Source organism: Hemiscyllium ocellatum, chromosome 47 (genome assembly GCF_020745735.1).
Source record: "Hemiscyllium ocellatum isolate sHemOce1 chromosome 47, sHemOce1.pat.X.cur, whole genome shotgun sequence".
NCBI lineage: Eukaryota > Metazoa > Chordata > Chondrichthyes > Orectolobiformes > Hemiscylliidae > Hemiscyllium > Hemiscyllium ocellatum.
Window position 1 is genome coordinate 12333931 of NC_083447.1, and position 144179 is coordinate 12478109.

Sequence of the window (144179 nt, forward strand, 5' to 3'; positions counted from 1 at the left end):
TGGTGGGGTGGTAGGTGAGAACCAGTGGGGTTCTGTCCTGGTGGCGGTTGGAGGGGCGGGGCTCAAGGGCGGAGGAGCGGGAAGTGGAGGAGATGCGGTGGAGGGCATTGTCGATCACGTCTGGGGGGAATCTGCGGTCCTTGAAGAAGGAGGCCATCTGGGCTGTACGGTATTGGAACTGGTCCTCCTGGGAGCAGATGCGGCGGAGACGAAGGAATTGGGAATATGGGATGGCCTTTTTTCAGGGGCAGGGTGGGAGGAGGTGTAATCTAGGTAGCTGTGGGAGTCAGTCGGTTTACAGTAGATGTCTGTGTTGATTCGGTTGCCCGAGATAGAAATGGAAAGGTCTAGGAAGGAGAGGGAGGAGTCTGAGATGGTCCAGGTGAATTTGAGGTCGGGGTGGAAGGTGTTGGTAAAGTGGATGAACTGTTCAACCTCCTCGTGGGAGCACGAGGCAGCGCCAATACAGTCATCGATGTAGCGGAGAAAAAGGTGGGGGGTGGTGCCAGTGTAGTTGCGGAAGATGGACTGTTCCACATATCCTACGAAGAGACATAACCTCCACTCCCTCCGCTCCAACCCCAACCTCGCCATCAAACTGGCAGACAAGGGAGGCGCGGTAGTAGTTTGGCGTACCGACCTTTACACCGCTGAGGCCAAACGCCAGCTCGCGGACGCCTCCTTCTACTGTCCCCTTGACCACGACCCCAACTCCCACCACCAAACCATCATCTCCCAGACCATTGAAAACCTCATCACCTCAGGGGATCTCCATCCACCGCCTCCAACCTCATAGTCCCACAACCCCGCACCGCCCGTTTCTACCTCCTGCCCAAAATCCACAAACTGACTGCCCCGGCCGACCCATTGTCTCAGCCTGCTCCTGCCCCACCGAACTCATCTCCGCATACCTCGACAAGGTCCTGTCCCCCTTAGTCCAAGAACTCCCCACCTACGTTCGGGACACCACCCATGCCCTCCACCTCCTCCATGATTTTCGCTTCCCTAGTCCCCAACGCCTTATCTTCACAATGGACATCCAGCCCCTGTACACATCCATTCCCCATCACGAATGACTCAAAGCCCTCCACTTCTTCCTTTCTCGCCGTACCAATCAGTACCTTTCCACTGACACCCTCCTTCGACTGACTGAACTGGTCCTCACTCTGAACAACTTCTCTTTCCAATCCTCCCACTTCCTCCAAACTAAAGGAGTTGCCATGGGCACCCGCATGGGCCCCAGCTATGCCTGTCTCTTCGTAGGATATGTGGAACAGTCCATCTTCCGCAACTACACTGGCCCCACCCCCCACCTTTTCCTCCGCTACATCGATGACTGTATCGGCGCTGCCTCGTGCTCCCACGAGGAGGTTGAACAGTTCATCCACTTTACCAACACCTTCCATCCCGACCTCAAATTCACCTGGACCATCTCAGACTCCTCCCTTCCCTTCCTAGACCTTTCCATTTCTATCTCGGGCGACCGACTCAACACAGACATCTACTATAAACCGACTGACTCCCACAGCTACCTAGACTACACCTCCTCCCACCCTGCCCCCTGTAAAAACGCCATCCCATATTCCCAATTCCTTCGTCTCTGCCGCATCTGCTCCCAGGAGGACCAGTTCCAATACCGTACAGCCCAGATGGCCTCCTTCTTCAAGGACTGCAGATTCCCCCCAGACGTGATCGACGATGCCCTCCACCGCATCTCCTCCACTTCCCGCTCCTCTGCCCTTGAGCCCCGCCCCTCCAACCGCCACCAGGACAGAACCCCACTGGTTCTTACCTACCACCCCACCAACCTCCATAAATAGCATATCATCCACTGTCATTTCCGCCACCTCCAAACGGACCGCACCACCAGGGATATATTTCCCTCCCCTCCCCTATCAGCGTTCCGAAAAGACCACTCCCTCCGTGACTCCCTCGTCAGGTCCACACCCCCCACCAACCCAACCTCCACTCCCGGCACCTTCCCCTGCAACCGCAAGAAATGCAAAACATGCGCCCACACCTCCTCCCTTACTTCTCTCCAAGGCCCCAAGGGATCCTTCCATATCCGCCACAAATTCACCTGCACCTCCACACACATCATCTATTGCATCCGCTGCACCCGATGTGGCCTCCTCTATATTGGGGAGACAGGCCGCCTACTTACGGAACGTTTCAGAGAACACCTCAGGGACACCCGGACCAACCAACCCAACCACCCCGTGGCTCAACACTTTAACTCCCCCTCCCACTCCACCAAGGACATGCAGGTTCTTGGACTCCTCCATCGCCAGACCATAACAACACGACGGTTGGAGGAAGAGCGCCTCATCTTCCGCCTGGGAACCCTCCAACCACAAGGGATGAACTCAGATTTCTCCAGTTTTCTCATTTCCCCTCCCCCCACCTTGTCTCAGTCGAATCCCTCGAACTCAGCATCGCCTTCCTAACCTGCAATCTTCTTCCTGACCTCTCCGCCCCCACCCCACTCCGGCCTATCACCCTCACCTTGACCTCCTTCCACCTATCACATCTCCATCGCCCCTCCCACAAGTCCCTCCTCCCTACCTTTTATCTTAGCCTGCTGGACACACTTTCCTCATTCCTGATGAAGGGCTTATGCCCGAAACGTCGAATTTCCTGTTCCTTGGATGCTGCCTGACCTGCTGCACTTTTCCAGCAACACATTTTCAGCTCTGATCTCCAGCATCTGCAGGCCTCACTTTCTCCACATACAGGTACTGATGCTGGTTGATGAGAGGTTCCCATCTAAGTTTTTTCCTAGCTCTCTGTGTTCCCTCTTTTTACATATCACAGAATTCCTACAGCATGGAATCAGGCCAATTCGCCCTGGGGTGAGGGAGTCCAGAACTAGTGGGCATAGATTCTGTGAGAGGGGAAACATATAAAAGAGACCTGAGGGGCAACTTTTTCATGCAGAGGGTGGTACGTGTATGGAATGAGCTGCCAGAGGAAGTGGTGGAGGCTAGTATGATTGCAACATTTGAAAAGCATCTGGATGGGTATATGAATAGGAAGGGTTTAGAGGGATATGGGCAGGTGGAACTAGAATGGTTGGGCTATCTGGTTGGCATGGACGAATTGGACTGAAGGGTCTGTTTCCATGCTGTACATCTCTTTGACTCTAAGTCCACACTAACCCTCCAAAAAGCAACCCACCCAAACCCACCCCTTCCCTCTATCGTGTCCCCACAACCCTGCATTTCCCATGGCTAACCCATCTAGCCTGCACATCTGAGGACAATATGGGCAATTTAGCATTGGCAATCTGCCTTAACCAGCACATCTTTGGACTGTGGGAGGAAACCGTAGCAAGTGGAGGAAACTGGAGCACCTGGAGGAAATCTATGCAGGCACAGGGAGAATGTGCAAACTCCACACAGATATTTGCCAAAGACTGGAATCAAACCCGGGTCTCTGGTTCGGTGGGGCAGCAGTGCTAGCCATTGTGCCACCCTTTACTGCTGGTACTGTGAACTCTTGCTGTTCTCCCTCCTCATATAGTCACCCAGTAATGTACTTGAGCTGAAAATGTGTTGCTGGAAAAGCGCAGCAGGTCAGGCAGCATCCAAGAAACAGGAAATTCGACGTTTCGGGCATAAGCCCTTCATCCTAATGAAGGGCTTATGCCCGAAATGTCGAATTTCCTGTTCCTTGGATGCTGCCTGACCTGCTGCGCTTTTCCAGCAACACATTTTCAGCTCTGATACTCCAGCATCTGCAGATCTCACTTTCTCCAGTAATGTACTTGACCTAGCACCAGAGGCAACACATCATCCTGGTGTCATGTCTACAGTGATAGAAACATCTACTTGTTTCCCTTGTTACCTTCATGTTCTCCAGGACAATTAAGGATGGGCGATAAATGCTGGCCCAGCCAGAACTGTCAAGATCCTGTGAATTAATAAGAAGAAAACACATTCCTGTATTGCAGTAAGACCTGGACTGTGTTTCAGTAAGACAGATGGAAACTACATCTCGAAAAAAGTAAGCTCTCCTCGGCTTCAGTCAGGTCACGACAAAGGATTGAGACCAAATGGCTTGCCAATGCCAAGTTGCTTCTTGTCAGCAGGAATCTGAGAATGGAAATAGTCTAATAAGGGGAACATGAAAAGCTCATATTGATTGTTAAAAGATAGAACACTCCTTTAGCTTTGCGTTAACTTACTTCAGGACACCCTTGGGGTTCCACACATCAGTTCCATAAGCAGTATATTGAGAAATATGCCTTTTGGGGCATGAGATGTAATAATCCCAAGGGGTAGTTCCAAGTTCATTTATAACTCACTCAACAGAAAATGGCAAATCCTCTTGGCATAACAAATTCAATGCAATCAACTCAACCAATAGAAATTGCTCCAACGCAAATCAGGCACTGCAATTAAACCAGTGGAGCTCAAAATTAACTCAAACCATCCAACATAATCCATCATGAAATCAGCACAACTCACACAACACCACTGAATCAACAGAGCAGATGCAGTGTACAACTCACTCAATGGAGAAAGTGAGGACTGCAGATGCTGGAGATCAGAGCTGAAAATGTGTTGCTGGAAAAGCGCAGCAGGTCAGGCAGCATCCAAGGAGCAGGAGATAGAGCTCATGAAGAAGGGCTCATGCCCAAAACGTCGAGTCTCCTGCTCCTTGGATGCTGCCTGACCTGCTGCGCTTTTCCAGCAACACATTTTCAGCACAACTCACTCAATACCAACAGCTTGCTTCCTTTGAGTGTGATAAAGCAATACCTGACACTGAGCTACATGAAGTGATATTGAAGCAGATAGCCAAAAAGCTTTTGTCAACACATTTTAGATTTTAAGGGAAGTCATAATGGAGGGAGGAGAGGTTACAGAGCTGGAGAGGTTTAGGGATGGAATTCCAAGGTTTCCTGCCTTGAACGCACCAAAACGATCCTCTAGTGAAATGCTGGAAAATGGGACTAGGTCAGATTGGGATGTCTGGTTGGCATGGGCAAGTTGAACCAAAGGGTCTGCTTCTGTACTGTATAACTCTTGGACTCTATATGCTCGAGAAGGGGTGCCTGAGACCAAATGGGTGATCAACAGAATGGATGATGATTCTATGTTCATTAAGGGATAATTGTATGAGAGGAACTCTCATGGTGCAGTGGTTGAATCCCTACCTCTGGATCAGGAGGTCTAGGTCCAAGTCCCATCTGCTCTAGAAGTGTATTGTAACATCTCTGAACAGATTAGAAAATATCTATGGGGAACAAGTAATTAAAGGCATTGGGATTTTGCAATGCAGCTGGAATCACAGAGCGTACAATCCCTCCAATGTGACAGCAGTCTACTTGGCCTCTTGAGTCCACACTGACCCTCTGACGAGCCCCCTATCCTATCCTTGTAACCCTGTATTTCCCATGGGTAACCCAACTAGCCTGCACATCCCTGGAAACTATGGGCAACTTAGCGTGGCAAATCCACGGTAACCTGCACATCTTTGGACTGTGGGAGGGAACCAGAGCACCCTGAGGAAACCCACACATCCATGGGGAGAATACGCAAACTCTACACAGATATTTGCCCCAGGTTGGAATCAAACCTGAGTCCCTGGCACTGTGAGGGAACAGTGCTAACCACTGATCCACGTTTAATGAAACTCTTCCAGTAAAATATATGCCTAGACCATGTCTAACCAACATTTACCTCTGGTTCTTAACCAACAATGGGGAGTAATTAAAATCAAGGAATTTCAAGGGGCAGATGTCTTGTAAGATGGTTAGGGTGGAAGAGAATGTAGAGGTAGTAGGTTGTGGATCATGGAGAGATTTGTAAACAAACAGGGGATTTTAAATTGAGGTGTTGCTTGACTAGCTACATATTTAGATCAGTAGCGCAGTGATGATGGTTGAACATGACTAGGTACAAGTCAGGGCATGGGCAGCAGACTTTTACAACTCACGTAATATGGCTAACTCAATCAAATTCACCCAAAATAATTCATCCAGCAGAACACTACCTAACAATCTAATACTGAAAAATGCACTTAATGCAGCTCGTTCAATATAATTCAATGGAACTTATCAAGTGCACACATCCAACATAACAGTGCATATCAATGAGAATTCCTAATTTAATGCACCCAGAGTGACTCTTCCAATACGACCTGACTAATATGACTTACGTAACATATTTCACGCAATACAACTCATACTATATAACGTACATGAAATGAATTACCTGCAATAATTTAATCAACTCAGCTTAATTAGCAGAATTCTGCTCGAAGACTCGTGCTGTAAACAAATCCCAACATGATTAAATAAATTAATTAACATTGCAAAATTATGTAAAGTGTCTCATCTAACACAACTTAGCCAGCACAGCTCACAAGTACATTTAATCAAACAAAAGAAAATCACTTCGCTCAAAACAACTTGCCCAACAGAAGTCACTCAATGCAACTTATGCAATTGAATTAATTCTCAACAAGTTGCCCAAATTCAATTCCTTAGCCACCGAAGTTCTCAAAGACACTCATCCAACATGATGCAATGTAACTTGACTGCACTTTTCACACACAGAACATCCAAGAAACGTCCTACAATGTAACTACTTGGATGTCAACAATCCAACTTTACACTCACTAAGCACAACTCCCTCAAGAATATTTAAACTGTACAACTCATCTGTCTGGGAGAAAGTGAGGACTGCAGATGCTGGAGATCAGAGCTGAAAATGTGTTGCTGGAAAAGCGCAGCAGGTCAGGCAGCATCCAAGGAGCAGGAGAAGCGACCTTTCGGGCATGAGCCCTTCTTCAGCCCTTTCCTCATTCCTGAAGAAGGGCTCATGCCCGAAACGTTGATTCTGCTGCTCCTTGGATGCTGCCTGACCTGCTGCGCTTTTCCAGCAACACATTTTCAACTCATCTGTCTGCCAACTTGGGGTGGCTCAGTGGTTAGGACTATTGCATCACAGCAACAGGGACTCGGGGTTTGATTTCAGTCTTGGGCGACTGTGGGTGTGGAGCATGCACACCCTCTCTACGTCTGCGTAGGTTCCCTTTTCTGCTCCAATTTCCTCCCACAGATTAGTTGGATTGACCATGCTAAATTGCCTATAGTGTCCAGAGTTGCACAGGTTAAGTGGATTAGCCATGGAAAATGCGGGGTTACAGGGAGAGAATAGAGGAGTGGGTCTGGATGGAATGCTCTTTGGAGGGTCGGGGTGGACTCGATGGGATGAATGGATTGCTTCCACGATAAAGAAATTCTGTTCCAACTATGCTTCCATAGTATAACCTTTGTCTCCAAGTCAGAATATTCCAGTGCTGTGGAAGCAGTTTTTGTTTGGTTTGAAAATGTTAAACCGAAGCACCCCACATGATATAAAAGGACAGGAGAGCTCTCCCTAATGTTCTGTCACTATCCCTCAATGAATTTCACAAAATCAGATAATCTGGTCATGTATTAATCAGATTGCTGGTTGTGGGAGCTTGCTGCTCTCAAATTGGCTGCAGCGTCTTGTATAATACCATACTTTTTAAAAAAAATGCATAATTGATTTTAAATTATTTAGAGTAGATTACCTACAGTGTGGAAACAGGCCCTTCAGCCCAAAAAGTTCACACTGACCCTCCAAAGAGCAACCTACCCCTCTGACTAATGCACCTAGTACTACAGGCAATTTAGCATGGCCAATTCACCTAACCTGCACATCTTTGGACTGTGGGAGGAAACCCACACAGAGAGAATGTGTAAACTCCACACAGACAGTTGCCTAAAGCAAGAATTGAACCCAGGTTCCTGGCTAACCACTGGTTAGGTAGCAGTGCTAACCACTGAGCCACTGTGCTGCCCATTTCAAGGTGCCATGAAGGTGCTACATAAATGCAAGCCCTAATATCTTAAAGCACAACTCACTGAGCACAAGTCACTCAATGCGACTTGTCCAATGCAAATCATTTTATTCAAGGAATCCATCATAACTCATTCAACAGGGTCAGTCGGGTATAACTGAGCAAATATAAATTATCCAATATGGTGCAACCAGTATAATCAAATCAACTAAACTTACTACAAACTGTCAAACAAAACTCACTCTATGAATTTCATCCAAACTCATCACAAACATCTCATCAAAAACAATCAAGTACAACTGACTCAACATATTAAAATGCATTGACAATAATCCGAGGGTCATATTTTACTGGAGACTCAAGTGGAACAGCTTTTTGGCTTTTCAGAGGGTGGAATTCTGCATCCGGACTCTCAAAGGCCTTTGCACCATCTACAAGGCACAGCTCAGGGATGTGATGGGAAGCTTGTCTGGATGGATACAGCTGCAATAATTCAAGAATGCTTGTGCCATCCAGGAGTAGCCCACTTGATTGGCAGCGCACAATCAACTTAAACATTCACCTGGACAAATTGCCCAGAGTATTAATGGGATGTGAGTGTTGTTGGTTGGACCAGCATTTGTTGCCTAACCGTAGTTGCCCTTGAGAAGGTGGTAGTGAGCTGCCTTCTTGAACCATTGCGTTCCATTTTCTGTAGGTAATCCCACAGCGCTCTTAGGGAGGGAGCTTTTTGATTGTCGTTAGAGCTGCACACCTCCAGACAAGTTTTCCATTGAGTTGTGTTTTGTAGATGGTACACATGCTTTGGGGTGTTAGGAGGTGAGTTACTCACTGCAGGATTCCCAGTCTCTGACCTGCTATGTAAATGCATATTCATTCTTTTCGTTTTACTGTGCGGCATGTGTGCCTGCCTATGCTGGCTCCTAGATAAGTGACACTTTGATTTTAAAATCGGGCTTATGCCCTAAACGTCAACTCTCCTGCTACTCAGATGCTGCCTGATCTGTGCTTTTCCAGTGCCACACTTTTCGATTTTGAATTTAAAATGTCTGCTCTTGTATTCAAAGCTCTCGATACCTTAGTAATTCTTTAGCTATTGTGTACTGAAGAAGATGGGGAAGGATCCGATTCTTGTAGTACAATTGCGGTCAACAATGTAGAAAAGAGTAGCTAAAAGGTTTTGCTTCTAGAGTTTCTAGCAGCAACTCGGAGTTATATTAAAGTATACAGGATTTCAAGATGATTCAGTTTTGGGATTATTGTCTGAGTCATATGGAAATTGATACTGGGGTAAATTTAAAAGGTATGAACACATGCTTGAAGACATAATGCAATAAAGATGGCTTCCATTTGATGGTACACTGGTCCCGGTAATGGTACAAGAAGAAACTGTATTGTTTGATGGGCTCTACCTGAACCAGGAACCAAGAACACAGCATGGTTGCCAAGTCATGGAATGTAAATCAAGCTATGGAATGCTTACCATGCTGTTGGGATGGTTGCTAGGGTATGGAAAGTTTACCAGGTTGTGACATGCTTACCAGGTTATGGGATAGTAACTCAATAATAGGATATTTACCAAGCAACGGGATAGCAACCAAACTATAGAATGATTGCCAAGCCATAGGATGGTTACCTGGCTATGGGATGGTTGCTTGCCTATGGTGTGGTTATGAGGCCATGTGATAATTGCTAGGATATTGATGGTTTGCAGGCTATGAGATGGTTACCAAGCTACACAAATAGGAAAGGTTTAGAGGGAAATAGGCCAAACACAAGCAAATGGGACTAGTTTAGTTTGGGAAACCCGGTCATCATGGTCGTTGTATCGAAGACTCTGTTTCTGTGCTGTATGACTCTATGGTATAGTTGCTAGGCTATGGTATGGTTGCTATAGTGTGGATGGTTACCAGACTATGGGATGGCTGCTCTGCTGTGGGATAGTTGCCAGGCTGTAGGATGATTTCTTGGGTCAGATTGGTTCCACAGGTCAGGGCAACATTGAGGGCCGAAAGGCCTTTACTCCGCTGTAATGTTCTATGTTCGGGATGGTTACCAAGCTAAGGGTTAGTTGCCAGAGCATGGTATGGTTGCCAGGTTATTAGATGATTGCCAGGAAATGGTACCATTACCAAACTATGGTATGGTTACCAAGCCATGGGATTGGTTGCTTGGGTCAGGGATATTTACTAGGATATGGGATGGTTACCATGCTATGGGAATGGTTACTTGGGTCAAGGATGGTTGCTAAGGTATGAGATGTTTACTAGGATATGGGATGGTTACCAAGCCATGGGATTGGTTGCTTGGGTCAGGGATATTTACTAGGATATGGGATGGTTACCATGCTATGGGAATGGTTACTTGGGTCAAGGATGGTTGCTAAGGTATGAGATGTTTACTAGGATATGGGATGGTTACCAAGCTATGGGAATGTTTGCTTGGGTCACGGATATTTACTAGGATATGGGATGGTTACCAAGCTATGGGAATGGTTACTTGGGTCAAGGATGGTTGCTAAGGTATGAGATGGTTACTGGGATATGGGATGGTTACCAAGCTATGGGAATGGTTACTTGGGTCAAGGATGGTGGCTAAGGTATGAGATGGTTACTAGGATATGGGATGGTTACCAAGCTATGGGAAAGGTTACTTGGGTCAGGAATGGTTGCTAAGGTATGAGATGGTTACTAGGATATGGGATGGTTACCAAGCTATGGGAATGGTTACTTGGGTCAGGGATGGTTGCTAAGGTATGAGATGGTTACTGGGATATGGGATGGTTACCAAGCTATGGGAATGGTTACTAGGATATGGGATGGTTACTTGGGTCAGGGATGGTTGCTAAGGTATGAGATGGTTACTAGGATATGGGATGGTTACCAAGCTCTGGGAATGGTTACTAGGATATGGGATGGTTACTGGGATATGGGATGGTTACCAAGCTCTGGGAATGGTTACTAGGATATGGGATGGTTACTGGGATATGGGATGGTTACCAAGCTCTGGGAATGGTTACTAGGATATGGGATGGTTACTAGGATATGGGATGGTTACCAAGCTATGGGAATGGTTACTAGGATATGGGATGGTTACTAGGATATGAGATGGTTACTGGGATATGGGATGGTTACTAGGATATGGGATGGTTACTGGGATATGGGATGGTTACCAAGCCCTGGGAATGGTTACTAGGATATGGGATGGTTACTTAGCTATGGGATGGTTACCAAGCCCTGGGAATAGTTACTAGGATATGGGATGGTTACTGGGATATGGGATGGTTACTAGGATATGGGATGGTTACCAAGCCCTGGGAATGGTTACTAGGATATGGGATGGTTACTAGGATATGGAATGGTTACTAGGATATGGGATGGTTACTAGGATATGGGATGGTTACCAAGCTCTGGGAATGGTTACTAGGATATGGGATGGTTACTAGGATATGGGATGGTTACCAAGCCCTGGGAATGGTTACTAGGATATGGGATGGTTACTAGGATATGGGATGGTTACTAGGATATGGGATGGTTACCAAGCCCTGGGAATGGTTACTAGGATATGGGATGGTTACTAGGATATGGGATGGTTACCAAGCCCTGGGAATGGTTACTAGGATATGGGATGGTTACTAGGATATGGGATGGTTACCAAGCCCTGGGAATGGTTACTAGGATATGGGATGGTTACTGGGATATGGGATGGTTACCAAGCTCTGGGAATGGTTACTAGGATATGGGATGGTTACTAGGATATGGAATGGTTACTAGGATATGGGATGGTTACCAAGCCCTGGGAATGGTTACTAGGATATGGGATGGTTACTAGGATATGGGATGGTTACCAAGCCCTGGGAATGGTTACTAGGATATGGGATGGTTACTAGGATATGGGATGGTTACCAAGCCCTGGGAATGGTTACTAGGATATGGGATGGTTACTGGGATATGGGATGGTTACCAAGCCCTGGGAATGGTTACTAGGATATGGGATGGTTACTAGGATATGGGATGGTTACCAAGCCCTGGGAATGGTTACTAGGATATGGGATGGTTACTGGGATATGGGATGGTTACCAAGCCCTGGGAATGGTTACTAGGATATGGGATGGTTACTGGGATATGGGATGGTTACTGGGATATGGGATGGTTACCAAGCCCTGGGAATGGTTGTTACGGTCCGGGAATATTATTGCGCTCCGCCACCTCACCTCAGCCTTACTCCTGATTGGCCGGCGTTTCCCGCTTGACGATTGGCTGCCGCCGCCACCCCGGAGCTGTGCGGGTTCTGATTGGCGAGGGCGGTTTTGGTGCCCGTCATGCCCCGCGGTCCCACTACTTCCGGTCGCCTCCCGAGTCATGTCCGGGAGCCGGGCCTTCCCGCGGAGTCTGAGAGAGAGGAGCCTGGGAGGCAGAGACTGAGAGGCCGGAGCCCGGGGGCCCCGAGCCCAACGTACACACTGTCCCACAGCAAGCCGCCAGGTACCCGGGGGGGGGGAAAAGCGAGAGACCGTCCGCGAAAGCGGGGACCCCCGCGCCGGGGGTAAGGGAGCGCGGCCTCCGGGAGGGGGGGGGCAGGCGGAGGTGGGGAATCTGCCCCTTTCCTTTGGGTCGGGAGGATCTGCCCAATCCCCTTTGGACTAAAAGGGGGTGGGGGAGATCTACCTGATCCCTTTGGACTGGTGGAGGAGATATGGGGGAGGGGAGGGGGGTGCGGAATCTGGTCACCGCTGCTGCTGCTTCACAGCCACAGGGTCCCGGGTTCGGCTCCAGCTCCAGGCGGCTGTCTGTGTGGAGTTTGCACACCCTCCCCGTGTCTGTGTGGGTTCCCCCCCCCCCGCCCCCCGGGGTGCTCCGGTTTCCTCCCACAGTCACAAAGATGTGCAGGTCAGGGTGAACTGGCCATGCTAAATTGTTCAGGGATGTGTAGGTGCATTAGTCTGGGGGTAAATGTAGAGTAATGGCGCCTGGGGTGGGTTACTGTTTGGAGGGTCGGTGTGGACTTGTTGGGCCAAATGACCTGTTTTCACACTGTGGGGATTCTATGATCTGCCTGATCCCTTTTGGATGGGGAGATGGGTGAAGGATCTGTCTAATCCCATTGGATTTGGGGTTGTGTGGTCTGTCTATTGTATTGTATTTGGAGGGGGTTAGTCTGTCCAGTCCTATTGGACTGGAGGAGAAATTTGCTCCTCTCTTTGGATTGGAGGGAAGTATCTGTCCTCTCCCTTTGGACCAGCGGATATACTTTTCTTTTTCAATGAGAGGATCTGTCTCTTCACCACAACCCCCTCAACTCATTTTAGATATGACAGATCTGAGACACTCCTCACCTCCCTTGATTAGATTAGGTGGATAGTCTCAGCCCATATCTGATAAAAGTAATTTATTGGTGCATGCTGCTTTTAGGTTCACTTTTTTTACAATAAGATCTGCATTGTTGGTATTTGATTCCCAACTGTCTACTTAAAGGCTAATAACTGGTCTTGATGGAGCTGGGGTTATAGCCTGATGCTGAATGGCTACTAGTCATGTGCAGGTGGAGATGCTTGGGAAGGGGGCTCAACAAGCTGTGGGGTCTTGACTAAAGCATAAACCTGGCTGTGCTCATTCACTGATGCTTTGCAGACTCTGGTGTCTTTGCAACCTGTTCGCAGACAGGCTGGCTTGTTGACAGCAGAGCCTGTGTAAATTCACGCTAACGAGTACTTTTCCTGGGACTGGTTCCAGTTGACAATGAGTTATATTCCAAAAGGAGGAGGTAGTGATAGCAGGTTTGATGATGGCGTTAAAGGAGATGACTACTGCAATATGCTGATGTTAGAGTGGAGTCTGAGCATTAATCTCCAGATTTGATGTGAATTCGCTTCCAAGTATGCTCAATGTCTTGACTTTAAACAGTGAGCATTGAAACTTGAGTTGTCATTAGCTTTATGTTTCTGTCTGAGGAAGATCTCTCACTCAACGACACTTGCTGGTCTTCAGCTGGATTACTCCCACCACTGTTGTTCAGAAGCAACTGATGCTTTTGGAGTTAAGTTATCCCTTGTACTCCAATGTGACTGATAGGGAAGTGGCAAAATATGCTTGCTGCTGACCATACTAGGAGATTGCAAGTGATTGCTGTTTGTAGAGCTGCTGTTGGCTCATTTGGAGGGGTGGCTGGTGTTAAACAAATAAGGTAGCTCTGCTCTGTGTTGCTTCAACACACAGACAGCCTCCTTAGGGAGGAGTAAAATGAGGTGATGTTCCAAATAATATTGTTTTGTTTCTTATTAGTTGTGAGAGGCCAGATAAGTCAAATGTGAGTGGGGCCTCACCAAGATATCTCTGCACTTCCTGCTTCATGTCAAAAGAGCCCTGGTGAAGGACCACTACCATACAGTCTAGGCTCCTATAGAAACCGACACATGCATAGGTGGCAGTGTGGACCCGGGCCTGAGGGAACAAACTGAACTTTTGGGTATTTAATAATCTGAACAGCAACAGGAATAGAGCAAAGAGTTCCAACACTTTGATAATGTGGGATGGCTGGAGGTAGCTAAGGGAGGGGGTGAAACATGCAGGAGTGAATGTGTTTGAACTGAGCTGATAGTGAAGATTTGGGAGATTTTCTGGCTTGTTCCTTTGTGGGGAATGGGAAGAGGTGGAGAAGGAAGACTCTGAGAAGGTTGAAAAAGTCCTCCTTTTGATTGCCTATTGCACAGAGCCTGCAGCATCTTGTAGTTAACTGTTCAAATACCTGAACAGTTTCAGATATGGGAAGAAATGTTTTCTAGCCTGGAACCAGGGGGCCCTGTCTTGGGATAAGAGATTGGCCATTTAGGACTGAGATGAGTTGGAGTATTTTAAGTGGTGATGAGTCTTTGGAATTCTCTGTTCTGGATGCCTCTAGAGGCTTGGTTGTTGAGTATGTTCAAGACAGATTTCTACGTAATAAAGAGGTGAAGGGATACACGGGTAGTTCAGGAAAATGGTGTGGAGTCGATGATCAGCCACAATCTCATTGAATAGTGAGTGGTTTGGAAGTGCCAAATAGTCTTCTCCTGTTCCTACTTTATGTGTTGTTGAGAAAGAGAGCAGGTTCCCTCGGTTGAAGAATGCAGTAGGGGTGAGGAGAGCTTTTTTCTCAGGAGATCAATTCTGGAGCTAATGCCTGAGCTGAGATAAAAGCAGAGAATGTTCCGATCCAACTCTGCTGTACTGAGACCTGTGTGAGGACTGTGAATTGTCCCCACTGGTGATGAGACAGGTTCATAAATCCTTTGAAGGATTTTGAAAGGTGGGGGGCCTAAATGTGGAAGGACCATGCTTCCAGAAAGAACAGTACACATTGTGAGATGATCTTTTTGTGAACCTGCATCAGGTTCCACCCTCTCTCTACATTCTTTGCTCATCTAAGGTGACTGTTGGTGGCAGGTTCTGGGCTGCTTCCCATTTTGGACTTCCCGTTGTTGGCTCAGTTGGAACTAGATGTGGAGGAAGGCTTTCTGTGGCTTGCTTTGATCACTTGAGCATGCTTCCTCCATCTGCACTTGTGTCAGAGGCCTGTTTGAGATTCTCTAGGTCGACAGTGATGCTTGCCCTGAAACTGAAGCTTGGAGCCAGGGTCGATGCTTTGGAGGCTCAGTAGTATTTGTTAGCCTATTGGGCATCGTGGATAGGAACTGCTTTGCATTTTTTTGTTATCGTCAGGTACGATGTTGCCAAACATCATTGTGCTTTGCATTTTGGCAAGTGGTGTTCTGTGCTTCTCTGCACCATCTGAAGGTTCCAAGTTTGATGCACTGGGCTGCTTCTAAAAAGAAAGCTCTTAGACTTAATTTGAACTTGATTTTTTAATGTAACTAATTTAAATTCCATATTTTGATAAGTTCAATGAAACAGGGTTGGTTATAAGGTCAGGGGAATAAGTGGATCAAAGTTGTCCCATTGGTTTAGACCCTGTGCGTTAGCATTTATACAGAGGAGCCTCAATTGTCCGAATATCAATTATTTGCATACTGGATTTTCTGAAGGGGATCTGAAGGTCCTGATAGAAACATTACATCAAAGAGCTGTTTCAACCCTGATCACGTCTTTTGTTTACAGGTATAATGATTAAAACCGAACTCTGCTCACTGAAATGTAACCGAGAACAGTCCGGGACTGTCCAGGCACCGTCTCCAAATGACTGACCTCCTGCCCTCTTTCCCTCCAGCCACACTTTCCCTGGAGTTCTACACAAGGGTGAACCCTAAACCCCCTCCCCAGAAAATATCAACAATCTAGAGAAGTTAATGCAGAATGAGTGCAGCTCATTACTTCCTGATCTATGGAGCAGGAAACTCAACTTGAAGCAGTTTAACTTTATCCTTTTAATAATTGGCTTAATTGAGTTTTATCTTGTATCCTCTGTAAAATACACCTTTTTCTTTTGCTACTGATTCCATTCTGGCAACTCTGAGGCTGAACCAAACTGTTCACAACAGTGTTCTAAGTAACCCCAAGATAAGCTTCCAACTGCATAGCTGCAGCACTGTTGAGGCTGCTTATTTTCACTTCTTGAAAGGCACTCAAATCTGTCTCAGCTGATCAGCTGAAACACCTGTCCATGCTTCTGTTAGTCTGGTCCCCTGATGCACTGCTGACTGACTTCTCCTGTTCTGTCTTTTATACTTGAAAGGGTTCAGAAAAGATTTGCAAGGATGTCGCCATGGCTGGACAGTTTGAGGCATGCGGAGAGGCTGAATAGGTGGGGGCTGTTTTCCCTAGAGTGTCGGAGGCTGAAGGGTGACCTTATAGAAGTTTATAAAATCTTGAGGGACGTGGATAGGGTAAATAGACAAGGTCTTTTTCCTGGGGTGGGGGAGTCCAGATTAGAGGGCATAGGTTTAGGGTGAAAGAGGAAAGATTTAAAAGGGACCTAAGGGGCAACAGTTTCTGTGCACAGGGTGGTATGTGTATGGAATGAGCTGCCAGAGGAAGTGGTGGAGGCTGGTGCAATTGCAGCATTTAAAAGGCATCTGGGTGGGTATATGAATAGGAAGGGTTTGGAGGGATATGAGGCAAGTGCTGGCAAATGAAACTAGTTTTAATTTAGGATATCTGGTTGGCATAGACAGTTTGACCAAAGGGTCTGTTTCCGTGCTGTACATGTCTATGACTCTGTGTTGTCCAAATTTGCTGCCTGTGCCAGAATGTTCCATTAAAACGTCGTTCCTGTGGTTCTGGGTAGGCAGGGGAATTAGGGTTATTGGAGATAGATGGGAAGGTGGAACTTGAACCATTACCAGATCTGAACATGTTCTTGTTGAATGACGGAGCATGCTCGAGGGGCCAAGTGACTGAGTTCTGCTCCTGTTTCTTGTGTTTGTATGACCTACATCGGGCCTTTGGTAAGCGATGCAACGTCTTTATATTTTCTGTCCTTGTTTGCAAATCCATCCCCCATTCCTTCCTACCTGTAATCTCATCTAGCACCCATCTGTCCAAGACGTCTTGCATCTTTGATTTTGGCCTTTTTACATGACCAATTTTGTTTAATAGCTGTGTTTTTGGATCCTAAATTCTGAAATTCTTCTTTTCTCTAAATTTCCCAACATCTGTACATCTATTTATTCCTTTTAAGACATGTCTATGAAACCATCTCTTTGACAGACTTTGGGTCATTGTCTACGAGCACCTTGTTATATGGTTTGATGTCCGATCGTGAGAAATGCATAGAAATTGATTTAAGAATATCAGAGGTAGGAGCAGAAGGAGGCCATTCAACCCGTGCGGCCATTGAGGTCATGGCTGATTTTTTTTTTCTTTCCTTCAGCACCCTCCCCGTATCTCTTTGTTTCTAATATCTAGAAATCTCGCAATCTCTGTCGTGACCATACTGAATGACTGATCCTCCACAGCCATCTGAAGTAGAGAATTCTAATGGTTTGCCTTCCACTAAGTGATGAAAATTCCTTCTCATTGTACCTACCTCTTATTCTGAGACTGTTTCCCAATCCTAGGACATCCCAGCTGGGGGGTGGAGGGGGTGGTAATATCCTTTCTGCATTGAAAACTGTCTTGATGCTAGATCAGTGCAGTTTTTGTCTTTCCCAGGATTGATTTGATCATTAATGTTTTTATCTCCTGAGCTGGGATGGTTGAAGTTTCAATTGTCACCACCGGACTCGAGTGAGTAATTGAGGGTTTTATTTGGAGTATTGGGGGAATACTACTGTCACTAAGAAGCATGCAGGAGGGAAGCAATGTAAATCCATCCATTTGGTTCTGCAGATCAGATGGATGTTGACGTAGATCAATGAGTTCTCCTGGTCTCTGGCCAACAACATTAGGACCTGAGGAGTCGCTCATCCCGTTGCTGTTCGTGGAATCCTGCTGAGCACTTAGTGACTGCCTCTGAAGCCTGACTAACCAGGAATGGGCCTTAATATTTGGTATTGTTCCCAGAGACAGTGGGCTGGACAAAGGTGGCTTTAGACTCTGCCTGCCACATCAAGACATGTCCAGCACTCGTCCCAGGGCCACAAACCAGTTAATTGCTTTGCTATTCATGAGGATTTCAGTTGAAGGTGATTACCATAAGTGGTGGGTGGGACAGGTGTGAACTTTTTGTACACACACTTGAACTGTGAAAGTAAAAACGCCCCCGCAGTGTAATTATAGATTGAGTCCCTCGAACACAACATTGCAGAGAGTGAGAGCATCTGGAGTTCTGTAAGGTGAGGGCTGGTGTTAGTTAGAGGATGTTGCTGATGGGACAGACTTGAAAAATCATAAGATTATCAGACAAGGAATATATCCCTCAACATTGAAGACAGTATGATTTTCCTCAGTGGTACTAATGTATTAGTCAGGTAGTGACAACAACAATTTGCATTTATGTAACTTCTTTAACGGAATGAACCTGCTCCATAGGCGCGTTATGAAGGCTTTCAAATGTCTCATTAAAAGCAGGTACCTGAAACAACAGCTTCAGAGTTCCCGATATTTAATTGGAGGAAATACCTGCTCCTCCAGCACTGGATCACGGATAAACCACCTGACAGTTTAACAACAGCAGCGGAATTGAGCCCGGTGGTGATGGGGTAGAGCTGGGTGCCACCACAGTCAATTAACGGAGTTAAAACGCTTAATATTTTGGGCCTCCCACACAGATTGGCAACAGCCACGTTAATGGAAAGCTTATTATGTGATAAATAGTTTGAGATGCTATGTGGAAAGGTGAGATTCCCCTCACCTTTTTGGTAAGACCTATTGTGAGTGAACCTGGAGGATCAAAATACAGTGAGCAGCAGGCATGCTATAGCGATATGAGCCTCTGGTTAGATCACACTTGGAGTCACTGTGAGCAGTTTTAGATATCACACCTTGCAAGGGATATTGTATATGCCATTGATGGCAGCACAATGTAGGTTGACCTGGATTCCCAAGTGTTAAATTATAAACTGAAATTTATCAAACTAGAGTTGTATTCTCTGAGATTTAGAATGCTAAGGGCAGAATTGACTCGAGTTTTCACTTGGTAATTGGGAGTGCAAGAGGGATGCTGACCTTTCTTTCCAGCTAATGGGATGTGAAAATAAGGATGTTTTACAAAAACTGGGCAAGGCACTTGTCAGACTGAAGCTGGAATCCTGTAAACAATTTTGGGTCCCTTATTTATGGAAAGATGTAGATCAAAATAAGGCCAGGCACTTGTGGATGTTATACTTGTTTCCTGTTGTGTTGATGTGCTCAGTCAGTGGTGTAGACAAAACATCTGGGACTTGGTGCTGGGTGTGCAGGTAGTTTGATTTACTCCCAACATGAGTAACTGATCCTGACCATTTCCCTCCTCAAAAGGAATTCCTCTTTAACCTATCTGTCCCCTCTAGCTAGTACACGTATCCACAATCTTTTTATGCTTTCTCCGGTCTGTGAACATACCAACAGCTCGGAGTTTGCAGATTTCCTGTTGAAATCTTGTTTTTGAATCCATGCAGTCAAGCTTCTGTCCGTCACCCACCCAGGCTAAGATCCTAACGTGCTGTGTGATTGTTGACTGTGGAGTACTTTATCCCTTGTTGTGTCCAACCTTTGTGGTCTGTGATCTTGTCCATACCTATAAATTGGCACTTGGTGATTCAGTTGCTACCAACTAAGTGTTCAAAGGCAGGCATTTCCAGCAATTTCTTCTCTTCCCTTGGCGAGTCAGCTGCTGTGATAACTTCGTGCCCAACAGTGGCGACACTTGCAAAATATTTTATTAGTCACAGAATGTCCTTTGGGATGTCAAGAGGCAATGAACAGTGTCCAACAAATGGATATTTTGCGATGTTTAATTGCCCTTCCAAACCCCTTACAGTCAGGCATCTGTCATCAAGCCTTTGAGTTCCAGCTTCCTCTGGCCCAACGTCTGGTGACATTAGAGGCGCTAAGATGGTTTGATCTTGGAGATCGTTATCGGGTGGCTTGGAAGCTAGGTTTTGGGGGAGGCTGGGCTGTTATAAGACCGCTGGGCTGTTATAAGACCACTGGGCGAGTTACTTCGAACATAGGTTGGAATCCCGTCATTCCCGCTAGCTGTAAACATCTGAAGTGAATTAACAAATCTGGAATTGAAAGCTCATCTTTAGTTTCATGGTCAGCATCACTATCATTGATCACTAATGTCTGATTTGGTTCATTGATGCCCTTTAGGAAAGGGCATCTGCCGTCCTCACCAGCTCTGGCCCGCACTTGAGTCCAGACCCACAGCAATGGGTTGACTTGTAATTGCCCTCTGAAAAGGCTGTAGTTACTCAGTTCAAACCCAGTTAGGGAGAGGTAGTACGTGTTATCCCTGTCATTGATGTCCACATACCATGAAAAAGAATAGGGGAGTAATTTTTGATCTAATCTACTTTGTAAATCTCCTCTGCACCTCAAAAACAAAACCAGAACGAGATGCAGTCCTCCGTTTGGGGACTCAGTGTTGTCATCCCGTTTCCCTGTCCCCGCCTCAGTTGAAGCAAACACTCAGACACAGTATGGCTTTACCTCCTTCATCTTTATTCTGGGCCTTGGAGGAAGAGTGGGCGATCGCCTGTGTGCACAGAGACATGAGTTCTCAGTCTCCTTTCGAACAGCAGATTCTTAAGAAATTATATAGTCACTTACAGGGAGCAGTATCCAAATAACACAACATCGATATTGATTAGTGAGCATCAACAGTAAAGATTAATTCATCGAGCATTTCACAATGGATATTTCTCACTTCGTTAACTGGCATTACACAATGGATGTTCCTCATCTTGTTAAACCACTACCCTTGCCTCCAGCACCTCATTGTTTACTGCAAGTTCTTATCTGGTCAAAGTCATGTTAGCTGACCCTTTGTCTCGCAACCCAAAACCTGACACCTTTTTTTTCCCTATCTGCTCATACCTTATACACATTCTCAGTTTGAGCTTTATAAGGGCACAGAATAATGTCCTTGCTTCTCGGCTGGAAGGGTGCATCTAGTGCTGAAACTCTCTGTTTATGAAGCACAATATCTGCTATGTTTTGCTCACCGCTCCCTGGATATGCATTGCTGCCTTCAGTAATAGATGCATATGCTCCCCAGCTTCCCTTTTTCCTAGATGAAGCCTTCGTGACCACTGCTTGTGACACTGGCGCTGTCTGTGTGTGATCACTGTGTGGTAATCAGAGTTCTGTTCATGAAAGCTACAGCCTGGGTTTTCTGAATGCTGTAAATAGATGTAGGAAACACTACAGCTCGTGTATGCAAAGTGAATGATTTTTGTTGAAGAATAGGTATAACCCAGGCCCAGTGGTGAAATTCCCCGGCCCTTCCCTGGGAATCTTTCATGCCTATCTGGGTGGCAAGTGGCTTTGTGTCCCTTTTTTTTGAAAGGGACCATTGACACTACAGCTCTCCTGTTGTATTAAACAGAAGTGTCAGCTGAAAGTGTGTGTTTGAGTAACTAGACTGGGACATGTGCATGATTTTGATCTTGCAGACGTGTGATGTGGGCAGGCTACTGGGTGCACACAGATGTATGGCTGCCTTTCATACCACTTTTCCCATACGTTTTGTGACATGGGTTTTTTTTTCCCAGGATATTACCCAGCAATGCAACCATGGCGACAGCTGTTTACATGTGCCGATTGTATCTTGGTGGGCTGAGCTGTTTTGATTACTGGTAGTCACCTGTAAACCACTGCACACAGAATGAAGCAAAGCAGCAGCTCTGGACCAAATGAAACTTGGCTGCTTTTCAGTATTTTTAGTCTTGTACATAATTTAAATTATTAGCACAGAAGGGTGCTACGTGATCACTCTGCACGTTTCAGGTAAGAAGGGGTTGAGCTGAGCTGGGGTTTATTGCACCAAGGCACGCAGAGCAATTTGGTTGCTATTTTTAAAAAAAAAACTTTGCATCTTGTTGCTTTTGTAGTGGGAAGTGTCTATGTAACCTCGTCACATAAATAAATCCACTCCCCAGCAGTGAAGCTGTAGTACACAGAGCTCTCCTGTGATGTTTTCTGGGTGTGAACCTGCTCTCCCTACAAGGATATAGGAGGGACTGTGGTTTTGCCCAAAGGTCCCCATGCAGGCTGCACACAGGTTCACCCTTTACATTAATGAGCGTGTGAAAAGGCTGCAAGGAGCTGGGTTCTTAACTCGCTGATATAGTGAGAAATAGATACTGCAGGAAAGTCTGAGGAGCACTCTGTGCTTGTGCTGATATCACAGCAGGAGACCTGACACATGAGTGCCAGGTGATCCTGTGGATCAGCGTTGGTCTCCTGGGGTTGGTTCCAGCTCCGCTGGAATCTCCCTGTATGATCCTGTAAATTTCTGTCTTTGTTATAATAGGGCTATAGAATCCTTGTTGTTTTGTGCTTCAGGACATATGTGCACATCTTCCAACCAATACCACACTGAGAAGACAAACGTACGTGGGGTAAACTCAGAACTCAATAACATAGTGGCACTCCTCTAGTAAGCTTGCTGAGGGAAAGGCCCAGGTGTGAGAATTGTGGGTCTTGGGGTTCGACAGCATTGTTTACACAGTGTAGAGGAAGCTTTAGTCTGTATCTAACCTCCGTGTTGTACCTATCCAGGGAGTGTTTAACGGGGACTGTGTCGATGAAGCTTTACTTTGTATCTAACTTGTGCTGTCAATGTAGAGCGTTGTTTCAGTGTAACAGAGTAGAGAATGCTTTATCCTGTATTTAATCCCATGCAGTGCCTGTTCTAGGAGTGTTTGGGGACAGTGTCTGGACAGCTTTATCTGTCTCCAACTCTGTGCAGCACTAGTCCTGCAAATGTTTGATGTAAAGTGTCAAGACAGATTTACAGTATGTAACCCTGTGCTGACCCTGTCCTGGGAGTGTTTGATGGGCCAGCACTGAGGGCCTTTTACTCTGTTTCAAAAGAGTAGAGCGAGCTTCACTCTATATCTGACCCAAAGCTGTACTTGACCAGAGAGTGTTTAATGGGGACAGTATGCAGAGTGCTTTACATTCAGTTCAAAAGGGTGGAGAGAACTTTACTTTTAAGAGTAGAGGGGCATTTCTGTGTGCTGTCCCTATTCTGGGGGTATTTGATAAGGACAGGGAAGTGGAAGTTTTACTTCGTACCTAATCCCAAGCTGAGTGTGTTTAGGGACAGTGTGGTAGGAGCTTTACTTTCAGTTTAAGACTAGAGGGAGCTTTAGTTGAAATGCACTTCAACACAAGTATGTTCTACCTCACTCGGGGACATTTTGGCCAGATTTGCAATTGGTTTGGTTTTCGCAAACCCCTCTCATATTGAGGTTGTAGAAAAAAATAACTAGTCTGATTGAAAAGAGAAGTGGAGTGCAACTATGAACATTCAGAGCAGTGACAGATGCTGTTTTTATGCAGAAGTTAATGTTGCAAATAAGAGCACTGAAGGGAAGTATACCCTTAATAGTAAAGTTCTTCCGAATGGTGGAACAGTGAGATCTGGGGCTGACTGTAATCTTCAATTCTGAGAGTGCTCATAAAGCAAGTTTCTGGGCTGTACCCCTCCTCGTGGCATTAGGAATGAAACCACGGAAGTGAAGCTGAATTAGTGCAAGACGTTGGTTAGACCACATTTGAGGTATTGCATGCAGATCTGGGCATCTCAATATAGGAAGGATTTAGGGTGAAGAAAAGGGACCAAAAACAGGTGAATACAAAGGAAATCTTTGAGGAATTGGAGTGGAAGTGGGAAAGAAGTGAACCTAAGGATCTGGGATGCAGCAATGGTGGATATGTGGGGTCATGAGGATATCTAAGATGTACTGAACCAGCTTCCTTGCCTATAATAACTTTTTAAAAATCACACCACACCAGGTTGTAGTCCAATAGGTTTAATTGGAAGCACACTAGCCTTCGGAGCACCGCTCCTTCACCAGGTGGTCCACAATCGAGAGCTAGTGTGCTCACAATTAGACCTGTTGGACTATAACCTGGTGTTGTGTGATTTGTAACTTTGTACACCCCAGTCCAACACCGGCATCTCTAAATTATAATGATTTTGTAATCGTCGCATCACAGCAACCAGAGGCCATTCATCCTCCTGGCTGTCTTCTGCAATTTGATTGGATCGTGACTGATCTTTGATTTCATCCAAGGTTTCGTATTGCTTATACCCTTGTGTCTCAATTAAAATTATTAATCAAGACTTAATGGTGGTGGGGGGGGGCATGGTAATTGGTGAAAAATTGTTTCTCCTGGTAAATTGATAACAATGAGATGGAAGTTTAGTATTGGAAGAATAGTATTGGAATGTTGATTGTTTTGTTATGGAGGACAGAGACTATGAAAGTTTTAAATAAGTGTCATTTATGGCAGCACGTAAACAGACATAGGAGACTGATTTGAAGCAAACACCTCCAGCGTGGAGAATTACCAACACAGCCGTAAGAGGCAGGAGCACCTCCTAGACTAATATTCCATTAGTCCTCTGAGTTATATCAGGAATTCTCATCAATGAGACCATTTCTTAATTTTTGCAGGTACAATTTCTCAAAACTGAAGTTGTCTAGAAACTGGAGGTTTTTGGAGTGTGCCTTGCGTACTACTTTTTAAGATTTTATTCAATGTATCCAGCACCTTCAGGTAGGTGCTGGATGTATCCCCTTTGTCACTTCCACGTAGCTCTGAGCACCATTGACTCCCATCCACGAGCCTCCAATGGGCCTGACCTGATATTCAGCATGATTTCAGTTCCTGAGGTTGCTGGTTTTGTGTTTTTTAATTTGATTGTGAGATGTAGATGTCGTTGTTAGTCCAGCATCAATTGTTCAGATGGTAATCAAGAGTCAACCACATGGGATGGCACAATGGCTCAGTGGTTAGCACTGCTGCCTCACAGCACCAGGGACCCGGGTTCGATTCCAGCCTTTGGCGACAGTCTACATTCTCCCCCCTGTGTCTGAGTGGGTTTCCACTGGTGCTCCAGTTTCCTCCCGCAGTCCAGTGTTGTGCAGGTTAGGTGAATTGGCCGTGCTAAATTACCCATAGTGTTCAGGGATGTGTAGGTTAGGTGCATTAGTCAGGGGTAAATATAGGATAAAGGGAATGGGTCTGGGTGGGTTATTCTTCAGAGGGTTGGTGTGGACTAGTTGGGCCGAATCGCCTTTTTCCACACTGTAGAGCTTCTATGATGGTCATCGCTATGTGTCTGGAGTCACAGGTAGGGATTGCAGATTTTGATGCCTAAGGGGCATCAGTAACAACATATAAAAGACACTTGGACTAGTACATATTGAAAAGGTTTGGGGTATGGGCCAAAGGTCGCTAATGGGACTAGTTCAGTTTAAGAAACCTGGTCGGCATGGACGGGTTAGACCGAAGGGCCTGTTTCCATGCTGTATCACTCTATTACTGAGTTTTTTGCAATAATCTGTAGTAATTTCATAGTTTCCATTAGTTTTTTTTTAATTGCAAGTTTTAAAAGAATGCAAATTTCACCATCTGCCATGGAAGGATAAACCCATTTTCTTAAAATATTTGTCTGGGAGTACTGGATTACTAGTTCAGTAACATGACCAGTACACTGCAGCTTCCCCTTGTAACTGTAAATGCATGTTGCTCTCAATACATGCATGTAGCAAAGTGAATGTCTGCTTCAGACCAATCACAGTGAAGTACTGTAATGCTCTCTTGTATGTCCAAGTTGATCCAAAGTCTCTACTGAATGCCAACGGCTGTATCAACTATTTACTTAGCTGGCAGTATTCATATCGTTTTGTGCTGTAAAGGGGTTCCACCGAGTTACATATGGGGTGCGTGTGACTTGGTGGGGTGCTGTGTGTGTGTAGCAGGGGGATGTGTGCTAGTATATATGTAGACATTACATCAGATTTTGGCAGGTTGAAACTAGCCTCAGCAGTTACCATATACATGTGCGTGCTGTGAAGTGTAGATGGTATCTGCTGTTTATACAGTGTTTCCTCTGCACTTTTTATTATTGGAAAGCAACAGCACTGAATGCTGTTTGTCAGCCTTCTAGTCAGAGTGTCCAAAAATCTGTTCTGCACTCTGACCCGGTGGGGAATCTCTGTTTGTTTTAATTTCCCAGGGTTACACCAACAGGAATGTTTGTCATTTTTATTCCATAACTGGTGGAAGACAACAGGTGAATTTAAGGGGAGAGTGACTTGCATTTCTGTTGAGTTTTTCACATTGTCAGGATTATCAGGAAGAGCCTTTAAGCGTTCTGGGGGACATTCGTTATATGTGCACAGCAACAGTAGCTTGCATTCACATAGTACCTTTTTAAAGCAATAAACTGTAAACAGGGTCTTTACTGTCGCACAAACTCTGACATAGATTCAGATCAGATGACCAAAAGCTTTAATGATCTGGTGGTGATAAAGGAGAAGAGTGGGGTGAAGATGTACAGAGAACGATGTACAGGAACCGAAGGTGTGGTCGCCAGTGGTGATGCAATTAAAGTTGTAGGCATGCAAGGCAGAGGGATGTGAGCGACTGCAGATTTTACATTGGTTAAGCGATAATAGTTGGACAAGATAGCAGGAGAATCTTTCACCTTGGAGTCAGGCCGTGAAGCTGCTTCTGCTCACTGAAGATGCAGATGAGGTCTTTGTTCAACATCTCATCAAAAGGAAGATGCCACTTACCGAGTGCAGCACTCCCTTGGTGCTGTCAAGTCAGCCTAATTAATGTGCTTAAGGGCTGCCATGGGACTTGAACCGACAGCTGTCTAACTTAGAAGGCAGAATCTCGAGCTGATGAGAGCTGACAACAAATTTGCAAATGCTGATCTGTTTAACGGAACCTGAATTTGGTCAGTTATCCAGTGCTGGCATAGGCTTGTGACGAGCTGAGAGGGAAGGGATATATCTATGGCAAGCCAATTTGTTGCCACGTGAGAGGGACTGTGAAGAGATTTCTCTGGACCACTTCATTGAGTGTGTGTATAATTTCATGCTAAGACTAAGTAATTGTCCTCCTTAATTACACACTTATTACTCAGTTGGAGTGGCATGGTGACTTGGTGGTTAGCACTGCTGCCTCAGCTACAGGGTCCCAGGTTCGATTCCAGCTTCTGGCAACTGTCTGGGTGGCGTTTGCACATTCTCCCTGTGTCTTTGTGGTGTTCCGGTTTCCTCCCATAGTCCAAAGATGTGCAGCTCAGGTGAATTGGCCATGCTAAATTGCCCATAGTGTTAGGTGCATTAGTCAGAGGGAGAATGGGTCTGGGTGGGTTACTGTTCGGATGGTCAACGTGGACTGGTTGGGCCGAAGGGCCTGTTTCCATACTGGAGGGAATCTAATCTAATCTAAGTTCTGTTTAGAGTCTAATGATGACTGTGAAACTGTTATCTATTATTGGAATAGCCCATCTAATTTCTTTTAGGGAAGAGTTCTGCTGTCTTTACCTGGTCTGGCCTATATTTGACTCCACACCCATCGCAATGTGGTTTATTCTTAACTGCCCTCCAGGCACTTAGTGTAGTATCTACATCCTGTAACTCAATAAAAGGGGAAAACACCTCTATCAAGGTGGGAGTGACAGAAATACTTTCGGACAATTGCCTTTTTTTTTACAGTCAACAAAGTTTGTTTCATTAGCAAACTGTGCATAGTCTGTACCAACAACAGCAAACAAAACACGACGAACTATAGCAACGTCTCCTGATAGGAGCAGTTCTCCAGCAAAATGAAGGGAGTTAGATAATGCAAATGGTGCACCAATGCAATAAATGACGTGCTTGGACATTACCAACCAGGGTTCTTCAAACTGAGTAGGAATATTCATGTGATTTCATGCAGACTCATTTGCTTGCAAACTTAATAGGACAGTCAGAATAAAAGTAGAGAGATAGCGAGAATCTTAGGACAGAATTTAGCCATGTCACCCACTGTATCTGTACTATCTACAACTATCCCATTCTCAAGTCCTGTAATTTTTTATAGTTGACTTTGACTTTGAGCTAACAAACGGTGAAATTTACAACTGATCTTGGGGGAACCTGTTTGGGAGAGGTCACAGCACAGAAACAGATAAGTGCACAATTAATCTACAGTACTGAGTAGAGTGGCTTCTTCCTTGATTCAGTGTTTCATTGAGATCTGTCTCTTGTTTAAATATTTACAATATAAGCCATAAGTATTAGGTTAGCTGGAGCAGTGTTTTTTTTAGAGCAATAAGAAAGTGCAATTTTCTGGGTCTGGAGATTGTGAAGGAGCAAAAATGGCCTTGAGTAGAGTGATATGCTCTTCCTATCAGATGTGGGAGTTTAGGGAGAGTTTACAAGTTACTGAGGATTATATCTGCAATAAATGCCATTGGTTGTGAAACCTATCGGATCGAATGGATCGGTTGGAGCGATAGTTAGAGGCAGTGAGGAATTTACAAAAGCAAGGGGTGGGATGGAAGGCAGTTATAGGAAGGGAGAAAAGCAGCAGATATAGTCGGGTGGATGGGTTAACTCCAGGAAAGGTAGGCGAGGGAGGCAGGTACTGCAGGGGTCTTCTGTGACTATCCCCTTTTCAAACAAGTATGCTGTTTTGGAAAATGTAGGGGGTGATGGACTCACGGGAATGTAGTGAGTTTTTGGTATTGAGACAGGCTGTAATGTAATGAGGGCTACATCTGGTACTAAACGATCGATTATGTTAGGGGACTCTCTAGTCAGAGGCACAGACAGATACTTCTGCATCTAGCAGCGAAACATCAGAATAGCGTGTCACCTCCTTGGTGCCTGCATCAAAGATGTTTCAGAGAGGGTATAGAATATTCTCAAAACGGAGAGGGACCAGCAGGAAGTCACTGTACACATTGGAAGCAATGACAGAGGAAGAGAGAAGGTTGAGATTCTGAAGGGCGAATATAGAAAGTTAGGCAGGTATTTAAAAAGGAGGTCCTCGAGGGTAGTAAGATCTGGATTACTCTTGATGCTATGAGGTAATGAGGGTATGAATAGGAGGATAGAGCAGATGAACCTGTGTTGCTAGAGCTGCTTGGGACGATTAGTAAGCGGGGGGTTGGGACCCAGGGAGATAGTGAGGAAAGAGATCAACCTGAGATTGGTACAGTTGAGAAAAGAAGCAAGGCAAACACTCAGGGCAGGCAGGGACAAAGCAGAGAACAAGGTAGGACTGATAAATTAAACTGCGTTCATTTCAATGCAAGAGAAGTAACAGGGAAGGCAGATGAACTCAGAGCATAGTTAGGAACATGGGACTGGGATATCATAGCAATTACAGAAACGTGGCTCCGGGATGGACAGGACTGGCAGCTTAATGTTCCAAGGCACAAATGCTCTAGGAAGGATAGAAAGGGAGACGAGAGGTGGGGATGTAGCGTTTTTGATCAGGGATAGCATTGCAGTTGTACTGAGGGAGGATATTCCTAGAACTGAGAAATAAGAAAGGGATGATCCCCACCTTATTGGGGTTGTGTTAAAGTCAGCAGGAAATAGAGAAACAAATTTGTAAGGAGATTTCAGATATGATTAGGTTAGACTCCCTACAGTGGGGAAATAACAGGCCCTTCAGCCCAACCAGTCCACACTGACCCTCAGAAGATTAACCCACCCCCCTCTGGCTAATGCACCTAACACTATGGGTAATTTAGCATGGCCAATTCACCTGACCTGTACATCTTTGGACTGTGGGAGGAAACTGGAGCACCTGAAGGAAACCCACGCAGACACTGGGAGAATGTGCAAACTCCACACAGACAGTCACCCAAGACTGGAATCGAACCTGGGACCCTGGTGCTGAGGCAGCAGTCCTAACCACTGAGCCACCTTGCTGCCTTAATAAATGCGGATTTAGATGGAGGGGTATTTATTAAGTGTGTACAAGAAAATTTTCTGATTCAGTATGTTGATGTACCTATTAGAGAGGGTGCAAAGCGTGGGAGGTATAGAATGTAGGGAAATAGATGGTGACATCTTGAAAAATGTCTGTATTACAGAGGTGCTGAATGTCTTGAAAAGCATAAAGGTGGATAAATCTCCAGGACCTGATCAGGTGTACCCTCAAACTCTGAGGGGAAAATCAGGAAGCGATTGCTGGGCCCCTTGCATTTTTATTTGCATAACTTTTATTTATGATATTTGTATCATTGATAGTCACAGGTGAGGTGCTGGAAGTCCGGTGGTTGGCTAACGTGGTTACCATTGTTTAAGAAGGGTGGTAAGGACAAGCCAGGGAACACTAGACCGTTGAGCCTGTCATTGGTGGTGGTTAAATTGTTGGAGAGAATCGTGAAAGGCAAGGACTGATTAGGGATAGTCAACATGGCTTTGCGTGTGGGAAATCATGTCTCACAAACTTGATTGAGTTTTTTGTAGAAGTAACAAAGAGGATTCATGAGGGCAGAGTGGTGGACATGATCTATAGGGGGCAGTTGAGAGTTGACGCGCCCCATCTTCCTCCCTGAAATCAGATGTAACTGCTTCAAATCATTTTGCTGTCATCTGAATTTTTGTCAATTTCATATTTAATTAAAGATTGCAAAATGTTTCCGACCACAGATGTTGAGGAGAAAAATGTTGGTCTGTAATTTCCTAGGTTAGTACTGTCTGCATCTGAAATTATTCTGCAGCTTGGGAAGTCTAGAACTTGTAAAACGTTTCTCCTAGAAAGTCTGTCTCTAATTTTTTTTCCAAGAATAAAATGATGTTCCCTCTTATTGGTTTGGATTTATGGGTCCACATGTACCATTAACCTTTGGCACATGCTGACCGCTGTGCGCAGAACCTCCGAACAGCTATTGATGTTGGGTCAATTATTTTAATTCTGAGACTGATATTTTTCTGTCACCCAAAGGTATTATGGGGTAAAAGTGGACACATGGGTTCATGATTGACTCGTGTGGCTGCGGTGACTGTGTGGCAGAACAGGCTTGAGGGTTAAAATTTTATTCTCCAGTTCCTATAGATACCACATTTACAATGCCATGGTTCCCTCCATTGACGCTAACATCCTGGGAGATCGTTTTTGTGACCCCCTGCTATTTTGTAGTCTCGTAGAAAGGTTACATAGGAAGACCAATTCAATTTATCATGTACATGCTGGATCTATGCAAGAACACTGCCATTAGTTCCGATCCGCTACCTTTATCCCCCCTAGTGCTGCAATTTTTTTTTCTCTCTTGGATAATTGTCCGATTCTCTTTAGAAATCCCCGTTTGAACCTGCCTCTGCTGCACACTCAGGCAGTGCATTCCAGATCCTAACCACCCGCACATAATGTTTTCCTTCTGTTGTCTTTGTTTCTTTTGCCAATCGCCTTGAATTGGCTTCCTTTGGTACTTTTCATTTCAACAAATGTAAGCAGTCTCGCCTATCCTCTCTCTAGATCCATCACCTAAAGCTTTCAACCTTCTCCAATCTATTCACATAGGGGTCCCTCATCCTGATAACGCTTTCATAAATGTTTTCTGTATGTTCTCTGCCTTCACATCACTCCTAAAGTACAGTGCCCTGAATTAGACACTACATTTACTTGAAGCCAAATCTGTGCTTTGTAACAATTCAGCGTGATAGCTTTCTTATGTACCCACACTACTGTTTATAACGTCCAGGATCCCATACGCCTTGTTTTCTCAACCTGTCTGGCTATCTTCGGTAATTAGTACACATACAGTCAAATCCCTCTGCTCCTCCATGTGCTTTAGAAATGTATCTGTTATTTTTACATTGTTTTCCTTGTTTCTTGACTGCTTCCTGCATTGTTTTATCATCGATGGCACCTTGTCCTCTATTAACCTCTGAGGTTGTCCTTCCGTATGAGCTAATTCTAGACAGCGTTCCATGCCAGACTGTGATTTATGGTTTACATTCTTGATCCACCAGAGGATCTTCCATTGATTAATTCCGATGAATATGGGCCTTCTGCCATTGATGAAGATGGAAAGATTGGGTGGGGCTGTATACTTTCCCTGAAGGCATCATCTGTCAGTGTTACAATGGGATGGCAAACACCCAGCCTGTGCTGTTAGGGAAGCGTAGAGATGCCACAGCAGGTTGGCTTCACCCAAATTCGCGATCAACTATTTAGACCAGATCAAGCCCTATTTGCTTTTGATGATTCCCTGGAACCCACTGACAATGATGAAACATCACTGCAGGAATGGTTCTTGAGCTTGTGGTGAATTCTGCTTTTTTTTAAAAGAGTATTCTTTGATGATATCTATCATAAGGTGACTTAGAATGCGTAGAAACTGGCTACCTGACCAACAACAGCCATCTCTCACCTGATTTCATCGAACTCAAGCCAACGTAACTTTGGATTCGGAAAGGACGGCAGGTGCTGTCAATCGGACAAACCAAAGTTGCTGGAAAAGCTCAGCATGTCGGAAGACTGGTCACATGACCCGAAACAGGAACTCTACTTTCTCTTCACAGTTGCTGCCAGACCTGCTGAGCTTTTCCAGCAGCTTATGATTTTTGTCTGTAATTTTCAATTCCTTTCTCCACTGTGTCTGTCCAACTTCCCATCAAGTTAATCTCTGCTACTCACACCAACCACTCCCTTGGCAGCATGTTTAACCACTCCATAGATACAGAAAAATCTCCTGTATTCCCTGTTACATTTGCTCGTGAGGATCATAGGCTGCTGTCTCATTTAGAGTTTATCCTGAGGGCCACCAGGCCTCAGGTGAGGAGCGAGGTCGAGAACATGGAGTCTTTGTGATGTTTTCAGCTGGCATGTGGATTGAACCCACATCCCTCTGCAATGCATACCAACCATGCAGTCAATTGAGCTAAGCGACCCCTAATTATGTTTGTTTGCTATAGTCTCTGCTGCATGGAAAAATGCTCCCAGAGTGACCTCTGCAAGCCGTGCAGCTACATAGTAATCTGGAAGGGCCCTTATAGGTTGGGCATGTGTGTGTATGTAAAAAAAAAAATTAAATGCCCATGCACATCAAGGATGGAAAATAAGAAATATTGGTGGTGCTGTCTCCCTGTGTAAAATAGGGAGCAGCTCAACCCAATGGAGGATGTTGAGTGTGTCAGGAAACCCTTATGACTTTCTTAAGCCAAATGCGCTTTCTGGCAAAGTTCCTTTCAGTCAGACATTGATTTCTGAGTGGCACTGTCAATAGGACAGGATTGGCCCCAATCAACGCAATCAGACATGGCTTATTGCCCAGTTAACTGGAGTCACGTGTCGCCAGGCTAGGTAAGGACAGCAGATTCAAACCAGAAATTGCTGGAAAAGCTCCAAGTCCAACAGCATCCGTAGAGAGAAATCAGCGTTAATGTTTCAGGTCAAGCGGCCCTTCCTCCGAACTGGCCAGCAGATTTCCTTCCTTAAAGGGTGTTGGTGAATCAGATGGGTTTTTCACAATAATCAACAGTAGTTGCATGTTTACCATGAGGCTAACTTTTTTTTTTCTTTTGCTAATCAGCCTGTTATTACACACTTCTGGAGCAAGTGGAGACGCTACCACTGCATCACACGGGTGCCTAGGCTAGCTTCCTTTCCTCCCCCAGTTTTCTGTTGAATTCAAATTTCACCATCTGTCCTGGTAGGATTTGAACCGATACCCCAAGTCTATTGAAATTCTCAGTGCCATCTACCCCAGTAGCACCATTGCCTCTGGTGTCACAAGGACGTGGGGTTCAAGCTCCACTCTGCACAGCAAATCCATGCTGCTACTATGGTGAGATACTGAGGGAGTTAACAGCTTATCCTCCTCCGGGTGAGGTATTGAATTCTGACCACCTTGGGTAGATATGAAAGATCCCTTAGTGCATTTTACCCCAGAGTCCTGGGCAATATTTATCACTCCACCCAAAGTCCTTGAAATCCATTTCCCATTGTCACACGGCTCTGTGGGGGACCTCGTTGTGAATGTTGGTCAGTTTGATTTTTGTGAAGCAGCAGCGATGCCATTTTGGCAAGTGCCTGAACAAATTCTGAGGGACTTCAGCTGCTTTGGATTTTGATGCTGAAAACCCTTGTTTGAAATCCACTTTTTTGAAAGAAAAAACGTTATTGGAACATTTTGGCTCGAAATTCATCAGTGTGTTTCCTTTGTTGTTTTTTTCTGAGCTTTAAGTACTTCAGAATTCAAAATTCTGCGGGGTTTTGATGAGGTATTTGGGGACATTCTAGTCATCAATCCAATGAATATAGAACATCCAATTGAAACTGTTCCTTGACATGGTAAAGGAGAAGTGGGAAGAACATTTTTATATGCAAGAGGTTATTGGGAAAGACGGTGTCTGATCACCAATAGTGGGAGGAAGATGGGATACGTTTTAACCAGAAAAGAGGTCAGTATTTGACCCAGATTTGTTGTAAAAGCTTCCGAGTGTGATTTAAGACATGGGTTTAGGCAGAGATTTCCTTCATGGAATTAGCAGGGGCCTGGTAGGTTGAGTGACCTCCCCAATGATTCAAAACCTCAACGCAAATCTCCGTTTCGCCAGTTGGATGGCTGGATTGTTCTGTGAAGATAGAATTTGTAAACTGGGACTGTGTGTTTTCTAGAATTTCAAATGGCAAGAGGTGATCTCACCGAAACCTAGAAAATACTTGAAGGGGTAGACAGGGTAGATGCTGGCAGGATCTTTTCTCTAGTTGGGGAAGTTAGAACCAGAGATGCTATGTAAACTTTAGGGTGACGCCTAGGGAAGGCAGTGGCCTGCTGATATTATTGCCAAGACTACTAATCCAGAGACCAAGAGAAACAGGATTCACACCCCACGATGACAAATGTTGGAATTTGAATTTGGTAAAAACAACTCTGGAATTAAGAAACTAATGGTGACCATAAAACCATTGTCGTTTGTCACAAAAATCCCAACTGGTTCATCTAACTCCCTTCAGGGGAGGGAACTGCTATGCTTAGCTGGTCTGAGCTACATGTGACGTAGACCCACAGCAATCTGCCAACTGCACAGTTAGGGGTAGGCAGGAAAGGTTGGCTTCAGTACTGAGTTCCACATCCTATGAATGAATAAAAACAAAAATTACATTCGAGACGAAGAAACATTACGCAAAGAGTTGTGATCTTTTCTTTCACTGAGCTGTGGAAGCTCAGTCTTTGGAATGTTTTTAAGGCCGAGATTACGAGCTTTAGGTGGGGGAAAATGCATTAAAATGTCCAATTGGCCATGATTGCATTGAATAGAAGGGCATGCTTAATGGACTGAATGGGCTAACTCTGTTCTAACCCATTAGCAGTAGAGTTGTGTCATTGGACTTGCTAAGTGCCAAGACTTGGAAGCTGGTCTTTATTCGAAGCCTTGACCTAGACTCAGTTAAAAGTTGACCTGTGAGTCAGCAGTTTGTGTCTGTTACAGGGATGAGGCTGTTTGACCATTCCCAAATTTAAATATTTGCTCTGCTTTATCCCGTATAGATGAAGATTTAGCTTTTATTTTCCAGTCGAAGCGCACAGACATTTGAGCAGTTGTCATGGTTTCTTGTGTGTTCAGTACAGTACCTAGCTTCCATTTGTACAGTCTGTCTCAGATAATTTGCAGATGCTTCTGAGACAGCCAATAAATGTGCATCTGGTTTACTTAAGAGACTGAAATGGGCTCCAATTGCCTTAGTTGGCCTGAAGTATAGTTTGAATACAGCCTGAAATAGCCCATTCTAAGGTAAAAGATTCAGTGAAGCTGTGTTAGAATTGCATGTCAGTTGGAGAACAGCAAGCCAACTGGCACACAGCAATGTTTATAGCCCATATCAGTCTTTTCCTGCCCTAATTTAATCTCGTCCAGTTGCTAACAACAGATTTAACATCGGGATTCTTCCCTTTTGTGAGAAATTTCGGTGAAAGTCAGAGGGATCAGTGAATCTAGGAGGCGTGTAAAAAGAGGATTTGGTTAGGTTTTAGAGTGAGTTGGGATTTATAAATTAATAGCTACTGGCTGACAATCTGGGGTTTCCAAATTAGTGACGAGATGAGAGGAACTGTAAGCTTATAAATTATAATATGATACACAGTACTTCAAGGCTTGATGTCATTGTAACTTCTCTACTTTTCAATTTGATTCCTCTAAAAGCATACCCTAGTTTTCGGTTTGCTATTTCATGACCAGACTGACTTGAATGATAAAAGCAAATTACTGCGGATGCTGGAATCTGAAACCAAGAGAAAAAATGCTGGAAAATCTCAGCAAGTCTGGCAGCATCTGTAAGGAGAGAAAAGAGCTGAGGTTTCAAGTCTAACTGACCCTTTTTTAAAGCTCTGACAAGGGGCCAGTTAGACTCAACATCAGCTCTTTTCTCTCCTTACAGTTGCCAGACTTGCTGAGATTTTCCAGCATTTTCTCTGACTTGCATGATAAGTTTGACTGATTTCTTGTATTTTTATTTCCCTTGTTCCTCAACGCATTTATATTCTTGTCTTCAAAGTAACATGCTGCCTTACTTTTCAAAACAAAATGTAAGAATTCATTGTTGGAATTATCAAGGTTGAAACTTATTTTGCTAGTTCTATGCCCGTTCTGCAATGTTTATCACTGATCTAGAATCATTCGTTTGTGGTCCTCCTGCGTGGTGCCAACCATACCTATTCAATGTGTGGGTTCTTTAGGGGACTTACATTTGTGAGCATAGGTACCTTCTTAGCTGACAAGAAAAGTCTTGTCACATAAACAGGATGTGTTTACTGCATCTCTGCAACTATTTCCAGGTTACAAGACCAAGGCCTACATAACTACAAAGTCTTGCTTAGAATCTTGTGGGAGATAGTGACTTAACTCCCTGCACCCCTTCCAATCTTCATGACCTCATCGCGTTGGATGGTGCTTATGAGTTTTGAATAAATCTTAACTTTTTTTAGATTCTTCCAGGTCCAGAGACAGCACCCCTCAGTATTGCTAAAGCCAGTTTTGCGAGTTTGGTGTGGCTTTTATATTTAGAAATGGGTTTTGTTTGTAAAGTTGAGAGTGACAGTGGCCAGGCACAGACTCTTATGGGAGCCCACTTCACAGTCTTTCTGCCACTGAATCTCTCGCCGATTTTACCCACCAGAGATCTTTGCAGTTCTGTGGTGTTTTGGTAGTACACCTTCAAAGATATCTTGCACATGTGGGAAAAGAGTGAAACTCTGGTCCATCAATCTCAGACAGTCACCAAGAAATCAAGTCAACAATTCAGGATTCCCACTCTTGGGCCTGAGCACAAAGTCAAAGCTGATGTTTCAGTGTAGTACTGTGGGAGTGCTGCATTGTCGGAACTGCCATCTTTTGAATGAAATGTTAAATCCTGTTGGCCTGCATGCATTGTTCTAAAAGATGGTACGGCATTAGAGATGTACAGCACGGAACCAGGTCATTCAGTCCAACTCGTTCATGCCAACCTGATATCCTGGGTTAATCGAGTCCCTTTGCCAGCATTTGGCCCACATTGCTCACAACCCTTCCTATTCATGTACCCATCCAGATGCCTTTTAAATGTTGTAATTGTACCAGCCTCCACCACTTCCTCTGGCAGTTCATTCCAGACCTGCACCACCCTCTGTGTGAAAAAGTTGCCCCATTGCTCCCTTTTTTTAAATCTTCCCCTCTCAATTTAAAACGGTGCCCTCTAGCTTTGGACCTCCCTCTGCTGGGGAAAAGACCTTGTCTCCTTATCCTATCCATGCCCCTCATGATTTTATAAACCTCGAAGGTTACCTCTCTGCCTCTGATGCTTCAGGGAAAACAGCCCCAGCCTACTCAGCCTCTCCCTTTAGCCCCCCACACTCCAAACATGGCAACATCCTTGTAAATCTTTTCAGAACTTGTTCTCGTTTTATAGCATATCTCTCATAGCAGGGAGACCAGAATTGATTACTGTAATCCAAATTATTTCACAGAAAAGCAGTTCTCCCTTGTGTCCCAATGAATATTCATCCTCCGATCAATATCTCAAAAATCTGACTGTTGTAGCATGGATTAGAGTGGTGCTGGAAAAGCACAGCAGGTCAGGCAGCATCCGATGAGCAGGGAAATCGACGGTTCAGGCAAAAGCCCTTCATCAGGAATGCTTCTATTCTAGACTCTGATCTCCAGCAACTGCAGTCCTCACTTTTGCCTGATTGACTATTGTAGCATGCTCTGCGCAATTAGCCGCCATGCTCTCTGTATTTCATCCACTTTAAAACGCTAGCACTTCATTGGCTGTCAAATGTTTTAAGATGTGAAAAGCAGAGTCTTGTTTCTTAATGTCATGGCTTGTGTACTCTTTGTAAAACCCAAGCACCCCATTGATGTTCTTAAAACCATGTTGTCCGCTTGCGTTCCCATCGTCCTGCAGTCCCTCTGAAAACTACACCTTTTGCAATACTGTCCTCTGCTGAGTGTGACTGTGCCATGGGCTAGACATGATGGCAGCTCTTGTATCCCTTGTAGTTGAATCCCTGCTCCAGGCTGCTACTACAGAAGCTGCTATTGTTTATCCTGGAGGTGCCAAGAGATTCTAGGTGTGTCTTTGATATCTGTTGTCTTTTTGGTACGTATCTCTAAGAGAGAAAAAAAATCAAACACACTTCTGTTTGGAAACAAAACCTATCTTTTCTGTCATTGTTTAACTATAAATATTGTCAGGAGAACCTTTTGTAGAGGTGCTGACTAGGGAGGGTATAGCCAACCTGATGTTGCAGTAAATTAAATGTACATACATTTAAAAAAAATAGTAGCTTGACAGCTTCCTCTTCCAGATGATTCCTTTTCCTGTCGCATTCTCTATTCGCCACAATACTGTGGACTTCTCAAAGCTGTTGATGCGTCCCCAGTAGAAGCGGAATTTGCAAGCGGAGGTTTGCAAGCACGACGAGGAAGTTGTGTGCTGGCTGGGACTGTGTAAGAGGGGCATAACCTGACTCTCAGGCCAACCTGCAACAGCCCACCTCTCTCAGAATGAACTCCAAACCCGTGGCTGCCTGGTGTGGTGCTGTTTCTGCTCAGTCCCGTTGTTCCACTTGGAGCTGAACTGTCCTAACTGGTGCCGTGGGAGTTAGCAGAGTGTCAGGGTCATCCCGTTACTCCTGCAGGTACTGTGAGCTATTTCCTAGTTCTTAAAAATGCTTTTTTTTTTAAAGCTCCTCCTATTTACAGTAGCCAGAATGCTTATTTGTTAGAATCCCTACACTGTGGAAAGAGGCCATTTGGCCTAGTGAATCCACACTGATCCTCCAAAGAGTATCCCATTCAGACCCACTTCTCTACCCTATTCCTGTAAACCCTCCATAACACACCTAACCTGGACATTAGGGGGCAATTTAGAATGGCCAATCCATCTAACCTGCACATCATTGGATTGTGAGAGGAGACCCATGCAGACATGGGGAGAATGTGCAAACTCCACATGGCAAGGTGAGTCAGTGGTTAGCGCTGCTGCCTCACGATGCCATGGTTGTGGTTCAATTCCAGCCTTAGGCGACCGTCTGTCTGTGTGGAGTTTGCACCTTCTCCCAGTGTCTGCATGGAATTTCCTCCGGGTGCTCTGGTTTCCTCCCACAGTGCAAAGATGTGCAGGTTAGGGTGGATTGGCCATGGGAAATTGTTTCTAGGAATGTGCAGACTAGGTGCATTAGCCTAGGGAAATGCAAGGTTACAGGGATGGCGTGGAGGATGAGTCTGGGCAGGATGCTTTTCAAAGAATCAGTGTGGACTCAATGAACTAAATGGCCTGCTTGCATGCTGTAGGGATTCTCTGATCTCTTGGACAGTTGCTCGAGGTCTGAATTGAACAGTGAGGCAGCCGTGCTAACTACTGAGTCACTGTACCGTCCTGTTTTTGTCCACTTGGGATTTAGACAGTAAATTTGGGAGCTGGTAAAGGGAAAAAAGTAAAAATGTAGTTATAAAGCACCTTCCACATTCGCGTTATGATGTCATTACTGCTCACAATTGTGCGCACAGCAAACCACCAAGAAGCGGGTCCTAATACAGTTTTTATTGATGCTGGAGAGCTGCTTTTTAAGTATGACATAAGGAGTTGTTCCCCAGCACCCCTCCAAGTGGTGTCATGGCATTGTTTCCAGTTGAGGTGGGTTGCTGGCCCTTGGTTTAATGTCTTCCTTCAAAATGGGATGTGATTGACAGTGCTGCAGGACTGAGCAAGATCTTTGTGTTCAGCTCTGTGCACCGGGATTGGAACCTGGGTGTAGGTTTGCTCACTGAGCTGGGAGGTTCATTTCCAGAGGTTTCATCACCCTACTAGGTAACATCTTCAGTGGGCCTCAGGTGAAGCAATGCTGAAAATTCCTGCTTTCTATTTATTTTGTGAGTGTGTGTGAGATAAATAGAAAGCAGGAATTTTCAGCATTGCTTCACCTGAGGCCCACTGAAGATGTTACCTAGTAGGGTGATGAAACCTCTGGAAATGAACCTTCCAGCTCAGTGAGCAAACCTACATCCAAAACATTTGTGGGTGGCACGGTGGCTCAGTGGTTAGCACTGTTGCCTCACAGCGCCAGAAACCCGGGTTCAATTCCTGCCTCAGGCAACTGTCTATGTGGAGTTTGCACATTCTCTCCGTGTCTGCTCCGGTTTCCTCCCACAGTCCAAAAATGTGCCAGTCAGGTAAATTGGCCATGCTAAATAGCCTGTAGTGTTAGGTGAAGGGGTAAATGTAGGGGAATGGGTCTGGGTGGGTTGCGGGTCAGTGTGGACTTGTTGGGCCGAAGGGCCTGTTTCCACTACTGTCAGTAATCAAAACCTCAACCTGGGCTACAAATCCTCTCAAAACTCGCTATGATTGGAACCTGCATGCCTGTGCATCCAAGGCAGGAATGTATAGACCTAACATGTCAATCTACTGTTGGATCAGCTGTCCATATCTGCTCTCTCAAGCCCTCCCTTTTTGTGCCTTCCTCATGCTCTGCTGGCTCCACAAGTTTGCAAGGAGGTGTCAGGTTGCACATGGACTATAGGGCAGGCTTTATTCCGGGTGCAGGCCTGACAATTTGGACTTGGATGCCCAAACAGTATCTTATTCTGCCTTCTGAAGCAACGAGCGGTTGGGGTCTGTTGTGCATTGCCTGGAAACATGGTGGAGGCAGATTCAGTTGAGGCATTCCAGAGTTTATTGAAATAATTACCCAATGTGCAAGAGTTACAGGGAAAAGGCAGGAGATTGGAGCTAGGTCACTGTGCTCATTTGGAGAGCAGCTGCAGGCAAGACTGTAATACATCAGTGATTCTGTGCCGATATACCTCTTTGGTTTAATACTGTTTACAATGAAACAGCAAGAGTTTTGGTTAGGATAGATGCAATTCTTTGCATCCAGGCAGCTGGACTGGGAGGTGGGAAACTAAGGAAGACACCAGACCACCACTGCCATCTCACTTCCTGCTCGGTTGCCTCTTTGTAACACCTTCCGTAGATACAAAGTCGGCTCCACTTCTCGATCTCCTGCCTTCCCCCTCCCTACTGCCTTGTCTGACTCTGAATGGTAAATGAGCTGCAGTTTCCTCTACGTAGGTAAGACTGGGTCCCATTGACAATTTTACCAGTTCCAAGGTCAGGTCCCAGCAAATTGAACACACGCTGAGTGAGCGATACTATTTTAGATTGGGGGGGGGGGGTCAAGGTGTTTGGTGAACAGGTTTTCATCGTGGGCCCAGGTAGGTGGGCTGTATGTTTGGACAAATGAGAGGGGCAGGTAGCCAGAAAAGTTCCCAATTTCCTATCTGGCTGGTTAGGAATCAGATGTCAGTGTGTTTCGGGTTGAGTGTGTGATATTTTTGGATGTGGAGTGGTGACTGTTTAGTCATATACAAATGTGATTTCCCTGTAATGCATGTCTACACATTAAATACACTCATCTGGTTGATGTGAGTCAGGGTTTGTATCCAAAGGGGCTGCACATACTGCAGTGATGAGGGGTCTGTTGTTTCGGGGAGTTAGGGTGGGAGTTTGTGCCCATTGGTGTTGAAGACGCAGTGCTGGTGTGTGGGTCATCATCTTGCCACATGTCACCCCTTGTCCCCACTGGACTTTACTATCTAGAGCGCAAGGGTTTCGGCAGAAGAGATACTGAGCTAAAGGTGGAGGTGGACTGTCTTCTGGAGGTACAAATGAGTGCCCTGCTGATGGACAGAATGTGGGACCAAGTATTTTGCACTATCTGGTTTACCCTGAGAGAGTGGCCAGGGCGGATTTTAGCAGTTTCCAGCCAGAGACCCTCAAGATTTCTCCCCAGTGCATTATGACTGGAGCCTTCGCCACTCTAAAGCCAGCGGACCCCATCCAAAGGCAGGGGCGATTGGCGTAAAATGAAACCTGCCATAGAAGAGAGTGCTGTCGGGTTTGCCCTGTGTCTGTAGGCGGTGGGGTTTACCTTGTGGGAGACAGTAGGTGTTGCAAACAGGAAATGGTTGTGCTGAAGACAGAAATGAGCAATCTGAGAAAGAAAGATTTGCATTTTACATAGCACTTTTTACGATCCTGAGTGCTTTATAGTACCTTTTTCTTTAAAATGTGGGCACTGCTGTAATGCACAAAACACGGCAGCCACCGGGCACACAGCAAACTCTCACAAGCAGCAACACGACGATAACGTTTTGGTTTCACGTTGTCGATTGTGGATAATTCTTGACCAGGGCACTGGGGATAACTCCACTACTCCCCTCTGAGATAGTGGTGTGAGGGTTTTTCACATTGCACCTGAGAAGGACCTTGGTTTAATGTCCCATTTGGAAGTTAGTGCTGCGCTGTGCTGTTTTGCCTTGGTACCCCCAAAGGGCAGCACGAGTCGGAAAGGAAGCCTGATGCTAAAATGAAGGTTTCCACAAACGTAAGGTTACAGTCTCTGAGGAGAACCAGTTATCAGTCAGGAACTCCTTCAATTTTAGGTGCTGTCTGATGGTTGTTTGTGAATTTGGTCACAGAGAAACGTTTCAGGTGCCCACACCATGCAGGATTTTTAATTCCAAGTTTTTAATCACATTTTACACCACTGCCTACATTTTCCAGCTTCCTTGTCTGGGTATGGTTGAAGCCAATTGCCAACAGTTTTAAGGTGGACAATTATTGACCAAGGTGCTGGTCCTCAGCACCACCTGACCGTGTGTAACTGTAAGTAGGAACTGCCTATTCAACTGTGTGAGCATAGTGGAAGCAGGCCATTCAACCACTGAGTCCACACCAAACCTCTGAAGAGCTCCCCACCCAGACCCACACCCCTACCCTATACCAATAACCTGGGACATTTCAAACGGCTAATCCACCTGGCCTGCGCATCCCTGGACGCTATGGGCAATCTAACAAGGCTAAACCACCCTAACCTGCACATCTTTGGACTGGGGGATGGAACCAAAGCACCCAGAGGATACCCATGCAGACCTGGGGAGAATGTGTACACTTCACTCACACACACACACACACACGATTGTCAAGGTGGGATGGAATCCTGGCAGTGAGGCAACAGTGCTAACCACTGAGCCACCGTACTATCTCCTTGGTGAGCTGAGTTATCTCTTAACTGCAGATTCCGTTTTTGGCGGGAGTGGAATTTGTTGCGCGAGTGCATTTCCCTCCTGAAAAGGCAAGTACAGCAGGGGGATTCTGCCAGAGAGGAGGAGAGGGTTTGCAGGCTTATACAGTGGGAGAGGTAAGGAAGCTGTCTCATTCCTCTCCCTTCTCTTCTCTTTTGTCACTCAGCAATACACCACTGCTGTTTCCTCTCTCACTCAGCTTATTTTGAGTAACTGTTCTGTGTAAACAGTTCAGGCAGACACGTGACTCTGTGCGGTGTACCTTTCTGTTTCTCTTGTGGCTTATTTACCGGACTTGGTGTCAAGCTGTTAGCTCTTTTAGATGAAACCTGCACAAACATCTAACCAACCGCTTGCTATTCTATTCTTTCTCAGAATTGCGTGTCTGCCTGTTTTTTCTTCCCCCCTTTTTTTTTCGCTCGTTCTGGCTGTTCCACAAGCCACCAGCACTCTGTTGGCACCTTGCCCTGCCTGGCTGCTGCTCATCCTGCCAGTCCAGACAGTCTGTGCGTTGGCAGGCTCCATACCCATGGGAGGCAGATTGACTGACCCAAATTGAACCCTCACCTGATATCTGCGCATGGTGCGACCTTTACTGCTGGGGCTGAACCCTAGTGCAGCACTGACTGCTGTCTTTGGCTGTGATCAGAACACATCAGGATTGGGGCTTGGGACTGTCTGACTTACTGGATCAGCTCATTCTCCCATCTGGAGAATGTGAACTCTCTATCTTTTGATTATTATTACACCGACGTGGATGCTACTGGCAAGACCAGTCCTCAATTGCCCTTGAGGAAGTGGTGACTAGCCCCCTTCTGGAGCTGCTGCAGTTTGTGTGATGTAGGGACACCCACAGTATTGTCAGGGAGGCAGTTCCTGAGCAGTGACAGTGACGGGATAGCAGTACAATTTTCAGGATGGCATGTGGCTCAGAGGGGAGTTTTACATGGGCATGCCGCCACCTGTATCTGCTGCCCTTGTCCTTCTAGGTGGTAGAGGTCGCAGGTTTTGGAAGGTTGACCGAGCGTTGGTGAGTTACATATGGTACATGTTGCTTTGGAGATGGAGAGAGTGAATGTCAAAGGTGGTGGATGGAGTTCTGATCAAGTGGCCTGCTTTGTCCGAATGGTGTCGCGCTGCTTGTGTTGTTGGATTGTTGCTGTGGGGAGCAAAACCCCTTCCTGCTAAGAGTGTATTCGGTGCAATGAGGTACAGCCCCCTCGCTGTCTGTCAACCTTGTAGCTATAAAGACAGGCTTGAATTTCAGTGACGCTTTTTGTATCTCACATTATCCATTAAGACATTAGTGTGGCCTCAGTCGTAAAAGGGAAAACCGCATGTAAGCAGAGCATTCCCACAAAGAATGATGAATGTCGCATTCTGTGATGTTGGGCAATTAAATATTGACCAGAAGACTGGGAGGAATCTCCTCGTTAATTCTTAGAGGGGACAGAGTGGGCCTTGTTTTAGTGTCTCATCTGAAATATTGCACTTCTGAAGTTGCAGTAATCCCTCAGTCTTCCATCATGAGCAGGTGCGCACACATTTTGTGGGTGAAGCATCTTCAATTATAGTGCCAAAGAAACTAGACCATCCGCACATAGTCTCTGCCAAGGCCAGTTTAGCTAATTACAACAGTTCCGTTGCCTGCTGCTTCCCTCACCCCCGCTACTCCCACCTCCATCCCGCCAGAATCTTCAGTAAGAAAACAATTGGATTTGCAGACTCGAATAGCCATTTGGCATTCACTGATCGTAGTCATGCATGGGTGTGCCATTACTAGAGCTGCTCAAACCACCAGAGTCAATGCCCAAAGTTGGAGAGTGGCATATTAGTCCCAGGTTTGTAAACAAAATTTTTTCTTTGCTCTCTAGGTTTGGCTGCATCAACCCGGTCTCCCCAACAGAAAGGGTGGACGAATGCTCCTCAGCTTGGCCCCGTGGAGGTAGGTGAGCAGCTCTTCTCCTCTCTCTCGTTTTTTTTTTCAGCCAAGAGTTGGCACCCATTGCCTGTGCTGGACCTGGGATGTTCCTCCATGACCTGCAGGATGTACCCGCTTAGTTTTCAGGAGGTAAAAGGAGCTTTATTGCCTCACTTTGCACCAGGAAATGGCTGGAGCATAGAAAATACTACTTGGCCCACAAAGCTGGGGGGAGTTTGACAGGCAACTGAGAAGATGTGCAGGTTTGGTGAATTGGCCATGCTAAATTGCCAATAGTATTAGGTGAAGGGGTAAATGTAGGGGAATGGGTCTGGATGGGTTGCTCTTCGGAGGGTCGATGTGGACTTATTGGGCCGAAGGCCCTGTTTTCACACTAAGTAATCTAATCTAATCTTAAAAAAGATTTGAAGGAGTTATGGAAAACATGCAAAAGCTCCAAACCCAGAATTTGAGCGGTGTTATAGTTCCGAACCTCAGTCGGGGAACTAATGGGAGGTTCGAACAGTTGTGTAGAAGGGCTTTTGTCTGAAACGTTGATTTTCCTGCTCCTTGGATGTTGCCTGTCCTGCTGTGCTTTTCTAGCACCATGCTAATCTTGACTCTGATCTCCAGCATCTGCAGTCCCCAATTTCACCTGGTTGTGAAGAGGGTCTACCCAGTGCTCCCTCGACCCTTTTCCTAGTGAGACCCTCGTTTAAACATCTGCAACATCGTGGGATGCCAGAGTGAGAATTTGGGATGGTCTGAAAGTTGTCTGTTGAGGATTGGGGGGGGGAGTGATGAAAAGGCGGAGTTTTTTTGAAGAAAAATAAACATCTACTGCTTTGTGGGATTTGTTTTGTAGCAGCAATCAGGCCTCGGAAAGCGGTGCATTCCCATTTTCAAAAAAAAAGAGAAACGCACCCACTTCTAGGGCCCTTCGATCTCAGAAATCAATCTGAGCTTCTTGGTAACTGTTTTTAGAAGGCGTGGGTAACCCTTTTTGCCTGAAATATGATGTCAGTGCCAGCTTGTTGGTGGCATATTAACAACAAAGGATAGTTCTTTGCTTTGTGAACCTTTTCATTGAGAGGGGAGGCAAATGTACCAGACAAACCATCCACTGGCACTTACCTTTTTAGGCTTGCATCATCTCCGAGAAGGTGAGAAGCCAGGAGAGAAAACCGCCATGTTGAATTTCAGGTGACCACTCCAGCTAGAAACTGGAAAGTTAAGAACAGAGATCAAAGATTTGTATTTATACAGGTCCTTTCTCAGCCTCAGGACACCCCAAATGCAGCACAGCCATTGTTGTAAAATCAGAAAATCTAGTCCGCGACTTTCCACGCTGTGTGGTGTTAGTTGAAGAATGTGTCAGCCCTGCTCTTCCTTCAAAAGTCAAGTGGAAAAGTTCACCCACAAGAGCACGAGGGGTCTTTGTTCAGTGCCTCGTTGGCGTCTCTGACTGTCCAGCACTTCCTCAGTACTGCAGTTGGTGTATGGGCTTGGATTCTGTACTTGGCGTTTCTGTAGTGGAATGCGAACTCATGACCTTCTCACTAAGGCGAGGTGGAATCCACACGTCCACACCCAAAACCACTGATGGCCCAATTTGGGTTGGAAGAAGCCAAAATACCATAAAGGAAATCTGAACTGTTCCACATTGAAGATCACAGATGAGTGGGAACACCATCTACAAGTGTCGTGCAAGCCATATGCCATCCTGAATTGGAACGCTATTGGCAGTTCTTTCACTGTTGCTGGGTCAAAGTCCTGGAGTTCCCTCCCTAACAGCGCTGTAGATGTAACACCACACAGACTGCAGCAGTTAACACTGCTATCTTCTCGAAGACTGTTAGAGATGGACATAAATGCTATTGACCTCGCCAATGATACCCTATGAAGGAATTTAAGAAAAAAAGAGAGGACAAGGGAAGGACGTAATTATTTAGGTTACGATCCTTTGAGTCTTTTGAGCTGATAATCTGGTTTACTGTTGGACACTGTGTCTATGAAATCAAGTTCAGCTGTTCTCACTGTTTGCCCAGCAATGCTAGTGCACGTCTGATTTTGAGCAGATTTAATTTCAAAGTCACTTAGCACCAGGGCCCCAGGTTCGATTCCAGCCTCAGACTGTCTGTGTGGAGTTTGCACATTCTCCCTGTGTCTACGTGGGTTTCCTCCGGGTGCTCTGGTTTCCTCCCACAGTCCAAAGATGTGCAGGTTAAGTGAATTGGCCATGCTAAATTACCCATAGTCTTTGGTGCCTTAGTCAGAGAGAAATATGTCTGTGTGGGTTACTATTCAGAGGGTCGGTGTGGACTGGTTGGACCGAAAGGCCTGTTTCCACACTGTAGGGAATCTAATCTTAGAAGGGTCTAAAGAGACGCTTTTTTTGAGTGCCAATAAACAAAAGATCAACACTTTACGGTGAAATTTTGTGAAAACAGTAGGAAACATTTCAAATTAAAACAACATTGCTGATGTTGATGATATGCACCAGTCCCTTTGCCACCCACTGTTCACAGATGCCTCCAGAGGACTGTACCTCTTTGCACTCTCTCTTGAGCAAGCAGTAATCAAATTAACCAATTGACAGCCCATTAAAGGGGCAGTTCCCCTGCTCTTTGTTACTCAACCTCACTTCTTGGTCTGCTGCTTACCCCTTTCTTGCTGGGTTGTAAGTTTACAGGGAATAAGCTCAATCCAGAATTCTCTGCTGGATATTGTTGGACTTTTTTTAAAGGCTGGAGATGACCCAGAAAGTCTGGGAGGGATAGTGCAGTGTGACCACGTCTTGCAGGGATTTGTGACTTTGATTTGGGTCGTCTTGGTGCTATGGCAGCAGCGGGAACCTACTTAAAGCTGTTCAAATGTGACGATGTCAGCATGATAGGCAGGGGAGGCAGCATCATGTTTGAGGCTCTTGGGACCAAGTTTCATCCCAATTCACTGATTCTTGGTGCCAACCCCAGGCATTTGTTTGGTAGCATAATCACATATGTCTTGGACTGCATCACGGTGGCCGTTAATCTTCCTGTGAGGTCTTAGTGACCGTGTTATTCCAACACCCTGAGGGCAAGCTGTGTATCTGAGTAATAGTGTTGGTGTGAGCATTCACGCTGTGTTCCCTGCACATGATAACTCTGTAGCAGCAATGATGTGGAGATGCCGGTGTTGAACGGGGGTAGACAAAATTAAAAATCTCACGACAACAGGTCTGTAACCTGGTGTTGTGAGATTTTTAACTGTGACAGCAGTAATTGCAAGTGGTACCTGGTAAGTGTTTGTCAGTTTGTTAATTGGCTCTCCTGCACACTTCCTCCGTATATCTATTAGTAGATTAATCTAGTCTCCTGTGCTTGTTCTCATCACTATTGCCACACTCAGCTACATCAACTCCCTTGGCCCCATTCCACCTTTCCCATACCCACTCCTCCCTCTTCTGTCCGTCCCTACCTCTTTCCTTTTCTTTCTTCTTCTTTTTCCCTCTCCCTCTTTCCTTTCCCTTGACCCCTCTCTCAATCTCACCTTTCCCTCAGCTCCTACCCCGTTTATCTCCTATGCTGAAACAATCCTCTCCAACATCCATCTCTTAGAATATAGCTGAAATCCCAAATCAATGTTCACTGGGTCAAAATCGTGAAACTTCCGAACAGCACAATCGCTGCAGCGTCAATGTCTGCAGCGGTTCACCACCATGTGCCCCAGGGCAATTAGGGACAGACAATAAATTCTGGCCCAGCCAGTAATGCCCACATCTCATGAATTGCTTTTACAGAAAGCTGCTGCTGCTGCTTTGTCCATTTCCTTGAATATTGATCTGCAGGAGAGGGGGAAAAGACACCTCTGGACTGTCCGTGCTCAGTAGCCTGTGATGAATTTACAGCAGCAGTACTTGAGCTGTTGTTTTCATGCTGCACCTCCCTCCTGATTTGTACAAGGAGTATTGAGGGGCAGAGGAAGCTTTGAAGGGGAAATTATTAAAAAGAGAAGGGAGTAGGTAAGGGTGAGCCAATATCTGTGTGCCTTGAAATGCCTTAATGTGTTTTAAGGAGGATTTTGCACAGTAACTGACAGCAGAGCAGGGAAACCCCCTCTATGTACAGCAGGATCTTTGGTTTCGTGACTGGGTCAAACCACAGGGTAAGAAAATGTGAAGTCCCCTTTCAGGGTACACACCACTGAAGTTGGCCTGGTTGATAGTAAGAGCTTCCATGATTAAGTGTTGCAGTGCAACCCCAGTTTATCCACACCCACACGCTGGCATCTTCCTCCTGAGTACCATGGCTTTGTTTAAAATGAGGACCGTGATGCCAGGGGTGACACTGCTGTTGCTTTTAGGACCGTTGATGTAACTTCCAACCCTCCAGCAGGGAGGAAAGGAGTGAGTGTTCATCCCCCTTCTCGGTACTGGGGAATTTTGGCCTGGATTTTGCGTTTGAAGTGGGGCTTCAAACCATGATTTTCTGTCCCTGGGGGAATATGCTGCCCACTGAGGACACTCTATCATCCTGCAACTCCCCCCGCCCTGACCTCAGCTGAGGCAAGGGTCCATCTGCAGAGTGTGACCTGTGATTCCAGTCCCAACCAGCCATGTCGGCCAAACATGGAAGGAGAGACTGAACGACTCCCCTGGCTGCATTGATTTTTCTTTCTGGCAGAGAGGTAAATATTTGAAAGCAGCAGCAGCAGAGGACAGGACTTGGTCGGCTGTTTGCTGTCCCAAACGCCCTCGTGTTTGACCCGGTGTTTGCTTTGAGTGTCACTTGTTTGTCTGGCCAGAGGTCTGCCTCTGAGCGTGCTCAGTGGGAGCAGCCAGCCTGTGCGGCTGCCCTACTGAACCCAGCAGTCTCCCAGGATGAGGCCGAGAGAGGGCACCGATGCATGACTGCACCTCGCTGCGTGTCTGGCTGATGGAGAAAGTGCAGGTTTGCAGTCGAGTCTTGCGTATTGCGTGACAGCGGAGTTGTGTTTCAGTTCCCACCTTTTGTATCTGTGGAGCCATCTCCCCTCCACACCACTTTTTATTATGATGTGGCTGATAATTTTCAGCCTGTCACTCTGATGCAAATAGTTCATTTGGAGTGCTCAAAACTCTTTATATGTTTTTATTAAAGTGGGAACTTTAATTCTTTATTCCGCAGTGGAGCACAACAATCAGACAGCATTGGTTAGTGCAATCTAATATACTGTGTAAATAAGAGTGTGACAGAGGGAGATTGAGAGAATAGCATTGCACTGTCGTTGTTTGTTTTTATGTAAACCAGAAAGTTGAGCCTGAACTTCTCTCTCTCTGTATAGCATAGTCAAAATTGCCTCAAGTTGTTTACCAGCAGGATCAGCCCTTGCCCTCAGTCACATATAGGGGAAGAACACCTCCCGCCCTTCCTCAGCTTCAGAAAGGAGGCTGTAGTCAGTTTCCCAGTCTCCTGCCTCATTCTCTGGGATATGGAGAGCTTATCCCTTCAGTCTTGCACTAACTCTTCACTTTCTTGTACTCTGTTTTTTGCACCCCCCTTGTTTCCCAGTTCCTCCACATCGTGACCATTTCAAGTCCTGCATTTTCCGAGTTCCCGTTCTCCTCCTTCCCGTGTGATTCTACCACCTGCGTTCATGTTAAGGGACCTGTATCCTACTGGATATCCACTGCTTTAGTCTGTCCCTCTGTGTTACACCTGTTTCAACCAGCAACAGCAAGTGAGTCCCCTTGGAACGTATGCTGTGAACACAACATGCCAAGGATGTAGGGGATTGTTAGATTTGATTAAATTAGATTACTTAGTGTGGAAACAGGCTCTTCGGCCCAACAAGTCCACACCGACCCGCCGAAGCGCAACCCACCCATTCCCCTACATTTACCCCTTTACCTAACACTACGGGCAATTTAGCATGGCCAATTCACCTGACCTGCACATCTTTGGACTGAGAGAGGAAACCGGAGCACCCGGAGGAAACCCAGGCAGTCACGGGGAGAACGTGCAAACGCCACACAGTCAGTCGCCTGAGGTGGGAATTGAACCCGGGTCTCTGGTGCTGTGAGGCAGCAGTGCTAACCACTGTGCCACCGTGCTGCCCAAAAGTGAGTTGGCAGAAATCTGACAGATGGAGTATAATGTGGGAAAATGTGAAGTTCTTCACTTTGGCAGGAAGAATGAAAAATCAAAGTCTTGCTTAAACCGTGAACCACTGAAACAGAATTCCGAACTAAAGGGGATCTAGGTGTTCTGGTAGATGAGCACTAAAAGTTAATTTGCAGGTACAGCAAGCAATGGGACACAATCATTAAGATGAAAGGGATTGAATTTTAATGTGTCATTTATATATTTTGTGGTGAGATCACATAGGGTCATAAAGTCATACAGTACAGAAACAGACCCTTTGGCTCAGCCAGCCCATACTGAACATAATCGCAAACTAAACAAGTCCCACCTACCTGTTCCTCACCCATATATTTCCAAACCTTTCTTATCCATTTATCCATCCAAATGTCTTTTAAAAACAAAAACTATAATAAATCTTGAATGCTGTGTCCAGTTTTGCTCGCTCTTCCTTTATAAGTGATGTGAATGTGTTTGTGGTCGATCAGATGAGGTTTGATGGGATTGAAACCTGGAATGAGCAGGTTGTCTGGTGAATAAAGGTTGGACAGACTGAGCTGGAGGAGAGTGAGGGGCGACTTGATGGAAGTATACAAGATCCTGAATGGTCTTGACAAGATAAAGGTAAAAGGACGATGGATCAGCCCAGAAATAGGGGCCAGTGTTTTAAGATTAAGGACTACCCCTTTAGAACAGAAATGCAGAGAACTTTTGCTCTGAGGGTTGTGACTACAGAGCTCTCAGACTCAGCAAGTGTTTGTGGGGGGGGGGGGGGGGGGGTCATAGTAGAGGTCGATTCATTCTGTTGCCGTATAAGAGTAAACAGCAAAGCAGACTTGAGGGGCTGAATGGCCTACTTCTGTTCGTGATTCATATGGTCATGTGTAGATTCCTTCCTTAGTTTTGAATGGCCATCCTAAGTCTATCTGTGCTGTTGGAGAAAAGTGAGCTTTGTATTTCCCCACCCTCTGTGTCTTTATGCTTGTGAAGACTCCAGGACCCCCCCACCCCCACCGCTCTCACTGTGTGTGCTCTTGCCCTGTGCCTGCCTGCCCGCTCGCCCCCTCGCCCTGCGCCCGCTCGCCCCCTCGCCCTGCGCTCGCCCTCTCTCTTTTTCTCTAGTGCACTCACATTCATCCTCTCTAGTGTGCCCTCACTGTCTTGCTGTTGTGCACCCTTGCTCTCATTCTCTGATCTGTAAATAATCCAAACAGCTGGCCATATCTGAGTTGTGCAGCCTGTGGCTTCCCCTCAAAACCTGACTAATAGCTTAAATGGAAGAAAAATCAGTTTGTACATTTTTAAAATTTTGCATTTCTACAGTATTCTCTTTGCATTTTTAGATATCAGCTCATTGAGAATAGCAATGCTTTCTGTCAGACAGGCACTAATGTGAAGGACTGTAGAGTTTAAAATCCTAGTCCAGCTAACTTTTTTCCCCCCCGATCAGTCTCTCTGAGACAGTTGAGCTAGTCATTGCCTCAATGATGATTGTGGGACTATGCACTTCACAAATTAGCTGTTATATTGCAGTAACGTTTACACGTCATAAAGGATTTCCGTGGCTGTAAAGTGTCTTTAGGAAATGCTGACAGAGTGAAAGCCTCTATAGAAATGTAATTCATTCACCTTATATAATATATTTTAGATATCGCTTCTGTGGATCTCGTTGGGAGATTTTACAAAGTTCAGGGTGCTAAATCTATGCATGTTACACCTTCATGGGTCCTAAGCTCTGGAACTCTCTCCCTAAGTCTCTCTTCCCTCCATACCTCTCCTTTAAGAGGATGTTCAACCACAGTCTTGCTCATCTGAATAACTCCTTTTTTAAGATTTAGATTAGATTCCCTACAATGTGGAAACAGGCCCTTTTGGCCCAACAAGTCCACACTGACCCTCAGAAGAGTAACCTACCCATGGCCAATTCACCTCACCCGCACACCTTTTGGATTGTGGGAGGAAACTGGAGAACACAGAGGAAGCCCATGCAGACACAGGGAGAATGTGCAAACTCCACAGCGACAGCTGCCAGAGGCTGGAATTGAACCTGGGTCCCTGGCGCTGTGAGGCAACAGTGCTAACCACTGAGCCATCGTGCTGACCCCTTACATGGCTTAACATAGAAGAGTATCCAATCCTGCTACCGTTAAAGCACCTTGGAATGTTTTGCTAAATTTAAAGAAGCAAAACATGTAAATGAGCTCAGAGATTGACAAGCTAGATGCTGGGAGTGTTTCAAACAGTGTTTCCCAAACACACTCTGCCTCATATCTACTTCAGCAAGACACCAAAGTGAGAATTTGGTGTGGGGGGGGGGAAGAAGGGAAGGGGGTGATGCTTCACTTGTTAGGTGGGCCGTTTATTAACAAGTTGCCTAGTGACCAGCTTTTCCAGCTAGCTGCACCAACAAAACAGTGTGTAAAGATGTATGGTGTGTGTGTGTGTGTGTATGGTGAGCCTGTCTGTGTGTGTGTGTGTGTGTGTGTGTGTGTGTGTGTGTGTTGTGTGTCTTTGCTCTTCTTCCCACCCCCCCCCCCCCCACCCTTATCTCTCTCCAACCCCCGCCTCCCAACCCCCCCTCCTCTCCCAACCCCACCATGGTTTCCAAAGTACAGGCCTCAGGTGTCAGTTCCATTATCAGTCTGTGGTATCAGGGAGTCAGAAAGTGGGAATAAAGCTAGTTGGGGATGGACCGAGTTGCAACGGTTGGAGGGGGGATCCACCTTGGGTCGGGGTTCTGGAATCTTCACAAAGCATGAAGACACAGAGGGAGGGGAAATACAAACAGCACTTTTCTCCCAGCCCTGTGACTCCAACAACATGGATAAGTCTTAGGATAACCATTCGAACGTAAGGGAGGAATCACATGACCATGTAAATCAATAACTGAAGTAGATCCATGATGGGAATGTCCCAAACTCCGGGTCACAATGTATGATTTAAGGGAGTAAGCCATTCGGGACTGAGTTGAAGAAACATTTCTACACTGAGCCTGTGGAATTCTCTCCCACAGAAAGCTGGCTGGGGGGGGCCAGTTCATTAGGTAACACGAGGGAGCTGAATGTGGGCCTTGCGGCTAAAGGGATTGTGGGGTGTGGAGAGTAAGCAGGAATGGGATAGTGAAATTTTATGATCAGCCATGAATGGTGGGGCAGGCTCAAAGGGCTGAATGGCCTACTCCTTCGCCTATTTTGTATATTTCTAGCCATTGGAGCTCAGAGACCCCGATTCATTAGAACAATGGTGACTTAAGGGGCCACACATGCCATCGGAAAGCAGTCTGATCTGTGGCCACCATTGCTGCTTCCGAGCACGCAACCACATAATCATGTCTGCAGCCAGATGTGACCCATGCATTGGGAAGCCATCCTCTTGGAAGCAGGGGGTTTAGTCACAAGCTAAGGAGTTGGACATTTAGCACAGCAGTGAGAAAGTTATTCCCTCACGGTGATGGGGGAAGTCTTGTTGGTCTTTATAATTCTGCACATTGCAGATCTGTGGAAACTCCGTCGAGAATTATGTGCAGGACTAAGAAGAGTAGATTTTTGTTCCAAAGGGGAGTGTAATGAGTTGCCAGAGAAACTACAATGGAGTGAGATGATCCAGTTTGAATTCATTGTCAGGCCCAGCAGATTGTAAACCCTGTCCTCCCTTTATTTTTTATAAAAATGCTACTAGCGAGAGGATGGCTTGTCAACATCAGTAGTAATGAAGTATCAAGGCTTTTCAGTGTCTTGTGCATCAGCAGTGTGTCTTAGTTGACTCATTGCATTTTTGGGGCTGGGGTGTGCTGGCCTGAGAAAAGTTATAATTTTTAGTGGAATCTCTCTTCCTAGACGTGATCGCAGTTCTTGTTGTCGAAGTCTGATTGTGAAATGGGCTGTGTGTTGTGCAACAGGGGAAAAAAAAACCCAAAATATTATAGGTGCTGGAAAGTCGTAAACAAAACAAAGCAGGTTGGAAATGTTCCAGTCAGACAGGGTTCTTCACAAGAAGGGGAGCACGAGGCTCTTGGGCGTAACCCTTTGCTGGAGTTCAGTACCGATGTTAACCTGCTGTTTGTAGGTCAAAGCAGACCCAGTTGGAAATAGAAAAGAATCCAGAGCTATAAAGTGGCTGGGTGACGTGCAGGACTAATTGCCAGCGGTGCTTGTAGCAGAAGCCATTGTGTGTCTCGGTATCTAACTGGGATTAATTGGAAATCTTCCAAAGAGCCACAACAAATGTGATGGGCCGCAGTGCTGCCTCCTCTGCAGGGTGACGAGAGGAAGTTAGAGGACAAATACACAGCAAATAGAGGAAAGCTTGAAAATGTATGGCCCAAGCAGTAGTCAGTACATTGGGAGAAGGGGAACATGAATTTATGATGGCGCAGATTCCAGTAGAGTGAAGGAGGGGACTAACATCATCAGCACTGACACATTCTACCTCGGCACACAGTTGCAGCAGTGTGTACCATCCACAAGATGCACTGTGCACTGCAGCGCCCAGACTCCATCAGCAACCTCTTTCAACACCGTGACTTCCACCGCCTAGAAGGATATGTGTATAGCAGCACCAGCACCTGCAAGTTCTCATCAAATTCCATGCCATCCTGATTCGGGATTGTGTCACCTTTCCTTCACTGTTACTGGGCCTCAATCCTGGAAGTCCCTTCCTGAAAACCCTGAGTGTCCCTACACCATATAGACTGCAGCAACACCAGAGTTATAATCACCTTCTTGAGGGCAATTAAGCAGGGACATATGGGCTGAGAAGTGGCAGATGGAGTTTAATTCAGATAAATGCGAGGTGCTGCATTTTGGGAAAGCAAATCTTAGCAGGACTTATACACTTAATGGTAAGGTCCTAGGGAGCGTTGCTGAACAAAGAGACCTTGGAGTGCAGGTTCATAGCTCCTTGAAAGTGGAGTCGCAGGTAGATGGATAGTGAAGGCGGCGTTTGGTATGCTTTCTTTTATTGGTCAGAGTATTGAGTACAGGGGTTGGGTTGTCATGTTGCGGCCACTGTTGGAATATTGCGTGCAAATCTGCTCTCCTTCCTATCAGAAAGATGTGAAACGTGAAAGGGTTCAGAAAAGATTCACAAGGATGTTGCCAAGGTTGGAGAATTTGAGCTACAGGGAGAGGCTGAACAGGCTGGGGCTGTTTTCCCTGGAGCATCGGAGGCTGAGGGGTGACCTTATAGAGGTTTACAAAATCATGAGGGGCATGGGTAGGATAAATAGACAAAGTCTTTTCCCTGGGTCGGGGAGTCCAGAACTAGAGGGCATAGCTTTAGGGTGAGAGGGGAAAGATACAAAAGAGACCTACGCAGCAACTTTTTCACGCAGAGGGTGGTATGTGTATGGAATGAGCTGCCAGAGGATGTGGTGGAGGCTGGTACAATTGCAACATTTAAAAGGCATCTGGATGGGTATATGAATAGGAAGGGTTTGGAGGGATATGGGCTGGGTGCTGGCAGGTGGGACTAGATTGGGTTGGGATGTCTGGTCGGTATTGACGAGTTGGACAGAAGGGACTGTTTAAAATCTGATTGAAGATTTGTAGCTCGGGTATCCGTTGTTGTGGTTCTGCTCGCCGAGCTGGAAGTTTTCCCTGAACGAAACGTTTGCAGCAAAAACTTCCAGCTCGGCGAGCAGAACCACAACAAAGAAGGGACTGTTTCCATGCTGTACATCTGTCTGTATAAATAAATGCTGTCCAATCAAATAGCCTGTAAATAAATTCTAAAAGATAACTCAGCTCTTCCTGCCCCAGCAGTCTGGAGGAAATAAGAAAGTGTGGCTACTGGTTGGGATTATTCTCCTTTTTGAGCTGAGAGGACTAGGCGGTAGATTGAAGAGAAGTGCTCAGGAAGAGTAAGTTAGAGTGAATAAAATGTTTCCACTAGCAAGAGGCTTGAGAGGACTCCGCTTGACAGCAACTAACTGTTAAATGCCAGGAAAGAGAAGATTTTTTAAAAAAATCATTCATCTGATGAACACGAACATGTGAGCTGAAAGCAAATTCAATAAAAATTGTCAAAAAGGCACTGGATAGACTGTTAAAAAGGAACTAAATGGTGGGGAAGAAAGCAGGGCAGTGCAACCTTGTTGAAATTGTTTTGTGTGGGTGTTGCTGGGAAGGTTAGCATTCGTTGCCATCACTATTTGCCCTTGAACTGAGTGGCTCGCTTGGCCAGTTCAGAGGAAGTTAAGAGTCAGCCACAGTGTCGTATGTCTGGCCTTACATACGGAATAAGGATGGGGAACAGATTTCCTAGACAGTAGTGAACCAAATGGCTTTTTGCAACATTCGGTGACGGTTTCATGATCACCACCACTGGGTCTTGTGATAGAGTGCCCACCTCTGACTCAGGACATCTGGCTCCGTTCCAACTGCACTGCACCAGAAAGGTGTGTTATGACATGCCTAAGATTAATTATGAATACTTTTGTTTTTCTATGAGTGGCTTTCAGATTCCGATTTTAATTAACTGAATTTAAATTCTACCCACTTCTGTGGCGGGATTTGATAAGTCTGCGGAGTATTAGCTGCATCTTCAGTTTACTAACTCGATGACATAACCACTTGCCATTGTGTGTCTCTCTATCTAACTGGGGCTAATTGGAAATCTTCGAAACAGCCAGGCCACGTGTGGTGGGCCCCATTGCTGCCTCCTATACAGTATAGTTTGACAAGAATTTGTTGAAGTAAAGCTTATGATTTTTGCTGGCATTTGGTCAGTTCCACCCAAGTTCAGGTCAAACTGTTTACCTGTCTCTGGTTACACTTCTGTTCTGAGACAAATGTCGTGTTTACACACTCGCTGGAAGGGGAGGTTCTGATTCTTGCTGGGTTACTATTCTGTGACCATCTCTTATCCTCTGTTGCTTTCCCTGCCCAAGGAGGGACTGGCTGTTCTACAATGGGCGCATCATCCATGCGCACCAGCACAGTTTCACAACAGTGTCTGCAGCACACGGCGATGTCATTTGACGGGCCAGGGCTCCGCCAATGGGACGGAGGTGACCAAGACCAACCAAAGAGGCTTGTACTTGAATCAAAAATGGAAGGCTCAATTATGCATTGGCGTGGTTAGTCTGCCTGTACTCTGTCACAAAATTCCAGGCGAGTTAACTGCACAGATGAATACACAACGCAATATTGCCATCGGTATTTACAGATGGATTGGCCTTGTGTTGGGTTTGAGTTTGATTCTTCCTGTCTCGCATTGAGCCAGAGACTGGATGCAGGTTAGAATTTTGGCGTTTGCCTTCACGATTTAGCAGAGAGGAAATGGAGGTTTTATAAATGTTAACGATGATGGAAGTTGGCCATTTGGGAAAAAGAAAGACGTTCCACTGAGAGATTTTAACTGTTATGCTTTCTGATTAGTTAGGTGGGGTGGAATCTATGGAGCTTGCTTTCTGTTAGAAACTGTTTGTGTTGTGTGTTTACGTGGACCACAGCATGTTTGCCTGCTTTGTATTTAATACTGCACCTTTTGTGCAGTGCTTGTTATAGTTAGCTTTGTTTGCAGTGCTTGATGCATTAAGTCCAGGAACTGCATAGGATGTGGTGACTTGTTAGAAAATGAAAACAGTGCATTTCCTCTTTTTTTTTTTTAACGTGTGCAGAGAGCTGGAGCAACAAGGCAGCTTGACTTCTCCTCATGTTGAAAACTCAGACCATGTTTGTCTTCTGATAGTGTGCGTCTGCTGCAACAAGCCTTTTCCAGCCACTGAGTTGCTGAAGATTGCAGAGATGGTGTTTTTCACTGAGAACAGGCAAACTACGGAATTGCTTCCAGCTTTGCCAGTCACCTGAGCGAGTCTGTGGGGCTCATGGATTGCGGGTAGATGAGGATTCTCACTAAGGAACAGGGTCTGCAGCCCTTAGAGAGGGTTGATGGTCTTCCTGCCTTCTGCTACTCTCCCTTATCAGGAACGACATGACTTTAGGTTTATTTCGCTTCTAGGAAACTATCTTGGTCTCGCTGTGAATGTGTTGCCCGGGCCCTCAAATACAGGTTGGTCTGAATGGTTGTACTGTCTTTGGATTGGATTGGCCCCTCGATGCAGGTATTCTTGTATCTGAGTCCCTCATTGTTTCACTGCACTAGTTCAAGTGCAAGAGCATTTGCTGTGCGCTGTTTAGGAGTGCTCCCTGTCTTCAGGGCCTAATTAAAGCAGTTCTCTGCTTCCAAAGGGAATGTTATTTTGAAGTTACATTCTCCTTTCTGAGCCAACAGGCCCTGGGTTCATATTCTGCTCCAGGGAGTTGAGCACAAGACCTGGATTGAAGCACCCAGTGTAGTACTGAGGGAGTCCTGCACTGCTAGGTGCTGTTTTTCTTTGAGATGAGACTCTAAATCGAGGCCTGCTCGCACTTTCAAGAAGGTGCAAAAGATGCATTGGCACTATTTTGGAGAGAAGCGGGAGAGTCCATCCTGATGTCCAGCCTTGACCAGGATTGCCTCTTAACACAGCGCTGATAGTGGGAGCTTGCTGTGTGCAAATTGGCAGCTGTACTTCCTGGCTTCCAGCAGTGCCCTCTTTTCATTGGCTGTTAAGCAACTTGAATGCCAGAGCTTGTGGAAGGTCTGTGTAAATCAAGTTTGACCGTCCACTTTTTCATTCCACATGGTCTCCTCCTCTCCTGGGTCACAGGGAGCAAGTGGCCACTTTGCTGTCACTACAAGACTTGTAATGGAGCAGATTTGATCCAGTTGCAATGTGATACAATTGTCAAAGGTCCTTTGTGAGATGAAGACTATTTTCTAAGTCTTTGGGAGGGGGGGGTGGGATTATATTTCTCTACATTTTGTTTCCCTTTCAGGATTGTAAAAAACAATGTGATCCTTTCAGAGAAAGTAAATTCTGAAAGTGCTTTCTGAAACCAGTGTGCTCTAATTCACTAAGTTTCAATCGTGCAGTGTAATCGGGTCTATCCTCTGGACCCACTTTCCAGATGACGTTTTCTGGCTCTGTTTTGAAAGCGCTGATGACTCTGGGCTCGCTGCTTGTTCTAAACGATCTGAGTTGGTGCTGGCTGTGGTTCTACATGAGGTCTTTGGTCCAGCAAACAACAGCAAGTGACCACTTACTATTCTGGTAACAATCCCAAATTAATTATGATTTGGATATGCCGGTGTTGGGACTGGGGTGTAGAAAGTTAAAAATCTCTCAACACCAGGTTATAGTCCAACAGGTTTAATTGGAAGCACACTAGCTTTCGGAGCAATGTTCCTTCATCACTTGATGAAGGAGCATCGCTCTGAAAGCTAGTGTGCTTCCAATTAAACCTGTTGGACTATAACCTGGTGTTGTGTGCTTTCCAAATTAATTAACTAGCTTCATCATGTTGTGCCTTTAAATACAGGAGTTGGGAGGTCATGTTGTGGTGTACAAGACATTGGTTAGGCCACTTTTGGAATACTGCATACAGGAATACTGGTCTCCTTGCTGTAGGAAAGATGTTAAATTTGAAAGAGTGCAGAAAAGATTTATAAGCAAGTTGAAGAGTTTGAGTTACAGGGAGAGGCTGACTAGGCTGGGGACATTTTCCCTGGAGCGTCGGAGGCTGAAAGTTGACCTTAGCTTATAAAATCATGAGGGGCATGGATAGAGTGAACAGCCAGTGTCTTTTTCCGAGGGTAGGTGAGTCCAAACTAGAGGGTATAGGCTTAAGGTGAGAGGGGAAAAATTTAAAAGGACAACCTTTTTCAGAGGGTGCTGTGTGTATGCAATAAGTTGCCAGAGGAAGTGGTGGAGGCTGGTACAATTACAACATTTAAAAGGCATCTGGATGGGGATATGAATAGGAAGGGTTTGGAGGGATATGGGCCAAGTGCTGGCAAATGGGGCTAGATTAACACAGAATATCAGGTCAGCATTGACAAGATGGACTGAAGGTCCTGTTTCTGTGCTGTACAACATGATTCTATTACTCTGAGCAAAAATGAAGATTGGGGAATGTCCCAAGCTTCCATTTTAGAGTTGTAATTCATGTACAATTATTAGAAGTTGTATTTGTTGAGTATCCAGCAACAGATTGAAGTCAATAATTAAACTTTGGAAAATGTGAGAGAACCTGCTCAGTGAAAGGTGAGGACTGTTATTGAGGTGCACTGCAGTCCCGTGTGTGGGCCTTTGTTCTGTCTGACTTTCCTGAACAAATGAACAATGTTTTTGAAAAAAAATTCTTGCAAGGGTCGCTGGCAAGTCCAATACTTTTTGTCCATCTTCTAATTGTTCTCAAATTTAGGCAGTTTCTAATAGCAATTAAGAGTCAACCACATCGCTGAGAGTCTGAAGTCATGTGTAAGCCAGACCAGGTAAAGACAACAGATACCTCTCTCTAAAGGAGATTTGCAAACCCAATTAGCTTTTGTAACGTTAGGTAGTGGCTGTCGTATTTAATATTACCTAGACAACCATTCACTTCCAGAGTTTTATTCATCAAAACTAAATTCCACCAACCGCCCTGTCGGAATTTGAACCAGTGTTCTCCATACCATTAGCCTGGGCCTCTGGATTACCAGGCCAGTGATATAATCACCATGCCCATCTCCCGGTCCATCCAATCTCACGGAATAGATCCGAGTGCAGAGGTTTGAGCTGTTGAATGCAGCAGGTGGATATGGAGCAATAATTATAAAAGTTCTTTTTATGGAAGTCCCCCTCTTTTTTTTTTTAAAAAAAAAATCAGATGCTCCTTCTAGATAACAATGCGACATTCTAATAGCAAGGGAAATTTCAGACCCTTAAGGCCTAAAATGTCACCCCACCCCACTTACCATCAGCACTGCCATTTTCGCAGAAACTAGGGAACAAAGGTCGATGGGGTTGGCTCTGAACCATTCCATCTGTTTTTCCTCCTTGTAACGTTGTCCTGGTCATCTTTTTGAATGTCTGTACGTCTCCGCGTCCATTATTTTCTTTAGTCATCCGATTTGCTGTTTAAGATGTGCAGCAAAGACAGGTTGTTCTTGTCCAAAACCCCTCTGCTTCCTCTGGGAAATATTTTCCCGCAAAAGCCTAGCAGCGGCGCCACTCGTTATTTCAGGAGCCCCAGTGTACGCTCTGCTGATATGAAAGATCCTGCAACACTCTTTTAAGTAAGAGCATGAGGTGATCTGATGTTGTGGGAGATGTTTATTCTTCAATCCACTTTTTTATTTTGGGAAGAAAAAGTGCTGGTCATCTGATGATCACATTGCGGTTTTCCCTGCAGCACACCAGTAACTACACTTCAAAAGTATTCCATTTGGCCTGCATGTGTCCCTGAAAGGCGCTACAGAAATGCAAGTGTTGTTGTGCTGTTCGAAAGCAGCGCGATCGGAATTCTCGCGTTTTGAATTTCAGCTGGAAGCTCTGTGGTTGAATTCTGAGGAAGAAGAGCAAGTCACAGTGAAAGAATGAGTCATTGACAAAACAGAGAGAGAGGTGTTTGCATTTTTAGCATCTCGTTTACAGCATTCTGCATGAAGATCACAACCGTGTTTTCCAAATCCCTAAGTTGCTTACTGTGAATTTGTGCAGGGGGCCCACATGAAGTCTGCTTGACCAAACCAAAATGGTTCCACACCCTGGGATTTTGGCGGTGCAGTTGTCCAAATAAGCAGCAACTTATTCAGAGTTGTTGCTCCCAATAACAGTGGGATCTTTGTGGTTAGGTTAATGCGCTGAAATGTTGTGGTGATAATTATTAGTCTTTGCCATTAAATACAGCAATTTGCCCCCTTGAGCATATATTGTAGCAAATTTGGATGTTGACCCTGACAGAATGCCTCTGGGGAGTCTGAGACGAGGGGGAAGGATCAAGAGTTTAAAACCAATACTGTGAAATGACATTATCGGTTGCTTCTTCCATGCACAGGACTGTTAGAGCAGTGGTAACTCCTTCCCTTCCTTTCTTAGTGGATTCACCTCCATGTCCCTCAGCCTCCTTCCATTTCCACTCCTTTCCCTTCACTACAATCTGGACAAGCCAGAGATTTCACAAACCAGTCACAAATTGCCCACTCTTGTCACTCATGAGTACTCAGGCAAACCACCTGATGGATGAGAGAGGAAATTGTACATTTAATCCAGCAGCTATCACTGCATTGAGAGTAAATTTGTGCACACCAAGCTCCCATATAGACCAAGGGCTGAATGACTACCACTTGGACTGTTAGCTGTGCTTCAGTGAGTGTTTTCAGTTTAATTGAGCTCAGTTTTAATTCACATGGCCATTGCTAACCGTCTGAGTGAAACCTTATCCACTGAATACACATTCTGCTGTTCTATCACCTGCCAGTGCACGTAAGCACATCCCCTGCATTTTTAAAATCTGGAATTTCGAGGTCGAGTGTGATTAATGGCCTGGATCAGTCTAGGTCTGAGCTGTCCCAGCCCCCTCTGTATCTGCAGATCTTAAACCATTGCATTATTTTGCTTCTGCTCTTCCAAGAACCTCGAGTTATTCAGTGACCCATCTGAGCTCCCTGCTCATGCTGGTTCTTGCATCTAACGTACAGTTTGGGGCCCTGAAGTCTGGAACTTTGACTCGCCAGCATTCAGGGAGTGTTGAGGAGGCGAGAGCTCGGGATTAGTACTGCTGAGGCTGGGCAAAGCAACAAGCAGCCTCTTTTAGCCAGCTTGTAGCATGAGGGTCTCTGATCACCTGTCGTTCCTTCCTCCCTCATCCAGCCCCTTGACTGAAGGCGGCGACATTTTCACAGTTTTGAGGATCTGGAAAAGAAGGAACGCGTGACCATCAAACACAAGAACCATCGAATTCTTGGAGCTTCGAGAGGCCAGCAGAGAGGTGAACAAATTATTTATGTAAGAGATAACTTCTAAGTATTGGTGCAGCATATGGTGGCTCAGTGGGTAACATTGCTGTCTCTCTGCACCAGGGACCTGGGTTCAATTCCACCCTTGAGCGACTGTGTCTGTGTGGAATTTGCGTGTTCTCCCCGTGTCTGTGTGGGTTTCTTCCAGATGCTCCGGTTTCCTCCCACATTCTGAAAATGTGCAGGTTAGGGTGAATTGGCCATGCTAAATTGTCCAGAGTTCAGGGATATGCAGGCTAAGTGGATTCACCATGGGAAATGCAGGGTCACAGGGACGGGGTGGGTCTGGGTGGGATGTTCTTCAGAGGGTCGGTGTGGACCCAATGGGCTGAATAATCTCTCCCACATTGTGATTCTATAAAATAGCACAGTATGAGGCATCTGGTTTCCCGAAGTACCTAACGTCCAATCAAGTGTTGTCACAGTAGTTTAGGGAATGCGACAGACCATTTGTGCATAGCAAGATCCCACAACCTACAATATGGTGATGACCCGATCGTTTGTTTGTTAGTGATATTGGACAGGACGGGGTGGGAGGGAGGTGTTAGTGCTGGGCCCAGACTCTCCAGCTACTCTTTGAAAGAGGTGTCGTGGGATCTTTCACAGCCTCCTTATATAGATGGTGTTTTTTTTTGTTTTGATGAGTACTGTCCAGTCTTTCTCCTTTTGTGTAGACTGACGGTTGTTCCCTGGTTACAGCTCCCCAGTGACCTGTGCTGTGATTCCTTTGGTAACAAAGCCTTTCAGCATATAGGTCTTTTCCCAGAGCTTTGGAAGCCCGGCTTGAAAGCTGGTGGCTGTGTGCAGGGTCCCACTGAGACTGGGCTATCCTAGCGCAGTTATTGTGAGCTCCCCTACACTGACGATCTCAAGGTGACCACAGCTATGGGCAATGGAGCAATGGTTAGTGTCTTGTGGTGGTCAGGGGGGTGTTTATCATTTACTGGCTGAGATTTATTATCTTAACCCCCACCTGACTTGAGAGGGAACCTGCTCACAGGCTGAGTGAGAGAGCTGAAGTGTTTATAGTTGTAGCTCATCATGTCATAAGGCAGGCTTGTTGAGCCAGTTGGCCTTAGTTCCCTTTGTTGCTGTGTCTCCTGGTAACGGCTCCCTCTAAGTTTCATGCACTCCCTGGTCTTGCAGTAACCACAAGCACCACTGAAAAGTCACAACCTCTAAGATATCGCACGTGTGCCCATGCAAAAGAAATCTTGACAAAACCCTGCACTGAAATGAACAGGTAGTGTACAACCAAAAACAAGAGAGGTCACAGTCCTCTGGGTTTTACTTCTGAGGTCGAGACTGAAGCTCAGACCTGGACTCAACTTCCTTGAGAGTCAATGTTTCAAATACTCAGTTGGGAGCGATCTAAGATGGCGGCGATCTAACAGGTCTGTCTTGCTGGGCTCTGCACCATAACTCAGGCACAGTGGTGTTTTTACCCTCTCCTGTTAAGCTATTTTGAAGAAAATCAATAGCTTAATATTAGTAGAGTTGCTGCTTACCTTTTTTTAAAGTAAGGGAAGACGAAGAGGCAAAGGACAGAATAAATTGCAACAAGCAGAACACCCCACCACCCCACCACCCCACCCCCACCCCCCGCACCATCGGACATGCCCACGGCTGCACCTGTGGCCTCTGCCAAAATCCCAATGGACTTACCTACTCAACAAGGCCTGGCTACAGAGTTCATGAGACTCCGAGAGAAGATCGAGGCATCGATTGAAGAGAATCACGCCAGGCTTCAGCTGATCTTGACCATGCTGCAGAGTCTCGAGTGGCGGAGGTCGAGCAGCGGACCATGACGTCAGAGACTGTGGTCAAGTCCTTGGCCAGACGTATCCAGGCCATGGAGAAGCAGGTACGGACCTTAGTAGAACAGGTCAATGACCTTGAGAATTGGGGTCGAAGAAAAAATATCCAGGTGGTCGGGCAGTCGGGACGAGAGGAAGGCAAGCAGCCAGCCAGCTTTCTCAAAGAATGGCTGCTGCGATTTCTGGGCTGGGAGGCCAAGGCTGCACGGGTGCGGATTGAGAGATCTCACCGGCTGGTGGTGTGCAGGCCCGGTTAGGACCAGCACCCCCTGCCTGGTTCAGACCAGTGCCCCCGCCTGGTCCTAATGCGATTCCAGTCCTATAGGGACAAACAAAAGACAATGGAAGCCTCCAGATCGCTGGGAAAGGATCCGCAGGCCCTGCAGGACTTTTCTACACCTGTTATCTGCAAGAGGAAGTCCTTTGATGAGATGAAGAGACTGAGGGATCAGGATATTCAATATTCCATCAGGTACCTGGCTGTGCTCCGTTTTAATCATGAAGGGCCTGTGCATGTACTTGACTCCTCAGAAAAAGCAAAGAACATTTTGGACATTTTGAAATAGACCGGATGGTCCAAAGAACATGGACAATAATGGTTCTCTATTTCCCTTTATTTGTTTCTTTACCTCGCGCACATCCCCTTTTAATTTATTATTTTATTGCAGGAAGTGTTGTTGGTTTTCTTTTATTGAGGGCAGTGTAGGGTTGGGGATGGGTGAAGTGCCCACTTTTAACTTCTTTGTCCATAATACCTATTATTGTTGTTTATCCTTTGCCTGAGTTTGGGGCATGGCTCAAGCGAGAAGGAGTTATGGAGGTGTATGTGGGTAGTGTAAGCGCCCCCTGTAGGCAGGGGGAAGAGTCTCCCATCAAGTGTTTATTTTATGTTGTAATTGGTTTAGCTTGTTGGTTTTTAGTAGAGAGAGTTTTTGCAAGCTTTGTTAATATAGTTTTAATGTGCGTATTGTTTAGACTCTACGAGTCTTCATTTATTTACACGCGGCGCATTGTGAGTTGGGTTCTTCCTCCCAGGGGTTTGAGAATTGTTATAAAGGGAGATGGCTGAATGTCTCCTCAAATGGTGCACCTGGAATATTAAGGGGAGTCACTCACCAGTCGAGTCTCAGGAAGGAGACAGTTGATATTGCCCTGTTGCAAGAAACTCCTCTTGATGAAACGGAGTACCTAAAGTTAGAGCAAGGTGGGTGTGATGGGGTGTTTTATTTGTCCTTTAATGCTAAGAGCAGGCGAGTGGCTATACTTGTCCAGAAGATTCTCCCATTTAAGTAATTAGATCCAGTTAAAGATTAATATGGGTGGTTTATAATTCTTAAAGCTTTAATACATGGTGAAGAGTATGGCATCCTAAATGTTTACTGTCCCCTGACACACCCCCTCAGATTCCTGACTGATGCACTTTGGAGGTTGATTGCCTTTGAAATGCGACACACTATCATAGAGGGAGACTTTAATTGCCTCATGGACCCCATTGTGGGTAGAATGCCCAAAGGTTCCCCAAATACCTCTCTGCAATCCAAGCAATTGGTTGACCTTTGCGTGGATTTGGGGCTGGTGGATGTTTAGAGATGTCTCCACCCTACGGGTAGGGACTTCACCTTTTTCTCTAATCCACACAAGTGTCACACCAGGATTGACCTTTATCTAGCACCCTCGGTTTTTCTAGGTTTGGTGATGTCCTGTAAAATCTGAAACGTAGTCATATTTGGAGGTGGAGATTAAGGCCCATGGAACAGGTTCCCGGCATTAGTGAATGGATCGTTTCATTCTCAAGGACAGTAAGTTTGTTGAGGACTTCGAGTGAGCTTAGTGTTCTTAGCTGTCAGTTTGGGTACAGCTGTACTCTAGGATATTGCTAAGGCCGATGCAAGGGGGATAGTTATCCCTTATACAGCTAAGTGGAAGTGACAGAAGGGACAGCAGCAACATTTGCTTGAGGTACGGTTGAAGACAGCTGAGACAGCACATATTGCTAGGCCATCGGTGACTAAATTGCAGCGAGTCACAGCTCTCCAGGTTTCTTTGAACTCCATGCTCACTCAGACAGCGAAGAAAGAACTCTTTCACGAAACAAAGGCTGTTTGACCATGGGATAGGCCTGGCATATCTGACCAGGAAAAAGAGCGGCCTCCAATCCATTACACCAATTAGAGATGGCACTGGGATTCTTACTGGTGACACTAAAAGGATCAATACGGTATATCAGAGTTTTTACTCTGAGCTATATTGGTCAGAATGCTGCAAAGATAAGTGGGCTAAGATGGAGACTTTATTTAAGGATCTGAATCTTCCAGGTTTGACCTCGGAACAGGCGTCTCCTCTTAACGCCCCCTTTGACAGTGCAAGAGATACAGGAGGCAGTAAGACAGCTCCAAAGGGGGAAGGGAAGGCACCCGGCCCTGATGGTCTCCTGAGTGAGTTCTACAAAGAATTTCTAAATATCCTGTCAGGGCTGATGCTGGACATGTACAAATATTCGTACAGTCATGACTGCCTCCCTAAGAGAGGCTAACATCTCTCTCAGTCAAGAAAGGGAAGACCCCAGAGGACTGTGCTTTATATTGGCCCATTTCACATACAGAACTGGCTCAAAGGCAAAAGTGGGTGGTGGATGGTTGCCTTTCAGACTGGAGGCCTGTGGCCAGTGGAGTGCCACAAGGATCCGTGCTGGGTCCACTACTTTTCATCATTTGTATAAATGATTTGGATGTGAACATAAGAGGTACAGTTAGTAAGTTTGCAGATGACAAAATTGGAGGTGTAGTGGTCAGCGAAGAAGGTTCCCTCCAATTACATTGATCAGATGGGCCAATGGACTGAGAAGTGGCAGATGAATTTTAATTTAGTGAAGTGCTGCATTTTGGGAAAGCAAATCGTAGCAGAACTTCTACACTTAATGGTAAGGTCCTAGGGAGCGTTGCTGAACAAAGAGACCTTGCAGTGGAGGTTCATAGCTCCTTGAAAGTAGAGTCGCAGGTAGATAGGATAGTGAAGAAGGCGTTTGGTATGCTTTCCTTTATTGGTCAGAGTATTGAGTATAGGAGTTGGGAGGTCATGTTGTGGCTATACAGGACATTGGTTAGGCCACTGTTGGAATATTGCGTGCAATTCTGCTCTCCTTCCTATCGGAAAGATGTTGTGAAACTTGTAAGGGTTCAGAAAAGATTTATAATGATGTTGCCAGGGTTGGAGGATTTGAGCTATAAGGAGAGGTTGGTCAGGTTGGGGCTGTTGTTCCTGGAGCATCAGAGGTTGTGGGGTGACCTTATAGAGGTTTACAAAATCATGAGGGGCATGGATAGGATAAATAGACAAAGTCTTTTCCTTGGAGTTGGGGGAGTCCAGAACTAGAGGGTTTAGGGTGAGAGACGATATAAAAGAGACCTAAGGGGCAACCTTTTCACACAGAAAATGGTATGAGTATGGAATGAGCTGCCAGAGGAAGTGGTGGAGGCTGGTACAATTGCAACATTTAAGAGGCATTTGGATGGGTATATGAATAGGAAGTGATTGGAGGGATATGGACCAAATGCTGGCAGGTGGGACTAGATTGGGTTGGGATATCTGGTCGGCATTGACGGGTTGGACTGAAGGGTCTGTTTCTGTGCTGTACATCTCTATGACTCATCCACTGTTAAATTCGGACTTTAAAATTTTATCCAAGACACTTGCGTTACAATTGGAGAAGGTGTTGCTCCATATTGTTACAGAGGACCAGACTGGTTTTATAAAAGAGCTGTAGGTCCTCCAATAATATGAGAAGATTACTGAATATAGTCCAAGTGTGTCAGCAACGATTGGTTCAGGATTTGGTGATCGCTTTAGAAAGCATTCAATTGGGTGGAGTAGCCATATCTTTTTATAGTCTGGAATGGTTTGGTCTAGGTGAGGTCTTTGTCAGATGGGTGGAGGTCCTGTGTAGGGCCCCTCTGGCTGCAGTTCTCACCAATGGTGTAAGATCCAGTAAGTCAGTAGTGGTAGGGGCAGTCGGCAAGATTGTCCCCTTTCACTACTACTGTTTATGTTGGTGATTGAGCTGCTGACAGAGGCTATCCGTGAGGATCCTAACACAGCTGCCCCGTAAGAGGGATCTAGGGCACACAAGATTACGTTATATGTAGATGATGTTCTCCTCTTCTTACCAAACCCGATGGTTTCTGTACCCCATTTAAAACAATGTATTAATTTATTTGGCTCTTTTTTGGGGGTATAAGATCAGTTTTGCAAAGTCAGAGGCTATGCCAGTGGGAGAGGGAATCTTAAGGGAATACCTGATATTGAAGGTGAGTTTTAATTGCAGTTACCTCAAGGGTTGGGAGGAGTAGACTTCCCAGAAATTAAGAGATACCAACTAAGCTCCCTTCTGTCCTTCGCAAGTGACTGGGCTTGTGAGGACCTGAGATCAATATGGTTGGATAGCAAGGCCTCCCAGGCAAAGTGCCCCCTTACTAGTCTGTTGTTTATGGGTAAGATGAGAGCCATTATGGGAAACTGTCAGGATCCAATCATTATTAATACGGTCAAAGCATGGAGAGTAATGCGACAGAGTGAGGGCAATTTATCTAAAACCTTCTTTCTTACCCCGATAGTTGGTACACCGGGATTCCGGCCAGGGATGATGGACCCTGGATTCAAACTGTGGGCAACTATGGGAGTCTCCTGTTTGGGAGACCTGTTTGAGGGGATGGTCATGATATCCTTCAGTCAAATGAACCAGCAGTATGGATGCTCATGCAATTGAAGGTTCTTTGTCGGGTTCATTTAGCTGCAGATCGTTCTGTGAAATTCAACAAGGAAGCATCTCCAATGTGTCCTGAGTGCAAACTAGGCACAGGTAGCTTCACTCGTTGTTTGTGGCCACAAGCTTCATAGGTAACGGAGTCTGTGGCTGGAGTAATAGCAGGGGTTGGGGAGCGAAGTGAAGGGAGGCCCAGTCTCTCCTCTTGGGCTTGCTGCATTTATCTTTCTTAGACGTAGGTGGGAAAAAGCTATTTAACGTTCTCACTTACTATGCAAGGAAGAACATTTTGATGTGCTCGCTGTCTGAGAACCCTCTGGGCCTGTTGGGCTGATGAAAGTTATTGAATTGAATTTATTGTCACGTGTATTGAGGCACAGTGAAAAGCTTTGTCTTGCGACCAGTGCAGGCAGATCAGAGTTAAGTAGCAAAAAAAAACAAAAAACACAGGTACAGGCGAGTGCTAAGAGTTTGAGTCCATTCAGTATCTAACAACAGTAGGGTAGAAACTGTTTCGAAACTGGCTGGTGCGTGTGTTCAGGCTTCTGTACCTTCTATCCCACCCTGACAATGTTTTCTACAGCCTCTACCATCGGAGAGATCTTTGAGAAATCTGGCGACCTTTCCTTGACAGTGGGCCTGGTAGATGGGTTCTATAGACGGGAGGTTGGTCTTTGTAATTGTCTGGGCTGAGTTTACCACTCTCTGTAATCATCTCCGATCTTAAATGGTACAATTGCCATACCAAGTAGTGATACACCCAGACCGAATGCTCTCGATGGTGCACCTATAAACGTTGGCAAGGGTATTTGCTGTCATGCAAAATTTCCTCAGCTGCCTGAGGAAGAAGAGACGTTGGGCTTTTGTAACCAGTGTGTCCACATGAAGAGTCCAAGAAAGATTGTTGTGGATGACCACTCCCAGGAGCTTGATGCACACCATTCGTTCCACCTCTGTGCTGTTAATGTGTAGTGGGGCATGAGTAACATCCTGCCGAAAGTCAATAATGAGTTCCTTGGTTTTGCCGGCATTGAGAGTTAGGTTGTTCTCAGTGCACTATTTTTCCAGGTCTTCCACCATCTGTCTGTAGTCTGTTTCATCGCCATCTGAGATTCGACCAACTATGGTAGTGTCATCAGCGAACTTGTAAATGGCATTACTTTGGTATTTGGCAACACAGTGATGGATATACAGTGAGTACAGTAGGGGGCTGAGTACGCACCCCTGGGGGGCTCCAGTGTTGAGTGTTAGTGAGGATGAAATATTGTCCCCAGTCTTCACTGACTGGGGCCAGTGGGTCAGGAAACTGAGGATCCAGTTGCAGAGAGTGGTGTTTAGTCCAAGATCACTAAGTTTAGTAATCTGTCTCGAGGCGATAATAGTGTTGAAGGCTGAATTGTAGGCAATGAGTAGGATTCTTATGTAGCTGTTCTTGGTGTCAAGATGTTCTAGGGAGGAGTGAAGGACAAGTGATATGGCATTCTACATGGATCTGTTGGTCTGATAGGCAATTTGGAGTGGGTCAAGAGTAGTGGGGAGGCTGGAGTTGATTAATGCCATGACCAGCCTTTCAAAATACATCATGACCATTGAAGTTAAGGCCACTGGGCAGTGGTCATTGAGACATGCTGCATGAGCCGCCTTAGGCACAGGGATGATGTTGGCCCTATTGAAACAGGCAGGGACAGCGGCCTGCTGCAGAGAGAGGTTGAAGATGTCGGAGAGGACTTCTGCCAGTTGATCTGCACGTGCTTTGAGTGCATGACCTGGTACTCCGTCTGGTCCCATCGCTTTCCTTGGATTCACACGAAGGAAAACTGATCTGACCTCTGATGCAGTGACTGTTGGGATAAGTTCATCAGGACTTGTTGGAATAGGTGTTACCTCTCTGCCGAAATTCTGCTCAAAGCGAACATAGAAGGTGTTGAGAAGATCTGGGAAGGGATGTGTCATCGTCTGCTATCTTGCACTATCTCTTTTTAGAATCTGTGATGTCATTCAGTCCTTGCCATAGACACCGGGTGTCTGTCTGGGTCTCTAGTTTGAATCGGTTTTGGCCCTTGGCTGTCTTAATGGCTCCGCGGAGGTCACACTTGGATTCCTTATTTGAGTGGGTCTCCTGATCTGAAGGCCTCACGTCTGGTTTTTAGCAGGTTCTGTATGTCCTGATTCATCCAGGGTTTCCTGTTGGGGAACACCGGGAGTGACTACCTCGGTATACAATCCTCCACACACTTGCTGATAAAGTCTGGGGCAGTGATGGCGTACTTATCCAAGGTACCTGCGGCCTGTTTGAACGTGGCCCAATCAGCCAATTCCAGACAGCACTGGAGTTGATCCTCTGCCTCCTCTGACCAGCACTGGGCCTGTATCCACGAGGGAGAAGGGGGGGTGGGGTCTCCTGCTTGAGCCTTTGCCTGTAAGCCAGGAGAAGAAACATGGCATTGTGGTCAGAGTTTCCGAAATGAGGGCGGGGGATGGAGCGGTCGGCATCTTTCACAGTGGTGTAGCAGTGGTCGAAAATGTTTGGGCCCCTAATGGGGCAGGTAATGTTCTGGTGGTACTTGGGCAACACCTTCATTAATTATGGAACGCACTCCTGTGGATTTCCTCACAAACACGGTGCACTATAAAACAGAACTTTTTAATAAGATATGACAGCCCTTTTTGGATTACCTGGATGCAGACTTGTCTGCTATTTTAATTGGGGCATTTGTTTAGCCACACTGATTAGGTTTAGTGAGCCTTGTGCCCTGGAAGAAGAATCCCGAATAAGTACAGGTGTAATAATTAATGCTTCCGAAGATTGGGAGCTTCAGTGTGGTTACGCTGAGAGGTGTTATTTATTTATTCATAGATTTGTAATGAGTGTAGTTTTGATTTGTAGAGTATGGTAGTAGTTTGTTGTAATTGTTATAACTTTTATAGGGGCGGCTCAGTGGTTAGCAGTGCTGCCTCGATTCCAGCCTCGGGCGACTGTCTGTGTGGAGTTTGCACATTCTCTCCGTGTCTGCGTGGGTTTCCTCCCACAGTCCAAACATGTGCAGGTTAGATGAATTGGCCATGCTGAAGTGCCTGTAGCTTTAGGTGCATCAGTTAGAGGGAAATGGGTCTGGGTGGGCTACTCTTCGGAGGGTCGGTGTGGACTTGTTGGGCCGAAGGGCCTGTTTCCACACTGTGGGTAATTGAATCTAATTTTATAATTTTATAAAGAAAAAATTTCTTTAAAAATATTTTAAACTATTTGAATATTTCTCACTATTGGGGAAATGATGGATGTAATACTCAGTTTTGTTTGCAGTGAGGGATATGTTTGCGAGGGCCTGCATGCGCGTGTTGTCCCCTACCAACTGTGGGTGTTCCTCTGTTCACTAACACTTACCACTTCCTCTTCCACCAGAATCTGTGCTGTGTTTGGGAAGAAGGGTGCGTTGCTAAGGATCCTGTCATTGGGGTCAGGCTGGTGCCTCTCCAGTGTCTTAAAGTGAAACTGGGTTTTCCTCCGAATATTTTGGTACCAATATGAATGAAGTGTCAGTTGTCAAGGAAGGATGGCTTCAGAAAAGAGGTGAGTGTGATGTCTCGCATAATTACAGAATAAAACTGATGTTTCCCAACATCCCAGAAAGCTCCCAAGTTGGTGTATCTGATTTTTCTCCCCCCTTCCACCCCCAACCCCAAATGCCCTGTGATCGCTAGATGTAGATTTATCTGTCACCTGCTTACAAAGTGCAGTATTCCTTGCAAAACCTGCACCCACATTGATGTCAACCTTAAAAGCTGCAGCCTTTATGCTTTACAACTGGGTCTCGAGCTCTCACAAGGACCTTAACACTTGAAGTCAAGGCCCATGATTAAAATAAATGTAAGTCCTCACTGGTGCATGGCATTATCATTATGACAGGTTGACCATGTCTCAGTGTATGTAGAGTGTTGATGGACACAATTGTGTTTTTAGACATTAGCAATTTTTAAATGAATGTAAATTTAAATTTGTAGAGTATGGGATAGGGTTAGGGTTTTAAATTTTAAATTTAAAATTTAGTTTTAAATTTGCAGTGCAATACTGATGTTGCTAGTCTGACATGGTCAAAGAACAGGCTGTGGTCAGTCCCATGCTTAGTTAAATTTATTAATTGCTAGCATTTACCGGTCCTACACCATCCTAGTGCATTCAGGATGTTGCAACCTTTACTGCAATAACACATGATAAGAAATTAAGGTTTCTTCAGCAGCCGCCTTCCAAACTTCTGTCCTCTAGCACCTAGATATACAAGGGCAGCCGAATTTACTTACAAATCCTTCTAATTTTGAGCACCTTTAGACAGATCTCCTCTTGCTCTCTGTACTAATGAGAGTCCTCCTGGTTCAAGTTTCATATCACGGGTATCACATCAGTACTGTCTGCCGGTATCACATCAGTACTGTCTGCCGGTATCACATCAGTACTGTCTGCCGGTATCACATCAGTACTGTCTGCCGGTATCACATCAGTACTGTCTGCCTGTTTTGGTTTTCCTTTCTAAAAGAGTGCGTGCCCAGGGATCATGCTAAATATTTTAGTTGCTTTCATGTCAATGATTTATATCAGGTGCTCAGGAAAACTGGAATACTGTATTTAATTTTTTAAAAACTGCTTGAACAACTTGTCATTTTACTTTTACATGTTTGTTTATTGAACTTCACTTAAAGATTTTTTTTGAGAACTTTGACCTCTTGGTTTCCTTTACCCTGTCATTGCTGATCCTTGGCATTAGTTACCCAGGTGCTAAAGCTCTGGAATTCTCTCCCTAAACCCCTCCACTTGTCTTTCCTCCTTTTGAGATGCTCCTTAAAATCTACCTTTTTTGACCACACCTGGGGTAATTCGCCCTAATATCATGTGTGGCTCGGTATCAGATTATGTGGGAATGCTTTAATAAAAGACTTTGGGATATTAAACCTTGATGGGACGAGGTAAAGGTGTTCATTTTTTTTTGTATGTCCTCTAGTTCTATTCAATTCCCTAACGTAACATTAAATATTGGCGATTTGGAGGTTAGGGAGGTAGACTGGTGGAAGTGGGGATCAGTTTTTTTTCCTCCCCTTAATCGTTGATGGTACATGAGGGTGAGGCCAGCATTGGTTTCCTATTCCTAATTGCCCCTTTAACTGAATGGCTTACTAGGCCATCTCAGAAGGCAGTAAGAGCCAGCCACACTGCATCAGGACTGTTGTAGACCAGACCATAAAGATGCCATACGTTAAGGGTGGCAGGTTTCCTTACTTAAAGGACATTAGTGAATCTGATTCATTTTTACAGTTGTCACTGATAATTTTATGGTTGCCAACCTTTCAGTTGCACATCTTTGAGCAGATGCATTAGACCGGGTCTCTGAATGAGCTATCTAGTGACGTGACCAGGATGCTGCCATCTCCCCCACATGTCGGGGAAAGTAATGCCAAGTGTGCACTGCCAATAGAGCATTTGAGAGAACCACAAGATCTAAATCTCATACAATTGGCTGACGCTGACCTGGGTTGACTTGGGACCACTGCAGTGTCCTAGTCTGCCTGGCTGCGCAGCAACTGAAAATGTGTTGCTGGTTAAAGCACAGCAGGTTAGGCAGCATCCAAGGAACAGGAAATTCGACATTTCGGGCCAGAGACCTTCATCAGGAAATCTATCCACAACCTTCCAGTTCTTGCTCCCTTTACACTCCAGCCCACAGCATTGTGTTCCTCTCCATCCCCTTGGTCAGTAGACCCCAGGCATAAGCTCCTTTATCCCTCTGAAATGAGGTTGCAGTATAATGCTCCAACCTAGACTGAACTAGTGATTTATAAGCATCTAGTATATTGCATAAATGTCATTCTTATAAAGCCCTTACTTTTGTATCATATGAGATGTAATCTTAAAGATGCCAAAATATATTAAACCCCTCTTTGCTGCTCTCTTGGACGTTCTTTATCGCTGTCCTGAGGTTGCCCACTCTCTCCAAATAGGCTTATATCTTCGATTTTCAACAACCCAGAGCAGCGATGATATTGAATGTGCTGGTTAAGCTCTTGGTGTGACTTTTTATTTAAGACTGGCCCATTAGCTGTACCCCATGAATGGCGACTGTACATTCACTGTTCCCACCTCTCTCCTTTTTAATTAAAAAAAATGACAATTCCTTGATCTTAGAAGGCTTGCTGGAAAATGGAGGTCTTTCGTTCAGTGGGAGCTTCTGGACCAGTCAGTAAATAGAGCTGGTTATCCAAATGAATTCTCTTAAACAGGCGTTACTCATTTCCTGATGAAGGGCTCTGGCCCGAAGCGTCGAATTTCCTGTTCCTTGGATGCTGCCTAACCTGCTGTGCTTTAACCAGCAACACATTTTCAGCTCTGATCTCCAGCATCTGCAGACCTCACTTTTTACTCGAAGATTGTTACTCATTACCTAGTTGATGCCGTGAGCATAAACTCATTTTCAGCTGTGTGAGGGCTGGCATGCAGTCCAATTTTTGCAAGTCTTAAAGTGCCATTTGCCCTAGGCGCACAGTGATAAGGCCATTTGACGCTTTGGAGTGAAAGTTGATATAACCTTGCTCGCCTCTTTCTCATTTGCAGGTGAATACATTAAAACCTGGAGGCCAAGGTACTTCCTGTTGAAATCAGATGGTTCTTTTATTGGCTACAAGGAGAAGCCTGAGAGCGCAGATCACTGTTTACCACCATTAAACAACTTCTCTGTAGCAGGTGAGCCTTTGTGGGCAGTGACGTATTAGTTGAAGTGTCTACCTCTAGCACACAACTTCCCCTTCCAAGTCATACGATATCCTAGTGTGGTAACATGCTGTTGTTCCTTTGTGGTTGCTGCATCAAAATTCTAGAACTCCCTGCATGAACAGAGTTGTGCAAGTGAGTCGCTGACGTTTCTCATTTCTGGCAGGATGCCCGCCCCCCCCCCCCCCCCCCCCCCCCGCCACTCCCCAAAAAAATGTGTAAAGTGTCTCATCTGGGTGACATCACCTCCAATATCCGTTCGAAGCCCCAGATCAGCCCAACTTCCCAGAGAGGCATACTGGCAGGGTCCCTGAGTTTTACTCTAAGGCAGAGGTAGATAGGCTCTTGTATGACAGGGACAGTCAAATGATATCCAGGATAGATAGAAATGTGGAGTTGAGACTGTAATCAGGCCAACTGTGATCTTATCAGAGATCCTCTGCCTGCTCCTAAATAGTCTGCTGTTATGACTTTAACAACGTTGTCGTCATTAACCTGGTTCACAATCCAAGATCTTTCTCCATGTTACAGTACGGCACGGTGGCACAGTGGTTAGCACTGCTGCCTCACAGCGCCTGAGACCCGGGTTCAATTCCCGATTCAGGCGACTGACTGACTGTGTGGAGTTTGCACGTTCTCCCCGTGTCTGCGTGGGTTTCCTCCGGGTGCTCCGGTTTCCCCCCACAGTCCAGAGATGTGCGGGTCAGGTGAATTTGCCATACTAAATTGCCCGTAGTGTTAGGTAAGGAGTAAATGTAAGGGTATGGGTGGGTTTTGCTTCGGCGGGTCGGTGTGGACTTGTTGGGCCGAAGGGCCTGTTTCCACACTGTAAGTAATCTAATCTAATCTACTGAGAGAGCACTTGCAAAAGCACATTGCGGTGGTTCAAGAATTTGACTCACCAGCATCCTCTTTAATGGAACTAAGAATGGCCAAGAAATACTGCCCTTGCCAGTAACATTTGTGCCTACCCCCTGATCGTAATGTTTTCTGAAATGCCTCCTGCTCCTATATTGGTGCAATTCCATTTACCCGTGCTGGGATTTTGTCAATAGTAGTCACATTGAAATGTCTTGAGCAAACTGTGTGGTTGTTTTTTGAGCAGGGCGGGAGTGTCAGTAAAATTTCTTCGTGCACTTATAAAAAGGAATACAGCACAGAACCAGACCCTTCGGCCCTCCGAGCCTGAACTGCCGCATTTTGCCCTTCCATTTGAAAACTGTCTGATGTTACAGGATCCGTATCCCTCTATTCCCTTCCTATTCATGTATTCATGCAGGTGCTTCTTGAACACTACTATTATATCTGCTTCCACCATCTCAACCAGCAGTTCATTCCAGGCACTGTTCATCCTTCATGTGAAAAACCTGCCTCAAACGTATCTTTTAAAATTCCTGTACGAGACAACATTCTGGTAGATCTTTTGTATACCCTCTCCAAAACATCCACATCCTTCTGGTAGTGTGGTGACCAGAACTGTACACAATATTCCAAGTCTGGCCTGACTAAAGTTCTATAAAGTTGCAGCATAACTTGTCTATTTCCAATGAAGCTAAGCATCCCATAAGCCTTTTTTTTTAAACATTTTCTATACCTGTGCCACCACCTTCCATCTGTGAACCTGCACACCCAGATCCCTCTGCAAATCAATGCTCTTACAGGTTCTGCCATTTCTTCCACCTGAGGACCAAATATGTTGTAGGGAGCAAAACTTCTAGAGAGGCTGGGAATTGAGTTCACCTCTCAGGCAACGTGCCAGTTTCTTGCCAGAAGTCAGACTTCTGAGAAACACTGGAAAAGGTGTTAGCTTTTTGGCTAATTCTGGAACTGCTTGCTCTTTTTGTATCACAAGCTGACTGACTGACACAAGCCAAAGCTATACAGTAGGAAATAATTCAAACAAACTAGTAGTTTATCGTGTGACTGGGTCTTCGGTTGGAGACACCGGCTAACCTGATGGTTTTGATGTTCCTTTGTCTGAAATCATTGTTTAATAGTAGATATCTGTGGAAACATTTGCACTAAGTCAAACAGTATTGAGTTTTGATGGTCTCCTTTGTTCAGAGGTAGAGATCTTATCTCCTCCTCGTTTGTGTTGGCTTAGCTGGCATGCTCCCTAACAAAAGGTGGCTGACTGGTTAGCACTGCTACCTCTCAGCGCCAGAGACCCAGCTTCGGTGACTGAGCAAACTCCACACAGGCATTCTCCCCGTGTCTGCATGGGTTTCCTCCAGGTGCCCTGGTTTCCTCCCACAATTCAAAGCTGTGCAGGTTAGGGTGGATTGGCCATGCTAAGTTGCCCATAGTATAGGGTGGTGTAGGCTAGGTGGGTGAGCCACAGGTAATGTGGGGTTACAGGAGTAGAGTAGGGGGCAGCTCTTTGGAGGGTCAGTGTGGACATGATGGGTGGGATAGCCTGCTTCATAGGGATTCTATGAAGGAGTTTCGCATTGCAGGGGCTTGGCATAAGGTTTTCTCCTCCTCTGGTTACTGTTGGCCAGGACTTTGTAGGAATTTATGGTCAGCTGGTATTTGGTTGGCATCTATGTCGTTAGTCCAGCAAATTATTCATTTTTAAGAAAAATTATGCAAGACATTAAGTTCTGAACAAAACAATTTCTCTTCCTGTTCACTGGGCATTAGCAATCTCCTGATTCTTTCAATAAGTGAGTGACCAAAGAAAAGTAAATGTAGGATAGATTGGGAGTGCAGTTAACAAAGCAAACTGTATCCTTGATTTTATTGTAGATCACAAGAGTAAGGAGGGTATGCTAAATCATGAATAGGACACTGGTTCTCCAGTTTCCTCATTTCCCCTCCCCCCACCTTGTCTCAGTCGGTTCCCTCAACTCAGCACCGCCCTCCTAACCTGCAATCTTCTTCCTAACCTCTCCGCCCTCACCCCACTCCGGCCTATCACCCTCACTTTGACCACCTCCCACCTATCACATCTCCATCGCCCCTCCCCCAAGTCCCTCCTCCCTACCTTTTATCTTAACCTGCCTGGCACACTCTCCTCATTCCTGATGAAGGGCTTATGCCCGAAACGTCGAATTGCCTATTCCTTGGATGCTGCCTAACCTGCTGTGCTTTAACCAGCAACACATTTTCAACTGTGATCTCCAGCATCTGCAGACCTCATTTTTTACCCACTGGTTAAACTGAGCCTGAGCATTACCTACAATTCTGAATGCCACACTTTAAGGAGGATATAAACACTTCGGCACACATGCAGGAGTATGTTCCAGGGTTCAGAAACTTAAGCTGTGAAAATGGACTGGAAAAGTTTGGTACTGCTCTCCTAGTAGAGGAGCAGGTGAAGATGAGATTTGATATAAGCTTTTAAAATTGTAAGCAGGCAGAAACTATTCCTAGTCATAAAAAAAACTGTGAATGAGAGGGCATTATTTTTAAAGTCATTTGCAAAAGAAGCAAATGCAATGTGACACAAAGCCTTTTCAGCAACGAGCAGTTGAATATCTGGAATGCACTGCCTGGAAGTGGTAGAGGCAGGTTCAGTTTAAACATTCAAAAGGCATTGTGCAGTTATTTGAATAGAAACAATGTGTGGTGTTCCAGGGAAAAGGCAGGAAAAAAACCACCAAGATGTCATACCCACTTGGAAAGCTACGGTGGGCTTTCCAATTGGACAACATTCAATTCTGTGATTCAGTGAACGACAGCAGATAAATCCACCATCCTGTATCGCATTGAATCACTCTGAGCAGGGAACGTGCCAAGGATTTCAGTGAACAGATACCAGGATTACTAAAAAGCTGGGGATCTTTTCCAAGAGTCACCTTCAAATTCAAAATTATTTAAAGAATTTGATAAAGTAACGACAGAGAAGATGTTTCCACTTTCAACGCAAGTTCTGTTCTGAAGAAGGGTCACTCAACCCAAAATGTTAACTCTGATTTCTCTCCACAAATGCTGCCAGATCTGCTGAGCTTTTCCTGCAATTTCTATTTTTGTTTCTGATTTACAGCATCTCCAGTTCTTTTGGCTTTTATTTAAATGTTTCCACTTATTGGGTGAAACTAGCCGCCGTTGTTATAATGGTGCTACTGGACAGTGTGAAACCTAGATTGATAGGATTTTTTTTGGGCTACTTAGTTAATTTGGTTGTTAGTCATTGAGAAATTTTCACACAACGCTGCTGATTTTCTTTGAGGAGAAAGTCAGGATTGCAGATGCTGGAGATCAGAGTTAAGAGTGTGGTGCTGGAAAAGCACTGCCGGTCAGGCAGCATCCGAGAAGCAGGAGAATCGACGTTCCCAGCTGAAGATGATAGGTCGGAGAGGAGGATGGAGTGGATAGGTGAGAAGGAAGATGAACAACCTAGGATAGATCATGAGGGAGGTCCCAAGTTGGAAGGTTTGGTCTGGGATTTTGGGGGAGGGGTGGAGGAGAGAAGGTGGGGCAGGAATGAAACTGGTGAAATCCCCATTGATCCCATGTGCTTGGAGGGTCCAAAAGCGGAAGGTGAGGAGGTCCTGGACCACCTCCATTGTCAAACCCTTCCCATCCTCCACCTGGAGGAAGAACACCTCATCTGCTGCCTCGGGACCCTCCAACCACATGGGATCCATGTGGATTTCACCAGTTCCGTATTCACTCCCCCCTCCACCCACCTTATCCCAGTTCCAACTTGACACCACTCTTGTCGTGTCCTACCTGTCCATCTTCCTTCCCACCTATCTACTCCTCCCTCCTCTCTGATCTATCACCTTTACCCCCATCTTCATCCACCTATCACATTCCCAGCTTAAACCAGCCCCCCCCCCACACACACACACACACACACACACACACACACACACACACACAGCTCTCGCTCTCTCTCTCAGCCCCCTTGGCCCACAAGCCTCATTCCTGATGAAGGGCTTATGCCCAAAATGTCGATTGTCCTGCTCCTCAGATGCTGCCTGACTGGCTGTGCTTTTCCAGCACCACATTCTCAACTGCAGTAGAACCTCTCATGGGGTATGGGCATCACTGGCAATTTGTTGGCCAACCCTAATCGCCCTTGAGCTGAGTGGCTCGCTTGGCCACTGCTTGACATGGTTAAGATACCAGTTATGTTACTGTGGAGTTACCAGAAGGCCAGGCCAGATCAAAAGAGGCTAATAAATTAGCTGGGTTTTTATAGCAATCAATGATGGTTGTCATGGGCCACCATCGCCAAGACTAGCTTTCTTTTCTAGAGTTGTGAATTGAATTAAAATTCCACCTGTTGCACTCCTGGGATAGCAATTCAGTTTTGTTACCATTATGTTACGGTCTGCTCAATAATGGGAAAGACACAAATAGGGTATATTATTAGTCGTGACGTGAGCTGCAATACCAAGCAGAAAAGCCAGCATCAGTTAATTGAGAGGAATGGTCTGTTTCCGTACTGTACATTCTATGGAATATTTAACCTTCCTTCAGACCTGTAATTTCTCCCTGTCTCTCTGCTCGAATAGAATGCCAGCTAATGAAGACCGAACGGCCAAGACCCAACACATTCATCATCCGGTGCTTACAGTGGACGACAGTAATCGAGAGGACCTTCCATGTTGACACACCAGACGAGCGGTGAGGCCAGGGATGGGAAGATAAATTGGGGGAAACATACTTCAATAATGATGGGGGTGCAGCTTGCTAGCTCTTGTATTGATTGGCAGCTTCTATCACAGAGGACAGTAGCATTGTGATAATTCGGGGGTCCGGGGACATTAGCTCAAGTCCCAACATAACAGCTGGGGAGATTTTAAAATGCATTTGAAAAATAAATCTGTAACAAAATGCTGCTCTCATTCACCATAAAGAAACCACCGGATTGTTGCAAAAAAAAAAATTAGGTTCACTTATGTCCTTTGGAGATGGAAATTTGCAGTCTTTACCCAGTCCGGCCTACGTGTGACTCCAGATCCACAGTAATGTGGTTGACTGTTAATTTAGCAAGATACTCAGTGACTAAGCAGCACTTACTCCAGGGTCATTTCCGTGAAGTTTTGACACAGTGATCCACGGGATTAGGAGGCTGTTTGGCCTGTCAGGCTAGTTTTGCCATTCAGTTGGATCATAGCATGTGTCTTAGCTCCAGTTGACTGCCTTGGTTCCCCATCCCTTCGTACCCTCACCGAACAAAACTAAACAGTATCAGTTTTTGACCTTTTTTCAATGGACCACCCCCTTCTGTAAGAACATGAGCAGGAGTAGGCCCCATTGAGCCTGCTCCATTAATCAATAAGATCATGGCTGAGCTTTCTGTGGGCTCAACTCTGCTTACCTGCCCGCTCACCATAACCTTAAATTCCTACACTGTTCAAAAATCTGTCTGTGCCTTAAAAACATTTAACAAGGTAGCCTTGACTGCTTCATTGGGCAGGGAATCCCACAGATTCGCAACCCTTTGGATGAAGATATTCCTCCTCAGCTCAGTCTGCTTATCCCTTATTTTGAGGCCATGCTCCCTAGTTTTTAGTGTCACCTGCCACTGAAAATGACCTCCCTGCTCCTATTTTATCTGTTCCATTCTTAATTCTATATGTTTCTGTAAGATCTTCTAAATTTCAGTAAGGCTAATCCCAATTTACTCAATCTCTCCTCATAAGCCAACTCTGTCAACTCCAGAATCAAACTAGTTGAACATCCACTGCACCTCCTCCAGTGCCTTTTTAAGTAAGACTGAAACTGTACTCTCTCACAGCAGCCTATACAGTTGCAGCACAGCCTCCCTGTTTTTATCACTATCACCTTGAGTTCCAGATATCCATTCTTCCTGGGCAATGATACTGATTGAACTGTGCGAGGGAGAGAGTGTGGGCGGCCAAACCTTGAGAAAATCTGGATAGATGCATGTTTTCAGTCAGGTAGCCATTCGAAATGGTTTTATTGTTTTACTAAAAGAAATATGAATGATCCAGCCATGAAATCTGTTCAGCAAGACATGGGGCTTCAATTGGGAACGTCGCACTACTTTTAAAGGGGAGCTCTGTGCTGTGTGTTGCTTGCCAAACCACGATCTGGTTGGTTGTCTGAGGACGAACAGCGTAATCTGCCCACTTGGGGAGTTTCCGGCTGCAGAGGGACAGCCATCGCTGACCACATACACACCACTGTTTTCTAGAGAGGAATGGACAAGAGCCATCCAGACTGTCGCAAACAGCTTGAAACATCAGGAGCCTGGAGACGATGCTATGGACGTCAAGTCTGGCTCACCCAGTGACAGCTCGGGGATGGAAGAGATGGAAGTATCGATTTTGAAGTCCAGGAATAAAGTGGTTAGTACGTGGGTTCATTTGGCAGGGTGCACACTCCAAGGTATTGGACGTTTGACCAGTTCCCCAAGCCTTTCGATGTTTTTAATCGAAGTGCAGGCAAGTAATGTCCCAGGTCTGGGGCAGGAGAAACTTAGCCTTGGACCTTCACCCAGAGGTGACACACCACAGGAGCCCTAATGATGAACCTTTCATACTGTGAACCTGCACAGCCCTCCTTCAGATTGATATCCAGTCAGATTGGGTTGGTTCCCACCTGAACATTTGATTAGTTTTAAGATTAGCAAGTCTGAACAAGTAGGATTTCGCATGTTTAGCTGGTGCTACTGGGTTTTGGGGGCAGGGATGATGTATAACCTTGGCTGAGCCAGGGCCATTGCTGTGCCTGCATTTCATTAAGCTCCAGTGCACCCGTTGGGAGAGGGATAATCTGCACCTCTGTCTCTTCTGAGTTCCACAGCAGTGTAGCTTCTTTCAGTGATGGGAGGGGGTTTAATTTATGGGTAAAATAACGCATCAACAATTTGAGCTTTTTAGTCCAGGCCTCCAATGATTTAACCTTTTAGTCTTATTCCTGAACAGCCAAGCAGTATGACTAAATTCGGTGCTGTCCCTTCTCATTCCAGACAATGAACGATTTTGACTATTTGAAGTTATTGGGAAAGGGCACCTTCGGCAAAGTTATCCTCGTGAAAGAGAAGGCCACGGGCAGGTACTACGCCATGAAAATTCTACGGAAAGAAGTAATAATTGCGAAAGTAAGTGTTGACTTTGGGGATGCTTTAATGAAGAAAAGTTTGGCAGTTTCCTTCTCCGTCTGTCAGAGTGATGCCATCACCTCCACAAGTAGCGCAGTTCAGTATTTCCGTTAATCTCATTGATCTCTTTGTCCTTTTCCTTCCAATATGACCCCCAAACCAGGTCGCCAATTCTGGTTGGGTCCATATTCCTTGATGTCATTCCATGACTTTCTGGCCATGCTCCCCATCCCCAAAACATACATACACACACACATGCGCGCATGTGCGCACACACCTCCCCAGCTACACCTCCACATGCTAATTGTGGAAAACGCAAACATCTCTTCCGTACACAATTGCATGGTTCTTAACTGATGGTCAACTTGCTCTTTGCCTCTTCCAAGAACTTTGAAGAGCAAACCAAAGTGTTGTGCGACATTCAAGGATGAGTAGGTCTTTGACATTCAGCGATGTCTTCCTTCACTACTTGGTGCCTTGCCAATGCCATGGATTCTCTGTTCTGTGTAAGATCATAGACAATACTGCACAGAAACAGCCTATTTGCCCTCCCGGCAGGACAATGATAGTTGAACTTGTGACCCAGGGACAACTACTGCCTGCGAAGACCATGCCCCAGACAGGGTCTGTGCCTGTGAAACCTATTCCCCCTGGGACAGTCTGTGCCTGTGAAACCTATTCCCCCTGGGACAGTCTGTGCCTGTAAAACCTATTCCCCCGGGGACAGTCTGTGCCTGTAAAGCCTATCCCTCCCGGGGACAGGCTGTGCCTGTAAAGCCTATCCCTCCCGGGGACAGGCTGTGCCTGTAAAGCCTATCCCTCCCGGGGACAGGCTGTGCCTGTAAAGCCTATCCCTCCCGGGGACAGGCTGTGCCTGTAAAGCCTATCCCCCCACGGGGACAGGCTGTGCCTGTAAAGCCTATCCCCCCACGGGGACAGGCTGTGCCTGTAAAGCCTATCCCCCCGGGGACAGGCTGTGCCTGTAAAGCCTATCCCCCCCGGGGACAGGCTGTGCCTGTAAAGCCTATCCCCCCCGGGGACAGGCTGTGCCTGTAAAGCCTATCCCCCCCGGGGACAGGCTGTGCCTGTAAAGCCTATCCCCCCCGGGGACAGGCTGTGCCTGTAAAGCCTATCCCCCCCGGGGACAGGCTGTGCCTGTAAAGCCTATCCCCCCGGGGACAGGCTGTGCCTGTAAAGCCTATCCCCCCGGGGAGTGACTGTGCCTGTAAAACCTGTGCCCCAGGGTGAAACCCCTGCTCCAATCAGAGTCTCAGGGCAATTCTGCCCCATCGAGTTTGTGAACTGAATAAAATTAAAACCACTAATGCTCGGTTTTGTCTCATTTATAGGATGAAGTCGCTCACACTGTTACAGAGAGCAGGGTCTTACAGAACACGAGGCATCCATTTTTAACAGTGAGTATAGAAAGATGTGTTGAATTCAGTTTGACTTAATCCATATTCTCCAGACTATAGATCTGTCCTGTGTAGCTGTCTGTTTATGTAAAAATATATATTTGGCACAGGGCATTGTATTTACAGTAAAAACAGCTCCCATGTATTGGGAAGTTGTAGACTTTTCCTATTCCGTCCAGGTTGTTTCAGTAAGTCGGTGTTTATTTCATCACTATCGGTTAAGGGGTTGCTATCTCCCACTGAGGCCCGGTTGAATTATGTAGCTGTTTGGAGCTGATATTCCCAGCAGCACACACTCAGTCTGGGCTTAGTCGATGGTGTTTAGGGTAAAGCAAAAAGATGGGCAGGTTTCTGTGATGCACCCATGAGTTGAACTGCTTGTGGCACTCTCTGAATAAGCCAATGGTGACCGTAGAGGCATTGTCACTCATGACTCCATGGAAAGCAGTTTCCTGCCTCCTGACTTGGAAGATTTTGGGTTCAGTCTTTATTCTTGAGGCTTGGACAAGAAATACAGGCTGATACACCCTGTGCAGTACAGAGGCAGCGCTGCACTGTCAGAAGTGCCCATTTTTTTTCAGATGAGATGTTAAGAGGTTCTGTCTATCCTGTCAAATGGGTGTAGAAGATCCTATTTTAATAAATAACATGGGAATTCAAGTCAGGCCATAAGTACCAGTATCCTTCATTCAAGGATACTTCAAATAAAAATGGAAGATCAGTGATCAGCCTGCTATGTGTCAGGGCTTAATGTGTGAAAATCGGCTGCTGTATTTTGTTACAACAATGATCACATTTCACAAAATAATTTATCCGCCCTGGAATGCTTTAGAATCTCTACCTTGTCTGTTGTAACCTTCAAAGTATTTAGCAACGGTGCATCCATGACCCTCTTCGGCAAGTCCCAAAATACAGAATCCTTTGGGTGAAGAAATGATTGGCCTTTTCTCCTGAGTCTCTCATGTTCCAGATTTCCCAGCCTGTGGGGAAAACACCTTCTGTGTTCATCTTACTAAATCCCTTCCAACTGTGCATATTCCTGTGAGATCACCACCTGTAATTCTTTTCAGGTGAAGAGACTATAGATCCAATTCACTCACCTGCTCATAAGACAATCCTGTCATCCCAGGGTCCAACCTAATAAACTTTGCTGAATGATCTCCAATACATTCATCCTTTAAATATAGAGAGCGAAACTTTGCATAGTATTCTAGATGTGGTCTCATCAAATACCTATAGAATTATACCAATACAGGGGAAACCTCGATTATCTGAACTTGACTGGTGGGCACTATTTCGTTCGGATAATCGCTTATTCGGTTAATTGATCAAAAGCCTCTCCTCTGGGTCTTGGAGCTTTTAAAGTCTGCCCCCCATTTAGGAGACTGCAGCAGCACACCGCTGTTTGCACTTGTTATGCAAACTCTGTGTTCTGTACAGCCAAGTCTCCCTGAACGTCATCCACAACTTTCACACCTTTTACAAAATAGTCACCTTTTCCATTTGCACGCTTAACTGCAATCTACTTGTTCCAGGCTCTCCTGTCTAATCACATTGCAGCTTCTTTGTGTCATCCTCACAGCTTTGTATTGTCAACAAATGTTCATCTTAAACTCTTTGTCTAAATTATTAATCTGCTTGTAAATAGCCGAGGCCCAGAGCTGTTCCTTGCTGCACTCCTTTAGTCACAGTCTGCCCAGCACTAAAAGTGAGTCCCAGAGAAACATTTACTCTCTTTCTCTCTCCACTTTGTTTTTTTTTATTACAGATCTCCAGCATCCACAAGACTTTGCTTTTAACTTTAAAAGTGCCTTGTTTATACCCGTTCTCTCCTTCCTATCCTTTGACTAATTCTCTATGCATGCTCGAATTGTACCACGGCTCTTTGAGCCCAGAACTGATTGAAGATGCTCTAATCATGTGGGTTTATATTTTCTCTACATTGCCTGTAGAACAGAACTGCAACAAGAGTTGGTGCTTTTGGGAGCAAGCACACAGTCCCTGTTGCCGTTGCTAATCTGTCCTTTGTTTGTCACAGCCTTTTCCATGCAATGCAATTTTTCAGAGAAGTGTAGAAGTCTTGACTTGACATCGCTTCCCAGATGGCCGTACCATATGTGAAGCTCTTCAACTTGTCTGATCTGCGTCAAAGGATCTTTTTCAACATGGCATTAAGTTACAGATAATATGATTCACACATTACCGTGGCCCTGCTGTTTGTGCAGGTGGATCTCCCCCCACCAATCAGAGAGTTAGATTAGATTAGATTCCCTGCAGTGTGGAACCAAGCCCTTCAGCCCCACAAGTCCACACCGACACCCTCCGAAGAGTAACCCATCCAGACCCATTCCCTACATTTACCCCTGACTAATGCACCTAACACTATGGGCAATTTAGCATAGCCAGTTCACTTAACCTGCACATCCTTGGACTGTGGGGAAAAAAACCAGAGCACCTGGAGGAAACCCACACAGACACGGGGAGAATGTGCAAACTCCATACAGATAGTCACCCGAGGCAGGAATTGAACCTGGGTCACTGGTGCTGTGAGGCAGCAGCATTAACCACTGAGTCACGATGCTCTCTCTCTCTCTCCCCCCCCCATGTGAGATTTGTACTGAGTGATCATACTAGAACAGGGTTAGCTGCCTTATATTTAGTAAAAATATATGGAATTCATAACACAGTGGTAGGCCATTTCCCCTACCCTTCACATCCCAATCATGGGTTGAGTCGGTGTTTATATTGTGCAAGAACTTTCTCCCTCTTTGATGCCCTGGCCTAAGTTGACCACGTAAGCACTGTGGAAAAAATCCATCTGGTTTACCATTGTACTTCAGGGAAGGAAATCTGTCATCTTTACTAGATCTGGCCAACATGTGACCCACAGCAATGTGGTTGACTTTGAACTGCCCACTTAGCAACTACAGATGGGTAAGAAAACACTAGCCTAGTCAGCAAAACCAACATCCCACGATCAAATAAAAGAAAAACAAAATCACTTTTCCCACACTGCTCCAGTATTCTTCTATCACCTCCTCCCTCATTTCCTTCAAACTGCTGCATCATTCTGAAGGCTTCTCAGTTCTTCACTTGAAGTTTTTTTTTTGTTGTTGCAAAGACCATTACCCCCTCCAGTCTTTTACACTCTCAATCTTGCTGCAGTTTTATAGGGCCTTGGTGAGTGTTGTGCACAGTTTTGGTGTCCCAGTCCTAGTCTGAGGAAGGACATTCTTCCTTTTGAGGGAGTCCAACGAAGATTCACCAGACCGAGTCCTGAAATGGCCGGACTGAAATGAAGGAAGACTGGGCTTGTACTCACTGGAAGTTTGAAGAATGGGTGGGGGGGGGCGCGGTTTGGATCTCATAGAAACATATAAAATCTTGATGGGACTGGACAAGCTAGATGCGGGAAGAATGTTCCAATGTTGGGGAAGTCCAGAACAAGGGGTCACAGTCTAAGAATAAGGGGTAAACTGTTCACGATTGAGATGAGGAAGAATTTCTTCACTGAGTCGTCACCCTGGGGAATTCTCTACCACAGAAAGCTGCTGGAGCCACTTTGTTTGCTATATTCAGTGAGGGAGCTGGATGTGGACCTCGTGGCTAAAGGGTTCAAAGGGAATGGAGAGAAAGTGGGATTGGAGTACTGAAATTGCATGATCAACCATGGTCATGTTGAATGGTGATGCAGGTTTGAACGGCCCAAACAGCATACTCCTGCACCTGTTTTCTATATTTACTGGCAGGTAGTCCGCTCAATTCTGATAATATCCTTATCTATCTTTTCTGCAGTTTTGTCAGTGGTTCAATATCCCTCGTCTACACCAGCACCTGCACAAAGTGCAGTGGCCTAAATATGTTTCAATATATACCTTTTTAATGCTTGCACCCAAAAGTTGTTTCTTTGGAAAATAACGTCAGCTTTATGTTGCACTGCTTTTGGTGATTTGTAATGAGCTGGAATTCACCGCTTCCAGGGTGGGGAGCTGGATGCAGAGACAGTCAATGATTTTGAAAGGAAATTGGGTAGGAACTCGAGGGAAATAAAGTTGCAATATTCTGGAGATAGTGGGGCTGATTAGATTGCTGTGCTGAGAATTGGCAGACTCAGTGGGCTTCCTCTCAGGTAGTAACTACCCTCTGACCTTTTATTCTCCAAACCCATGGTTGTTCTTACCCCATTTGGTTTCTTGCTTTTCATGGAATTTGAGGCCTCCCCACTCTTCCTTCAAAGCTAAATGCCCTCTAAATTCATGATATTAAATTTTATTTGTCATGTATCTGTTGACTTTGCAGGCCTCGGTTGAATTTGCTGTAGTTTGGTGTAGACGTCCACATTATTGTCAGTCAGACTGCCAATTTTTTTTACCCTCAAAGTTTAAAGAAAAACCATACCCTGGGCCCCTTGCTGAGACATTTATATAATCAATAATGGCTGAAAATGTGTTGCTGGTTAAAGCACAGCAGGTTAGGCAGCATCCAAGGAATAGGAAATTCGACATTTCGGGCATAAGCCCTTCATCAGGAATGAGGAGAGTGTGCCAAGCAGGCTAAGATAAAAGGTAGGGAGGAGGGACTTGGGGGAGGGGCGATGGAGATGTGATGGGTGGAAGGTGCGGAGTCCGTGTAGGATCAGTCGGTTCCGTAGGCAGGTGCTGAGGAAGGAGATGTGGCTGTGGTAACGAGTCTGTTTGAGAACGTTACCCCTATATAATCAATAATCACCAGTGAGGTGCCGAAAGACTGGAGGTTGGCTAACGTGATGCCACTGTTTTAAGAAGGTGGTAAGGACAAGCCAGGGAACTATAGACCAGTGAGCCTGACAGTCTGTGGTGGGCACATTGTTGGAGGGAATCCTGAGGGACAGGATGTACATGTATTTGGAAAGGCAAGGATTGATTTCAGGATAGTCAACATGGCTTTGTGTGGGGGAAATCATGTCTCACAAACTTGATTGAGTTTTTTTGAAGAAGTAACAAAGAGGATTGACGGGGGAAGAGCAGTAGACGTGACCTATATGGACTTCAGTAAGGCGTTCAACAAGGTATCCATGGGAGACTGGTTAGCAAGGTTAGATCTCACGGAATGCAGGGAGAACTAGCCATTTGGGTACAAAACTGGCTCAAAGGTAAAAGACAGAGGGTGATGGAGGCTTGTTTTTCAGACTGGAGGCCTGTGACCAGTGGAGTGCTGGGTCCACTACTTTTCGTCATCTATGTAAATGATTTGGATGTGAGCACAAGAGGTATAGTTAGTACGCTTGCAGATGACACCAAAATTGGAGGTGTAGTGGGCAGCGAAGAAGATTACCTCAGATGGGACAGTAGGCTGAGAAGTGGCAGATGGAGTTTAATTCAGATAAATGTGAGGTGCTGCATTTTGGGAAAGCAAATCTTAGCAGGACTTGTACACAAAATGGTAAGATCCCAGAGAGTGTTGCTGAACAAAGAGACCTTGGAGTGCAGGTTCATAGCTCCTTGAAAGTAGAGTCGCAGGTAGATAGGATAGTGAAGAAGGCGTTTGGTATGCTTTCCTTCATTGGTCAGAGTATTGAGTATAGGAGTTGGGAGGTCATGTTGCGGCTGTACAGGACATTGGTTAGGCCACTGTTGGGATATTGCATGCAATTCTGGTCTCCTTTCAATTGGAAAGATGTGAAATTTGAAAGGGTTCAGAAAGGATTTACAAGGATGTTTGAGCTATAGGGAGAGGCTGAATAGGCTGGGGCTTTTTCCCTGGAACGTCAGAGGCTGAGGGGTGACGATATAGAGGTTTATAAAATCAAGAGGAGCATGGATAGGATAAATAGACAAAGTCTTTTCCCTGGGGTCGGGGAGTCCAGAGCTAGAGGGCATAGGTTTGGGGTGAGAGTGGAAAGACATAAAAGAGACCTAAGGGGCAACTTTTTCACGCAGAGGGTGGTGCGTGTATGGAATGAGCTGCCAGAGGAAGTGGTGGAGGCTGGTACAATTGCAACATTTAAAAGGCATCTGGATGAATATATGAATATATGAATAGGAAGGGTTTGGAGGGATATGGGCCGGGTGCTGGCAGGTGGGACTAGATTGGGTTGGGATATCTGGTTGGCATAGACAGGTTGGACTGAACGATCTATTTTTGTGCTGTACATCTTTTCGAGGATTGCGAGTTCGAGTCCCGCTCTCCGTTTAGAGCATAAGAATTTAGGCTGATGCTGAGCTACAGATTGAGAGAATGTGCCATAGAGGAGGCAGTGAACTAATGGTAATCTCACTCGGCTGGTATTTCAGAGCCCTAGGTTAATGTTTTGGTGGTGGGATGGGCATGAGTTCCAATTGTGTAATGAAGGTGAAATTGAATAAAATCTGTATTTAAAAAAGCTGATTTTTTTTTATTAAAAAAAGTGTGTAATGGTTATTGATTGCAAAGAAACCCATTTGGTTCACTCAAATCCTTCAGAGAAGTAAATCTGCTCTCCTTAACCGGTCTGGCCTACATGTGACTTCAGTTTCACCGATGTGGCTGACTCTTAAGCCCCTCTGAAATGGTTAAGAGAGCAGTCGGTGCAAACACAGGATATTGCCAGTGGATGTCACTTCCCACTAACAATAGACAAAGTTTCACCATTAAACCTTAACGTTTTTTCCCCCCTCTGGGTGGATGGAAAAGAATCTACCTTGAAGAGGGGTAAGTCAGTGTGCTGGATAATATTTATCCCTCAAGCCATACAACAAAAAATGGATAGTTGACATTATCACGTTGCTGCTTGTAGGAGCTGCTGTGCACACCTCAAAACTGCACTTGCTGGAATTCTGGGACTTCCTGGTGTCATGAAAGGCACTAGATAAATGAAAGGTTGAGTGTGGTGCTAGAAAAGCACAGCAGGCCAGGCAGCATCCGAGGAGCAGGAGAGTCGATGTTCAGTCATAAGCCCTTCAGTAATCGATACGCTTTACACTACATAAATACAAGTCTTTTGTTTTTGTCTTTCTGGTTAAGTTGCTGGATATTAATACATTGCAATGATTTCTCTTCCTCCTCCCCCTCTCTCACCGGCACAGACATTGAAGTACGCGTTTCAGACCAGTGATCGGTTATGTTTTGTCATGGAGTATGCAAATGGCGGAGAGGTAAGTTTGTCACGTTCTTCCCTTTGCTCAGATGCTGATGGTCCCTGTCCTTGTCTGAAGCTGCTGGGTCAAGTCGAGACTGCCATCAGCAGTCTCCAATAGCCGACCGGAGTGTCTGTTGTTCTTGTTCCCCTGCACCACCTCCCCACCAAGACAACGCGTGCGTCGGTTGACCCAACGGTCAGGCAGCCCAGTCCTGACAGAGTTTACTAAGCATCCAATCGAACCTTCCGGTTCCCTGCACCAGTGATTTAAGGATGGGAACCTGGACTCAAACAGGTGCAAACCACATCCTGTTTCACATCCCACAGTGTCAAGTTGTGAAAATTGCAAGAAGTGAGCCCAACGATCTGTGGCTGGCACCAACCTTATCTATTAAAAAACCCAAACTGCTGCACAGCTTCCTCGCTGACCACTTGTGACTCCAGTCCAAAACCGTGGGTGATTGACTGAGAGGCCTCGCAGAAGCACCTGGCAGAGCCACTCCGTTGTCATGCCAACTGAGATCAGCTTTCTCCATACAGAGGATGATTGAACCCGCTGCCTCTAAATTTCTATTTAAATTTAGTCCTGTGGTGTGATTCCACCCTGCCCTTCCACAACCCAGAGACCTCAGATCATATAACTTGGCACAGACTGGGACTCGAACCTGGGGCCTCCTCTGAGCAGCAGGGGGAAGGGTTAGTTGGTGCGTGTCCCTTCCTCGACCTGTGTTGTTCCTCCGATTCTGTGAGAATTGCCTGCAGTTTTTATATTTACAGTGGGATGTGGGTGCCATTGGTTGGGACAGCATTCACTGCCGCTCCCCAGTTATTCTGGAAAAGACTAGGAAGAGCTGTCTTGAACTGTGGCAGCTCGTGTGGCCTAAGGATACAAAGTGGGCCTAGTGTGCCAAACTGCAAAGCTCCTTTGACGGCATTTTCTAAACCCACGACTCTTTCCCTGCACCCCCGTCTTGAATGACCAGGAGAGCAGATACATGGGAACACCGTCTTCAAGTTCCCCTCCAACCCATTGACCAGTCTGACTTGGAAAAGTGTTGCTGCCATTCCTTCGCTGTTGCCGGGTGAAAATCTTGTCCCCCCCCACCCCCCACACACACACACACACCTTAGCATTGTGGGTGTACCTACACAAAATGGACTACCACAGTTCAAGAAGGGAGCTCACCATCAAGGGCCCCTAGGGGAGGGTAATAAATGCTGGCCCTACCAGCAAATTCTGGAGTCCGTGAGTGAAAAGGCAAGTAGCCCAAGTGGGGGAGCAATTGGTTAAGAGTGTCATTGTAAGATTTAGATGAGTAATGGGGGAAAGCCAGGAACAATCAAAGGTTGAACTTCTGCGTTGGAAGAGGGTTAATTTCAGTGTGACATGAGTAGTTAGCCAGTGTAAGTAGACACTTGATGGGAGGAAAAAAAGCAGAACAATCTTTAAGAGGTAGTTACTTCAAGAATAGGAGTTGGGCGTCATATTGAGGTTGTACAGGACATTGATGAGGCCTCTTCTGGAATACTGTGTCCGGTTCTGGTCGCCCTGTTATAGAAAGGGTATTATTAAGCTGGAGAGGGTTCAGAAGAGATTTATTAGGATGTTGCCAGGTATAGAAAGTTTTGAGTTATAAAGGAAGATTGGATAGGCTGGGACTTTTTTCATTGGAACATAGGAGGTTGAGAGGCGACCTGGTAGAAGTTTATAAAATAACGAGAGGTACAAATAAAGTTAATAGTTGTCTTTTCCCCAAGATGGGGGAATGCTAAGACTAGGGGCACATTTTTACAGTGAGAGGAGAGAGATCTTAAAGACACGAGGGGCAAATGTTTTACAGAGTGGTTCACATGTGAAGTGAACTACTTGAGCGAGTGCTGGATGTGAATATAATTACGCTGTTTAAAAGACATTGAGATGAATAGGAAATGTTTGGAGGGATATGAGCCAGGAGCAATTAGGTGGAACTTGTTTAGTTTGGGATTCTGTTCACAATGGCCTAGTTGGACTGAAGGGTGTGTTTCTGTGCTATATGACTCTCTGGCTGTATAAGTATAATCTCATATGTTTTAATAAGGTTAATAGGAAAGGGAGCTAAATGCAGGGCTCCTTGGATGACAAGTGAGACGAAGATTATGGTGGATTAAAGATGGAGGGAGAGTTAAAGATTCAAGTTGATGAATCCTTAAAGTGAGAGCCAGGTCAAATTCAATAGCTCGCGAAGAAAGGTGAAGAGGAAAGTGAGATTCACAAAGCGGGAATGACAGTGAACATAAAGGGAAATCCAAATTTACTAGCAGGCAAAGAGTAATGTGTAGTAAGAAGTGGAGTAGGTTTTATTAGGGTGGGAGATGCTTTGAGGCATTGGGCCGGGCTGGAATAGTTCTTTGGATCTTTGTCAGATTGGTGTTCCATAGTAAGCAAAAACATCAGAGCGGAAATCGTGAAGGCAGCGAGTAGTGTGAAAACTGAAAGGGAAGAGATACAGGAAAGACTAGCTATACTTAGAGTGAATAAGTCACCAGATCTGGATGGCTTATGTCCAGGTTGCTAAAGGAAGTAGGGCTGGAGATAAGATTAGATTACTTAGTGTGGAAACAGGCCCTTCGGCCCAACAAATCCACACCGACCCGCAAGCCCCCCCATACCCCTACATATACCCCTTACCTAACACTATGGGCAATTTAGCATGGCCAATTCACCTGACCCGCACATCTTTGGACTGTGGGAGGAAACCGGAGCACCCGGAGGAAACCCACGCAGACACGGGGAGAACGTGCAAACTCCACACAGTCAGTCGCCTGAGTCGGGAATTGAACCCGGGTCTCAGGCGCTGTGAGACAGCAGTGCTAACCACTGTGCCACCGTGCCGCCCACAAACTCGAGAGGCTGCTTTAACTTTGCAATCTTTAATCGACATGCAGCAGAAGTGCCAAGAGAGAATGGCAGATGTGAGACTCTTTTTTTCAAGGAAGAGTGGCCAGGGCAATCCCAGCAACCACAGGCCACTAGTGCCACATCAGGGGGTGGGGGGGGTGAGGTCTTGGAATCCACATTTGGGGGAGCAGGGGAATCATCAGGTACTAGGAGAGGTTTGAATGAATGTCAGAGAGCCAGCATAGATTTATGAAAGGAAGGTCATGCTTGACTAATCAAATTGAATTTATTGATCATGAATCAAAGAAAGTTGATAAAGGATAAGTACTGTCTGCATCGATCTTTAATTTTTTTGACTTTGATAAAGGGCTGATTGACAGACTTATAGAATAATGAGGCTCAACTGGAAAACCAGTATAAAGGCAGACAGCGGCAGAGGGAACTTGATGTCGTGCTGGTATTATTGTTAAACTATTAATCTAGAGACTGGGTAATGTTTTGCAGATCTGGGCAAGTAGCTAATTTGATTTCGATTTAAAAACCAAGTCTGGAATTAAGAAGCTAATAATGATCAAGCCAATTATTGTGAGGTCCCTTCTGATTCACTAACTCCCTTTAGGGAAGGAAACTACTGTCCTCACCTAACTGCGACTCCAGACCTGCAACAATGTGGTTGACTCTTAAACCGCCCCCTGGCAATTAGGGATGGTCAATTAATGCTGGCCCAGGCTGTGATGCCCATATCCCCTGGTTGACAGCTTTTTCTTGTAGATTGGAGACAGTGGTGGTTCCAAGTGACCTGGATCTTGGAATAAAAGTAAAATTTCAAAGTTTGCCAGACAAGTGCCAGAGGAATTGAATCCAGAAAACTGTGGGGTGATGCGTTCTGGCAGAAGGGATAGGCAGAGGCACTACAGATCTCGTGGCAGAGTTGTAAAGAGGGGGCAGGAACTCGGGGACCGGACGTTCATATGTATCGATCTTTGAAGGAGGCAGGACATATTGGGAGAGTGACCTGTGGATGGAATGAACCTCTCCTGTTCGTGTGTGTGTGTGTGTGTGTGTGTGTGTGTGTGTGTATGTATGTATATAAATATCCAATGTTTACTCTCCTTCCTTTGTCCCCCAGCTCTTCTTCCACCTCTCCAGAGAACGTGTTTTTACTGAGGATCGTGCACGTTTTTACGGGGCGGAGATAGTGTCTGCCTTGGATTACCTCCATGATAAGAATGTCGTCTACAGAGATCTGAAGGTTGGTACTTGGCAGATCCACAAATATCCAGCGTGTGAAAATAGCTGGAGATGTAGACGAGGGATGTATGGTGGCGAAGGATTGAGGTCCCATTTTAAATGTAAGCAAAACTATGCCAGACAGATCTTTCATGTGGAAGCATTCAAACACAATGCTGAAAAAAACTGAGCGGTTAGGACGTGTGAGTAAAGAGTTTCAGTCAAAGGGATGGTTTTTAAGAAATGGCACAAAGTGCATCTGGGTGGCAATCCCAGAACGTTGGCCTAACTGAAGGTATGACCATCGAAATCAGAATGATGACAATGTTAAATGTTAGGGCGGCACGCTGGCTCAGTGCTTAGCACTGTTGCCTCTCAACACACGGAGCTGGGTTTGATTCCACTCTTGGGCGACTCTCTGTGGGGAGTTTGCGCATTCTCCCTGTGGCCTGTGTGAGTTTCTTCCAGGTTCTCTGGTCTCCTCCCGCAGTCCAAAGATGTGCAGGTTAGGTGGATTAACGAAGGGTCACAGGAATAGGGTGGAGGTGGGCCTAGAGTGGGATCCTCTTCGGAGGGCCATAGTAGACTCTGGTTGAATAGCCTGCTTCCGCACTGTAGGGACTCTGTGAAATGTTAGCATTTTGAATTCTGGAGCTTCATCTTTTTTGCGTTTCAGCTGGAAAACCTCATGTTGGATAAAGATGGGCATATCAAGATCACGGACTTTGGTCTCTGTAAAGAGGGGATAACGGATGGAGCCACCATGAAGACCTTCTGTGGAACCCCAGAGTATCTGGCACCCGAGGTGAGAGTCAGCCCAAGCTCTTGCTTCCCTTCACCGATAGATCTTGTAAAATGTAACAAAACCTGCCTCAAACTTGGGCCCTCACTTTGTTTTAAAAAAAGATCGAGAGTTCATTTCTAATCTTTTGGCGGCTTACCACTCTAACCTCTTGTCCCCTTCTTACAATTCACATGCCCAGGGAAGCCATTCTATTCTGAGTCAAAAGGTGTGTTGCTGGAAAAGCGCAGCCGGTCAGGCAGCATCCGAGGAGCAGGAGAGTCGACGTTTCATCAGGAATGAAGAGCTTATGCTCGAAATGTTGACTCACCTGCTCCTTGGATGCTGCCTGACCGGCTGCGCTTTTCCAGCCCCACTCCTTTTGACTCTGATCTCCAGCATCTGTGGAGTGGTGGACAGTGTGGAAGAATGTTGCAGGGAGACTGGGATAACCTGCAGAACTGGGCTGAAAGGTTGCAAATGGAGTTCAATGCAGATAAATGTGAGGTGATTCATTTTGGGAAGAATAACAGGAAGACAGAATACTGGGTCAATAGAAAGATTCTTGGTAGTGTGGGTGTGCAGAGGGATCTTGGCGTCCATGTACATAGATCCCTGAAAATTGCCACCCAGGTTGATAGTGCTGTTAAGAAGGCATACGGTATATGTTAGATTTTATTGGTAGAGGGATTGAGTTCCAGAGCTGTGATGTCATGCTGCAATTATACAAAATGCTAGTGCGGCCTCACTTGGAATATTGTGTACAGTTCTGGTCGCCTCATTACAGGAAGGATGTGGAACCATTGGAAAAGGTGCAGAGGAGATTTTTCCAGGATGTTGCCTGGTCTGGAGGGAAGGCCTTATGAGGAAAGGCTGAGGGGTCTTGGGTCTGTTCTCATTTGACAGAGACGTACAAGATGATCAGCGGATTAGATAGGGTGGACAGAGAGTCTTTTTCCTAGGATGATGGCATCAACTTGTATGAGGGGGCATAGCTGCAAATTGAGGGGTGATAAAAGACAGATGTCAGAGGCAGGTTCTTTACTCGGAGTGGTAAGGCGGGCGATGCCCTACCTGCAATGTTCTATGCTTTAAAAGTCGGACTCCACCTTTCGGCTCTGTGACCAGGTTGCACTCGATGTCCTATGCAGGCAACCAGCAAGAGCACTGTTGGCGGGTATGGCTGTTGTCGGTTTACAGGACGTGGCCTGTGTTTCCTTGGGCAGTGTGCAATTTCAGAAGTGTCTGTGGGCTTCCTTTGGAGATCCTGAGTTCTTAGCTGCCCCAGAGCAACCCTTATGGAGAAGGGGAGCTGACTAGGTTGGATGACCCCATTTATTCTCTTCCTCCACCCTCCCTACAGATTGGTCGCTAGGATGGACTTGATGCTCTGATTTGTCATCTGAGCAGACAGCAATGATACTGATTCCATACTCCAATAGCAGCTCCGTGATCTGCAAACTTGTTTTTTGTTAGGGAAGGTCGAACGTGTGTTGTTGGTGACTTTACCTTCTCCTCTCCCTCCACTGCACTGCTGAACAAATCTCTTTAATCGAAAATAATTCTTCTGAGGGTACAGCCTGCATTGTCTCACGAAGAGAATGCCTTCTCTGATTGGAGTTGCAGGTTGAGTGGTTGTATGTATTTACTTCTGGGGAAGATGTATTGCTGCTGTGACAGGAGCAGGCAGGTTTGAGCCGTTTTACGACAATGTGTTAGAAACCACTAGGCCCGGAGATGAAGTGGAGTTGCTCATTTTTAATCCGCGTTTCCCTGACGGTCACTCTCATCCCACACCAGGTACTGGAGGACAATGACTACGGTCGGGCCGTAGACTGGTGGGGGCTCGGCGTGGTGATGTACGAGATGATGTGCGGGCGACTGCCCTTCTACAACCAGGACCACGAGAAACTCTTTGAGCTGATCCTGATGGAAGAAATTCGGTTTCCCCGCACCTTGTCCCCTGAGGCCAAATCGCTCCTCTCTGGACTCTTAAAGAAGGACCCCAAACAAAGGTAAGAGCCACAAAGTCTCCCGTGTGAAGGCCAGTCAGATCAAAGTTCCCAGTAGTTTGTGCAGCAATTTATGTCCATGTCAGTCAGACTGCCACTGCCAAGGGCCGCCTCCTGTTGTCGTGAGCTGTTGCTTGTTTGTGGTTCTCAAAGCCTCCATTCTGTGCAGAATTACATTGACAAAAGCAAGCCTGGAGTAACCCTGCACATAGCAGTAATGGCTAATGGAGAACTCGGGTCAATACTGCAAACAGTCCAATATCGCGTGAATCATCTTTTTGAAGGGGAGTTTACTCCCAATAGTGACTGTAAGACATTACACTGAGCGGCAGGCATTTCTTTTTGATGTTTTCTATCGACCTGTTCAGAGATGTTATGGCTCACCTCTGGAGCAGCTGGGACTTGAACATGGGGCCATGGGCTCAGAGATAGGGACATGATCACTCGACTACATGAGCCCCGATCTTTCCTTTAATCTTCCACTTACTGCTCAGTACAGTTTGCTGTAGTACCAGATTATAGTTTCTAAGAATCTCTTGCACTTTCTTCATTCCACTGTTGCTGGCTGTGTCTTTAGATGATGTAAGGTGTGGAATTCCCTCCTTAAACCTTTCTTTGCTGCTTTATGATACTCCTGAATCAGTGATTCCTTCTTTGACCCCATCTTATTGACTTGGTGTAAAAGTTTGTCTGCTAACCTAGCCTGGGAAGTACTTTGTTGTACTATCTTAAAGGAGTTAATGTGCTGACTTATCACATGCTACGTGCCAGAGTAAGTGAATGGTGATTGCAGGAGATCCTTCAAGGCTGAGTTGTAGATCAAGAAGATCTCTGGTTGGATCTTTGGACTATGGTTAGTCTGGTGATCTGAGCAGGTCCTAGTGGGGGAGAAGTACACACATGACTCCCAGTCCTGATGACAATCTGGCCACTGCTGCCAAAACGATGAGTTTCCCACTACTGTGTCTAGACTCACTTCTGAAGAGTGAGGGATGGCTCTTATGTGTAGAATCTGGAGCCCAGAATCAGCCCAGAGCCTTCTGAGATGGAGCAGAAGAAATAGGAACATGGAATAAAGGCACGGCACCCAGCAGCAGCCACCGAGTCTGATCCAGGCAGACTCTGCACACTAGGAATGGTCACTCACCATTTAGCTGTGCAAGTGCACACATGCTGCTCCTTGAAACTCTTGGCCCCTAGCTCACTCAACATTCATCTCACTCTGCAAAGTGATAAAGCACTAGTTCTTGGGATGAATTCTGGAATGAATTATCCCCTGCCTCCACACCTGCCCAACCTCCCATCAGGAAATCGGCAAGTAAGGGATGACTTTGAGGGAATAGTACTAAGGTCCAAAGTGCTAACCCATCATTGGATGGTCCCAAATTTGATTGCAGACACTTGCTGTTGGTGTTCCTGGTGTGTCAAGTTGGTGGGTGGACAGTGTTGATGGGGCATCTCTGGATGCAATAAAGCAGCCTCTTTTGTGCTAAATTGTTGGTTAAAGTAGAGGAAGAGATGGCATAAACCAGGTTAATTTTTCCCTGAAGTTTAGAAGCACAAGGGTTGATTTGATTCAAGCTTTCAGTATATTATGAGGACTGAGCAGGTAGATTCATAGAATCTCTGCAGTGTGGGAGCATGCCGTTCAGTTGATTGAGTCTATATTGACCCTCTGAAGACCATCCCACCCTTACTGGGTGGATGTACGGACAGGTACAGCACCTCAAATTTGGCTACCTGGCAGCTGTTGGTTATCTAAAATTGAGTCAAATTAAAATCATGACCTACCTGGACAATTTGGCAAGGTGCTACATTGGTGTGGTGCTGCTTCAGGCTAGTGTCCAGCTTTGCTGCTTCATGATCCTGCGTTCCAAGTGACCCTTGGTCCCATCTGACTCTGTTTGAGCCGAACCACCCACAGTCCAACCCAAAATCTGGCATGACCTTGGTTCAAAGGTTGCTGGTTTGAGGTATGGCATCTCTATTGAGACATGGGGCCCACGTGGTAAGAGATGGGGTGTGTAATTCGATTGTAAATCAGCCATGATTGCATTGAATGGCAGAATAGGTTCAATGGGGTAACTGATGTACCCTGACTGTGTTCTCCTGTTCTAATTCTTTCTCTCCCATGAGAAGAGGGAGAGTTATGCCTGGTTTCTGTGATTCCCAGTGACAGTGGAGAAATGTGAACTGCGTCAATCTAATAGCAGCTGGTGGAATTAAAGCTTATTAATAAATCTGGAATTAAAAGCCCATCTCAACAACAGTGCTCATGGAATGATTATCAATTGTCGTAAAAATCCATCTGGTTCACTATTGTCCTTGAGGGAAGCAATCTTGCCATCCGGATCTCTGAAATTCTCCCAGCATGCCACTCAGTTCATTGGTGAATAGGGCTGGGCAGGAAATGTTGACCTTGTCAGTGACATCCATATGAGAGTGGGACCAGGAGGAAAAACAAAATGAGCCCCTACTTAATCTAACCTCGACCAGCTTGGTTCCTTCATGAACTGATGGTAACTGAGTTATTAATCAATCATTGTAAGCATTCACAGGAACGGTTCTGGGGTGAGCTATGACCATAAATTAGAGAGGTTGGCCCTGATTACCTTGGAGGAGAAAAGGCTGAGGGAAGATCTGACGGTGTCTTCAAAATCATGAATGGTGTGGACAGGGTAGAGATGGAGAAGCTGTGCCCGCTGGTTAAAGGATGGAGAAGGAGATGGCACGGATGGAAAATAATTGGGTAATGGTGCAAAAGCAGCACAAACTACTGGCAGCGAGTGGCTAATGTTTGGAATTCTCTGCCCAAGACCGTGGCGGAGGCAGGTTCAGGGAAGGATTTTGAAATGGCATCAGCCTGTGAGGCGAAAGGGAAGAATGTGCAGAGTCACTGGGAGAAGGTGGCTGATGGCACTAAGTAAATTGCTCATTTGAGAGCCAGGGCAGACACCGTGGGCCAAATGGTCTTATGCTCTGCGATCATTTTCATATAATAGTTTACCATAGACTCAAACGTGAGACAAGGTTTACTCCCCCCCACCCCTGGGGGAAAGCTTTGGAAAGTAAAGGTCAAATGCCACCTGCCCCTCCCAGGCACCTGCATCACTCTGCTTTTGCCTTTTATCATGTCATGAAGTTTGGTGGCTATAGTCCTGGATGTTGACATAGTATGGCGGTTGCACATTGTACAATCATCTTCTGTGATAGAAAGCTGCTCATCAGCTATGGCCAGCTTCACTGCCAGCATTGGCTCTCATTGTAACTGATCATCCGAGACCCTGGTGGAAATAACCAGCTGCAAAAATGGAGCTGGGCAGCGGATTCAAAGAGGTGGCCAAAAATGAGACGCGTTGAAAAAGACTTGTGAGGGAGCTGAGGATGGCAAGGAAGGAGTTGGCTTCAGAAGGTGTGAATTCTGAGCTTATACGAGGTTAAAGTCCACGCGGAGGAGCAGGAGGCCACTCGGAAGAGTAGAGAATATAAAAAAATGAGGCTGAAGCAGGTTGCAGTGGTCAAGAGGAGTGATGAGCAGTAAGGGCGAGGATTCTAAAATGGCCTTGAGCATTAGGGACCTGGCAAAGGTTAATGAGGATGAGCTGAACAGTCAGTGTTTTATTCACTTCCACTCTCTCTCTTTCAGGTTGGGAGGCGGTCCTGAAGATGCGAAGGAAGTCATGCATCATAAATTCTTTGTCCCGGTTAACTGGCAGGATGTTGTAGAGAAGCGGGTAAGAGAACTAAAGCATTTGATTTCCCTCATTTATCGCAAAAGAATTTCCCCGAATCAGACTGATCAGGAGTCTGTCCGAGCAGGATTGCTCTGACCTGTCAGGCAGCTAACTTGTCCGCTGTAACATTTTGCAAATAGCTCCGGGCATTGCTCTCCAGGATGTGGTATTGATGTTTCTCAGATTATGGTGGGGCGTAATGGGGTACGGGGAATTTGGAGACAGCGAGGTCTGCAGATGCTGGAGATCAGTGTTGTGTGTGTTGCTGGAAAAGCACAGGTCAGGCAGCAGTTGGGGGTTTGTGTGAAAGCGAAAGAACTGCAAATGCTGCAAGTCCAAAATAAAACTTTGGTTCGGAGGATGAGTCATATTCACCTTGAAGCATAAACTCTGCTTCACTCTACTCTAATGCTGCTGAATTTCTCCAGCACTTTGTTTTAGTTTGGGTTTGTGTATATGAATAGGTGTCACTGTGTGTGTTGCGTGGCAGAATGCAGAGGGGGAGAATGCTGGTTTAAGGTGAACACAGGAAATGGGGAATATGAATAGGGAGAAGGTGGTGCAAGTAAATAGGATGCTGCCTGGGGTGTGGGTAGCTACCAGCCATGATGATGGGGGTGATGGGTAAGGAGTGTGTTGCTTCGATTAGCACCACATCCATCAATATCCACTCCCTCCACCACCCATGCTCTGTAGCTGCTGTGTGTACCATCTACAAGATACACTGCAGAAATTTACCGAAGATCCTTAGACAGCAACCCACAGCCACTTCCCTCTATAGGGGCAAGGCTACAGGTACAAGGGTACACCAACCTTGCAAGTTCCCCTCAAAATCCTGACTTAGAAATATTGCAGTTTTACTGGGGCAAAATCTTGAGTCCTTCTGTAATGTACCAATGTCAAATGGACTGCACCGGTTCAAAAGGACAGATCACCACCCCACCTTCTCCAGGTCAAGTAGGGTTGGGCAATACATTCTGGCCAGCCAGTGACACCTATATCCCACAACTGAATGAATAAAAAAGCCAAGCTGGATCTTAGTCCTGATCTCTTGCAGCTTTCGACACAGCAGGAGTTTTGAAGTGATGCAGTTGTTTGTGCTTGCATTAAGCTAATTTCTCTTATCCGTTGTTCTCTTTCCAAACAACAGCTTGTGCCCCCATTCAAACCCCAAGTGTCCTCGGAGACAGACACGCGGTATTTTGATGATGAATTCACAGCAGAGACGATAACAGTCACCCCTCCAGATAAATGTGAGTATTGAAACCACGTGCCGACCTGGTGAGTCAGTTGGGACCTTTTTCTTGTTTGAGGTTCCTACTCCACGTTTCCTGCTTTCAAGTGAAAGAGAACCCTGAATTGGTTGACTGACATTCGTCAGCTAGGAGGAGATCAGGTTGTGTAGCCATTTTTTTTATCATCCTTGTACAAATGCTGTCACATTTTTCATTTTCCTTCTAGGTAAATAGCCCCTGCATTGAATTTTTCAACTGAAATATAGCAGAGTGATTTAAAATATAGTGTATTCTCTGAGTATTCTCTGCATTGAGGGGCATGACAGCCAAACAAAGCAACCACCACTGCAGAAACATTGAATTGGTTGTTCTCTGGTGTTAATTTTAGATAAATGACACCACTTGCCTCAAAGAAAATTTGCCGAAATCCTCTTCCAATTTGTTTTGCAAGTTATTTGGAAGGAACGCCAAGGATCTTTCTCCATCCCCTGACCTTTTTTTTTAAATACGTATATTACGTGCTCTGTCTGCAAAGGAATTGATGAATTAAACAATTCTGGAGTAAAGATGGAAGCTTATGTTCTTGAGCAGAGAAATGTGACCTTTTGAGTGAAGGTATTCAGTGGGCAAATTAAATCGAGCAAATGAGAGATGTGGACATGTTTTAGCCTTTTTTTAATTAAAAACTTGCGCATTCGAAGAGTTAGTGCCTGAGGAGTCCGAGAAGCTGCCTGAAGAATGACAAGGTCACAATGAAACGCTGACCTGTTTAAGTGAAAGGTTCGACTTTGAACTGATCGGCTTTGATCTTTCCACTGAAGAACAAGACATTCACACAGTTGTGCAAGCTCTTCAGTCCATACCGGCATATCGAAAGCACAATTGGGCCGGAAGTTGTTAACATTTCTCCATTTAGAAGTCTTCGTCACTTCTTTTAAAAAAAAAACTCACTCAAGTTAATGAGACACAATTTCCCACTCACAAAGCCACGTTGATTGTCTCTGATCAGTCCTTGCTTTCAAATACATGTAAATTCTGTCCCTCAGAGTCTTGTCCAATAACTTAACCACCACTGGCGTCAGGCTCACTGCTCTATAGTACCCTGGCTTTTCCTTAGCGCTTTTGAAAAATAATGACACCATTCTAGTTAGTCAAATTGGCAGGTTGCCAGCTTGCAGAGTGGGTATCACAACTTTACCCCACCCCTCCACTTTGCTGGTTTATAGGTTTGTTAAGAAACCCCAGTTGCCCCCTGGTAGCCCCCCAGACCTGGGGAAGTTGGCAGAAGATCCTGGCCATTTTCAGCTGTGCAGTCTGCTAGAGGGCCCAGAGTGATTCTTACCCTGGCTCTGCTCTTTCCTTTCATTGTGGATTGTTTTTCTTTTGTCTCCCTACAGTCGACAATTTGGACCTGACGGAGAGTGACCAGAAAGCACACTTCCCCCAGTTCTCCTACTCAGCGAGCGTGCGAGAATAAATCCTCAGTTATACCAAAAAGCAAAACCACCCAGGACATTCTCTTCCAGATCTGGAGAAGGCAAAACTACATTATCCCAAAACTCCACACCATTTCCATTATCGGTCTTCAGCTCCCACCTTCGGAGTCCCAGGAACTGCAAGGCTCCACTGTATGGAAATTCACTACCAGTTCGTTTTCACTCTAGAAATTGTTTTTTTTAATATAGATGTACATAGTAAACAGCAGCAAACTTGCAGTGATTGTTCCACTGCTGCAGGAGCCACAGTATGGGACGTTTGTGCATATTTTAAAGAGACATCTGTACAGCGAGGGTGGTCCTCCCTCAACCAATGCCAGCTATGCACTCGCGCCACACCATGTCACTGTTCAAACGTTCCCCTTGTTTCCTTTTGTAAAAATGGCATTTCACAATATTTCAGTGATCAGCCCATTGGACATGAATGTAGAGACGTTCACACAGAAATCCAGCAGAAGGGCAGGTTTGCATGCAGGTATACACCTGGCATATGTGCACATTTGCCAGGCGTGTGCATGTGCACTGAGGTATTTGCCAGGCGCATGCATGTGATGCGCACAGATATCTTATGGGTGGCATCATGCAGGTGGGTAAGCGCACAAACAAAGCAGTTAGAACAAATTCATTGACTCATAATTTGGCTGGCACTACGTTGTCACTGAGAGTTGAAGGAGCATTGCTGAAGGTGGGATGGGGTAGGGCTGGGGTGGGATCTTTGTAGGGGGAGAAATCCTGGGCATTGCAGTTCATTTCAGTATCAGTGGAGGATGGTAGAGATGATTTGGTTTAATGATCAAGACACCCCCTCCCCTTGGTATTTCTGCCATTTTGTTCTCTCACTGTTACAGCCCACAGCCAATAGTATTCACAGATTTGAGGGGGGGGGGGGGGGGGTTGTAGGTAGGTAGGCTCTGGTGTTTGATGTTACATGCTTCCAGTTCAATTGACGGGAAGCCTGACTGGATGGCGCGCTCGATCCAGCTGTTACTGAGATGTTCAGGTCATTGGGTGAACCCCAGAGTAGAGGTCATTGGTTCAACCCCAGGTTCAGTGCGAGAAGTGAGGAGGGAGGAATTGGTCAGAAGGAAGTGCTTCAAGGTGAACTCGGGATTTTCCCAAACGGTTGTAATTTTTTTTTGTTTTGTCAGTATTCACAGAGTGTAGACTTGTTTGGTTGTGAGCAGTGTGTCTGAATATGTTCTCTTTAAAATGTCAGTGTTAATGTTCTGACAATCATGCAACCTCCTGTAGGTTCTTGTTAGTCTGTAAGCAGCATCATGCCTGTCCGACTGATGCATTAAGGGGGCTTAGTTCTGTTTATGTGACCCAGTCATGTAGAGCACCAGTGACACTACCTTCTCACCAGGCACTCCCCACCCCACCGTCAAGACCTGACGTTTGCCTGAGCTGGTGTGCCAAGGCAGGCCAGTGAAACCGCCTCGCCAACCTCTTCATCAGTACATGATGTGCCAGGTCTCCTGTATGTGGCCTGTCCTGGCTGCAATGATGCCCATACACTGGGTTCCCAGGGACTTGCCCATTGCAGCATTCAGTGAGTGCACTGCCCTCACCTCATGCAAAGCCACCTGTTAGACATTGAGCAGCCTAACCACTGTTACAAATTTCAGCTCTCCATGTGGATTAACTCAGCATGGCTGCTTTAATAGGAAAGTACATATGGGCACAGGCGCACGCAAGTATACACACGCACGTACCATCACTCTGCTAACCGCAACGTGCCTTTTAATTTTTACTCATGGGTTTGTTCATTGCTCAGAAGCAAGTAACTTCACCTCTAACCTCAACAAAGCCTCACTTGCTGGGGGTAACACCCACTGGCACCCCACCCAAACGTAGGTATGGGCCCCAGCCACTTGCTGCAATGTGTATGGCTAAACCCAGGCCCACCTGATGTCCCAGGGACCACCCCTCCTGAGGTATTGCAGATGTGATAACCGAGCTGCTAATCCAAAGGAGTTGATGAAAGACCCTGCGATTGCTGACTTGGTTGGTGTTCTTGAACACACCTTTTTCTGCCCAGCTGAATTTAACCTCTTTTTGCAAACAAATCTGACTTGGTAGCAACAGTTTTATCAAAAGTGTCAATCAGTTGGTGAAACTGTTAGCTTGATAATGGGGTGTTAGGTATGACGTTGCTTTATCACGATCACATACAGAGACTTATTGACCCATTGAAGTTTGGTCTGGAATGCCCAGCACCCTCTTCCAGCACAGGTTTTTAGTCATGTCATTTCATAAATTTGGCTTGGATATGAAAGATATGTTTATATGTAAACAAGCAAGTCAGTCCTTCAGAGAGAGTGCTGAGAGGGTGAACATTTTGTTTACTGATGTGTAAAGGAGCACTATGACTGTACTCTTCAACACAGTCATTGGCTTCTCTACACTTGTAACCGTGGTTAAACCGATGATCAGGGTCCACATCTGTTTTCTAATACAGATGCTTTGTTAGTCAGAGGTGAAAGTCAGTTCTTTACAAGGACCTGATGCGGACTTTGTGGTCAGATCAAGTGGAGGGAGTGATTTTGCCAAGTTTTGAGATGAGGCATGGGGAGCCATTGGCTCTCGCAGACCCTTTGAGCAGTCTGTCACTATCCTTGAGCCAATCGGCCCAGTCCGATATCCAATTCCATTCCGAATTCCCAGCTCCCAAAATCACCTCTGGTTCCTGATTGGCGATGACGTTTTGAGGGTGGGCTTGTTATTGGAAGGTTTGCTCTGCAGGTCAGTCCAGCGAGCACATGCTTGTGTACCAGAGGCAGAGAATTGGCTGTGAGCTGTACCCCTGGGAATTTTGGCTGGGGAGAGGGTGGGTGGGGGGAGGAGGAGAGGGTGGGGAGCTATTATGTGAAAATATTAACTAGCAATTGGGTAGTACATGTGTGGGGATTGTTCAGTGTCTTTTTTTTGTTCTGTGTTAGGTACGGAACAATATTTATTTAAGGTACTATAGTGACATTTGAGAGTCAAGTCAACAGTGTTAATAAAAGGAGTTGGTACATACTAATAAACAAATTGTTTTTGGGAGGTAGGAGGTCCTATGAAGATCTGTCTGCCACTTGTATTCACTTCTGACAATATGAAAGGCTGTGAGGGCTTTGTCTTAAGTTCCTGAGCTTACAGATGTATGTTTAGAATATGCAAAAACTGCTAAAAATCCCAAGTCAAGCACTTGAGGAGAGAGGCGTCCTCCAAAGGTGGAAGGACGCAAGAACTTTGATCACATGAGGGTGTGGGATGGCAGGTTTGTTTACCCAAACCACCACCTCCTCCTCCCCCCCCCCCCCCCCCCCCCCCCCCCCCCCACCCCCTTGAGTTTTTAACATGTTTATGCAGTTTGTTAATCACCTCCTACTCTTGAGTCCAGAAACTGGCTAAAGCGCAGCCTCCTGGAGTTACCTGTCGGTGTATGGTAACCAGATGACCAGGAGAGCAGGGACAGCTCTACCAAGACTGAGCCGAGTTGGAAGACATGAAGGAGAATCCAGGCCTGGTTGGGCCCTGTCACTGTTGGCTGGACATGCTGGAGGGAGGCCATGTCGGTGCTGGAAGGAGTTGGGAGTGAGTTAGAGATGCCTTCGATTCTGGGATCTGTGCATGAAAGGCATATTCATGATCTGGTGCTTGCAAGATGCCATTTTACGACTGGCAATTTATGGAAGGTGACTTTTTGTAACAAAAAAAAAGTGTCATGCAATGGTGATTCTACAGTGCTTTCCATTGAGGAATGTGGAGTCCGAGCTCCGGGAAGCAATAATTTTGTTTCCCTTTTTAATGCTGTTTGTTAAAAATTTGCTTTTTTTTGCCCTTTTCGGAGCACCCAACAAAATTCATTAGTAACTTTTAACTTAGGACATTTATAGACTGAAACGATATTTCTTTAAACAGTGTGATTCAGAAAAATTGAGTTGTGGAATGCTGGTCACCCTGGGCCAGGAGCTGTCTGCTCAGAACAAAGGAAGCCTGGTGTCACTTTTCCTCCTGGACTTCAAAACAATCGATTCACCTGCAGCTGCATGGCTGGGTTTTCTTCGGCACTGCCATTTGGTCACCACCACCGCCCTCCAAATCCCCAAAGCCATCCCTTTTGCGTTTTGTTTTCCTCTGATGCTTCTTTCAGTGACAGAGAGAAAAATATAACCCTCATCGTTATAACCTGCATGGAGGCCTGGCCAGTCTTGGCCTCCCACCCCCCTTATCCCGACCAAGACCCCTTTACCACTCTCGGGTGCTATTGGTACAACGTCTGGGTTGCACGCCCAAGTGGTGACCGTATTGAACATGGATGGGATGTTACTGTTGTCAATGCTGCTTTTTACTTGTCTTTTTTTATTGTCCCTTTAATTTTCCCTCGACACCTGAAGGAACTGGATGGTCACGCTCACCCCGTTCAGCACTGAGGCCTGAGCTTGGACCAATGTTCCAGCACCCCTTCTCCCCCTCATCCCAAACGTCTCTCAAACTCCTACAGCAGCTGATTGTTACGCTAACTCTGGTTGTTTTGAGGTGCAGTCAGTGTAGAATCCAACAAGGCTGAATTGTGTTTTTCTTGCATTGAAATATGTAGAGTTCAAATAATTCAACAGGAGGCTGCTCCTCTTGTCCACAGGTACACAAGACCTTTACAATAACAGCCTGCAGCTTCTTTGACTGTATTTATTGGCGAGGCCTCTGGTTAATGTCTCGGTTCTCCCCTTGTGTCTTCTTGCCCTACTTCCAATCCTGATGCTGATTTGAGGGCTATTTATCTGGGGCCTTCATTGAATAAATGACCTTGTCCTTCATGATATAGAAGACACATACACAAATGCCTATTACCTCTTCTGAAGTGTCCTTCACTGAACATGTGGAGATTGGAAATGATGTGAATGGGCTGTGGCTTTGAGGGGACTGAGAACTGACCACACGTTGCCTTCCAGAGAACATACCAGGGTGCCTGGCACAGCTACACAGATATTTGTGCTACCAATATCACCGGTTAGATTCCTTTCACGTTTTGCTTTAGGAAATATCCCCAAAGTGGTATTCGTCATCATGGCTCCAGTCTTCAGTCACTGCATTCTCCCGTGGTTCCAGTCAGGTTGAAATGGGGTTTGATAGAATGGCAATAACAAGTCTTGGTTGTAACGTACGCCAGTATCATGTTTGCCAGGCACCAGGTGCTAATTTGTAACGCAAACAGTCACCAAGACGATCAGCACGTGTCTGGTCTGTTGCCCTTGCCTGTTCATAACCATTCTCTGGTGCTGCCCCCAAATTACAAGCTTTGCCAGTTGCTCCTTCAGCTCTTTCTGGGGACTGTGCTTATTGAGCCCTGTGTCCTTGTCCCCATCCTCTGGTCTTCACCTGTTTCCCCCAAGGGGCTAGGAAGGGCACTGTACTTGCTTCCTGTAATGATGACACCTTCCAGATGATGAAGAAACACCTTGCTGGGGCCAAACACAAGAGGTGAGGGGTGTGGAGGTAAGTGCATTGCTTGAAACAGGTGGTTGTTTGAGCAGAGTAGATGTGAAGTGGGCCCCTGCAGAATCCCAACTTCGAGGGAATTGCCTGGGAAATTGAAGATTCCGCTTGGCTATTTCCCTGATCCCCAGAAGTATCCATTTAAATCAGAGAGCAAGAACTCTGCGTTCCATTGCAGTGAAGTTAAATAGTTACTGAGGAAAAGGGGCTATTAAATACCTAATTCCTGGTTAACTGACCATCCTCAGCTGCCCCACCCAAGCCTATCTCACTTCCTCAACTACACCAACCCAGACCTTGGCCTCATGCTCCCTTAGTATCCACCATCTGCACTGCCACCAGAACTGACCATTTCTTGCCCCCACCAACCCCCTTCCTCCAAACATGCGCACACATCCATCCTTTCCATCAGATTCTATGTCTCCCTTGCACCCCTGTCCTAAACACTGTCACTTACCTTGACACTCTGTCCTTTGACTCTATCTTCTTGGTATCCTCACCCTTAGCGCCCCCCCCCCCCCCCCCCCCCCCCCGGCACCTTACGTTACTCTTTCACTGTCAAAGAGACCCGTCTGTGATTCTGGACTCTTAAATTACAGAATACAGCAACTGACAGAAATGGGGGGAGAAGGCGTATTTTGCCTCCTCGCCCCCAACAGTCGGAATAAAAGCATGATCCCACATTTCAGGATCAGAAGCTCAATCTGTAAAAGGAGCGGAGTGGCGATCTGCATGTGCCACTTCTGGAGAAAATCTGGTCGAAAGGCACACTGAAATTGGATCTTCTGAAATAGAATGGTTAACCCAAACTTTATTTTCATGGGATTCGGATTCTTAATAAAAAAAGCAATGCTTTGGGGATTAACACCTGGAGGAGGAAATAAATCACTAAGGGATGTCTTGTATTACTGCGTGACAGGCTCCCACTTTAATTTAGTCCCTTTCACGTTATTAAAAGCAGGATTAATACAGGTGCAGCAGACATGGAGAAAGCAAGGATTTGGTGTGCAATTTGTATAGAGGTGGGGGATGGGGGTGAAGGAAGGCTGTGCAAGATCTAGGGACTGAATCCAGCCTCTTGTACCTTCACCGTATCACCTTCCAGAGATGGATGGGGTTTGGTTTTGGATCATTACAACACTTGATTATGGGCAGGTCTGTCTGATTTAGTCACCCTCCCAACCCTTGCTTCCTTCCAACCTCCAACTCAGGCCCCATAACTTTCAGCTCTTCTAAACCTTATGGAGGCAACCTGCTCCAGGCAATGCAATTGGAATCATGAACATGTAATTTTGAACAATGTGGATATGTAAAGTGCTTTTTTTCGTAACCTTTTTTAAAAATTTTGTTTTGATGTGCTCACTGCCCACCGTGTCTCAATTCTGTAGAGTATACTCCAGTTACGTATTAGTTTTTTTTCTAATGATGAAAATGTGGAGCCCTGATTTTTTTTTGTGAGGCTGACATTTTACTGAATGCAACTAGGCGAGAAAGCTTGTAGAGAACAATATCCCGTATTTGTTAGTGCATCTTTGCTGCGATTTGAGAGGAATGAGACTGAGTATACGCCAACAGCATTCAGGGCAGAGAAACGGAGCAAAGTTGAACAGACTGGAGTTTCTTTCTTAAAACTAAGAGTGTCATTTTTATCTCGAATTCCTGCTTTCCCTTCCTGCCTTCCCCTTTTACAGGAAATGTGTTTATTGGTAACACAAACATCATGACTATTTCTGTTGGAGAGCTCCTTCCTGAACATGTTTCTCAGTCAGGCAGCTCCTCTTAAATTATGTTTAAAATGTATAAAAAAAAGACACTCAATGTAAAATTTGTCTGAATGCAATGATTTTTAAATAAAGTGAATTTTAGTGAATCCCTGTTCCCAATGTTCTTTCGTCGCAATGTCCTCTGGTTACTCGAATCCAGTGATGATGTAGCTCTGGGTGAGTGCACCCATTTCTCGCTGAGTGAAAGTGGATTTTCACCAAGAGCATTGTTCAAGATCCAGCCATGACTAGGTTGTTAAGTCTTGGTCTCTGTGCGTCAGCATTGGATCACACAGTTAGGAATCCCAAAATGGTTGGGGTCAGAATTATTGAAGGAGTTTGGTTTTTTGTTTCTCGTATTTGTTCTTCAGGACTGAAAACGTGTTGCTGGTTAAAGCGCAGCAGGTCAGGCAGCATCCAAGGAACAGGAAATTCAACGTTTTGGGCTAAAGCTCTTCATCAGGAATGAGGAAAATGTGTCCAGCAGGCTAAGATAAAAGGTAGGGAGGAGGGACTTGGGGGAGGGGCGATGGAGATGTGATAGGTGGAAGGAGGTCAAGGTGAGGGTGATGGATGTTGGTCATGGTTGGGATTTCACAGAACCGTCACAGTGCCGAAGGAGGCCATTTGACCTGCTGGATCTCCGATTGAGCAATTACTTTAGTATCATTCTCCCCCTGTAACCCTGCTCATTCCTCCTTTTCAGGAAACACAGACTAGTTGTTTACCAACATCCTTGATTGAACCTGCCTCTGCCACACAGTGCATCCCAGACCCTGCCCACTGACTGACAGGTTTTCCTGAAGTCACATATTTGCTGTTCTTATTTGGGGGCTGTTCTCATTGGAGAAGAGAAGGTTTAGGGGAGATCTGATAGAAGTGTATAAGATGATTAGGGGTTTAGATAGGGTAGATACTAAGAACCTTTTACCGCTAATGGAGTCAGGTGTTACTAGGGGACATAGCTTTAAATTAAGGGGTGGTAGGTATAGGACAGATGTTAGGGGTAGATTCTTCACACAGCGGGTTGTGAGTTCATGGAATGCCCTGCCCGTATCAGTGGTGAACTCTCCTTCTTTATGGTCATTTAAGCGGGCATTGGATAGGCATTTGGAAGTTATTGGGCTAGTATAGGTTAGGTAGGACTCGGTCGGCGCAACATCGAGGGCCGAAGGGCCTGTACTGCGCTGTATCCTTCTATGTTCTATGTTCTATGTTATCAATTATCGAACATAGAACAATACAGAGCAGAACAGGCCCTTCAGCCCTCGATCTTGTACTGACGTGTGAACTATTCTCAGCTCGTCCCCCTACTCTATCCCAAAATCATCCATGTGCTTATCTAAGGATTATTTAAATCTCCCTAATGTGGCTGAGTTGACTACATTACCACACTCTGCATAAATACCTTGTCTCTGTCATCTGTCTTAAATCTATCACCCCTCAATTTGTAGCTATGCCCCCTCGTACAAGCTGACGTCATCATCCTAGGAAAAAGACTTTCACTGTCTACCCTACCTAACCCTCTGATCATCTTGTCTGTCTCTATCAAATCCCACCCCCCAGCCGCTGCCTTTCCAATGAGAACAGACCCAAGTCTCTCAGCCTTTCCTCATAAGACCTTCCGTCCAGATCAGGCAACATCCTGGTAAATCTCCTCTGCACCTTTTCCAATGCTTCCACCTCCTTCCTGTAATGGAGTGACCAGAACTGTACACAATGTTCCAAGTGTAAATTATTTTTAAACCTTAGCCTCCTCGTTCTCCATCCATTATTGAATGAGAACATATTTTCACTATTTATCCCACCCAGATCCCTCTCGTTTTGGGAAATCTCTCTGATATGCAAAGAAGCAGGCCACGGAGTCCACACTAACTACTCCTAATCTCACCACTTTGTACTTATCGATGTATTCCTCACGGTACATGTTCTCTGACACATACAACTCCCCACATTTTCTGTATCAACTGTTAATCGTTTCACTGTTATCAAAGCCCACCCAGCAGATCCTTCCCTGGTCCTCCTGCAGCTCCAGTGACAATTGCTTGTTGCTTACTTTCCCTTCGAAGGTACTCCACTTGCACCACTGCTGTACCTCAGCTGCTGTGTGTATTTACAACATACTGAGGTTAGTTCAAAGGCATCTTGCAAGCATTCAATTACCCACCACCCAGAAGAGCCAGTGACTATCGCTGTAGAGGAGAGCTACCAACAAAATTTAACTTTTTTTTTCCCTTTAGTCTCTTTTTTCCATAGGTTATAAGTGAAGCTGTGGGCATGGGCATCATTGTGGCCCATCCCTAATTGCTCTCAAACAGACTGGCTGGCTGTCTAGGCTATTTCAGAGGACAGAGAAACGTAGAGAATAGGTATAGGCCCTTAGAGCCAGCACCACCATTCAATATGATCAGGGCTGATCCTGCAATTCCCATTCCCATCCTCTACCTCTTGATCCTTTAAACCGCAAGGTTTCCAGTTCAGTTTAATCTTGAATATATCCAACAAAACTGACCCGAACAACATCCTGTGGGAGGGAATTCCACAAGCTCACAACTGAGTGGTGACATTCTTCCTCATCTCTGTCTTGAATGGCTTATCTTTTATTCTTAGATTGTGACCCTAGTTCTGGACTTTCCCAACATTGGGAACATTCTTCCTGCATCTAGCCTGTCCAGTCCCATTTAATTAAGTTTCTTCCCTAAAGGCCATTAATGAGCCCAATGGGTTTTTACAACAATCGACGATAGTTTTCTGATGATTGGTACTGATATTAGCTCTCAATTCCAGACTTGTTAACTAGAAACTTGTGAACCTTTTGGAGTGTTCTAGGCCAGAGGATCGAAGAAGTTTGGTCTTTTGGGTATGTTTAAGCAGAGATTGATAGATCTCTGATTACCAGTGGTGTGTACAAGGAGACAGGGTAGGCTGAAGGTATAAGGTATTGAAGTGTTTGATCTGCCATGATTGTATTGAAGAAACTAAAAAATGCAGATGCTGGAATCCAAGGTGGACAGGTAGGAGGCTGGAAGAACACAGCAGGCTAGGCAGCATCACAGGGTGGAGAAGTCAACATTTCAGGTATAACCCTTCAGGACTGGGGATGGGTGTGGGTGAGTTGCAGATAAAGGGGTGGTGGGGCAGCGTGGTGAGGTGGGGATAAGTGAAGACAAGTAGAGGGTCCTCCCACTGACTAACTAGATCGAAACCTCTACCTGTCTTCACCTATTCCCATGTCACCACCCTGCCCCTGCCACCCCCTTTATCTACACCTCTTCCTCACACCCACCCCCAGTCCTGAAGAAGGGTTACACCTGAGATGTCAGCTTCTCCACCTCCTGATGCTGCTTGGCCTGCTGTGTTCTTCCAGCCCCCTGCGTGCCTATGGTTGTATTGAAGGGCAGGTAATGCTGTCTCTAACCCGTGGAGCCACCTGTCACATGCCAATTGCAGTGCAGATGCATTGGTTTCTGCTGCTGGAAGCTGCTGTCTGCACGGACTATGGAGTTCCACAGGTGACAGGAATAATGAAAAGGAATGTAGAGCAGACTGGATGGGCCGAACAGCCTACTCCTATTCCCATAAATTTAAAATTCCATCAGCTCACTGGAGGCCTGTGACCAGTGGTGTGCCACAAGGATCTGTGTTGGGTCCACTACTTTTTATCATTTATATAAATTACTTGGATGTGAACATAGGAGGCGTAGTAAGTTTGCAGATGACACCAAAATTAGAGGTGTAGTGGACAGTGAAGCAGCTTACCTCAAGAGTACAACAGAATTTTGATTAGATGGGCCAATGAGCTGAGAAGTGGCAGATGGAGTTTAATTTAGATAAATGCGAGGTGCTGCATTTTGGGAAAGCAAATCTTAGCAGGACTTATACACTTAATGGTAAGGTCCTAGGGAGCGTTGCTGAACAAAGAGACCTTGCAGTGCAGATTCATAGCTTCTTGAAAGTGGAGTTGCAGATAGATAGGATAGTGAAGATGGCGTTTGGTATGCTTTCCTTGGTCAGAGTATTGAGTACAGGAGTTGGGAGGTCATGGTGTGACTGCACAGGACATTGGTTAGACCACTGTTGGAACATTGTGTGCAATTCTGGTCTCATTCCTATTGGAAGGATGTTGTGAAATTCGAAAAGGTTCACCAGGATGATGCCAGGGTTTGAGGATTTGAGCTAAAGGGAGAGGCTGAACAGGCTGGGGCTGTTTTCCCTGGAGTGTCAGAGGCAGAGGGGTGACCTTATAGAGGTTTATAAAATCATGAAGGGCATGGATAGGATAAACAGACAAGATCTCTTCCCTGGGGCGGGGGGGCGGGGGGGGGGGGGGGGGGGGTCCAGAACTAGAGGGCAGAGGTTTCATGTGAGGGGGGAAAGATATAAAAGGGACCTAAGGGGCAACCTTTTCATGCAGAGGGTGTTACGTGTATGGAATGAGTTGCCAGAGGAAGTGGTAGAGGCTGGTACAATTACAACATTTAAAAGCCTTCTGGATGGGTATATGAATAGGAAGGATATCTGCCAAATGCTGGCAAATGGGACTGGATTAGGTTAGGCTATCTGGTTGCCATGAACGAGTTGGACCGAAAGGTCTGTTTCTATGCTGTACTGCTCTATGACAATATCTTGTACTGCAGTGAGTCCCTGCCTCTGGGTCTGAAGGTTTGGGTTCAGCCTGCGATGGGGATGTATCTGATTTAAAAACAAAACACTAACTCCTGTGGCTCACATCCAGTGAAGGAATTTTAACAAAAAAATATATAGAACCATCCTTCCTTCTGGATTATCCCACTTGTACTTTGCAGAGTCTTTATGTTGGACTTTCAGATTTGAGTCCATGGATTGCAGCCTCTGTAGCAGCAGGATGTTCACTGTGTAATCATCAGTGCATTGGGTTCAACACTGACACCAAACCAATTGGCATGAGTTGGACCTGTGTGACTGAAACACAGAGACCCCATGTGTGCTTAAGCCTGCCCAGGCACCAGCAAAGCAGTTTTCTATTGCTCCTAAGACTTGAATGTCACAGTGATGCTCTCTGTACGTCAGGATAGCAGGAAGCCACTCACCTGTTGTGGCCATCTGATTTATTGAGGGCTGTATGCCAATTCCATTTACCCTACCATTGATCCACACCCCCTTTAATAAAAACATGACCTCAATCATGCAAACTGCAGTCAGCCAGGATTCTTTGGTTTGGAGAGCAAAGGAAGGCAATGGCCGAGAGCTATAACCACCAGATGAGTAAGCTGGAGACCCAGTTTTAAATCCCACTGTGGTAAATGGTGGAATCTGAATTCAGTTAAAATCTGGAAATAAAGACTAATGATGAGTATGACACATAGGAAAGGAAACTTCCACGGCCTGCATGTGACTCCAGGGATTGACTGTTAATTGCACTCCAGCAATGGGATTGACTGTTAATTGCACTCTGGGCAATTAGTGATGGATAATGGTCAGCGATGCTTACAACCAGTGAATGCGTGTTAAAGGTGAGGTGAGAGTGATTGCCATTGACAGCAAGACCACACTTGAACAAATGTGATATGAAGGAACTGTGGCAAAACTGTGGGAATTGGGGTAAACTGTTACTGGTTGGAGACATAGATGCCACGTAAGAAGATGGTTTGTGGTCATTGGAGGTCAGTCATCTCAGCTCCAGGACATCTCTGCAGGAATTCCTCAGGCTAGATATTTTCCAATCAACCTGCTCAGAGATGTTACTTCACGCCACTAGACTTGAACCTAGACCTCTTGCAACAAGAGCCCTAGTTCCTCAGGGTAGTGTCCTCGGCGCAACCCTCTTCAGCTGTCTCACCAATGACTTTCCCTCGATCATAAGGTCAGAAATGGGGATGTTCACTATATAATCATCAATGTTCAGCATCGTTTATGAGGCCTAAGCTACTGAAGCGTTATCACATGCAACAAGATTTGGACAATATCCTGTTGGGCTGACAAGTGGCAAGTAACATTTGTGCCTCATAACTGCCACACAATGACTGTTTACAACAAGAGACCATCTAACCTTCCTGAAGAAGGGCTTATGCCCGAAACGTTGAATCTCCTGTTCCTTGGATGCTGCCTGACCTCCTGTGCTTTTCCAGCAACACATTTTCAGCTCTGATCTCCAGCATCTGCAGACCTCACTTTCTCCACAATCTAACCATCACCCCAGGTCACTCAATTATGCCACCAGTGCCTAGTATCAATGTGCTAGGGGTTACTATTGACCCGAATTGGCATGGGACAAGCCATGTAAATACTGTGGCTACAAAAGTGGGTCAGATTCTAGGAATTCTGTGGTGTGTAATTGACCTTCCATCTCCCCATCCACAAGGTGCAAATCAGGAGTGTGATGGAATTACTCCCCACTTGCCTGGATGGGTGCAGCTCCAACAACACCCTAGAAGCTTGATGCCATCCAGGACACAGCAGCCTGGTTGATTTCACTTTGTACAACTTCCCTTCCTTACCTGCTCAGTAACAGAGTGTGTACCATTTACGAGACGCACCGCAGCAATTCACCAAAGAGTCTTTGACAGCATCTTCCAAAGCCGCAACCTCTACTATCTGGAAGAACAAGGGGCAGCAGCTACATAGAAACTCCACCACCTACAAGTTCCCCTTCACACCATTCACCATCCTGTCTTGGAAATATATTGCTGGACCTTCAGTGTCAATGGGTCAGAATCCTGGAATTCCCTTCTCCCTTCTTATAGCACTCTGGAAGCAGTTCAGAACAGTAGCCCATCATCATCACCACCACCTCATGGGCAATGAGGGACGGGGCAGTAAATTCTGACCCAGCCAGTGACTCCTGCATTCCCCTGAACAAATAAAAAATAATCGTGCGTCACGGAATTGTTACAGCCCATTCTGTCCTGCCTGGCTCTGAATGAACGTCTCCCTGGTACCAATCTCCTACCTTCTCCCCAGCTTATTCTTCCTTTTCAATAATAGTTCAGACCTCAACACCTCACTGTAAAAACTCATGTCGTCTTTGCCTGTTTTGCTAATTGCCTTAAATGTGTTCCCTGGTTCTTGATCCTTCCAATTAAGTTGTTCCCTAACTGTCCAGACCCCTCAATCATCCTATTAACCCTCTCTAATATAACAAAAGCAATCTCAATTTTTTCAAAACAGAGAATGCTGAAGAAACTCAGCAGGTCTGGTAGCATCTGTGAAGAGAGAAGCTGAAATAACATTTTGTGTCCAGTCTGACTCTTCTTCAACCTGTCTTAGTAACTGACGTTCCTCAAACTTGGGACCATTCTGGTGTATCTTCTCTGGCTGGTGAGACTTGGATACCTACGGTTCTGATCCCATTGAGTAAATCCCCAAATCTGGAGTCTGTGGGGCCCCAATTAACCAAAGACCATAAGACGTTGGAGTAGGTGTTGGCTGTTCAGCCCATTAGGATTATTCTGCCATTCATTTTTTTGTGATTGTGGCTCAACACAGCCAAAAAGAGTCAATGTGACAGCTCAACAAGAACTTCCTCCTCACAGTATACTAGCTGTGGCCAGCAAACTCAGAGCACTGAAGAGAGGAGATTGTAATCTCCTGATTATATTCCACTATTCAATGAGATCGCGGCTGACACGTTTAACCTCCATATTCTTGGAGATCAGATCAAGAAAACCCAAGTGTAAGGGATCTGTCCAGTCAATTGGGTGGACGTTAAGGTATCTGACACTGGAAGGGCACAGGTGACCTCACGAGTCACTTGAAAGCAATTAGATTCTTAATGATGATTGTTTGGATTCTGATGATGAAAAATTGTCATTCCACCAGCTTTCTTCACCCTATTACCCCCACCAACCCTGTTTGCTGTTTCTCAACCTATGTTTAACACAGACCTAGATGGATTCTAGATCAGCAACAGGGTGCAAAGTTATCAGGAATAGTCAAAAATCAGATTAGATCAGCCTTGAGCCTATTGAATGGTTGGGCAGGCATGACGGGCCAAGTGGCCTATTTTTGTTCCTGACTCACATTCAGATTGAACATATTCACAAAATTGAAAAGGAATTCAACTTACTTAACACCCCAGCGACACTCTGGCTTTTGTTCACTGCACCATGCCCTGGGGATTAATCCCAAACTCTGGAAGACTCCAGGGCTATTCCTCAAGGGTTAGTGACTGGAAAGTGGTAACCATGATGGTTCTGGATAAAGCTGTTGTCCTGGCTGCAGTTTCAGAGCCTACCTTCTCCTCAAGAGGAAAGTCAGACCTCGAGGAAAATCGGAGCCGAAAGGTTTGCTGTGGAGTGAGGCTCAAAACGTGTGGTGCTGGAAAAGCATAGCAAGTCAGGCAGCATCTGAGCAGCAAGAAAGTCAATGTTTAGGGCATAAGCCCTTCATCAGGAAGGGCTCATCACTAAAATACACAAGACTTAATAAATCTACTTACTGAGAGATGGGATCAGAGATATAGAACTAAAGCCACTAGATGTCCCCAAAGACTGCAGTTTGCATAGTGGGTGCCTTGCCACCAGGGTTAAAAATCACACAACACCAGGTTATAGTCCAACCAGTTTATTAGGAAGCACTAGTTTCTGGAGCACTCCTCCTTCATCAGGTGGTACGCTCCGAAAGCTAGTGCTTCCAAATAAACCTTTTGACTATAACCTGGTGTTGTGTTGATTTGGAAATGCCAGTGTTGGACTGGGGTGGACAAAGTTAAAAATCACACAACACCAGGTTATAGTCAAACAGGTTTATTTGGAAGCACTAGCTTTTGGAGCGACGCTCCTTCATCAGATGGTTGCTGATGAAGGAGCGGCGCTCCGAAAGCTAGTGCTTGCAATTAAACCTGTTGGACTATAACTTGGTGTTGTGTGATTTTTAACTTTGATCACCCCAGTCCAACACCGGCATCTCCAAGTCATTGCCACCAGGGGACAGTGCAGGCAAGTTGTTCCAAGGCACTGTGATAAACTCCATTCAGTTGCATGTAAAGGTGCTTTAGATATTTCTTCAAGGTTCAGAAAACCAGAATAATAGAATCCTTCCATTGCAAGAAGCAGGCATTCAGCCCAATGAGACAACACCAACCCTCCAAACAGCATCCCATCCAACCCCGTCCCCCGTAACCCTGCATTTTCCTTTGGCTAACCCACCTAGTCTGTGCATCTCTGGAGACTATGGCCAATCCACCTAACCTGCGCATCTTTGTGACTGTGGGAGGAAACCCACACAGACACAGGGAGAATGTGCAAACTCCATACAGACAGTCACCCAAGCTGGAATCAAACCCAGGTCCCTGGTGCTATGAGGCAGCAGTGCTAACCACTGTGCCACCATGCCACTCAGTGTAGAAACAGCCCTTCGGCCCAACAAGTCTACACTGACCCTCCGAAGAGTAACCCACCCAGATCCCTTTTCCCTCTGACTAATGCACCTAACCTACGGGCAATTTAGCATGGCCAATTCACCTGGCTGTGGGAGGACATGGGGAGAATGTGCAAACTCCACAAAGACAGTTGCCCAAGGCTGGAATTGAACCTGGGACCCTGATGCTTTGAGGCAGCAGTGCTAACTGCTGAGCCACCGTGCCGTCCCAATCTATTGTCAAATTCTGTGGAAGCACAAATCGCTGTCCTTCCTCCCCTCCCACATTGCAGATTATAAAGCAAAAATGAAAATACAAATTAAACAATGAAAACAAAGTGCTGGAGAAACTCAGCAGATCTGGCTGCATCTGTAAAGAGAGAGCAAAGTCAACATATTGGTTCCAGCAACCTTTCTTCAGATAGCTCTGCTTTCTCTCCACAGCTGCTGCCAGACCTGCAGAGTTTTTCCAGCAATTTCTGCTTTTATTTCTGACTTCCAGCATCTGCAGTTTCTTTTTGTTTTGTTTCGTACAGAATTAAACTGTGCTGTTAAGTAATACATATTTGTTACATACTTATGTGCTGTAAAATGGTAGTGTATCATTTCATTTCATTTGTACACTTTTAAAGAAATATACCTGGTTCAATTTTCAAATGATCTGAATGAACGTAGGCCAAAATAAAGCAAAGGACTGCAGATGCTGGAGGGGTCAAACAAGCAAACACAGAAATTGCGGGTAAGGTTCAGCATCTGTGAAGAGAAAACAGAGTTCATGTGAACGCTGGGCTAGAAGGTTAAGTGTGCTTTCTCTCCACAGATTGTCTCCAAGACCTGCTGAATTTCTCCAGCGATTTCTGTTTTTTGTTTGTTATGAATTAAGCCACTTGGTCCCTTGCTTTGCTCTGCCATTCAATAAGATCATAGCTGACCTCACGACTCTAGATTTCTGCCTGCCCTGATAACCTTTCACCAAACTCCTCTGTGCTCATCAAAAATCTGTTGGGCATCTGCCTTAAAGATATTTCTGATGTGGAGGTTCCAGTGTTGGACTGGTGTGGACAAAGGAGAAAGTGAGGTCTGCAGATGCTGGAGACATTCCTGAAGAAGGGCTTATGCCCGAAACGTCGAATCTCCTGCTCCTTGGATGCTGCCTGACCTGCTGCGCTTTTCCAGCAACACATTGTCAGCTCTGGTGTGGACAAAGTCAGAAATCACATGACACCAGATAACTTCACCTGACGAAGAGGCTTCACGCCAAAGGGTTGTGATTTCAAATAAACTTATTGGACAATAACCTGGTGTCATGTGACTTCTGACTTTAAAACTATTCAAGGACTCCACTTCTGCTAAACGTTTGAGCAAAAGAGCTCCAAAACCTCAACCCTTTGCGACACAAAAATTCCTATCATTTCTGTTTTTAATGGGCAACCCTTTATTTCTGGAAAAGGGATCCTTGCTTCCATATTGTCTGACAAAAGGAAAAATCTTTTCAACATCCGCCCAGGCAAGTCCCCTCACGATCTTACATGCTACAATCTTTACTTGAGCAAACCCAATCTCTCCAGCTTTCCTCATAAGACAACCAGCCTATTCCAGGTGTTAGTCTGGTAAACCGTCTCTGAACTGCTTACAGCTCCTTCCTAAAATCAGGAACGCTGAAAATTATGCAGATTTCTTCAGGGAAGCTTCTGCACTTTCTGGGTTCTATTGAAACTCAGTTGGAAATACTAATCTACACAAAGTAAAATCCTTGTTATCTTGACATTGTTGGGATAATGGGTGGCGCTGGTCATTCATAAATAGAGTCAGAGAGATGTACAGCACAGAAACAGACCCTTCGGTCCAACTGTCCATGCCAACCAGATATCCCAACCTAGTCTAGTCCCACCTGCCAGCACCCGGCCCATATCCCTCCAAACCCTTCCTATTCATATAGCCACCCAAATGCCTCTTAAATGTTGCAATTGTACCAGCCTCCACCACTTCCTCTGGCAGCTCATTCCATACACGTACCACCCTCTGTGTGAAAAGGTTGCCCCTTAGGTCTCTTTTAAATCTTTCCCCTCTCACCCTAAACCTATGCCCTCTAGTTCTGGACTCCCTGATCCCAGGGAAAAGACTTTGTCTATTTATCCTATCATAATTTTGTAAACCCCTATAAGGTCACCCCTCAGCCTCCGACGCTCCAGGGAAAACAGCCCCAGCCTATTCAGCCTCTCCCTATAGCTCAAAACCCTGGCAACATCCTTGTAAATCTTTTCTGAACCCTTTCAAGTTTCACAACATCTTTCCGATAGGAAGGAGAGCAGAATTGCACACGATATTCCAACAGTGGCCTAACCAATGTCCTGTACAGCCGCAACATGACCTCCCAACTCCTGTACTCAATACTCTGACCAATAAAGGAAAGCATACCAAACGCCTTCTTCACTATCCTATCTACCTGTGACTCCACTTTCAAGGAGCTATGAACCTGCACTCCAAGGTCTCTTTGTTCAGCAACACTCTCTAGGACCTTACCATTAAGTGTATAAGTTCTGCTAAGATTTGCTTTCCCCAAATGCAGCACCTCACATTTATCTGAATTAAATTCCATCTGCCACTTCTCAGCCCATTACAGGGAGCTATATCACTTTGGAGACAAAGTGAGTTGCTGTTGTGTCTCTCAGAGGTCAAAGGTAGAAGGGGAAGCTCCTGTGGGCAGTTAAGGACTATGGCAGAACCTGGCATCACACTCAAACCACCACCCACTGAGACTAAGACCTTCAGATCCGGTTCAAAACTAATCATCCTGTATTGAGAGTCACAGAGATGTACAGCATGGAAACAGACCCTTCAGTCCAACTCTTCCATGCTGACCAGATATCCTAAATTAATTGTGTCCCATTTGGCCCACATCCCTCTCAACCCCTCCTATTCATGTGCCCATCCAGATGATTTTTAAATGTTGTAATTGTACCAGCCTCCATCACTTCCACTGGCAGCTCATTCCATACACATGCCACCCTCTGCATGGAAAGGTTGCCCCTCAAGTCCCTTTTAAATCTTTCCCTTCTCACTTTAAAATCTATGATCTCTAGTTTTGGACTTCCTTACCTTGGGAAAAAGGCCTCGACTATTCACCTTATCCACGCCCCTCATGATTTCATAAACCTAGATAAGGTCACTCCTCAGTCTCCAATGCTCCAGAGAAAGTTTTGCCTGACAGTTGTTCCCAGCAGTATATATTTGCTCAGATTCAATAACCAAAACCGACGCAATAATTGAAATTGTCTCCGTGTGAAGCCTAATGATAACTTCTGCAGATTTACAACCTAATGTTTAATTGGTGCCTATTGTGGGGAATCTCACACTTGAGTATAAGTCATAGAGTCATGGAAACAGACCCTTCGGTCCAACCAGTCCATGCCAAACATAATTCCAAACTAAACTAGTCCCACCTGCCTGCTCCTGGCCCATATCCCTGCAAACCTTCCCTATTTGTGTATCTATCCCAATGTCTTTGAAATGTTGTTATTGTATGCGCATCCATCACTTTCTCAGGAACTTCATTCCACAGGTGAACCACCCTTTATGTAAAAAAAATTGCCCCTCTAAATCTCTCTCCTTTCACCCTAAACTTGTGCCCCTAGCCTTGAAATCCCCTTTGTTAGGGAAAAGACAACTACAATTAACCCTGTCTGTACCTCTGGTTATTTTATAAACTTCTATCAGTTTGCCTCTCCACCCCCTATGGACTCCAGTGAAAAATGTCCTAGCCTAACCAGCCTTTCTTTATAACTTAAACCCTCCAGGTTACATCCTGGTAAACCTCTTCTGAACCCTCTCCAGCTTAATAATAACAATGTCCTTCCTATTACCAGAACTGCATACAGTTCACCAAAAGAGGCCTCACCAGTGTCCTGTACAACCTCAACGTGACATCCCAGCTCCTATACTCGAAGGTCTGAGTAATGAAGGCAAGTGTGCTAAATGCCTTTTTAACCATCTTGTCTATATGTGACACAAATTTCAAAGACTTACATACTGCACCCCTAGGTCCCTTTGTTCTACAGCACTACCCAAGGCCATACCGTTAATTGTATAAACTCAACCCTTGTTTGTCGTACCTCACATTGTGGTTCTGTTCGCCGAGCTGGAAGTTTTTGCTGCAAACGTTTCGTTCCCTGGCTAGGGAACATCATCAGTGCTATTGGAGCCTCCTGTGAAGCGCTGCTTTGATGTTTCTTCCGGTATTTATAGTGGTTTGTTCTTGCCGCTTCCGGGTGTCAGTTTCAGCTGTAGTAGTTTGTATGTGGGGTCCAATCGATGTGTCTGTTGATGGATGTTCTTGCCGCTTCCGGGTGTCAGTTTCAGCTGTAGTGGTTTGTATATGGGGTCCAGGTCCATGTGTCTGTTAATGGAGTTTGTGGATGAATTCATCTACAGCTGAAACTGACACCCGGAAGCGGCAAGAACATCCATCAACAGACACATCGACCTGGACCCCACATACAAACCACTACAGCTGAAACTGACACCCGGAAGCGGCAAGAACAAACCACTATAAATACCGGAAGAAACATCAAAGCAGCGCTTCACAGGAGGCTCCAATAGCACTGATGATGTTCCCTAGCCAGGGAACGAAACGTTTGCAGCAAAAACTTCCAGCTCGGCGAACAGAACCACAACAATGGACACCCGAACTACAAATCTTCAAACAGACTTTAAGTACCTCACATTTTTATCCAGATTGAACTCCACCTGCCATTTCTCAGCCCACTGACCCATTTGATCAAACCCCTTTGTATGCTTAGAAAACTTTTTTCACTGTCTGCAATGACACCGATTTTGGCGTCATCAGCAAACTTATTAACCGTGCTTCTATATTCTCATCCAAGTCATTTGCATAAATGATAAAACAAAAGAGGAGCCAGAACCAATCCCTGTGGAACGTCACTGGCGACAGGCCTCCTGTCCGGAAAGCAAACCCTCCACAATCACTCTTGCTGTTAATCCGATTATGTATCCAATTAGCATTCACCCTTAATCCCATGTGACCTAACTTTACTAATTAGTCTACCATGCAGAACCTTGTCAAAGGCTTCAGTGAAATCCACATAAATAACATCTACTGCTCTGCCCTCATCAATCTTTTTGGTTACTTCCTCAAAACACTCAATCAAGTTTGTGACTCATGAGTTTCCACTCACAAAAAAGAATGAAGGAACATTCATTTAAAACTGAGATATGAAGGAATTTCTTCTCCTGGAGGGCAGTGAATGTTTGGAATTCTCTCCCCCAGACAGCTGTGGAGGCTAGGTAACTTAAAATATTTAAATAGATAGTAGATAGATTTTTGAAATTACAGGGACATGAGGGCTTATGAGGTGCAGGCAATTTGAGGGTATTAGCAATGAACTTACAGTACGGTAGGGGAAGGGTGAGGGGCTGAGTGGCCTGAAACCATAACAAGTAGGAGCAGAAGTAAGCCATTTGGCCCTTGAGTCCACTCTGCTACTCAATGGAATTGTGGCTGATAATCCTCAACTTACCTGTTTTTTTCCTTCAAGTTCCTTACAGACGAAAAATTTGTTTATCTCAGCCTTGAATACAGTTAATGATCCAGCCTTGACAGTCCTCTGCAGTAAAGAGCTCCCTCCCCCTGACAGAAGAGATTCCTCTTCATCTTATCCTAATGCTAACCCTCCTCTGTCTTAAATAGGTGCTCTCTTACTCTGAGATGATGTCCTCTGGTCATAGGCTCTCCCACAGGGGAACCGTGTCTACTTTGTCAAGGTCAGCTTCTGCTTGCATTTACGTTCCTAAGTACTGTTTGTTATTATAATTATTTTTTCTAAAGAGTGCATTACCTAAATACTGAAAATGATTGGCTCATTAAAAAGAGTCAAAACACTGAGAATCTCTAGTTGTTGGAGAATTTCGGTTGGTTAAATGACAGGTGACACAAAGATTCTTGTAACAGAAATGTGAGCGCGTTTGTTTGAAGACAAAGAGGTGTTGGCAGCAGAAAGTGCGAGAGTAGCTCAGCAGGTCTGGCAGCCTCTGTGCAGAGGGAAACAGAGTTAAGGTTTTGCATTTGGGATTACTGTTCTGAACTGAGGAACAGAGTTCTGAAGAACAGCCACCAGATTTGAAATGTTGGCTGTGTTCCTCTCTCCATAGAGATTGCCAGACCTGCTAAATAACTCAGCACATCCTGGTTTTATTTCAGATCGCCAGCATTCTGGATGTAGGTTTGCTCACTGAGCTGGAAGGTTTGTTTTCAGATGTTTCTTCACCATACTAGATAACATCTTCAGTCAGCCTCCAGATGAAGCACTGTGTAGCCCACTTTCTATTTATATGTTTGGGTTTCCTTGGGTTTGTGATGTCATTTTGCATGGTGACATCATTTCCTACTGTGATGTCATTTCCTGTTCTTTTTCTTAGGAGGTGGTAAATGGGATCAAAATCAATGTGTTTGTTGATATCAGCAAACACATTGACTTGGATCCCATTTACTGCTCCCTGAGAAAAATAACAGGAAACGACATCATCGTAGGAAATGACATCACAAACCCAAGGAAACCCAAACATATAAATAGAAAGTGGGCTACACCACCAGCGCTTCATCCGGAGGCTGACTGAAGATGTCATCTAGTATGGTGACGAAACATCTGAAAACAAACCTTCCAGCAGTGAGCAAATCACATCCAGAACCTCAACCTGAGCTACAAATCTTCTCAAAACTCGCTAAGATTTCCAGCATCTGCAATGTTTTGCTTTTATTGGTGTTGTTGAGCCTGAAGCCAACATTGGAGGATTAGCAATTCCTGGACTCTTGTGCTCGTGAAGAAAAGAGGCCGAACTATATTTGTGCAGCTTTGTACTCTGAACTTGGCAGAACAGCCTCCCCATGCCTCCTTCCTTCTCCCTCTTTTACACATGCCATCCTGTGCTCACAGAATCCCTACAGTGCAGAAACAGGCTACTTGGCCCATTAAGTCCACACCACCAACCCTCTGAAGAGCATCCCACCCAGACCCAACCACCCTCATTCCCCTAACACCACATTTCTCATAGCTGACCTGCCTAGCCTGCACATTCCTCGACACTGGGGCAACTTAGCATAGCCAATCCACCTAACCCACACATCTTTGGACTGTGGGAAGAAAAACACACACAGACACAGGGAGAATGTGCAAACTCCACACAGTGAGTCCCCAAGGGTGAAATCGAACCCAGGTCCCTGGTGCAGTAAGATAGGACTGCTAACCACTGACCCGCCATACAACTGGTATTGTGCCATCTTGGGAGCTCCTGATCCTTTCTTACTCCTTGGACACAGTTCAGAGTGAGCAATGGGGAGGAAAGGGGCTGAAAGTCCAAGGTTCCATTCAGACACCAAAGCTGTGAACAGTCTGACTCCAATCAAGAGAGTGGTCTGGGAGAGACAGGGAGTATTTCAAAGTTGATGGCTTTGACTCTCTTACCTAATTGAGGTTTTTAAATGGGTGAGGTGATGGTGTAGTGGTAATATCCCTGGACTCATAGTCCTGAAATCCAGGTTAATGCTTTAGGAGCATGGGCTCAAATCCTGCCATGTGGATGGTGAAATCCGAATTTAATAAAATTTGGAATTTAAAATGAGCCTAATGTTGACTATGCAACCACGACCAATTGATGACTGTAAAACTATCATTGATTATTGTAAAAACCCATTGTGTTTAATAATGTCCTTTAGGGAAAGAAATCTGCCCTCCTCACCTGATCTGTCCCTCATGTGACTCCAATATGGTTGACTTTTAACTGTCCTATGGGCAATTAAGGATGGGCAATAAATGCTGGACTAGCCAGTGATATCAATGTCCCATGTACGAATAAAGAAATGTGAATTTAGGAGTTAAAGAGAAATTCATTCCTCAGATGAGGCAAGTGGAGAAAAAAGGGGGACATAATCTTAAAATTAGAATGGGATCATTCAGTGGAAGGAGACAGGAAGTGCATCTTTATATGACGGGCAGTGGGAGTCAGAAATTCTCTCCCGTGAAAATCTGGTGAAATTGGGGAAAGTAGGGGAGGTGATCGATGCTAAAGGTGAGGTTGAAGAAAGATATTGGAGAAATGCAGGAATGTAGAGTTGAGATTAAAATCAGATCAGCCATCATCTTATTGAATGGCGGAGCAGGTTCGAAGGGCTGAATGGCCTGCACTTGTTCCTTGTTGGTATGTGATGGGAATCAAATGGAGAGATTCTAGCCATCTGAAAGCTCGCTATGTGCAGTGTGCAGTGATGGTTAAAAGGCCAAAACAAACAATATATCTCATCCCCGTAAAGACATCCAACATGAGAAATTGTTTAACAAAATTACAACTGTATAAAATTTCTCACATGTACTCTCCAATGGAACCTGATGATTGGGACAACCCATACACATGCAGTTGCAAATATTCCACTGAGCAACACAACAGAAAACACACTAGGGATTGAACATGTGCTGATCCGGGAAGTATATTACAACTGAGTGTGTCAGGGACCTGGGTTCGAATCCCGCCATGGCAGATGATGGAACTTGAATTCAATAAATAAAATCTGGAATTAAGAATCTAATGATCATGAAACCATTGTCAATTGTCGGAAAAAAACCTGTCTGGTTCACTAATGTCCTGCTGGGAAAGAAGGTTCCGGAACCAAAGGTCGCAGTCTAAGGATACGGGGTAGGCCATTTAGGGCTGAGATGAGGAGAGATGTCTTCACGCAGAGAGTGGGGGAGCCTGTGGAATTCTCTTCCACAGAAAAGCGATCGAGATCAAAATATTGAATGTTTGCAAGAAGGAGTTAGATACAGTTCCTTAGGCAGAAGGGATCACAGAGTCTGGGGAAACAGTTGGAACAGGGATTGAGTTGGATACAAAAACAGAAATTGCCAGAAAATCTCAGCAGGTCTGGCAGAATCTGTGGCGAGAGAAAGCAGATTGAATATCTGCCAGTCTCGCTTCTGAAGAAGGGTTAGTGGACTTAATGTTAACTCTGGTTTCTCTCCAGAGATGCTGCCCGACCTGCTGAGATTTTCCCAGCAATTTCTGGTTTTGTTTCGGACTTCCAGCACCTGCTTTTCATTTACTGAGTTGGATGATCAGCCGTCGTCATACTGAATGGTAGATAAGGCTTGAAGGAGTGAATGATCTCCTGTTTGTAGTTTGTATGTTTCTATATGACAGTAAGCTGATGCTCTGACATCTGAACGATGCTGGCTGAAAGATGGAAACGGTCCTTGGCACCTGCCTGCTGTTCTTTGAAATGGTGTTATGCAGTCTTTTACATCGACTGGAGCAGGTAAACGGGGACCTCATCCAAATGGCAGCACCTCAGACAGTTCTTCACCTCCCACACAGCAGCGCCTGCCCAGAGCAGCCCCATCCTGAGGAGCCCTCCCACAGTGTAGCCCCTGAGCAGCTCCTCCCACAGTGTAGCCCCTCCCACAGTGTAGCCCCTCCCTCAGTGTAGCCCCTGAGCAGCTCCTCCAGTGTAGCCACACCCACTTTGCAGCCCCACCCACAGAGCAGCTCCACCCAGTGTAGTCACACCCACTTTGCACCCCCGCCCACAGAGCAGCTCCTCCCAGTGTAGCCCCACCCACTTTGCAGCCCCGCCCACAAGCAGTTCTTCCACTGTACAGCCCTAACTCCAGAGTAGCCCCTCCCACAGTGCAGCCCCTCCCCCATTCCGCTGTATTGGCCATACCAGCCTTGATGCCTCTGCTCAAACCCTTGAGTGGGATTTGACCTGAGGGCCCTGTGACATAGAGATGAGCCTCCCAGTTCAGCTCCAGCCAAGGGAAAGTAACTGGAGCTGCCAGTAACCTGGAACGGGGGAGGCAAACCTTTGTGTCACATTCAATGTCCACTGTCTGCCAGTTGACATAAGACATTGGAGCAAAAGTAGTCCATTCAGCCCATTGAGTGTACTCCACCATTCAAGGAGATCATTGCCAGTCTGCATTCTGAATTCCTGTCTTTTCCCTTAACTCTCGAATCCATGACTGATTAAAAATCTATTTCAGCCTTCAACATATTGGTGGGCGGCATGGTGGCACAGTGGTTAGCACTGCTGCCTCACAGCGCCTGAGACCCGGGTTCAATTCCCGACTCAGGCGACTGAGTGTGTGGAGTTTGCACATTCTCCCCGTGTCTGCGTGGGTTTCCTCCGGGTGCTCCAGTTTCCTCCCACAGTCCAGAGATGTGCGGGTCAAGTGAATTGGCCATGCTAAATTGCCCATAGTGTTAGGCAAGGGGTAAATGTAGGGGTATGGGTGGGTTGCGCTTCGGCGGGTCGGTGTGGACTTGTTGGGCCGAAGGGTCTGTTTCCACACTGTAAGTAATCTAATCTAAAAAAAACCTATGTGACTCCTTCCTCTGAGATGATGTACCTTGGCCTTAGACCATCCTACATGGGTAAACATCCTCCCCGCCACATCTACTTTGTGAAGTCACCCAAGATTCTTGCATGTTTCAATAAGGTCTCCTCTCATTCTTCTACATTTCAATGAATACAGACCCAAAACTACTCAATTTCTCCCCGTTAGACTGTTCCCTCTGTATAGATCTCAGTCTAGTGACCCTTATCTGGACTGCATCCAATGTCAGTACATCTTTCCTAAGATAAGGTGACCAAAAGAGTTCACAGTATTCCAGCTGTGACAAAGAACATAGAACATGGAAAAGGACAGCACAGAACAGGCCTTTTAACCCACAATGTTATGCTGAGGTTTAATCCTAATGTACAATATAATAACTTAACCTACGCACCTCAACTCACTGCTATCCATGTGCATGGCCAGCAGTCGCTTAAATGTCCCTAATGACTCTGCTTCCACCAACACAGCTGACAACGCATTCCATGCATTCACAACTCTCTGCGTAAAGAACCTACCTCTAATGTCTCTTCTATACCTTTCCCCTAATATCTTAAAACTATGACCCCCTCGTACCTATCAATCCTGCCCTGGGGAAAAGTCTCTGGCTATTGACTCTATCTATTCCTCTCATCATCTTGTACACCTCGATCAGGTCTCATCTCTTCCTCCTTCTCTCCAGAGAGAAAAGTCCGAGCTTCTTCAACCTTTCTTCATAAGGCAAGCCCTCCAGTCCAGGCAGCATCCTGGTAAACCTTCTTTGCACCCTCTCCAAAGCCTCTGTATCTTTCCTATAGTATGGCGACCAGAACTGGGCATAATATCCCAAGTGTGGTCTCACCAGGGACATTAACCTGAAGCCCCTTTTGCCCCCTCTGAGGTAGATATTAAAGATGTCGTTGCACTAATTTCAGTGCCAATTTCTGCCCAGTATCCCAGACAACCAGATGCCTCACACATGCCAGGTTATCTGTCGTTTTTTTATGGGAGATGGCTTTACTCAAATTGGCTGTTTCTCTCTCCCAGAGATCCCTTGAGAGTAAGGTTCTGTCTTTGATGTAAATGAGATGCCTCATCAGGAGATTAACTGAAACATCTCGGGCTGGGTATCAAAGCACAGCTAAGTTGTGACTGTCTAATTATTGAGCTTCTCAATAACTGGTGCAGCCTGCTGAAGCATATCATTAGGGAAGGGAAATTGCACGTTGCTGCGTAGATTAAGGATGCCGGAATGTTCCCTCGCCTTAAACTTCTCACTTGCTCAAAGCCAAGTGGTTGGGTGAGACGCCAAGGTACCTTTGAATTGGCTGGTTTGGTGGCTGTCGGAACATGTCACTCTGAGCTCCCGAGAGCAGAGGTTTCAGAGAACTAGCTGACAGGCAGCAGAGTACCTGGGGATGTATTCTACACAACTGCGCGTATGTGTCATGTATATGTGCTTGTGTGTGTATGCATATACATATGTAAGTGCGTGTGTATGTCTGCACATGCCTATACTCCTGAGAATGCATCTCCCATGTGATCACATAGATACCCGTATGTAAGTGTGCACTTCTGAACCTGTGTGCACATGCATGTACACATGTTTCTGTACGCTTGAGGGTGTGTAAATGTACTCAAGGTCTGTATGTTTGTACATCTGGATGTGGTTATTGCTTGTGTATGTGTTGCCACACCTGTCTGAGTGCATGGATGTGTAGAAGTATGTGTGGATTTCTGGATAAGTATACATGAGTATACACATATGTATGCACCCATGTATGTGTTATCGCATGTGTGTGCATGTGCTTGTTTGTGCAGGTGTGCATGCTGTATGTGAGTACACACATTTAAGCGTGTACACGTGTGTATGTGTGTGTTGCCATTGCCTGTGTATGTGTGTATCTGCAACAGTGTAACTGTTCATTTAAGTGTGAAGATTTGTGTACACTTGTGTGTAGGCATGTGCACATGTGCACGTTTGTATGTGAGTGTATGATTGCATGTGTGTATATGTGCAGAGTTAATGGAGCCGAGGTGGAGAGGGTTGAAAGCGTCAAGTTCCTCGTAGTGACAATAACCAACAATCTGTCCTCGACTTCCCACCTGGATTCGACAGTCAAGACGGCACAACAGCGCCTCTTCATCCTCCGGAGGCTGAGGAAATTCAGCAAGTTCATAAAGACCCTCGCCAGCTTTTACAGATGCACCACAGGAAGCATTCCATCTGGATGCATTACAGCTTGGTACGGCAACTACTCTGCCCAGGACCATAAGAAACCACAGAAAGTTTCAGTGAACACGGCCTAGACTGTCACAAAAGCCAGCCTCCCATCTACGGACTCCATCCACATTTCTCGTTTGCAGTGGAAAGGCTGCCAACATCATCAAGGACCCCTCCCACCCTGGTAATATTCTCTTCCAACCTCTTCCAGGTTAGATTAGATTACTTACAGTGTGGAAACAAGCCCTTCGGCCCAACAAGTCCACACCGACCCGCCGAAGCAAAACCCACCCATACCCCTACATTTGCCCCTTACCTAACACTACGGACAATTTAACATGGCCAATTCACCTGACCTGCACATCTTTGGACTGTGGGAGGAAACCGGAGCACCCGGAGGAAACCCACGCAGACACGGGGAGAACATGCAAACTCCACACAGTCAGTCGCCTGAGGTGGGAATTGAACCCGGATCTCTAGCGCTGTGAGGCAGCAGTGTGCCACCGTGCCGCCCACTTCTGTCAGGCAGAAGGTACAGAAGCTCAAACACATGCACCAACAGGTTCGAGACCAGCTTCTTCCCTGCTGTTATTAGATTGCTGAATGGATTTCTCTAATTTCAAATCAAATGTTGATCTTGCTTTTGCACACCTCCTGTGCAGCTGTAACCTTGTATGCTTCACTCTGTCTAATCACCCTATGATCTGTATGTCCTTGTTTGCTATGATCTGCCTGTACTGCTCACAAAACCAGTACTTAGGTACGTGTGACAACAATAAATCAAAACAAATGTGTTCCCACACCTATATACATGCACACATGTATGTGCATGAGTGTGTGTTTGCGTGCGTGTGTGTGTGTGTGTGTATGCGTGTACACACGTGCAAGTGTGTACGCAAGTAATTCCAGACCCAAGGCAATGTAGATGACTCTGAAATGGCCCCTGCTCAGTTCATGGTCAGTTAGGGATGGGCAATATATACTGACCTTACCAGCAACATCCACATCTCACAAAGGTGTTAAAAGATCAAAGCTCTCTATGAAGTGCAGCGTACTGTGAAGTGCAACATTGTCGTAGGTGCTGTCTTTCAGATGAGGCAGTAGATTGAGCCCTAACCCGACCTCTCACGGGGACATAAGAGATCCTATGACATTATTTTGAAGGTGAGTGGGCTGAGATTTCCCCTGACCCTACCCCAAGTCTCCTGGCCCACATCCATCCTTTGAAACCACAGTATCATTATTGTCGCGTTGCTGTTTGTGGGAGTTGCTGTACGTGAATTGACTGAGGCGTTTCCCACCTGACAATTGTGACGGTGTTTCAAAAATACATTGGCTGTAAAATTGGCTCTTAAAACCTTGAGGTCAGCAAAGGCACTACATAAATGCAAGTCCTTCTGTCTCCCCTTTAGCCCGGTCAGAATGGTTTGCGGTCAGCCGGGGAGTTGCCATCCGACAGAGGTGGATTTCCTGTTTTTGTTTGAATGGATTGTTCTAGATCTCCATGGGCATCACTGGCTGAGCCAGTGTTCATTGACCCCGTCCCTAATCTCAGTGCCCCAGCGAAGGGGCACCAGACTGCCCACATCCCCTGACAGTGAGGCACCCGTGAATGAAGCAGACGCTTGCCAATTCCACACAGGATCAGGCTGTTCACGGAGACAGAGCCAATCGTTCCACAAAACTGACTTGCTCATTCTCAGAACCTTTGATGATAGCAGCCAGGCCACATCTGGATGGTTTCTGGGTGCGGGTGTCTCAGGCATCATTCAGGGATCATGTTGTCTCATCCAAGACATGTGTGAGGAGGCCAAGACAACCACAAAGATCTTGATTGCAGTAAGTTTTCGCTCAGTGGCTGGCTTCTTCCAGTAGCTCGGCTGGAAGCGAGGACTCTGTCCAGGAATGAGTTGAAATCACAAACTGGTGAAACTGACGTACACAAAACGATATGTCGGGGTAAGTGACTCAATCGTGTTGGAGCTCGGAGTTTCTGATTTTGGATTTTGGGCATGTTTTCCATCAGAAAAGTTCCAGCTTTTTAAATTCTTCACTGCCTGGGACATCATTTGTTGCCCATTCCAAGTAGCCCCCCCACCGAGTAGGTGGTGATGAACCACTTCAGTCTTTGGGATGTAGGTAGACCCACAATATTCTTAAGGAGGATTTAAACCCAGACACAATGAAGGGACTACTGTTGCAAGGCAACACAATGCAACAGAGGACAGCATGATAGCACAGTGGTTAGCACTGCGGTCTCACACTGTCAGGGACCCCAGGTTCGATCCTAGCCTTGGGTAACCGGAATTGGGTTAGATTAACTACAACGTGGAAACAGGCCCTTCAACCCACACCGACCCTCCGAAGAGTAACCCACCCAGACCCGTTTCCCTCTGACTAACACTATGATGCGATTTAGTATGGCCAATTCACCTGACCTGCACATCTTTGGATTGTGGGAGGAAACCGGAGCACCTGGAGGAAACCCACGCAGACATGGGGAGAACGTGCAAGTTCCACACAGACGGTCACTGGAATCGACCCTGGTGCTGTGAGGCAGCAGTGCTAACCATTGAGCCACTGTAGCGCCTCAGTTGTCTGGAGTTTGTACATTCTCCCCATGTCTGTGTGGATTCCCTCTGGGTGTTCTAGTTTATTCCCACAGTCCAAAGATGTGCAGGTTAGGTGGATTGGCCATGCTAAAGTTCCCCGTAGTATCCAGAGGTGTGTAGGTGAGGTGGTTTACCCATGGGAAATGCAGGGTTACAAGTGGGAGAGTGGGATGCTCTTTGGAGGATCAGTGTGCACTCAATGGGCCAAATGACCTGCTTCTACACTATAGGGACTCTATAATTCTGCAGCATAGAGGTTGGAGGGCCAAGAATTGGGCTAGTGTTATTACTGCACTGTATGATAGCTGGATGATCAAGTGCTATCTTGTAATTGCAGCAAGCATATTGAGTAATAGCCTGTATTTGAATACAGGAGCAGTGAAGTCTTGTTTTAATTATATAGGAGCTTGGTTAGATCACAACTGGAATACAGTGTGCAGTTTCCTTACCTCAGGGAAAGATATTATTGCCATAGAGGAACTGCAACAAAGGCTCACCAGATTAGTTTCAGGGGTGGTGGAGCTGTTCTAAGCAGTGAGATTAGGCAAACTGAGCATATACTGTCTACAGTCTCGGAGAACCAACCTCTACAGTACGGAAGCAGGCCATTTGGCCCATTGAGTCCACACCAAACCTCTAAACAGCATCCCACTCAGACCCATCCCTATCCACCTCTAACCTTATTCTTTATAACCCTGCATTGCCCCTGACTAACCTGCACATCCCTGGACACTTCTGCCATTTTAGCATGGTCAAAGCACACTTCTGCCATTTTAGCATGGTCAAACCACATAACCTGCACATCTTTGGAATGTGGGAGGAAACTGGAGCACCCGGAGGAGGGGAGAATGTGCAAACTCCACACAGACAGTTCCCCCAGGGTGGAATGAACCCAGGTTCCTGGTGCTGTAAGGTAGCAATGCTAACCACTGAGCCACTGTGCCGCCCTAATGAGTGAATGAGAGATAATGTAATTGAAACCTACCAAATACTTCCAGGATTAAACAGGGGAAGATGTGGGTAAAATGTTACCCTGGTTGGAAGTGTAAAACCAGGGGGCACAATTTAGAAAAACAAGGGAGGATGTCTCTTAGGTCCGAGATGAGGAGAAATGTCTTTTACCATGAGGTTGAATACCTTTGGAGTCCTCTACCACAGAGAGCCAGTCTTTGAGTATACTTAAGATAGAGATTAATAGATTTCTGATTTCCAGTGGTGTGCAGAGTTTCATAGAATCCCTACAGTGCAGGAACAGGCCATTCAACCCAACAAGTCCACACCTCTAAGACCTAGACCCCTTCCATTACCCTATTATCCTATATTCACCCTGACTAATGCACCAAACCTACACATCCCTGAACACCATGAGCAGTTTAGCATGGCCAATCCACCCTAACCTGCACGCCTTTGGACTGTGGGAGGAATCCAGAGCACCGGAGGAAACCCATGAAGACACGGGGAGAATGTGCAAACTCCACACAGACAGTCACCCTGGAATCAAACCCGAGTCCCTGGCGCTGTGAGGCATTGAGCCACCGTGCTGCCTGGGTTATGGGGATGGGGTGAGTACAAGGCATTGAAGAATGCAGGAGAGGCTGAACAGGCTGGAGCGTTGGAGGCTGAGGGATGACCTTATAAAGGTTCATAACATCATGAGGAGCATGGATAGGATGACTAGCCAAGGGCTTTCCCCCAGGGTAGGGGAGTCCAAAACAAGGGGGTATAGGTTTAAGGTGAGAGAGGAAAAACATAAATGGGACCTATGGGGCAACGTTTTCATGCAGAGGGTGGTGCGTGTATGGAATGAACTGCCAGAGGAAGTGGTAGCTCATTCTACACACGCACCACCCTCTGCATGAAAATGTTGCCCCTTAGGTCCCATTTACATTTTACCCCTCTCACCTTAAACCTGGTACAACTACAACGTTTAAAAGGCATCTGGATGGATATATAAATAGAGTTTAAGAGAGTTAAGGGCCAAATGTTGGCAAATGGAACTAGATTAATTTGGGATATCTGATCAGCAAGGATGAGTTGGACCGAAGGGTATGTTTCCATGCTGTACATCTCTATGATTCTAGGGCTCTACTTGATCTACCTTGATTGTATTGAATGGTGGGGTAGTCTTGATGGGCTGAATGGCCTCCTCCTGTTCCTAACTTCTTTCAGCAGGAAGAAGCAATTCCTGATTGTGTTGTGAATGAGTCAAAGGAATTTTACTTGCGGTTTACTTTCTGTTCAAAGAGTAAAGGAAGCTTTTCTCTGTCCTCTCTGTCCAGGGAGTGTTTGGTGGAGACGGTGTCAAGATAACTTTGCTCTCTCTTTACTTCTTGCTTTAAAAAAAAGCCATGTGGGGTTATGGGACAGCAATATCCTGATGAAGGGCTTATGCCTGAAACGTCGACTCTCCTGCTTCTCGGATGCTGCCTGACCGGCTGTGCTTTTCCAGCACCACACACTTCAACTCTGATCTCCAGCATCTGCCATCCTCACTTTCTCCACAGGGTAGGGTAGTGTTGTTCAGAGGATCCACTCAGACTCGATGGGCTGTGTGGGCTGTTTCTGCACTGTCGGGATTCTATGACACTCTATGTGTCAGGAACGGGAGTAGTGTCAACATTAACCGTCCAACTCAATCCCTCCCCTCAGGGTAAGCGTGAACTCCATCAGCCTTGCAATAATGACACAAAGGCAATAATACATCTGTCCATGGTTATGGAGATGTCCCAGCACAGACCATCCAGGGGACTGAAATAAAAACAGAAAGAGCTGGAGAAATTGAGCAGCTCCAGCAGAATGTGTGGACAGAGAAACAGAGTTAATGTGACAAGTCCAATAGGACCCTTCTTCACAACATCTGAACTATTGGCCCTTTGGTAGAAGCACCCCTGGAACATTTAAAGAACCGGCACTCTGTTCCTGACTCCCCTGTCCAACATCAACAAGATCAGGAATATGACGGAATACTCCACACCTGCCTAGATGGGTGCAGCTCCAACAACACTCAAGAAACTCGACACCATCCAGGACAAAGCCGCCACTAGATTGGCACCACATCCCCATTCACTCCCTCCACCACCGACACTCAGTATCACCATCTACAAAGTGCACTGCAGAAGTCCACCCAAGCTCCTTAAACAACACTTGCCAAACCCATGACCTCTACCAACTAGAAGGACAATGGTCGCAGATACAGGGGAGACCACTCCCAGCAAGGTAGGTGATGGCCTAGTGGTATTATCACTGGACTGCTAATCCAGAGCTAATATTCTGCTAACCTAAGTTCAAATCCTGCTACAACATGGTGGAATTTGAATTCAATAAAATATCTGGAAGTAAAAAGTCTAATGATGACCATGAGTTGATTGTCAGACAAACCCATCTGATTCAGTAATGCCCCTCAGAGAAGAAAACTACCATCCTTACTTGGTCGGGCTTATATGGCACTCCAGACCCACAACAATAGCTCTCTTTGCAATTCGGAATGGCAGTAAATGTCTCATCCTAGCGTCTCATCCTGTGAATTAAAACAAAGCGAGCTCCCGCTAAGCCACTCACCATCCTGACTTGGAAATATATCACTACTCCTTCAGTGTCGCTGGGTCAGAACCCTGGAACTCTCCCTCTAATGGCATTGTGGGGTTACCGACAGCACATGGGCTACAGCGGTTCAAGGAACCAGCTCACCACCACAAGGGGCAACTAGGGATGGGCGATAAATGCTGACCCAACCAATGACACCTAAATACTTTTAATAAGTAAATGAACATCGAGCTTATTAACCAACTTTATTAACAATTATTAAGCATATTAATTAATCTTGTTAACCAACCTAATGAGATGATATTAGGTGGTTTGGTGAAATATGAACTTTGGTCCTATTAAGTGAAGCATCTGGGGAGGTTTTAACTTGGTGAAAGGTGCTATACAAATGTAAGTTGTTGCTTTAAGGAGATTGAGACAGTGCTTCCAAAAGCCCAGTTATCTTTCATACTCTTCTGCAGAAAGCTTTGAAAAAGATAATCGAGTTTAATCTGAATAACTATCAGTGTCAAACATCCTCTATAACCTGCCAAGCAGCAGGAAATGATTGAGCATGGAACTTGATGCTCATGCTAAACATGCTGTTGATATTCCAGTTTAATTTCCTGCCTCAGTTTCCTGTCATTTAGTTAGATGAGTCACATCTGCTGTTCAGTTGTAGGTCCCTGAAAAAAAAATCCCTAAACGTCAAGACAGCTGTTAATATCTTGTAAAAGGTGACAAAGTTGAGCTCACTGAAGTTGCCATTCAATGAAAAATCACTTTAGGTACGAACACAGGGGCACTGGCAGCCCCCTCAAACCTGTTCTGCAATGAGAATAGTGGCTAATCTGTAATCTAACTCCTTTGCCTCATATCCCCTTTATCCAACAAAGCACAGAGTCAGAGAGACATTGGAAAAAAGGACCGTTGGGCCACCACGTCCACGCTAGTCAAAGACAACCACCTTATTACTCTAATCCCATTTTCCAGCATTTGGCCCATAACCTTGGAATCACAAGGGCACATATA

The 144179-nt window shown here is 45.7% G+C and overlaps 1 protein-coding gene across 7 annotated transcripts; it reads left to right on the forward strand.

The window, feature by feature from the left end:
* The first annotated feature begins 12180 nt into the window (after positions 1-12180).
* LOC132836721 (RAC-beta serine/threonine-protein kinase) lies at positions 12181-110650 on the forward strand. 7 transcript variants are annotated; one of them, XM_060856133.1, is made up of 16 exons: positions 12181-12323; positions 45625-45699; positions 64452-64569; positions 74574-74741; positions 77769-77897; positions 83393-83504; positions 85042-85195; positions 85819-85950; positions 87300-87365; positions 94409-94477; positions 98469-98591; positions 99246-99374; positions 101151-101365; positions 105009-105096; positions 106247-106349; positions 107729-110650. In XM_060856133.1, exons 4-16 carry the CDS (start codon positions 74696-74698, stop codon positions 107806-107808), a joined length of 1446 nt encoding a protein of 481 aa, XP_060712116.1. In that variant the 5' UTR covers positions 12181-12323; positions 45625-45699; positions 64452-64569; positions 74574-74695; the 3' UTR covers positions 107809-110650. The 7 variants fall into 7 exon arrangements, with proteins under 7 accessions (XP_060712116.1, XP_060712115.1, XP_060712120.1 ...); XM_060856132.1 differs by having other exon boundaries at positions 45625-45695; XM_060856134.1 differs by lacking the exon at positions 12181-12323 and adding an exon at positions 39033-39300 and having other exon boundaries at positions 45625-45695.
* Positions 110651-144179: the final 33529 nt, after the last annotated feature.

Excerpts from the sequence above, each read along its gene's own strand:
- LOC132836721 (XM_060856133.1), top strand. The coding sequence starts at position 74,696 with ATGAATGAAGTGTCAGTTGTCAAGGAAGGATGGCTTCAGAAAAGAG. Across the intron at positions 101,366-105,008 it reads AAGAAGGACCCCAAACAAAG|GTTGGGAGGCGGTCCTGAAG; the intron begins GTAAGAGCCACA and ends TCTCTCTTTCAG. Across the intron at positions 106,350-107,728 it reads AGTCACCCCTCCAGATAAAT|TCGACAATTTGGACCTGACG; the intron begins GTGAGTATTGAA and ends GTCTCCCTACAG.